Source organism: Oreochromis niloticus, linkage group LG14, assembly GCF_001858045.2.
Source record: "Oreochromis niloticus isolate F11D_XX linkage group LG14, O_niloticus_UMD_NMBU, whole genome shotgun sequence".
In the NCBI taxonomy this organism is placed as follows: Eukaryota; Metazoa; Chordata; class Actinopteri; order Cichliformes; family Cichlidae; genus Oreochromis; species Oreochromis niloticus.
In genome coordinates this window covers 27,469,971-27,572,080 of record NC_031979.2, presented here as the reverse complement: position 1 = coordinate 27,572,080, position 102,110 = coordinate 27,469,971, and the positions used below count along the sequence as shown (strand labels likewise).

Below are 102,110 nucleotides of genomic sequence, written 5' to 3'. Positions count from 1 at the left end.
ATCGAGTTCCTGCATGTGCCGACAGCTTTGTTTTTATGGTTGGTTGTATTTTGAAGCACTTCTCAAAGCCCAAAAGATTTGCTTCTCTGCCTGAGTGACTGCCCAAGCTGACTGACCAATCTGGCTGCTTTGTGATGGATGGTTTAAAGGGGTGCTGGCTCTCACCCCTCCATCCTGTTTCACTGCGCCCCCATGCTCTTTTTCTTTCTTTATCAAAATTTCTATTTTAATTTATTTATTTTTGCTTACAGCCAAACTCTATACAGCAAAACCAAATTGTATGACACTGCAGAAAGACTTTAATCTACTTTATATTTCATATTATGTGTATTTTTTCTACTCTTTCATTAAAGCTATAGGATTTTTCTTCCCCCCCCCTAACTGTGCTCTTCCTATCTATGCCTTGTTCTTTTTTAAATAGGACTTTTGGGACCCCTGCACACAAATGCAGCAACCTTTCTTACAGATTATGTGTAATTTCTGCAAAGGCTTCTGGCATGATAGATTAAATAAAACTGATTTAAACTTCCTTGGCTAATTAAATGTGTCGTCCCAGTGACAATATAGCTGGTAAACTGCTTTTTCATTACGGCTCCAGGCATGAGAAAAGCAATGGACCAGCTGCTTTTTAGGTCTCCATTTAGGATCCTCCTTGAGTGTTTTGCACAGTCAGAAAACGGTGACAGGAAGAGGAAGACGGACGCCCTTCAGCAGCCGCGGACGTGCGCGCACCGCTGGAGGCAGTCAAGCTGCAGACCGGAGCTTTGGCACAACTCTGGCTGCTGTTAGCGGCGGAGAGGAGAGAGGAACGGGAGCTGGGTGGGCATGACATGTGAGCCAGGTCTGCACAGATACACCACATAGCCAAAGTATGTCTGCGGAGGGGCGGGTCGATGCTCCGAGGGACTTGACTCAGGTGAATGAGAACACAGCTGCAGATTTCTCCTGCTTTTGGCTTTTTTGTTTAATTTTCCCATCTCATCGCTAAGAGGAGACAGATGAGGCAGCTGTAGACCTCCCCTTGCCCCGCTTACCCTGATTCAGCCTGGCAAGCGTCAAGGTGCAGCAGCCAGGAGAGAGGGGACAGAGGAAGAGCCGATGTTCAATTAACTATCCGACGAAACGGTGTCGCGGAGAATAACGTGACAGCATTGCTGAGTGGCCGCAGATTGACAGAAACACAAGGGAGAGGACACTATGTCAAAGGAGACGAGAGTAAAAGGTAAGGGGACACTACATGCCTGGTCTGTGCTAACAGGTTGAAACCTGCGTCTCGTGCTGCTGCTGGATGTTGGCGCGCACAGCCGTGTGCTGCGTGGATGAAGGCGATCCGTAGGAATGCGCTACGGTCAATACAGACCTCTGTGTGTGAAGCGGTCTGGTGGACTGTCCAGTCAGGTCCGTCTTTATATCAGTCAGACGGTCTGTCTGACCTGCCTGTCTCCGTGTGTCCGTAAAGGTGTCACAGCAGGTCTGCGTCAGATTCTGTGACGCTGCTGCAGGGTCAAATCTGGACAGGTGAGGTGCGACTGACCTACAGACAGACCCGTGTTACTAAAGGTGAATGGTCACACTATGTATCACATTTTGCATTCGTTACGCTGTCTATAAAGAAACATCAAGGACGAAGTGCAAAAGAAAGGGAATAATGCAAAGGAGTTCATCGGATTGCTAAAAATAGCTGGAGTTTTTTTTTTTCCATGCAGCTCATTTGATTGTTAAATTGGATATGTGGAATGTGAAAGAGTGTTGACAGGACAATATCAGCAAAAGCCTTTGAAGTCCTGACATTTCTGTGGCATAAAAGGTTTATTGTTCACTGGAAAGATGGGTTTGCTGCTCACACTTGCCACCTGTTTGCGTTTGTGCTCTTTCTGCTAATCTGTTAGAAATGAAGTGCTTAAAAGGGCTGCTATTATTCTCTTTCTGTGCACCTGCTGCAGTTTTATAGCTGTAGTGAAAGACCAGGATTTATTTTTTTTATTTGTTTTTGTTGTGCAAATAAGCCAGATTTCAGTGATATAGTGTCAAACATTAATAAGTGGGTTCGCAACCTGGATGCATGATACCATCAGTCCGGGTCGTGATGTTGTGAGTAGTGATACTTTTCTTCTTTCGTGCATCTGCTCTGCTGAAAAGCCTGTGAGCGTGTCACCAAATCTCCGGCAGCTTCAGGCTCACAGTGGCCTCTGTGCTCTGACCTTTTACATCAACTGAGAGTGGACGGAAAATTTCCCCGCAGGGATCAATGAAATATCAAATCATTATTACTACAGGTGGTGGCAGAAAGTGTCACAACACAGAGGGGATAATATTCGGCGTGGCTTGGTCTTTTAAAGTAGGTATTCCCCTGATTCAAAGTAAAGCACCATAAAAGACACAGGGTGCAGTGACATCCAATGGCGAACATCTCTAAAATAACACGATGTAGATCCCTATTGTCAGCAAGCTGATTCAGACGAAATTCTCTTAACCATTTTAAAATTGTGCACAAAATTCCCACTTTAGTACTTTCCTTACTTTATTGTACTTATTCTGTCCTGCTTTCAGGAAGTGTACAAAGACACTTTTTATGTGTTTACCATTAGAAAACAGTAGAAGTATTTTGGATTTCTCCAGAATGCTCCACATACAATCAACTGCCACTTTATTACTAATAGGTTGAAAGCGTGCTGAGACACCCCCCCCCGGATCCATACTGTCGTGTGGTTTGCCAAAACTGACACGACCCTGACTCTGACCCTATAATCTGAATATCGCAGCAGATGTTGAGACTTTCTAAACCAGGCAAAGTTTTTCCAGCCTTCTATTGTCCGATTTTGGTGAGACTGTCTGAATTGTAGCCTCAGTCTCCTATTCTTAGCTGACAGGAGTGGCACTCGGTGTGGTATTCTGCTGCTGTGTCTGCTGCCCATCTGGTTCAGAGAGATGCTCTTCTGCATACCGTTGTTCTAACGAGTGGCTGTTTGAGTTACTATCAGATGAAAGCAGACTGGCCTTTGTCCTCTGACCTCTGCCATCACTGAGGTATTTTAACCCAAAGAACTGCAGCTTCACTGGATAGTTTCAGACCGCACTCTATATACTCTAGCAACGGTAGTGTGGAAAAATCCCGGCACATTATCAGTTTCTGATATACTCAGACCAGTCTGTCTGGCAATAACAACCATGCCACGTTCAAAGTCATTTAAATCATCTTTCATCCTCGTTCTGATGTTTGGTTTGAACTTCAGCAAGTCATCCTGGACAAGTCTACATGCCTAAATGTTGTGGCTTGCGGCTGTGTGATTGGCAGATTGGATATTTGCCTTAACAAGCTGGTGAACAGGCACGCCAAATGAGGTGACATACAAGTGTGTATGAAGTGAAGTCTTGTAACTTCTATGACGATTTACAAGACACCAACTTCTGCTTATAGGTAAAGAAATGTTTGTGACTCAAGAGTCATTGGTCTTTTAAAAATCTGATAATTAACCCTAAATGATGTCACTTGCAATAAAAATATAGCTTTTATATTTGTGACCCTTTAAAACCTGAGTCACACAATTCTGATGTGAGTTCAATGTTACAGAATAACCTGAACCTAGAGAGTAATGATGATCTGAACAAAGACTGACAGCACAGTATATTTAGCATGAAGCATGAGCCAGTAATATCCTGACAGAAATCTGAAACTGAACCAACAAAATAAAAATCCAGTTTATTCTTAAACCCAGGCAAAGGTACGTGGATTACAATTTGTGTGTTTCTTATTCACTCACCAGTAATAGAAGAGCTGCCATGCAAGGTGTTCACCTGCCACTGGAAACAAATTTGGGTTCACTATCTCGCCCAAGGAGAAGGGCTGGGGATCAAACCATCAAGGCTGCAGCACAGCCTGCCCCTGAGAGTGAGGTGCAGCCTCTATAGCAAGGAGTTTGTTTTTCACAGAAATCAAGAGTAGTCTTATTTTTAGTAAACAGTCTCAGAAGACAAATTAGCTTCTCTGGATGCACGGAAAGCCATTTTTTTTTCTCACCAGCTGTAGCTGGATGTCTTCTCCAGTTAATCTTAATTATATTTCTTTGAGTCTCTCCGTAAAATTCACTAGCTAATGGAAACTACACTGTGCGGCGTTATATTACTTCAGCCTTCTTTATAAAATCATGCGAACCCTGCGATGCTCTGGCAGGCTGGTGGCAGATTGATGGCGATGCGCAGTTTGTGTGGGGTTATTGTTAGTACAGCCGTATATCAAGCATGCTGTGTATCTGTTTTTATTAAATATCACTTGACCTCAGTTCCCAGTATAAATTGTGAAGTAGAACAGGTCCTATCAAAACATTACTCTTCACAGCCCCAGCAACATGGACAATGCAGATGTTTTAATTTCATATCTTTCACTTATGTATGCTGATCTTAACTTTGTCATTTTCAATTATAGGAGCCCTGCAGGGGATGAACTTCTCATTTAAAATCATCTCTTGACTCACTTGGGAGAAAAATCTTCATTATAATCAAGTGTAGGGTCTATGGAATGTAAGGCAAAGATAATATGGATATGTTCTGTATTTCATCATTAAAGTGTAACAGCAAGTGTTTGTGATCTAAGCTTTTCTGTTTGTACTCCCCTTTTCGGCTTTTGCAGAAACATGGCCTCGTGCCCAGATTCACTGACTGTCTAGCAAAACAGATGAGAGCCTCAGTTTTAATCATCCAAACACTGAAAGATAATTAGAGCAGAGTAATAAGGATTTAGGAATTATAAGAGCTGTGCTGAGTAAAGCTTTGGTCCTTAAAATAAAGCAGGTGTGACTCAGAGTGTAAGAAATATTAATGGATTTTTCGTTTTGTAGCCATGCTAGCGAAGGACAGCTAGTGCGACTGTTGGTTAACATAACAAAGTGTGTGCCATGCAAGTTAACATATAGAACTGTTTAATACTTAAATGTTGTTCAAACAGGAGTTTTACTGATCTAACAAAATTCTTCATAAAGACTAGGGTGGTGGTCTTTAAAATTGCTTTGTTGAGTTTGTTTTGCTGGAGTGCATGTGTTTAGCTGCTAGCTGCTTCATGTGTTCAGCTGCTAGCTGAGGGGAGGGGCTGTATCACTGCCTGCCTGCAGGGTTGGTGTGACGCTGTGTGTCAACTGGAGGAAGCAAAGACTGCACTGTTAGTATCAATACTGTTGCAAATGAGTATCTAATCCAATTTTACTGGTAGCATCTTACCATTCTTCTTATGTTTTTGTTGTTTGTAGCTTGTAGTTGCATTACTGCTACCTTCTGGGAAAAACCCCCAAACAAACAAGAAATATCATAAACTTTTGATGTCTTTGTAACTTAATGACTATTTAAATGTTAAAAAAATCAAAGCCATCATTTTAGCACAAGCTTTTGTATGACCCTTTGTGGTTTTTGTATGATCATAATAGTGCTACCCTGAAATACAAATGTGTAATGTTTATTTCTGCAAGCATCTACCGAGCAGCTCAACATCACATTTGATAGTTTATTATCTTTTAATGAGACTTGTAATTCAAGCAGCTGGCACGGGAATTCACACTTCAGTTTTACACTTGATTGTGCATCCCTGTTTCTGCTTCCACTATAAGCTGAACCTTGGAGTCAGACAGGTATTGTGGTGCCATACCTCTTTTAAGAAATTTTTTCGAATCGCTGTCCGTCATCTTCGTCACCTCCTCCCTCCCCACAGTCTTACAGATTCCACTGTTTGTCCTCTGTTTGACTTCACTCACTATTCCAAGGCTTAGTGTAAGATTGCACCTTTGAGTTTTTGTATTTCTCAGAGCTGATGAATCTAGATCAGCCAGAAAGCCTTTTTTTTTTCCCAGTTGCTGTCCAAATAAAATAAATGGGTAGGCTACCTGCTGTTTTGCTGAGATTTACCGTCAAGCTAAAAATAGAACTGGATGATGCTGGTGAACAGTCTCTCCCCCTTTCTTTCTTTCTTTCTGCTCCTTCTTTTCGCTCTCTGCAAAAGTGAATAGGGGGAATGGCAGTATTTTTATGTTAAAATAATTTGTTTTGTGATGTTTCTTCACGGGGAATAGACTGGTGGCACATTTTCTGAAAGAAATTGATTTAGTTCGGCACTGTCAGTGATTCTCCAAACCCAATTCTTATCACTCACTTTAAGACATGATGAATACTTTATATATTGCATTATACTGCCAGCACTAGCTGTGTATAGTGTCGTCAAACTGGTAAAACGGTCCCCAGACAGCTTGTTTATCAAACAGCACCACAATGTTCTCTGAATTCTACAGAGGCGTGCGCTAATGCATTCAGCCTGTGACCTCTGTTATTTTATTTGATCATACAAAACAGTGTTAATTTGAATTTAATAGCTGTTTGTCATGGGGAGGCACAGTGGGCTTGTGTCCGGGAGCAGCGATTCACAACGCACAGAGCAGCTAGGCTGCTGCTGCTGTTTGAGGTCATAGACGAGGCATTGGCAGGGGACCAGCTCACCTGGAGCATGGCAATAGTTCACTTGTCATCTGTCACAGCCAAAAGTTTTGATGTGGTGTGGAAGGTACAGTCTGTGTTTTCTATTTTTTGCTTTGCTGAATCATATTCACAAACTCCAAAAAAGGTTTTTTTAAAGGCACAATTACTCAGCATTATAATGCTGAGCTATTAGCAGAAGCACTTAGTTTAACATCTACCCCGTGTCCTGCCAGTAGGGAACAAAATGTTGTGAGCAAGATGACACCATTCTGGGGTTCTGGTAATTTCCATTGCTCAGGGCTTCAAACACTTGGGCCTGAGTTAAATTGCCATTCATGTTGATGAATTGCCAGGCAGCTTTTAAAAGCGGCACTTAATAGTAGAGATGCAGCAATTGCAGTTTTCTTGACTGATTCTGATTTCAGATATTTTTTCTAAATGTGAGTTGGCAAAGTCAGAACATTCATTGGTTCCTGCATCTCAAAAAGATTTGTCCATTTTTTTTGTTTTGTTTTTTTGACACAAACAGAATATTTTTGTGATTTCAAGGTGCAATTGTGACACAGTTTTAGTTTAGCCTTAAGTAAATAAACATACTGATAAAGCTGCTGCACAGCATCTATCCAATACCAAAAAATGTTGGATTATAAAAACCTTAGCTGCTAAAAGATTTAGCAGCTAATGAGCTAAATAATATCCGGTGGGAGGTAGAGCAGTGTATTTACTAATTGGAAGGTTGGTGGTTCGATCCCTCTCTGCTCCAGTCTGCATGCCAAAAGACCCTCCTTGTGCATTCATTGGAGTGTGTCTGCACGTGTGCGAGAATGTAGATAGAAAGCACTTAGATGAAGAAAAAAGTGTTTGGGCGAATGAGAAATGTTTAAAACATGTTGAGTGAGCAGGTAGAGTAGAAAAGTGCTGTATAAGAAGCTGTCTGTTTACCATCATTGTCTCAGGAGATGGTGGTGATCAAAAACTCAGTAAATATGGGTTTAAATAAAAATAATGTAACCATATACAAGCATTTCTTTGCTAACAGGTTTGTCACAGCAACTTAAAAGGCTGAAATACTATATTACTTTTGTTTTTACATCTTGTTTCTGCTTCTGCACGTCAGCCAAATTATAAAATATTTTAAACACAACCTAGACAGAACATAATTTATCTTTCGGTCATTTCATTTAATGGTTTGTGTTCTTTGAATTCTGTCTAGAATTTTATTATTGCTTAGTGGTAGTGCAGTGACTGCTTTGCTGTCAGGTACTAAAATTCTGATTTATGCCACATCTCTATTTATAACCAATCCGGTTTCAGATTATATTACCATAAACTGTAGACTTTACAGTGTCAACCAGCAAGAAGTCTTCTTCAAGCAAGACAAACAGTACAGCTATATGTGGCCATTACTGCACAGACAGACAGGGACGCAGAACACGGTCCGCAATGATAATCATTACCTAATCGTAGTGTAGCAGTCCATTAACAGTCAATTGGAAGTGTTGATCTGTGCAGCTAAAGGATAGGTAATGGCATCCACGAAGGTGATCGAGAAACCTCAATCTGGTCTGTGTCTCTCATTGACTGTACTGATTGATTTAAGCTTTGCATGGAGACTTAATTGCATTACAAAAACTACGACTAATAGTTATTTGCATTGCTGGGCTGGGTACATTGTTGTTTACTGTTTACCATGGGACGATTGCTGAGGCATGACATAAAGAGACTGAGCAGACAAAGAATCTGCTCAGTGCTACATCTAGTCAGCTCCATCTTTACTGGGACATGTTTCGTGTTGTAATATCAGCAGTTTCCTCCTTCTTGTTCATTCACAAAAGAAAAGCTAAATTGGTTTTCCCTTTGACAATGCAGATATCACACTCTGATGCTATGGCTTGTCCAATAATCACTCAGAAGTGGTTTGCACCACCAGAGAGCTCTTCTGCCCTTCCTGCCAGCCACTGCAGCCCATTGCTCTTTTAGGGGCTGTTAGTTGTTTAGACTTCCTTGAGTATTAAATGCTGGTAATTATAAAATGAGCAGATTGGCACAAGTGTAGCTTACAGGCCATCTGGGCTTGAGTGCAGAGAGGGCAGTGAGAGATAAAGCTCTGACTGGAAGAAATTTCTTTAGGTAGCAGCTGATCAAAAGCAGATGAGGTCTCTGATGGAGAGTGATCCTCGGTATGGGGCCATCTTCAATGCTGAGGGCTTGATCCTTATTTTCAAAACCCACGGCACTTTTAACCTTCTGCAGTCTCACACTGAAGCAATTTTCACATTCAAAATTGCAATACTTTCGTCTTGCCTACACAAATGATCGTTATTAAATGTCTAGTTCGATAAGACGTGGCAGTAAGAATGATTTCGTAACGGTGGACTGCTTTACTGGCAGATTTTTTTTTTTTCTGTTGAAAGATGAATATAAAGGTTGTGGAAGGTTGTGGTTAGATAAAAAAAATCATCCATCCATCCATCCATCCATCCATCCAACCAACCAACCAACCAACCCACCCACCCACCCACCCTGAATTCAGGGTTGCATGGGGAGCTGCAGCCTATCCCATCTGGCAAAAACTATAACCATGAAAATTTTAGTCAGTTTTCAGATCACAATTATTTAATATGATTAAGTATTGATTCAGTTTTCCTGAGCTTAAAACATGAGTCAATTGAAAAACAAATGCTTTCTTTCTGTCATTTCACCTAGAGGACTAGAAGAGATGCAACAATATCCCTCCAAATTACACACAAAGTTTCCTTTCTTGTCTGAGGTGTAGGTGACAGTAAGGCAGGTCTGTCATACTCAACTCAGCATATATAGACACTGGTAAAGTGTCTATATGTGTTACTGGGTAAGCTTAATTTTTCATTATCCAAGGTTAATGCTATGAAACCACAATCTTATTCTAAACTTAATCAGTAAAAGCAAGACTAAAAAGCATCTTCCAAACAGGACAAACTATGGTCTCCTTGCTTGCAAACTTCTGACTTCCTCCGGTTCCACAGCATAACCTCCTCTTTAAAAATGAACTCTTATCTCTAGGCTTCCAATAAGTCTTGGACGACAGTCAAGGCACAGAAACCGAAGGACACCTTGTGCGTAATTTGGAGACGTCAGCAGCTCTTCTTTCAGAAGAGCAGTGTTTGATTCTCCGGGACGAGAACTCGCCGGGCAGGAAATGAGTTTGGTGTTTTTAGAGATACAGGAAAGTGGTGCACTGGATTTTATAACGCAAGACAAAATGAGAATGTCATGTTTTATGTTAAGCTTTTCTTTTTGTAAATACTGGAAGCCAAACAATTTAGCTCATGGTTAAGTTTAACGCATGAGTTTACACAAGAGTCATTCTCTGCATAGCTGGAGTCAGCTGTGCAGTCGGAGGTGAGATGTTATCTTCTTAGTAAAGTATTTGACAGAGATGTTGAGGCATATTATGTAATAGGGAAGTCAGGAAGATGAATGAGTTCAATTATAAATCTTTCAGGAGCTGCACCAAAACTATTTCTTATTTCTCTCCCGGAGTTACTATCCTGAATCTCTAATTTCAAAACTTCAAAAGCTGCTGCTATCCAGTAGAAAAGATTGGTCCTGTGTTAATGCTCTGCAGATTAATGTATGTCTATTAAGTTTCACTTAATGTAGCCTGTGAGCCATGTGGGCCAAAAAGCCAAAATGTGACGCCAATAAATCCAGGCATATCAGCCACAAGAGTTATTGCTGTGCAGTCAGGTTGTAAATCTTACAGGATCCATTTGCATATATTTTTTAAGTTATTATAATAATGCAATATTATCTCATTTTATGCCAAATGCATGTACAATTTTGACAAAAAATGAAGAATGGGACAACATTTATACATCTGAATTAAAATAAAATAAAGTAACTTTGTCATATTTATTGACAATAGCACACCTTTATACCACCAAACTCGAGAAACAAATAACAGCTCAGTGTCACGACAAACCCTGAAATTGTTAATTGTTAATAAAATATAAATTAATTCTGTTCTGTCACTTACTGACCACTTCATTAGGTACACTTTTTTAGTTACGCTTTGCTAGTAATGGCAGCAATACTAAGCAAAGTGTACCACATGATTACACCACCAGAAACAGCATGAACTTTGATATGAGGGACGATGGATCCATGCTTTTGTTCATACTGAATTCTGACCCAAGCAGTCAAATGTTGCAGCAAAAATCAAGACTGGCAATGTTTTTTTTCTTCTTTTTTTTCTTTCTGTTGTCCAATTTTGGAGAGTCCGAACAAATCACAGCCTCAATTTCCTGTCCTTGGCTTACAGGAGGGCCACTTGGTGTGGTCTTCTGCTGCTGTAGTATATCTGGGTCAAGGTTTGATGTGCTTTGTGCTCACAGGTGCTCTTCTGCATATTTTGGTTGTAATAATTGGCTATCTGAGTTACTGCTGCCTTCCCATCAACTGAAATCACTCTGGCCATTGTCCTCTGAGCTATGACATCAATAAAGTACTTTTGCCCAGTGAATCGCCACTCACTTTTCTCTTTTGTGGACAACTCTAGTTGCGCAGAAAATCACTGTAGATCTGCAGTTTTTGAAATAGTCAAACAAGCCAGTCAGTCACCACCAACAATTCTACATTCAAAGTCACTTAAATCAGCTTTCTTCTTCACTCAGATGCTTGTTTTCAAGTTGTCTTCAGCAGGTCGTCTTGACCTGGCAAAGAGTTGTCGTCTAAATTTGCTACGATCAAAACCACTCAAGGGGCTGAAACTGAAATGCCTTGTTGGCTTGGTTTCTCTTGAAAAAGAGATTTTTAATCCTGATGAGACTTTTACCTGGATAAATAGCTGCATTGGGTTGCTGGTGCGTGATTGGCTGATTCGATTTTGCATTAATGAGCAGCTGAACTGGTATATTTAAGGAAATGGCTGGCGAGTGTATATTATTTGTGTTCTATCAGTGCATGTGTACAAAAGGTAATAATAACTTCATTCTCATAAAATTTAAGGTTTATTCTCTTAATTCCTGAAGCAGTCCTTCTCAAGTGGATGTAAACAACTGTTTGTGGCAAATTTAGTAAATGACCAATGTGATGGTCCTGTCCATCATATAGCACTACACGAGCCACACTTTCCTTCTTCTATTTCTTGCTGGCTGTTGCTATTAAGAAGGAGATCAGGTGCAGTCTTGACTAATGCACATATGTAACTTCTCTGTGAGGGTAAGCCCTTCATAACCACCAGAGAAGATGGATAAAGCTTTCAGTGTAATTAAGTGCCTACTCAGTCACCAGAATAAGAACAGCGCTTTGAATCTTACATGTGGGACAATGTAGGATATTGCAGAATAAGAGGTACTTGTTAGTTCATATAACCTCTTTATTCATTATACTTACAACTTTTAAATGTTAGAAGTGTGAATCCTATAATACATAAGACCTAAACAACACTTGCAAGTGTGAACACACTCTTGTTAACATGTGAAAACCTGTAGAGCATGACTATCTGAGAAGAACAGTGCATTATAAAGAGGTGTTTTCTCTGCAGTAGTTACTGCATTACATTGAAAATAACACAGCCTGCCTTAGCAGCCTCTCTTAGCAACCTTTTTGCACCACTGTGTATCAGTAAGTTTTTAAGGCGGTTTAATGTCTGCACTCTACTGAATTTATAATTCACTTTGTTCCTTTTGTTAGCACACTTTCCACTCCTTTTGTTCCACTTTGTAAAAAAAAAAAAAACCCTCCAAAAAACACAAAACACATATGAATAGATGCTGTGCGATTTTGAGAAATGATGACTTCCTGCAAAGCCACCTGCTTGGCTATTTCACTGCAATTAAAGCCAGGTGCACGATCAACTTGCAGATGATATAGATGAATTACCACAACCTCTGGATACGTTACCAGCTAATGAACCACAGATTTAGTACTCTTTGTGGGCTTGATACCACCAAATGTTGTCCTGTTTATAACCTTGTAACATGTGCTGAAGCTTTTATGTACTTTGTGTTTATTATGTGTATTCATTACTTGATTTTTTTACAAATAGTTTAACAAAAATACTGAGGTTATATAAGCGTCAGCCTGAGGTGAGATATTATCTTAGTAGAGTTTTTGGCAGACTTGTATTTTATGTATTAGGGAAGCCAGAAAGATAAATGAGTTCAATTATAAATCTTTCAGGAGATGCATCAGAACTGTTTCCTGTTTCTCTCCCTTCCTGAATCTCTAGTTTCACAGTATCTTCAACAGCTGCAGCTATTGAGTACTGAAGATTTGCCCTTATTACAGTGCTACAGATAACGGTTGGGAGGGAAAAATTTGCATTGCGATATTTGTATTGTGATATTGTGTTGATACAAGAAACACCAGGTATAGATAGTTTATTAAATAAATTATAATACTCTGGGAATAACAAGAGGGCTCATCTCATGCACCACCATCCTGAAGTAATATTAGCTGAGCAAACGTAAGTTAAATCAGCTCAACCGAAAAACCATCCAACACTGGACACACTTAGCTGGACAAAGCTACCTACTAATTTAGAGCAAAGCAATGGCTCAGTCACAATAGTCTACTAAAAAAATGTTTCACCTTGTGAAATCGAGCCTGGTAATTCCCACCTCAAATTAACGTATTTCTACTGAATTTCACTTAAATATAGCAAACAGGCTGAAAATCAATGGGAAATAGCATATAGATTAATAAATTATAGGGTTTGTTTAAAAAGAATAGCCTGAGTCAGAGAGAGAGGTTTTTCTCCCACTGTGAATGTCCTGTAACATATGAGTCATGCAGGATGAGAGATGTTCTTTGCTCACTTATTATACTGTTAGACTTGATGTTGCTTTTGATTTATAAGTACAGACTAGGCACACATACAGCAACTTATCACCTTAAGTACAGCTGGATATTGATTTAATTTTTTAATTTCCATTCCAGTCCTGTTTATTGATTGAACTCTTTACACATTTTTGTCCTTTTTTTTTTTTTTTTTGTAACAGCATTAAAGCCCATTTGCTTTTAACACCTTCACAAAAGAAAATACTCTATTAGAACTCTGACTTCAGATTTTAATATATTCACTATTGCCTGTAATGTTGTAAAAATCTGAATTCATAATATTTTTTGGTTGCTGTAAAGCAAAAATTCCTCTAAAAGATTTTTCAAACAACCATGCAGCGTATGCTTCTCTTTCTCCCTTTGGCTCAACTAACTAAAAGCAGCTAAACACCATTTGCACTGACAGATAAACATCCTTAAAGGAAAACCAAGTAGCTTCTGTTGGCGGAGAGTCAGCTGGAGCTTGAAAGATGCAGTCCAGTAGCTGCTCAGTGCCTAATCCAGGGAAGTTTCTTCTCAAGTAGATAAATCCTACTTAATGTGTTTATACTGCCTGAAGATGAAGGAGTTTGCTTTTTTTTTTTTTGTTACAGTCTCTTTGTCTTCACTCGTTTCGCTGTCTTTGGAAACCTGCAGCAAGGTTTTTGGCCCATCATAACTGCACAACAATGACACAACCATGTTATACACTAAGCTCACCAGATGCTGAATTATCTCTCCATCTAAAATGTCTTATTGATGCTAGAGGTCACAGGCTGCTTTGAGCTGATAGAAAGGCAACAGTAACTCTAATAGCCACTTGTTACAATCAAGGTAGGCAGAAGAGCACAATACATCGATCCTTGGAGCTGATGGACCAGAGTGGCAGAAGACCACACCAAGTGTCACTCTTATCAGCTAAAAACAGGGAACAGAGGCTACAGTTCACATGGCTCACCAAAAGTGAACAATAGCAGATTGGAAAAGCACTGCTAGGTCTGATCTTCATTTCTGCTGTGACATTTGGGCGGTGGGGTCAGAATCTGGCCAGTTGAACCAAGGGTTCAGGCTGGTGTTGGTGTAATATGTGTGGGATATTTTTTTAACACATTTTACCCTACTACAAATTCAGCTTACTTGAGTATCTTTGGGGTATGGTGACGGAAGATTCATTAATGTGTAGCTGACAAGTCTGCAGCAACTGTGTGATGCTGTCATCTCAACATGGACCAAAATCTCCTAATACCTAATAAATTGGCTTGTGAGTGTATAATTGCATATTTGAATACATTATTTATTTATAAACATGAAAATAATAACATATTGAACACTGGACGGTTAATAATATCATAACATTAATATATGGAACATTTGTTAGCTGTATTACTTAGTGTCACTTTTGTCCCATTCAGGTGTCTCAGATCATTTAAACCCCTCCACACCAACATTTCATATATTCTGGTTTGAATTCATGCTGAAGCTGAAATCGTGACAAAATTTGGAGGTGTTTGCTCACCGTGAACAGCTAACATTGTACTAAGCATTCAGCAGAAATTGCTGGAGCCGTATTTATTTACCCCCACGTGATGAATGTCCAACATTCACTCTTCTTTTTGCGTTATTGTTGGTTTCTAAATATGTGGCTCCTGAACTGCTGAATACAGTGCTATTTTTTGCCTATTTTGTGGTGAGAAAATTACATACAGCGCCCTTGATAGTTTTCTTTTCTGTTCTTTTTTTTACATCTGCCTTCTGTTGCTGAAAAATAGGGTAGGAGCAGTTTTGAACTGGTGAGAAGGGTATGATGTATGTCAAAATGCTTGAAATTCACCTGTTATTTCGAGCTAATCATCCTTCGCTTACTTTGAAATTCAAAACATTTGATGCATAAAAATTCCTGCGGCAAATTGTTCACACATGCAACACCGCCACAACATGTGTGCAGCAAAGCTCTTGAGTCATTGCTGTATGCAAGTGGCAGATAGAGGGTGATTGCAGTGGAGGTGCTTTGGTAATGGATACTGTCAGCTCACCATTTCAGCTGGCGGCAGGCTTCTGTTTAAACGCTGTTGCAAGTAAATAAAGGAAAGAAAGAGATGAAAGAAGGATGAATCACGAGCAGCCTCGTGTTGCTGTGTTGCTGCTCTGAAGGAAAGCTTTTTAGATATTTAGACATGGGCTTTCTTTGAACACTGTCCAGTGAAGTGCTGAGCTTCTCTCCCTCGGTCTTTGTTAGTTTCCATAAGTTGCACATTCAATTTCAAAGAGCAGCTGTTTTGATTTTGCCTTTGATTTTTGTAGACAAAGGCAGTATGATCAGAGTAACTGATGAATTATCAATTTTGTTTGAACAGTTTTAGCATATCTGAGTCCTCCCTCAGAAAACAAACCCTTAGGTTGTTTGTTAAAGCTGTTATTATTATTATTATTGCACAAGAAAAGTGCAAAATAAAATAAATGTGCACTGTGCATCCACAGCCGCTGCTGAATTTTTAAACCAGACCACAGTCTTTCTCTAATCTTAACTAAGTACTGTAAGCGCTTCAAACATACATACTGCAAATGAATATTGTAAGATCAAGATCAGATATTGATAAACATGTTAGGAGTTCCCTGAGAGTAGCCTTCGTTTAAAAGCACTGGCAAATGGGAGAAGTTTGCCTTCAGGGCTTACTGCAAAAATACTGCTATAATAGAAAATGTGCATAAATATATATGTGTGTACATATGTATTAAATGTATATATGCATGTATTAATAAATGTAAATAAACTGTGATTAAAAAATAAGTCAATCATATTAAAAAATAGGACTTCTGGTTTCATATAAGACATGGACTTTTACTCCTGGATGACAGTCCTGTGTCTGACCTGTTTATTTGTTATGATTCACTCAGTTCACTCTCACTAAGCTGACTTTCTGAATCTTTATCTTCCCAAAGTGTTTCTCCTGTAGAGCATCACTGTCGCAAAGAACAGTAAGAGGCTAGGGGTAGTTAATGACACAGTATGCTGTCATGACTTCCAATACTTCTTTCCTCCAATTTGTTTTTAAAAACACAGCACTTATGTATTTTAGAGCTTTCAGTGTTAAGTGGTGTTAATAATTAAACACAACTGGGACTTGGAACTACAACCCGATTACATCAACAGTCGTGTTCCTGTGCAAATGCATCACAAAAATGTGTGTGCACTGGGAGTGGCAAGGGTACAGAAAACAACACTCTTCACAGCATACTTAGTAGAGCTAAGTGGTGACAAGATGTTGTGAAGTAAACTGCACTAAATGGATGGATTAAAAAGTGTCCGTTAATCTAAGGCACTTTTACAAGGCAAAGAAAATTATGAACCCAGGCCACTAAACCTGTAGATCAGGTACCTACTCACCCCATAGAGTATATATAATAATTTCTGAAGTCTACATTGTGAAGCCTGATAGGGTTTTATCTGCTGCCGTGTTGATTTTGTTTTGTTTTGGATCCAGGAGTTGCCATATTTGAATGAGAAGCTAGAGCTTTAGCAACCAAACTGTATTCGTTAACTCTATGGGTGCAAATCATAGACACAGATACCTGCTAATTAGTGCTAAGTAAGAGACTAGAGAGATATTATAATGTCACTCTTCAAAACTGGAGCTCAAACTTCTAGGACAGTCTTACCCTGCAGCGAACCGTTCTACTTTTAGATAACAAGTTTGAGAGGTCAGGTTCAGTCACTCGAGTTAGTAAAACGATGGTTACCAGACATCTACTGGCTACAGGTTTTTGTGACTTTAAGCCTAAGCAAAATCCAAATGGGTGTGTTTTTAAATAAATAAACACAGGGGTGTATGAAAAGAGGAAATTAGCTATAGAAACCAAAACAGTTTTTTGTAGTGCTGCAACCATGTTGCTGTTGGACATTTTAACATGGGACTCACTCTCTTTTAGAGCTAAGTGAATACTGGGGTTACTGCAGTTCACATATGCATTGAAAGTAGATGGAAGAGGACTATTAGTCTCAGCAGTCTGACTCAAAATATCAACTTTCAGTTACTAATAGGGCTTACTAAAGCCTGTTGGTTTCCATAAACCAGCAAGATGCTGAAATTTATACTGTTTGCAGTTTGCTTGATCATAGTCTGTAGTTCTTTCGGGCCGTCACCAGTATCTGTTGGGGTATAGTGTATGATGAATGCCCTGTGGGGACCTACAGCGATCATTTCCATCACCCAGTGGGGAAGGCACTGCGTGGTGATAGGCACTCTGGTGTGAGGTTTCAGCCACCCAAGCAATTGGTTAGATATCTTAAACCTAATAATGCATTCAGAGCGCATATGCAGCTCCAAAAGTAAACTGAATGTAGTAACATTCACAGAATATTCATTAGATTGATATCAGTGCCAGCTGTAGGTCCACTGAATAAAAAAGTAGCACTTTAAAAACACTTGGAGGATCTCATAAGGTGACTAACGGTGTATGCAGGGCACTCAACAAATCAAATCCCACAATGGAGCGCCCTGCTTGGCTGTTTTTTAAGGCAGCAGCTGACTTGGTATATGTGGAAAGTAAGAGTTTTTATTCTTAAAGTAGTTCCCTTCCTTTGTTAGGATGCTGTGAACCCCATCGGCTTCTCTTCACACTCAGCATGCGCTTTCCTTGCCCACCATCCTTTTCAACTCTGTGGCATGCAGGAACGCCTCCTCCCGTCAGTACGCTTTCACATCACGGCTCTTTCAAACAGCTGACAGTAAAATAGATAGCACAGTGGAGAGTGACGGCTTAGATATTGCATACAGGTAGAAACTTGTAACCATACAAGCCTGAAAGTTTGTGTTTTGCCCTTTGAGAGTGTTTGCCTGCTTTCATGTAGGCTGCAAACATGACCAAGTCTTCCAAGCTCACTATGTACAGTAGAATCACAGCTTTATTCCCAACATTAACTGCTATACTCTACTTGTTACCATTCATACATACTATATTATTTTATAGGGTTACCGCTTTTGTAATCAGTTGTTTATTAGAAGAGAGACTGAGAGAGAACAGAAAAGATGATATTTCCTCTCGAAGCAACCCACTGGACCATTACCATCAACAATACAGTAACATACAATGAGAATACACAGTAAATAAATCCAGAACATCCATCCCATACTTGCCCTGACACCATATGAACGTCAGAGACAAATATCAAACACTGCAGGAAAAGGATAAATATACCAATCTTCCCCATCATCTTTTATAACTGCAGATGGCAGGGAATGCAGGGGTTGCAGGGACTGTTGAAAGAAAAAGCACCTTTCAAAGGTACTGCTTGTGTGATTTTTGTATCAGAACCACGGGCTACAATGTGAATGCCAGGATTAGTAGTTCTGCTCTCATAATCATTTAGGCATAAATCTATAATCTCTTGTCCAGGATGTAAGCCAAACAGCTAAATTAGGTGGATAAAATCGCTCTAATGCATCCTTTTTGTACACAAATAAAAATAATGTCTTTATTATTATTTCTTCCATTGAGTGTGACCCTGTTGATATAGTTAGAACTAATGCAGCTCAAATGAACAACCAAATGCATTCCAAATCTTATACCAGGCAAAGATGAATACACCAGAGATTGTTCTCCATCTCATCTTGTATTTCATGCTGTGTTTTGATGTCTGTGCCACTGCCAGAAAGTCAGTCTGACACAATACATAAAACATAAATGAGAGGGTGGGCAAGTGGGCTACCACAAGCAGGCATGCCAGCTGTCTGTTGTTTCATAGCACTCTACTGCTGACTCACTTACAGAATAATAGAATAATGTGCGCTTTGTCTGCTGTACTTACCTGTCTTCTGGTCAAGGCTTTGCTGAGCATTTTAAATGTATTTATAGCTCCTGTTTCCATTTTGTTAAAGTGGGTGGAGGCATATTTCCAATTTCAAAGAGAGAAGTGTTTTCCTGGAAATAGCAATCATCTTGGTGTTTGGTGCAGTAATTGCTTATTTGTCTGTGAGCAGAGAATTATATTTTGGCTAGATTGCCTTGCTCTGTGTATGTTGGGCTCCCTGACCGGTTGTTGACACAAATTAGTACTCGGGGATGGTATATAAGGGATTCCTGTGTAATGTGCTGGAAAAATGCTGTTTTGGCTGGGGGTGCTGCAGCTGGTCTGAATGTTGATGCACAATAAATGCTCACTCAAGGACTGGACTAATCCACACTTGAGCCTGCTCAATCATTCTCCATTGCAGAGAAAAGGGAAAAGGCTGTGTTGTGGTTCAGGGATCCCAGAGTCCCTTGAGGACAATTTGCTGATAGAGAAAGTTGCTGCTAAGTCAAAGGTTGAAGAGCAAACTTCACCCTAATCCTTATTTATTAGGCTTGTTGATTATTTATGTCATCATCCTTTATGGGAGAGAAGCAAGGTTACTGAGTCATCTATCCATATTATTCCTCTGTAATGCTGAAAGTAGCTCTGTGATTACACCATAATCATGGAGCTACCACACAGCAGTCCAGTGTGAGTAAAGATCCAGCCTAGATGTGTCGTAATATGAAGCTATACGGTCCGAGCCTGTGTGGCTTCATATTACAACAAGAAATCATAAGTTCTTCCTAGCCAGGCTTATACTATAGTCACACTATGCAAAACAGTGGTTTGAGACCAATGCATAATCAAAATGATTGCAATGGTTCAATAAATTGCAGTCTTGTTGCCTTTGAAATCATTGCTTGAATGCTCACATTCAGGAGCCGTCTTCATTTTTGCTACGTCAAAACAACAATAAAATGGCATCAAGATGAAGCCAGTCTACTATCAGTCTGCTGTTACTTTGCAATTGGGGTCAAGCTGGCAAATAAATCTGTGATAATGGAGCAATTAACTGTGATAAATTAGTGAAAATTGCAAATCTGTTGCTGTCTGTTATAAATCTTTTGTTGAACAATACATAGAACCTGAACCTCATAGATTTGAAACAGAAATTCAGAAATTACTCAGCAAATAGTGATGTAGTAGCTGGAGGATGATCATTTAAAAGCTGAATGACATAGGTGTTTGCTGGAATATAACTAGATTACAACCAGCTGGCAACCAGCTTGGTTGCTTGTTTGCATTTATAATAGATGGTGACTGTTTGCAAACCTTCACCAATCACTCTGATAGTGATTGCAGTCAATCTGGTACAGACTGCAATGTTTTGGAGACAGATTCCATCAAAGGGCCTGTTCAGCTGCCTTGCAATCTTGCACAACTACTTGAAATTGGTTGCTGAATGCCAAAAACGTCCATGCAATCATTGGGCAACTGATGCCTTCCTGTTTTTTACTCTAGTGTAACTGAGACATTATACACCTGTGAGGTTTTTAATATATACAAAATCTACAGCTATTAAGTTAGCTAATGCTGTGTTAGCATTGCATTGCATTCTGCAGTTTTACACATATGGAAAAAGCTGGAACAGCCAAATGTTATAACTTAATACAATTTGAGCTTTTCAGCAGGTATCTGTAAACTTATGTTTAATCATTACATCTATGAATTACAGTAGATTAGATCATTTTTATTGTACCATTTGGTTCTTCCTCCCTGGTATCGGCTATAAATTGTAAATAAACTCTCTCGTCACCTATTGTGTGAGCAGACATGCACCTGTGCCAGCACGCCTCTGCTGTTTGCCTGTTCCAGGCAAGTAGCATTAGAGTAGATTGAAATCACTAAATATCCTCAGTGCACAATTGAATTGGCAGAACTTGTTGTCAGTCAAGGTCACTATGACTTAACAAAGCACCTAACTGTACAGTGTAACAAAGCACAGTATTGGCCTTGACTTCAGAATTCATACAACATTTGTGACAAAATTCCACACAAATGTGTAACAGGATATAACAACATGTATGACGCTTTACAGTAACCTTTGGTGCCCACCTGGTGCCCTCCTTCACATGCTTTGGTCTGTATCATATAAGACCCTGGACCAATATGGATGTAGTAAGCAACTTGTTTCACGGAGGCACACAATGCAAAGCGGTACTTGTATCTGCAGTGTGTTTTTACATGTTTTTTTCCCCCAGTTTTGAAAGAGACTAATGATAAAACAGTGTTGTGTAGGAAATATACAGATGTGAGTAATTGTGGAAGTAAATTGTGGTTGGGAACTGTTCAAAATTTCAGTAAATAATTAAACAGACTGTTTATAAATTTAAAGCAAGCAGGAAATGTAGTCAGATTCAGTCTTACTGTCTTTGCTAAATATTTAGGATTTGCATGATTTCTATGATTGGTGGTATAATTTAGCAATTTTCATCACATGCTGCTGTGCAACAAGTCTTTTTGCTTTCAAGGTGCAAGACATTCTTGTTATTTCTTCAAGTGTTCTTAAGCAATAGCTCTCTAGGCTTTCTAATGTCTGGCTGGTTGGCTGTTTTTTATTTTTTTTAATTAATTAATTTTTTTTCACTCGTTTTCAGTCAAGTGTAGATACCTGACCATTTTCAGATAGAATATTTTTTGTTTGTTAAGTCACTTAACCTTGATTTGTGAATCATTCAAACATAAATGTTCTGTCTACACATAACAGACAGCTTGACAAAGAATCAGTTTTAGTTACCTTTAAGCACTGTTACTAGGTCCCATCTTAAAACATATCATTTGTTCTGATTTCGTTAGTTGAATCTATGAAAACTGCCAAAGATAGCATCACTTAACAGACATAAATAGTATTTTTGCACTAGCTAACACCTGAAAACCTGGCATATCTCAGCATGCTGTGCAGTGTGTCCTTAAAGAATTTGAAGAAATTGGACAAGTGGAGGACAGAAGAAGTGGTAGGCTTTTAAAAAAACAGCTGAGTAACAGTATCTGAAAGTCATGCACAAAGTCATGCAAAAAAAAAAGAAAAGAAAGAAAAACCTGAAAAAAATCCAGCAACGACCTGACACACAATCTGAGACATGCAATCTTGCAATCTCAGTCTTTAGTTGACTCTTCACTGAAGCCTCAATAGAAATGGTCTCAGTGAAAGAGTCACTGTGAAGAAGCTGTTCTTAAGTAAGAGAAACAGCGAGAAAAAACTAAGGTATGCCAAATTACACAAAAACTGGAGTAAAAATCAATGGCAATATAGTGATGAGTCCAATTCTGGAATATCTGATTCAAACCATCATCAATATTTATGAAGGAAATCAAGAGCGAGGTACAACAGTGAGTGTTTACAGCCATCTGTAAAACACAGTGGAGGCTCTGTCATGGTTTGGGGCTGCATTTCAACCAGTGGTGTTGGGGATGATGCGAAGATTGATGAAATTATGAAAAGTCAAATTTTGATCCACGATGCAGTACCATTTGGAAAGCATTTGATTGTCAGTGGCTTTATTTTTCCGCGGGACAATGATGGTAAACGCAGTGCTAATGAAGTAAAAGCCTCTATGGGGAAAAAAACTGAGTGGAGCACTAACAGTCATGGACTGGCCTTCCTAGAGCACTAACCACAATAATATTGAAGCAGTGTGAGACTATCTTGAGAGAGAATGGAGCAAAGGGCAGGCAAGAAGAGCGCTGAATATCCTCGAGAACTGCTCCTAAGGACTACTTAAAGAAATTACAGGAAAGCTTGCTAGAGAGAGTTCAGAGTGTGTTGAAGAGTAAAGGCGGTCATACAAAATATTGACTTTCAATCTCATTAATATTGTAGAAACTCTTCCTGTTGCCTTATATGCTGCATTTTGACACACCACATTAAACAATTAAACATTTTTTAGTGTAAACTTACACAATAATTCATAAATAATTCATAATTTCTCTGAAGGGATTAATAAAGTTCTATTCTATTCTATTCTATTCTATTCTAAAATGTAAGTTATACTGCCCAGTGAATTCTTGTACATTGAAGGAGATGCTTTAAGATTAAACCAGGAGGAGTCAGGAAGGAAATGTGGTTCATTACCAGTACATCATCACAATGCAGCAGAGGTCAGAGGAATCTTTCTTTGAGCTTTATCAAATTGCTGTCCCAAGGAGAAAAATGGTAAATAAACATCATCTGAACTTTGGCACAGGCCTTGTGAACTTCACTTGAGATTCAGCGCATTCAGTGGAGTTGACATTGTGTTTTCTCAGTTTTGACCCACTGTGTTTCAGAGTACTGCTGCTTCAGTGAATTTTAAGAAATCATTTTGCTGTTCTTGGCTGTTTCCAGTGGTTTTATGTGTGGATACTTGAGAGTAAATATTGTGAACAAATGGAAAAAGGCTTAAATTTTTTTTTTTTTTTTTTTTTTTGTCCCTGTTCTTGTATCAGAAGGTCATGAAAAACACTGCCTGGCTGTCTTGCTGAGACACTTGTGGGCCACAACAGTGCTCAAAGGAAAGTCCAATTGGGTCTTTTCACCTGCTGTGACACTTGAAAGGCCAGGCACTCCCACCTGGGGCTTTCACACTTGCTTTTCTCTCCTAATCTTTAGAGGTGTCAACCAACATAAAGAAAAGGAAAAAATACAAACATGTTTGAGTTGTCCGTCCTTGTCTTTCTTTATTTACTGCATTATGTTGACCGACTCTAAAAGCAGAATTTTCACCCTTTTTTTTATTTTATTCACAGGTTCGTCAAGAAAACACAGCGCCACTCATTGGTGCCTGCAGAATATTGCACAAGAATCAGTCGACAGCTCCGATGAGGAGTTCTTTGACGCCAGAGGTTAGTAAGAAATTGCATGTCCTCATCTCCTCGTGCCTTCATCTTGCAGTTTTTGGACTCACCAACATCGTTAGTGAACGAAATAACCTGAACTTATTATCAGCATTTCAAAAAACCTCTCTACTTGTTGTTCTTGCTGCCCTTTCACTGAAGGAGCTGAAGGAAATGTATCCTGTAGGCATTATGATAGATAAATTATTCATTACTGAAAACGTTCCAGGTATGTTTAGGCTTCAAGGAAGCATTAAAAATAGCAATAACACTATTTTAAAACAGCATCTGTGCTGGCAAGGACAAGTAGCAAAAAACCGCAACTCTTGCTGGACAAAATGACACATCCTCATTAGTATTTAGGGAAAAGAGGCCAAAAGGAGCTGGGTGCAGCTGCTAGCAACAAATACAAGATGATTTGTCAGCATAATGTGGGTGCAAGGCAGACAAACAAAGTAAGGAACAAATCTGAAAAACAAACGGAATTATACAAAGAACCATGAATAACAATGAATAACAAATTTCAAATGATTGCAGAGTTGTCTGTTTCCTTTACTCATCAAACAAACACTGCATAGACAGCTTCGATTGGTGGTGCAGGTATTTATCAGTGTCTTGTCTCAATGATGAAAACTTGCTTAAAAAGGCCAATAATCACTAATCTCAACAATTAAGAATCTGGGATATCTTGCCAGATTGAATTCCAAGTACAGAATAATAAATCAAATAATAAAACTAGACAAATGTAACAGGTTGTGACCAGGGTTAATTAGCTCCTTTTATTTCAAAGCAGGAGGTCCGTATTGTGTATTTATGATTGCTGTAGTGACCGGACTCGATATAGATGACAAATGAAGTCTGTCACTCTTAATTGTTGTCCACTTTCCTGCTGAAGATCCTTTTAAATTCATTTAGATGTCAGCTTGACCATAAATAGACACACTTGAGAACATGCCGGACTGCTAGCCTTTTCACGGTCCCAGTGGGAGTTAATCAGGGAATAAGCACAACACTTATCGCTCCAATTATCCACTCCAAGTGCTTATCCCCAAAGAGTCTGATGGTAGAGACACTTATCAATTATGGTTTTAGTAGTGTAACATGTTCTTATTTTACATTAGGTCAGTGAATATCCAGCAGTGTGTTTAGAGTTTCTGGTGTTTAGTGTTCCTTTGTATGAGATGAAAACATGATAAAAATGTGCCTCTGGGGTATCAGATAAAAAGTGCTGCACTCATTTCTATTTTTGCATTTAAGGGAAAATGTAAGTCACATGTACGGTGTGGAGGAACTTTATATAACATTGTCTATTCAGTCTTGTCCTTAACTTTTGCTTTTATCGATGCCATTTTCCATTTCCTTTTCATTCAGTTTTGTTTGATTTTCCTTCCCTCCCCTCTCCCGTGTAGTCTCTTTGCCAAAAAAGGCACGTTCACAACTCATAGTCTCAGAAAACATTAAATATTTATCCTTATCACAGCTGTTGCAGAGCAGAGCTGTGCATTGCACTGCATTTTATGAGACCAGTGGCGAGGAATCACTGGGGGATAAGATAGCACACATGCCTTATATGTGAGCCGATGTACCTCATCACCCTCACACTATCTGCAGCATGGAATTCCACTCTCAGCCAAGAAATATCCCACGTGGCTGTGAAGCGGAGAGAAACGGAGATGTCCCTTATGTCCTTTGATTAAACATTGGTGGTTAATGGGGAAAGACGCTGCAATTATCTTGACAATATTTTCTTTGTGTTCATGTATTTCTTGTTAATTAGTTCAAATGAACATTTTGGCACTGTTGGAAAATGTGCTTATTTGCCTTCTAGCTGTGAAGCTTCATATTTAGAGTATGGACTTGATATTGGAATCAGTATTTACACCTAAAGCCATATTCAAATGGGACTGGGGGACCTCTAGTAATGATTGTGGAGGTCATCTATCATCCTAACCCCGTGAGAACCTGCCATGGCTCTAATTTGTAAAGTAAAAATTCTACAATAGGTTTCCAACCAGACAAGTCCTATGCTGTTGGGAGCGTTTAGGATGGCCAGGAGTATGAGAGGAATAGTGGCCATAATAGACAAAGGATGTTGAAGATGGTGCTGCCAGACAGGAGGCAAAGAGAAAGACTGCAGAGAATATTCAAAAATGATGATCCGCTGAGGCAACGCCTGAAGGGAGCAGCTGAAAAAGAAGACTTCCTGTGTTACCGTTAGTCCCCTGTGATTTCAGCTTTTTTTCAAAGCACACTTTTTCCTGCCTCTTTGCTGCACAATGAATAAGTTGTATGCTGTCAATTAAAAATTAAATGTTATACAGTATATTTTGAGTGCAGTTTCAAGAGGATATATATTGCTACATAACCTGGAGACCAATTTACAGAGAGAGCTCAGTGCATGGTAGCATGCGCTTCAACAGGCTCCACAGTCATTATGTGCAGCCTATTGATGGTTATGCAAATAGCAACCAGAGATGTCAGTTATTACATGTTTGGTAATAACTGACATGTCTCACAGTTAGAGGATAATTTCTAAATGTCATGAGGTCCCCCCCCCCCGGTAATAATCCCATGTCAATATGATTTAGGTTGTTAATTAACCTTTTTCCTAATTTCCTGCCTGTATACCCACCAAAGCTAACTGGCTATAATCTGTAGCTTCAGACATAAACTGCTGTGGAACATCTGTCTCCTCAAAGCAGGCAAGATAGCTGAAACACTGATCAAGGAGGATGTTATTGTTTTCCAGTCATGAATTTTGCATTTTATAGACAATCTGTAATATCAAAGTTTCCATATCCATCTGTTGTGAGGCGAAAAGCGTGTTGCTTCTTTGTAGAGTGGCCCGAATTTGTATTCAAGACGCTTTTCACAAAGCACCATTCAGTTTTGGTCCTGTCTTTTATTTCAGGCCATTTCTTCCATCTCTAGTTGGCTTATTGCTTGTTTGTTTGGTTTGTGGAGAGCAAACATATCACATCTCATTTTGCCATCTCTCACCGAGCACACCATCGGAAGGACTTTGTGGCAGGCCAGTGTTTTTGAAGTATTAGGTTGTGAAAACCCTGGATTATCCTTTCAAGTTGGATGAAAGCATGACTGTTTCATTCTGCAAAGAAGGCTCTTAAGAATGAGCACAAGTGAAAGAGGATATACAGTGAAGCACAGAGAGGGGAGCATATTCTAATTGAGTTTATTTTTTCCTTGTGGTCTCTCTGTGACTTTATAGCCTGAGCTCGGGGGAGAAGTGGAGCTGTGTCCTGCAGCAAAGACAACAGAGCAAGTTATTCTAAACATAAACATGCGCTTAGAATGAAAGATGCCTTCCTTAAAAGGGAAACCAGACCAAGGTCATAAAAGGTTGTTGAAATTATGACCCACTACAGCTGCTTGCTGACTGCAGGCCTCTGAGTGTTGGTTGCGTATAACTCGTCTCTTTTTTTCCTGCAGGCAGAGTGGATATATGGTTTTTTCATGAAAAGTAATTTAAAAGTTAGAAAAGTTGAGAGAGAAACTGAAAGAATTGGATTCCGAATGAAAGCATGATTGAGTGGTTAGTTTGTCATATTATAGGCCCACCACTCAAACCATCACAATAAGCTTGGGGGAGTTTTATTTATGCTGTTATGATGAATGCCTTCATCTACACTGCGTTACCCAGTGGACAGAGGAAAAAAACATGAAAATGTATGAAGACTGTCAGAGCATTTCCCCAGTTTTCTGCTAAAAAGACGAGCCCAGGCTGCCTCTATTATCACGTTGGGTTTGTGTATGTGGGGGGGTATTGTTTTGAACAGTTGTTTAAACCATTTCCTTGATTATGAGCTGTATCTATACAGATGGTTTTGTAAATACAATATATTCTCAGGATCTTCCTGGAAAGGAAATGATGCATCTCTAGGGCTCTTGCCCACACTGCACATGGCATTTTAAGCTGAGTATTCAGAAGTGGGTACACTGTATTCCAGAGCTTTCACTTCATCTGAGCTTTTGAGACCCATCAATATAATTGGTTGGTCACAGCATGCATCTATTACAAGTTGATCAAAGACTGCTTGTAAAGAGTTTATGAAAAAGAAAAGATGAAAATGCATACATAAGTGGAGGACACAAGGGTTTGACATTTGTGAGGTTTTTCCTCTGTCATCCAGCAGATTGGTTTTGCAGCATTAGTTTAGGGCATCACTTTTGTCCTTTTGGGGGTTCACAATAATATGGTGACAGTATACTGTATAGAAAGTATGACTTTATGTATTGGCCACTCAGTTCTAGCAGAATGTAGCAGGTTAAGATTCCTGTAGTGCCCCATTAAATGAGACTTGAGAGGCTGGTTGCAGCATTCCCATTAAATAATGTGCTTGTATTTTCTGTCCTGCCTGATGAATGAAAACAGGATGGTATTCTATCAGTAGTACAAACATTCAGTCAGTGAAGGGGCTAGGCTAACCGTAGCTTAGTTGAACAAATTGACAACTTCCATGTTTCATCTCAAGTGTGAGTGTTTTATAGTTAGTTATCAGAACAAAGCAAATAAGTAAAACTACTCTGATGTTCAAATTCATTCTAAAAGATCTTTAAATATTACAGCTTTCACTAGACTAGAATTCTCTAACCAGATATTAACCAATTATAAATACCAGCCAAATAATTACCATATAATTATCATACAATTTCTAATTAGCATATAATTTCTAATTAACGCAGAATTTCATACATATTACTGAAGCTGGGTCTCATCTGTTACTGCTAGTCACATATGTGCTTTGTACAGCAAAAAAAGACGTGTTTTTAGCCACATTCGTGAATCTGTCCTCACATTCTTTGCCTCGAATCTCATCCTGCTGATGTGCCTCTTTTCACACAATCCTCCTCTTTGTCATTTCTGGGATTTTCATTAATGCATTTGACTGCTGCTCTTTCACAGTTTGGTTTTTTCAGAAACAGATTCTTCCCTAAAAAAACATCGAAGTTTAATATTTGCAAAAAAAAAAAAAAAAAAAAAATTCAAATAAACCCTAAGGCCTATTTGTGATTCATTGTTTAGTTTAATGAAAATTACTATAACTGCGGCATTAGAATACAAATCTGAGCAAGCACTAGACTCCAGATTATTATTCTTGATAGTTTTTTGCAAGAAAAACAAAAAAACAACTAATGAAATCATTGAATAAGACAAATGACAGTGTAAATCGTATTGTTAAATGGGGAAGCAGACATGAAATTCATCAACGTCTGTGATGAGAACTGAGGCTGTGAGCTTCATTTTTTTGTTAGTGATGTTGTTGCGTGTCAGCCAGTGTTTGTGTGACATGGTGTAGAGGCAACACAGCTGTTTGCTGGATGTTTGATGTTGTCATCTCCATTGATTAACTCCCCTGACTCCTTTGTGCACAGCTGCCCCTTAGCAAAGCCCCCACGCACCCCAACACGCAAACACAAAATCAGTTTGTCACATCGTCAGAGGCTTCTGGAGCTGGCCTACAGTGATGATAAAAACAGAAGCGAAACGCACACTGGGGGTCACAGAGTTTCCCAGGCTGACGTGCAGACACCCACAAAGATCCAGTGAAGATGCTGAGCAGATTCATGAACGTCCACCTCATGCTCTGGAGTCTGCTTCACCGATGGGCATAAAATATTAATTTTCCACCAGAGGCAGGTAAACCTCAAGTTTACCTCCAATTCAAATCCAGAAAGCTCTCCAGTGAAAGGAGATTACAAGACATTCGAAGCTTATCCTCAGAGAAGACAAGCAAAATCCAAACCACTCTGCTTAGGAGGAGTTTTAACGATTCATTTCAAGAGGATACTTTCAAATTGTTAAATTATTTGAAGCTCTGCCTGCAGTGAAGAAACCACATGCAGAAACATGATGGGACATCATTAGTTTGAGCAAGCCAATAGAATAAAGGCTTTTTCTTTGAGTTATTACTCTTAGAAAAAGATTGCGTTGCTGAATAAGTTGTGCTAACCTAAACATTGCACTTCTAATTAAAATTGCTTAGTAAGACTAAACATAGTCCAGTTTTATTCGATAACTGGCCTGTTTTGGGTTGAGGGTAACAGTTTAAGAGACAATACTGCGATTCTTCTTGGCTCTTTTGTTTCCAAATGAAAATGCAGTGCAGAGAAGCTGCAGTTAATGGCATTTCTCATCACCAATCCCCAACAATAAAATACATTTGGGGTGTTAAATGGAATGAAACATGATCATGGTTTCCTGCATCACAGAGTGGTTTGTGCTGTGTCATGTCGTAGACGTAAATGTAGAAATGCAGTCTGTTTCTCTGCAACGTGAAGTGTTGCTTTTGTATTATCAACAACAGCAGTGTGTGTAAATGTATGAGAATTGCTTTCATTTCCTCTTTTTACACCATCTGTAGTAGCAAAATTGAAAAATTTTGTCTCTCTCAATCCTACACCTCCACTTCAGCCTCTCACCCCTTCAGCACCATTTCATTAGAGTTTTTAAAACGAATGCAAGCAGACAAAAACAATGAAAACAGTTAATAAGTAAAAGCAAAATTTCTATTGCGGTTAATGACCTGAAGTGTCAGCTATGGTACCATTAAATTCCTGATGAGCTGTAACAGAGCCAGTTCTTTAGGTCAAAACTGTTTGATTTCCTCCTCCTAGTCCTCTTCGCTGTGAGACATGCCGAACTGTTTTGATTTTAGATGATATCATATTTACATGGTAGCCTTTTGCTTGTTAGAACGCACAATACAGACCTTGGAATATAAAAACCTCTCGACTTTTTTTAAGGCTCTTGGATTCAAAAGCAATTGAGTTGTATACACAATGAGGAGAAGTCAATTTTTTTAGTTTTTTTAGTTTTCCTTTTTTACATCAGGACTGTTTTTGCCTTCTGGCTGCTTAGGCGAATGCCAACTCGATTGTTTATTGATGTGAGCTGTTAACAAATTTGCTGTGTGTTAATCCTGATTTGTTATTTGACGACATGAATTTAAATAGCAATAGGACTGAGCGTGACAGGATATTAAAACATATGACTGTTTTGGTTGTTAATTGGGTTTTAATGCAAGTCAGACTTGCATTACTATGTTGTTGTGTACTCCCTGAACTATATACAATCTAATTTGATTGTGAGTGGATATGCTTCAAACCAGGGCCAAACCATTTGTAGTGACATTTAATGACATCCTGTCAAAGTCTGGCTGAAGCAGACTGTTTGGAGTGAGGAGGACCCAAATGCAGACATGCAAAAACAAAACTTGATTCTAACAGAAAATGCATAGTTTATTATGGCTGATTGAGCAGTCCAAAAATAAAAGGGCGAAAATAATTCGAAGCAAAAACAATAACCTAAACTGGGGAAAACTAGAAAGAAAACATGAAACATCTTAACCATGAAAAAACCTGGCGAGGAGAAAATAAACATGAAAAAACCTTAAATGTGACAACTTGGCATGAATACATGAAGACCTGGAAACATGGCATGACATGGCAGGATAGCAGACGATTGGACGAGGAATGAATGAAAACACACAGACTAAATGCACACAGGAAGTTATCAGGGCAAGTGGAAACACATGGGGAAACAGCTGATTAGAATGGACATAATGCCGCCACAGGGGAAGTGAAACTACACACGATAAACATGGGACACCAGACCTTTTCAAAATAAAACAGAAAACATAATAGAAGACAGACACGACACGAGCTTGACAACATAGGACACGAAGACATGAAACATGACAGGTTAAAACAAGCAGACTCAACATGATGAACCGACAAGGGAGACTTAAACACAGGGGGTGATGACACAAAGGGAGTCTAATAAACAAAGAACTATAACTGAGCAACCAAGGAGTTTAAGATGACCAAATGAATTGAAACATAAACCATAAACATCAGAATGCATTAAAACTCAAAGTGCTGGGTCAAACAACCCAGGATCGTGACACATCCTCTATTAATAAAGATAATAGTGTAGTAATCGAGTAGTCATCTTTAGTTTGGTTTAGGGCCCTCCGGGGCTTTTGTGATGATTACTTCTCCAAAGAAAAAGACAAAGTTATGTTAAAAAAGTGTAAGTTTTGGACATTTGCTACTTATATGCAGAAACCAACACAGTATGCCAATCCTCTTATACTGCCTCCAGCTGAAACACACACACACACACACACACACACACACACACACACACACACACACACACACACACACACACACACACACACCTGCAAAAAACACCAAAAAGCCACCAAAAAAAACAAAAAACCCCAGATAATGTTGTGTGTTTTTAATCTGCATGGATCAATAATCATGCAGTTTGTGGTGTGAAGAAGAAGAACAGATTCATCATCAAAGTAATGGTGAGTGCTTATATTGATCAGGCAGCTTCAGGGTCACTGCAGTCAGCATTTTGGGGCAGCAGTGACAAGGCTGCTAAATTCTGAAAAGGTTATATCACATAATTAATCAAAATTGATTTCTAATGTCAGATTAAATGTCCACTGCTGACGACCCCAGTTGCTATGGTGAAGGGCTGAATGGTGATATCGCTGTATGGGAGACATGTTTTCATGTATTGTCAAGCTCTACACTTCGCTAGTTGTGAACAAGCTGAGTAGCTCATTAGTGTAGCTTATTGTACAACTGCAGTCAGGTCCATTGATATTGGACAATGAAATTTGGACATTTCCTTGTGTAATTTTGCCTCTGTACATCACCACAAGGGATTTTAAACCCAGCAATCAAGATGTGATTGAAGTGCAGACCTTAAGCTGTAATTCAAGGGTTTTAACAAAAGTATTGGAGGAATTACAGCTATTTTTGTAGAATAGCTCCACACGTTCAGAGGGACTTGAAGAACAATTCAAGAACATCCAGTTTCTTTGCTTTCAGAAACTCTGAAGCTGCTTTTGCCGCATGCTTGGGTCATTATGCATTTGCAGGGCTGCACATAAGTGGTCTGCAGGTGCGCGTTCGCTATCAAAATAAAAGACGCGCACCAGATAAGAAGTTGCAACGCGCATTTGCGTACATAAGATTTTCTGGAGGAGGACAGACATTTGTTTAGAACTCTTAAAGATGTCAAAGAAGCAAGCTCCTTTAAGCAATTACTTTGGTGTTCCTCCGCCTCCAAAGAAATGTCAGGAGTCCGGACCGCAAAAGAAGTGCGTATTCTTGGAAAAGTGGTTGCAGGAGGTGAGCTGGCTTCAAACAAATGATGAACGCATGGAGATTTGGTGCAGAGTATGCCGTGAAAATCCCACTCTAGCGGACAAAAACAGTGCCTTTTATATGTACGCAAACGCGCGTTGCAACATCTTATCTGGTGCGCGTCTTTTATTTTGACAGCGAATGGGCACCTGCGGACCACTTATGTGGTGCTTTTTATTTAGTTGTATTTCCTCCTTGTCTCATTACCTAAATTCTGTTCACCTGTGCATCACATCCATCAGCTGTCCTCACTTTTCCTTATTGTCCTCTTGTGTCATGTCTGTTTTGGCTCCATGTGTCTTCCCTGTCATGTTACTGTACATTCCTGTATGGGCTTTGTTATTTGGAATTTGGACTTTTCTACCTGTTTGAATAAAAGTGCATTTGTTGTTTATTGTGTTGTCTGTCTGCATTTGGGTCCCTTTCCTACAAACTGATGACAAAATGTCCATCTGCTCTGTATTTTTACAGACTCTGGTTGTCACACTGACAGAGCAGATAATTCACACATTAAAAGACTTGATTTAAATATTTCTAATATGTCTTCAACAACAAAAAGTCAGATGGCTGATATAACTTTGGCTACGTTCACACTGCAGGTGAAAGCGCATCAAATCCGATTTTTTTTGACCCTATGTGACCCATATCCGATAATGGTATGGCAGTGTGAACGGCACAAATCCGATATTTTCAAATCCGATCTGGGTCACTTTCGTATGTGGTACTGAATCCGATACATATCCGATGTTTTAGAAAGCGACTGCTGTTTGAACAGTCATGTCGCATTAAATCCGTCTTTTACGTCACTGACACAAGACAGACGCCAATTATCAGCGCCGGAGAAGCGTCCGAGAAGACATCGCGAACGCTTCCTGGCCATCCAGTGTAGATGTCAGTGAAACTGTTGGGAAGACAACGTGAACATTTTATTTTACTGTATAATCTGCAGATTCTGACAGAAATCTGCAACTATCCTTTGAAGCACCGCTCCTCTAAAACAGCAATAAGGATAATTATTAGGTTATTTACATTATTATGTAAATAACAAAATAACTTAAAGCAAAAATTGGGAAACGTAAAGTCCGAAGTCTTTATATTAAGGGCCATTAGTCAAACAATATTGTTTGCTCTGGGTCTAAACAGAGCGCGTTGTGTGTGACATCTTCTTTTGCGCATGCGGGCCACTTTGAGCTTTCACACTAGAGCGCGTTTGCTGTCGCATTTTATTTGTAGTGTGAACAAGCAGACAAAAAAATCAAATTTGATCAAAAAATCGGAATTGAGCATTAAGACCTGCAGTGTGAACGTAGCCTTTGAAGTACACGATGAAAATCTAAAACCTGCCTCTTCAAGCATAAACTTGTGTCTATACATCCTTTATACATTTTTTGGCTTTTGTATAACTGATCACATATTTATTGTCTGTATGTGAGCTGCACGTGATACTTCAATGCCATCCATCTTCAGCAGCCTACTTACCCGACTCATCCTTTTTATGCCATTTTGTTGGATAATCCCCGAAGCAATCTCATTTTCGTAGTGCGTCATCGGAAGTTGAATGGACCTAAAATAAAGCCCGAAGTAGTATTTTGGTATTCCCTTCCTGCAACCAACTCATTCTGATGAGATGAAGAAATTGAGAATTGTTAAAACACCGGAGTGGTCAGGGTCAATCGAGGCAGCTTTCACTCTGACAACAACTGACTGCGAGCTGACAGGTTGAGAGATGTTTTTAAATCTCTTTTTTTCCCTCCCTCAGGGCTGTCAGCTGCAGTCAAATCTCACACTTCCATTCCTCTTTATGCCTGTTCTTCAAATCCGATTTAGCTGTTCCTTCGTATACTCCAGAAGCCGGAGATGCGGTGGACATAAATGGCTTTACTACCCTCTTGCTTATCTGCACATTTCATTGTGCTCCACCTGATTTCCTGAGCCGGTGTTACTATTTTACTCATTTGCAGATGAAATTGTGTGCAGCTTATTTCTGTGCCACGCTGATTTTAGCGTAAGTGGAGGTTTTTTTGTTCATTGTGAATACATTTTGCTTCTCAGAGGAGCCTCTTGGATGAGTATTGCTGCTCTGCTCCCCTTTCCACAGATATTCGGTAACCTGTGTTTTCAGGGTTTTGTGTAAAACCCACTTTACATTCTCCCCCTGTCCAAAACTGGCCTCTTACATCCTGAAATGCTTTGCTTGGATCAAATATGCGTCTCCTCCTTAGTGCTTTCCCTTTTCTTAGTGCTTGTCTGTGTGTTTGAAACTGTGAGTGTGTTTATGTGTCTGTGTGTGTGTGTGTATCTGCATCATTATATTCATCCCAGTACTATGTAACTGAAGTGGAAAGAGAGTGCACAGAGGGTGAAAGAGTCAGAGCAGATAGCGAAAGACAAACTGTGACCAGCACTCTGGCTGCTGTGTGATCCAGATAGACGGGGCTTGTAGCTCTACGTCAGAGTCTCTCAGAGCTGCCAGCCAAGAAGATGTTAGGGAGAAAAGTCTGTCAGGTAGAGGTGTTTCTTCATGCATGACATCTCAAACGGTCCTGGATGACAAGCTGTGATGAGTAGAGCCTGTCATTTACTATGACAGTGTGGTGAGTTATGTTTTAAAGAAAGCATACCTAATATAAAACCGATATAATATAACCTTTAAGACATTGCTAACTAGGCAAGAAGCATGTTTCTCCTAGAATGCCATTAATAGGCTCTGTTACGCAGGTTACAAGCATCGTAGGTGAAACAGGAAGCTGGATCTGGTAGAATTGTTTTACCATCGCATGCAGTTTCTTTTTAAATAAATATTTGAGCTCAGGTTAGTGGGCCCAAGAGCCCAACGCAAGAATCGGGTCTTAAAGGCAAAAATTGAGATTTACTTTCAATTGGCAGGTTTAAGGTTACAAATGACTCCACAGTGTGCTGGCAGAGGTAGCCTCCAGCATATACAAGCCAGGTCCACAAAAACAGGAAAGTTGGCTCCCCGCACACCAAAAATAAAACAATCTTGTGACTCATTTTGACTTAACAAATGTTATTGGATCTCATGGATCAAATTTATTTTGCATGAAAAAACAGCATTTGAAAAATATATTGGATTTTACAGATGCTTATTTTCCAGTTATTGTGTTGATAGTACACATTCCAGTAACAATTTTGTGCTTGGTCCTCCATTCAATAAACAATATCTTATTTTTAAACATGTAATTGCCAAGTTCTCAATAATAAGACAACCTTTTCAAAGCTTAACACCAGAAAATATTGTCTTGGGTTTGGTCCAGTGGTGTATTTATTATTTATCTAAAGCAGTTTCCCTGCCATAGAAACTGTTATGTCCCTAAGTAAAGAATTAGATTCTAAATTTAGATTTAAAAATGTTCACACTTTCAGCTGCTCTACAGTTTTTTACTGACTTTTCCAGGTGTTTAGATCATCTAACAGCTACCTGAAAGCTACTCAATTTGCCCAAACATCATTCAAACCCAATTTAAGACAACACAATAGCAAGTCAATGTGAAAGATATGTGCTTATCAGACATGTGCGCAGTGCCAAATGTCTTTAGACATTAATAAACAATGTCTGTGATTCACTTATGTGGCGATGAAGGGCATGAATAGCTATTTATGCTTTCCTTTTTGTTATTTGCCAAGTTGTTGGCTGACACACACACTAACGTGTGTTTGCAGTTGGCATGAACATACACTGTTTGGCAAACCAAAATAAAAATGTAAGAGTGTCGACCATTTGCTACAGGTGTAAGGTGGTAGAAGAAGTGCTAAAAGTTTAACATGAGAACATGTGAGATGCCAGGAAGCAACAGAGAAGAAGTCTAATCTGGCAAAATGAGTTGAGCCTTTAATGTTGTTTCACTTTGATCAGTTTAAGCTTCAATAACTTGGCATATTATTGATATGCAGAAAGAAGAACAGGCCTTTGTTTTTGCTGCACTGTCCTTACTTCATTTTGTGCGTGTGTGTGTGTGTGTGTGTGTGTGTGTGTGTGTGTGTGTGTGTGTGTGTGTGTGTGTGTGTGTGTGTGTGTGTGTGTGTGTGTGTGTGTGTGACCCAGCAGATGTTATGGAAGGGAAGAGCGCCATTCTGCTGGGGATGAGTCAGTGGAACTCAAATGACCTGGTGGAACAGATCGAAACGCTGGGACACATGGAGGACCAGTCGCACGGTATTTTCTGCACACACACACACACACACACACACACACGTACACACACACACACACACACACACACACACACACACACACACATCAGCACAGTGATAAGTGTGTTTTACACTGCTCACACATCCACAGTGAAGGTCCAAATTGCCTGGAATGATAGTGAAAATTTCCCACTGAATGATGATAATAGTGGCCAGATCGTAAATGGACTGTAGCTTGTATTTAAAGCTACATTAAGTCATTTTTGACCACTAAGGGCCAAAAGAAGTGAAAGAACTGCCCTGATTTCATCTTATTAAGTCATGATGAGTACAGGGTAATATTTTCTAACTTTGAACTGCAGACCCAAAATAGCCCTCAGTGTGTGTTTGCTACCAGGGGGCACGAAGGCCTTTTACAGAGTAAGATATCTTCTTTGAGGCAGTTTTATAACTCTTACAGGTCATCAGATTTCTTGCAATTTATAGTTTTTTGCAGAATAAAATGGGAAATAATTATAATGATGCCAGGTGTCGACCCTTCCATGTATTTGATTGGCCAGCATTAGTGTCCACTTGACACTAATAGATACTATGATAGAATAAATGGTCAACACGTATTGGCCTTTGAAGGTTTTGTTCCAAACAATAAATCCTTAGGAAAATATCCATATTTTAAGCAGCTTGACCTTCGTCACCGGGACTCGTGTGCTCTTGGAGTGTCAGACAGGTAGTGCAAACTTTGTTTAACCAGGCTCTTTTGCAGGAAACATCATAAGCATCATTTTAGAGACGTAGAAATCCAATTTCCCTGTGCTGATTCTAGTCACTTTAGTCAAAGCTCAAAGGCTGGCAGTCACTGTATCCAGTCACATAACCAAATATCAAATCAGTTAAATCACTGAATCAGATTTATTCAGTTCATTTGTGTCTTTACTTTTGTTCAGGGCAACGTCTCACATTTGGTCCACTAAAAACTTGCATAGAAATGCATTGCAAATAAAGTTATGAGATTAACACCATTATATTTACAGAGTTTCACGATGATGCTTGTTTCTGTAGTTTTCATGATTTCTTAATGTGGTTTTAACGAGAAAGTAGAATATTATGAATTACAGATCAGTCGAAAACAGTGGAAGTGGTACTCACAGTTTTTAGTAACAAACAAGAGCTGCTGGTGTTTTGGACAATGGCTATTCGGATTCAATACAGCCAGTTGACATCAAAGATCTGGTGACAAAAGGCAATTTTACACATGAACTTTGGACAATTTCAGGAGAATCAGGCTGGGATGTTTTCCGGAGTTTCCACAACAGAAAATTGACCATTTTAGATGCATTTGCTCTCTGAGAAAGGAGGTGAGAGAGAGAGACCTGAATGTGCACCAGGCAGCAAATATAAGACTTACTCACTAGCAGTGAATGCATCAGGTTAATCTGACATCACACGGACCTGGCAGGTAAAACATTGGCTAATGTCCGATCTGGGCACATCTGTCAGGTAAGTCATAGAGAAGTTCAGGGATGCAGAGAATGTGTGAAAATAACTTAAGCTTTGTTTGTCCTCCACTGTAACTCAAAATTATAACAACAATAAAGAAACACAGGTTTAAAGCTGGACAGACCTCCAGAGTTCACATCACTGTATTATTCAATCAATCTGGGAAAACATCAGCTATTGTCTGGTATCTTAAGCTGCTAAGGACAGCAAACAACGTTTAGAGGGCTTTGATGAAGCCAGCGGATGTTTAGACAATGGATAATGTTGATGTCCAGGTCAACACTTGTGCTCCACATGCCGGTCAGTATTTCCCGTTTGAGTATACATGTGGTTTTAATTAAAACAGCTAATAAAAAGCAAACTGTCTGACAAGACAATAGACAGTAGTAGAGATTGTATTTTGACCAGTGCGTTCTTCTTCTGCTCTCTACATGGACTGCATTAGAATGCACAGACAGAATTGCTCAGTACTGTAGCTACAAAATGTCTACAAACAGAAACCAGAGAGCTGTGGGAGCAAATGTAGTATGTGTTGTCCATTGCCTACACAGTCTACATGGTTTTATGCAGAAATATGTTTACAGAGATTATGTTATTACCAGTGACCGCTTCACATTACACTGAGTTCTTTGATACCAGCCTAATATCGGAAAGGGTGATTAACTTAGGTTAAAGCTTCTACATCAAAACCACTTGAGAAAACAACCTCCTACACAGTCCAAGGCATAATTTAAAGTGGAAGAGACCGGGTGAGGCTACCTTACATGTGGTGAATATTTTGTAATTGATCAGTTAGATAACAAGAATATTTTGAAAGCAGCTAATAAACATGAGGCTGGCAGAGATATGTACTTTGATGCCTGTGGGAAAAAAAATCACTGAGCATGAAACGTGCATATCTGCGTTCATTCTTTGTGCTCCGCAGTTTGTTTGTATGCATGCAAAGCATCTGATAAAACACAATTCTTTACAAGCAGCAACGTTCTAATATTTTTTTCAGTTCTATTCAAGACTGTCGCTAAATTTTAAACAAGACCATGGATGGCTTGAGCTCATATATGTCGGATTCTTTGTACTTTCTTCTTATCCGGCGCATCCTCACAGGAAATAAGAGTTAATGAGGCAGAAAAAAGTACATACAGGAACATTTTTATTACATTTCAATGAACAGAACTTCCTTTGATTTGAAAGATTTACCATTTTCTTTCTTTTCTGCTTAGTTTTACGTCTACCCTTCCCTTGTGCTTTCACTTCAAGGTCCTCAGGATTAACACAGGAACTGCTGTACTTTATTTTTGGATCAAAAGACTTTTTCTTGAATTTTTCTTAGCGAATGAGCTTTTTTTTTTTTTTTTTCATAATCGAGAAAATCAATGAATGTCTACATCTACATTCTTTGTGTTTTCAGAAAATAAAAAGATGCTCTCCCAGTACGCAGCAGCATAAATATTTATGAAACAAAGAGTACTGACAGGAGGAAGATGATTTTTCAACTGTTTTCATATTCAGACCTCAGTGCAGACTTCAGATCGAGTGGTTCGTCTAAAAAAATTCTCCCTGTGAGAAATGTATTTGATTACGTTCTTTTGTGAAACTCTACTGCGTGATTATCTAACCACTGTAATGAATTACATATTGCCCAGAGATTTAACGCTACAGTATTTTTCAGACAAAAAGACAAGTTCAGTGTGTGCCTTCAAAGATCATAAATCAGTTCAGGGATTTATCCACATCAGTGGTTTTTAATAGAACGGAAGGGAATGAATTGAGATGAAATTCAGAGGCCTTCAGGTGTAAATTGATGTCAATGTTTTTTAACCTTTTAAAAAACAAAAAACAAAACTATAATATGGTTATATATTTGAAGGTTAAGTGCAGGAATTTACTTATTAACATGTAATAAAAATAAATTAAGATCCATAGAAAATGTTCATCTGGTTAGCTGTGGGCAAAACACAGTGTAGATATTTACAATACACAATACGATTAAATTTTCTATGCAGATAGCACACGCTTATAGCATGGCACTCTTTTTTCTTGGTCTTGTTTACTCAGAAATGGACTGGCCCTCTTTGCAAAGGTCATTTCTGAGGTTTGACAAACTGGAGTGGATGCTTTTAATCAGTGCAGTTCAGTGGGGGTGCAGCCTGGTCCTGCAGAGATGAAAGAAGCTGCTCCTGCAGGAAAGCTGTACCCAAGTCATGTGGTGGTAACTGGAGAATTATATATAAAATGATGTCTTCTTTACACCCCCTCACAGATCAACAGACCTCTTACTAAACTAGTCATGACACGTGAAGAGCTCATTGTTGCAGTACTATTTGGAGTGTCACGGTAATGTTAGCAGTCTGTTTTCGTCAAAGTAAATGATTTAAGATCTGTCTTATTTGTTAAAGGTTTATATCATTTATTTTCCTGTGCCACTGCCATCCATCATTCTCTTTGACTCCTGGCTAAATACGGATCACTGAACCGAGCTGTTGTTCTTTGTGAGAGATTCCTGTAGAATCTATGAAGATGGGAACTTTAGTGTACTTTAATTAAATTTCCACACATGACTATATACACTCACTGGCCACTTTATGTACCCCTTTCGGTAGCTTGTTGGATAACCGTTTGCCTATTGGGTCGAGATCTGTTGACTGTGGAAGCCATTTGAGTACAATGAACTCATTGTCATGTTCAAGAAACCAGTTTGAGGTGATTAGAGCTTTGTGACATGTCTTATCATGCTGGAAGCAGCCATCAGAAGATGGACGTGTCAACAACACCACTCATGTTGGCTGTTGCATTTAAACAATGCTGAATTTGTATTACGGAGCCAAAATTATGTGAAGGAAATGTCCGTCACTCCATTACACCCCCACCGCGAGCAGCCTAAACCACTGATACAAAGCAGGATGGATCCACGTGGATCCAAGTTGTGTTCTTCAAGGCTCATCATCCCAGGTACCTGGTGTGGTCTTCTGTTGCTCTAGACCACCTTCTTCACAGTTTGAATGTTGTGCTTTCAGAGACGCTCGTCTGCATACATTTAAATCATGTTGCCTTCTTATCAGCTGAAAACAGTCTGGTGATTCTGCTCTGATCTCATGCATCAACAAAGCATTTTCACTCAGAAAATTGCTGCTCACTGGATGGTTTTTTTTGTTTTCCTTTTTTTGGACCATTCTTCCTAAACCCTAGAGATGGCTGTGCATGAAAATCCCAGTAGATCAGCAGATCGGATCCTCAAATACTGAGATCAGCAGGTCTGGCACCAGCAGCCACGTTCAAGTCACATGAATCGCCTTTCTTCCCCATTCTGATGCTGAGTTTGAACTTCAGCAGGTCATCTATTCCGAGTCTACATTCCTAAATGCATTGAGTTTCTGCTGTGTGATTTTGCTGATTAGATATTTGATTTAATGAGCAGCTGAACATGTGATTCTAATAAAGTGGCCAGTGAATAGAGGAAAATATCTTAAACTATAATAAAAGAGAAAGTCAGCTTGTCAGTTTCCTTTTTTAGGCATTAAGCACCTAGGGATAGTTGCAAGTCAAAAGTCAAAACTCCCTTTTAACATGAAGAGCTTGGAGTGCGGTCACCACGGTTCTGGTGACGAGAAAGAAAGGGGAGACAACACTTGAGCCAGAGATACCTGCAGAAAGATCTAAAGAGAGCACGGACAAAGAGGAGGAAGTATAAAATATGGAAATGACATGCAGTTGTGGCATATAAATGCATGGGGAGTGAAAGAGGAAATTAGAAGAGAGGAGCTCAGTGCATCCTGGGCAATTCTCCAACAGCCTGAGTCTAATTAAAGGATTGTTCAGGGTCACATGAGCTAAAGTTAAAAGCAAAAAGGAAAGTTTAGAGCCCAGTAATAAAAGGAGAGAGGGTGTCTGTTTCCTGAGCCCAAACTCACGAGGAGCGCGTCCTGATCGCTGAAGGCTCTGCCTCCCATTTTACTTTTGGAAACTCACAAATCAGCCAGACTCTGAGGACAAAGTGCTGTATTGTGATAATATGGTACCATGAGGTCTTTAAGATATGATGGGACTGATCATTTAAAACTTTATGTTAGAGGAGGGATTTTAAATTAAATTCTGGATATAACAGAGATCCAATGAAGAGACGGTAATATGAGAGAACTATGACCTCTGCGGCATTTTGCACAAGCTGAAAGCTTTTCAGGGAGCAATCAGAACATGCTGTAAGGATTTTCTTAACTGTGACAATATTGCATTGTTGAAAGAAGGCAAGCCTGGAGATATAGTTGTGGTCAGAAGATTACATACACTAATTGTGGGCATGAATGTCATGGTAATTTTGGACTTTTAAGGATTTTATTTAACTGCTGTGTTTCAATTGTAGAATGATTATACAGCATACATCTAATGACTTTAAAAAACAAGCATTATTTTGGAAATAATTAAAAGTTTAATTTCTGGTACATATATCACAATATCATAAGTGTGATTATATCTGAGTGAATTTATTTGCATTTGTAGAGAAGTCTATAATTTTAAACATCTGCACATGATCACTGACACAGATTACTTTATGAGTAATCGGATAAAATGTCTCAGAGAGGAACTTGAAGTAAAGGGAAGGGGGATGACATACAACATCAAATAGAAGTATAACTTTGTGTTTTCCAATATTGCTGTTAGTCATGGAGGGAATTGGTTTTAACCAAGTTTAATCCTGGGTTGGTTAATGATGTTCTGAGCTTGAGAATCTTGATTTTAACCCTTTTATCGGATTTGAACAGCTTGACACTGAGACATGATGACGTTTGTATGACTGTTTGTGAACAGCTAAAATTGCATATTTGCACACCCCACAGGAACATATCTGGTTATCTAGCTGTAGAACTGGAAGGAGACTAGAGAGAGTTGTTGATTGGGCACGACAGGAGGATTATGTAGTGATCGCTTCCAGCTGCCATTGCTGTCAGCTGATGTAAGTCTTTCAGATCTTAGCTCATAGAAGTCAGATAAAAAAGCACTTTCTTTATGCACCATTACTTCAGTAATGTCAGTTTCTGATCCTGAAGCTGGTAGACACATCTGCAATTTATAAAAATTTAAGTATACTTAGTGTCTGATAAAGAAAATAGCCCAGCTATACTGTAGGCGACGAGGGATATGTTGCCTTCAGTGCATTATTAGAAGTACAGTACATTAAATCCTTGAAGGTCTTAAGCTGCAGTCTTTGCATTCTTTGAGAGGCTGAACTGAGAAAACACTGAGTCATGTCTGAAGCACTGCAAGTGTCCCTGCCAAATAGAAAAGTGGCACAATTTACACGGCCCTGCTTTAATGAAATCAGAAGCTTTGTCACATGTTCTTTCAATTTTGGTTGCATGAATGACTGAGGGCATGTGTGTAAGCAATAATAATATTGCGCACATATGCTTTCCATGAAACATACTTTCAGACTATATCTATGACATCTTGTTCCACAGAGCCTATAAGAGGGGAAGTAAATAGAGAACATTTTTTCGTTGAGAGACTGCAGTTGAGAATGTTATTTTAATTTTCTGGGGACATTTGTAATTACATTCTCTCTCTCTTCCACTCACTCTTTACGTCAAACATACTCAACACGAAAACACTCTCCATTACTCGTGCTGCATAAAAGTGTGCACATGCCTGGTAAGATTCTGCATGGTTTAATAGTTTGCAATCTGCTTGTGGGGGGCACAGGAGCATTAAAGATGTCAATTTAATTTTTGCAAAAGTGATCGAAGCAGAAAAAGAACTATCGAAACAACAAGGTTAGATACAAATATATCTGTAAAATGAATTATGATTGCCAGCAGGTAATATTGCGGTGCATAAAAATACGTTTTTCATTTGATGCCTTTATTAGGTTTGAATGGATATGATAGTAAACAGAAAGCATGGAGTGAGAGCTACAATATAAGGTTAATGTAATAAGGTTATTGAGTAAATCCAAATAGACTCTGAAGTAAATGGTTGACATTTTAACATCTCAAGTTATGGAGTGTCCCCATGGCAGACATAGGGGGGTAAAAAAAGAAAGAAAAAAACTAATAAAACAGCAGAAATGACTTGAAAGGTAGTTCCTTGAGCTTGACTCGCTACCTCAGTGTCCCCTGGATGTCCTTTGCTTTTTTAGCAAGGGAAATTTGTATTTGTATTATCCTTTTATCAAGAAGAACAAAATGAAAGAGGAAGACCTCCGACTCTAGAGACCATTTCTTATCCTACTGAAGTAAGTGATCAACATGGTGATTGAGCTGTAGATATGTGCAAATGGTTGGCTGATATCACACAGGACTGTCATCTCAAAATGCTTGAACCCAGGTAATAAATGGGATAAATGTTGTCAATCTAAGTTCCTACCCTCACCTGTGGTCACAAACTCCGTTTAGGGACTGAAAGAATGAGGTTGTGGATACAGGCATCAGAAATGAGTGGCTGGGTTCTCTCTTAGAGATAAGGTCAGGAGCTCAGCCATTCAGGAGGGACTCAGGAGTAGAGGTGCTACTCCTCCACACTGAAAAGAGTCATTTGAGGTGGCAAGATGTCATACCAAGAGGAGGCCCCGGGGGAGACCCAGGACATGCTGGAGAGATTATATCTTTCAGCTGGCTTAGGAATGCCTTGCTGTCCCTATGGATAAGCTGGAGGAAGTGGATAGTAAGGGAAGGTCTTGGGATCTCTGCTTAGAGTGGCGTCCCAGAAACCCTGAATAAGGGAGTGATGGAGGGATGGATAAAGGGATGGCAGGCAACTAGTAATGCTAGTCTGTGGAGCCTGTGTGCACTGTGTGGAAGTCGTTTCTTGACAATGTTTTCATCAAATAAATTGCAATAATCCAAACAGCGTTTGTGTTTCTTGTTTTGTAATAGAGAGCTGAAATTTCTACTTTTATGTAAAACCATCATTTTTGCCATCATGATGCACAGCGTCAGTTTCGACTCAGGAGATAATGTTGATATTTGAATCATTTTTGCTGGAAAGTAATTTGTAAGTGGTGTCTACAAAACAGTTTATTTACAGAAGAGGCCTGAAAAATGTTTTTAATCAACTTGTTAAGAATCAGTAGGTGACATTTGGTGTAATATCTCTATAAGACAAAGCCTTTGTCAGTATCTTTATTACAGCACACTTCACAAGGGCAGCAAAATGAAACATGCAAGTCATTGAAATCAACATGACTCGGCCACATAACTTGCATGACTACTTGGGAAAAGAATTTGAAAGGATTTTGTTTTTGCATCCTCTCCTAAATAATATTCTTTGATTTTTAAGTGGTCATAGTTTCTGTGTTTGTTTTCTGTGCAACTTGTTCACTGTGATTTTAATTGTGGCCATAAATGATGCCGAGGAGAGCGGAGAGAGTGAACCAAAACAATAAAGTTGTGAAGCACAGTTGGATGAACCAAAGCAATTAGTGAGGAGAGTATAAAAATCCATGCTATTGGGGGGAAAGTCAGTGTTGGGTGCAAGCTACATTACAAGTGTTGTTGTGGATTAAGTGTATAACATCCGACACATTTGGGCATTAGCACATCCAAATCAATCCTTCAAAAACATGTAAACATGTCCAAATTGTCTTCTGTGGAAGATTTACTGTGCTGTAATTATCAACTCTCATACCAGGTAAATGAGTCACTAATAACTGTAGCTGCTACAGCTACCCATTTGTTTAATCACCTCATTGCTGGTGATTTACTGTCAGTGGTTTTTAATAAAACCTAAGAAGAAGGCTGAATCACATTGTTGTGTTGTGGTTTGTTTCCTGTGGGATTTTATTATCAATTAAAATCTGTGATAATCAGGAAAACATAAAGTGGCAGCTGGACTATTGTCAGTCAGTCTTTTTAGCAGTTGAGCTGACATCCACTGCCCTTTAATCTCCATCGGTTTCTGTTTTCTCAAAAACATAGCTGGCTCTTTCCGTCTTATATTTCTCCACAGTTTCCTTGCCCATTCATTCCATAAGCCTCATCATGTTCTTTTATTCCCTCTCTTTTCTTCCTACTTTCATTACTCCACAAGCCACTGGCTCCTATAAACACTTTCTCTTGCAGTAGAGGTGACTTACAGTGATGAAAACCTCAGCAACAGAGAGGAATGCCTGGAGCACAACTGCCCCTTATTCTCCTCTGCACTCTTTCTTCATCTCTGCTCGGTAAGATGCTGTGATCGCACATCGGCCACCGCTCCAGCATCTTTCATACTTCCCATCTGTTTACTATGCAAAGATTATTATCTGTATATTTATGCTGTGTTCCTTTCATTCCTGTGTTTTTCCACTTCTTTCACTGACTAATAAGGTATAATACAGTCAGACCTGAAATAGCCACATTACATAAGTGATCTTTTTTTGAAAAAATATGGGCTGCTTGATAAACAAAAGTGACTGACTCCGACTTGGCTGCTTTCTTGGCGTGTGGTGCCAAGCTGGGATAACATTAGCTGAAATTGCTACATCAAACACTTTGGTAGAGATGACTAAGTGATAAGCCCTACCAAATAACCAGCCACAGATGATGTTTTTCTGGCTACATAATATACGGTGGAAATATAATTCCACACCAAGTGACCTGGAGAGAAATATATTGAATGGGAGAATGATTTTCCGTTTTCTGTGGAGCACCACGGCTCTCTTTTGTGAATGCACCCTGGAGCTCTTTTCAGAAAACACACAGAGTGAGACAGAAAACATAAATTTAAGGTCTGAGGCTCATCTGTATTCTACCCATGCCTCCCCGCAGTCATTTTTAACACACGATGCTTGGATAGGCACAATGTCACTCTTGCTTTAATTCCCATTAAATTAATGTTTTTGTCTTTCTCTGAAAACAAAATTGCAAAGAGAAGCATAGACACTGGGAAGACAAAAGCAATTACTGTAGAATAATGAAACAAATTTTAAAAAAAAGATGCAGGAGTGAGATATTTATAATACAATCTCTGACCTTAAAGAAAAAAAAAACTTTGGTATTTTCAGTCATTGGACCAACATAATTAATTAGGACAAAAATAATGAAATTATCCCACAAAGCAGTTGCCCATGTCAAAGTAAAAATGGTTTGTTTGCTACTGACCAGCTCAGAAATTGCACAAATTAGCCACCTGACACAGATCTCCATTGGGGAAGCTTCCTGGCTGACCTAATAATAGACACATGTTGGTTTCTTTACATATGTGAACAGTCTGTGTGGTTGTCCTGGACGAATATGGTCCGCTAGTTTACGCATGTCAGGAATGAGATGACAAGAAAAGCCGTTTTATTTATCAGGTGAATGGCTGAGTGCTTGGTCTTGTCTGTCCTTGCTATTTCCTCTAGCTTGGGAAAAAAAACAAATCTCAAAGCTGCGTATTTGTTAGTTACAAAGCTGGGTTTACGTCTATTCATGTCAGAAAAAAAGAGACTTTTAGTTTAATGGAGACAGTTGTGCTGCAGGATAAAATTGTGGCTCTTTAGCAGTTGAAGGTTTTAGCAATTTAATATTCTCAACCTTGAAATTATTTATAAAGCACATTTAAAAACAACACACATTGAAAAAAGTGCTGTTCAACAGACAGAATGGATAAAAACAAGAGAACAGATGAGAATTAAGTAAAAATAATAAAGTGCCAGTAGGTGCTAAACATATACAGTTGTGGCAAACAAATGTACAGGACCAAATTAGAAAGACTAAAAATACATTTTAAGTCTAGTTTTAAAAACTCAGTGGAAAATGGGCAGGTTTGAATGTGAGGGGAATGCTGAGAACCCACAGTCTCCTCTGAGTTTAAATCTAGATTGGATGCTTCTGACTGTGGTCCAATCAGCTGACCAGAGGGACCTGGAAGTAGAGTACAAGATGTTGGGCATGTAAAATGGAGCTGGACCATGGAGAGGACTTCATAGACAAACAGGAGGTGATCTAGGTGGCTAATGAGCCAGAGTCTCATCTCTACAAAGTTTAAAGGCATTCAGTTGTTATCATGCTTTTGTTAACAAAGGCACCTTTGTGTCTCTATTTCTGTGTCTATTTGTACTTTCACGCCTGTGAAAATTGTTTATCTGTATGTGTGTGTGTATCTATGTGCATGCAGCCTGCAGATGTGTGCATATGAGCATGCTTGTCTGACAGGATATGAAGCAAGGAAGGCTGTGTGATCGCACATGGAGAACAGATAATCACACTCAGACAACACTGTCGCAGCCTGGAGCCCCACGGGGGGGAAGGAGAGGGGGTAAAAGGAAGAGCGAGCAGGAGCGAGAACGAAGATATGAAATAGGAAGGAAGAAACCCAAGCAGTACACCACACCTGTCACTCAGCTCCACATAGATTTCAACTGCTTAGAAATGTTAATCGGGTGTTGCCATAAATGTTTATGTGGCACGTAGCCTTTATTTCCTGCCGCTTAACATTCCAAGAAACTAAGAGCTTAACAGTGTATGACAAAAATAGAGTACAGTATATTAATTTTTGTGAAGATTTTTTCTCCACAATAAAGTTAGTTTTTGTTGCTGTTACCCTGAGCATCATTGTAAGACTGTATGCATGTTTTAACAGTTAACAAGGAAATGGAAACATTCGTCTGGATAGCGTCACATGGCTGCTGTCCGCTCCAAATCTGCACAGCTCTCAGGGTCAGAATTTGCATAAATAACATGAAAGCATGTATCGTTTCTGCTTTGTATCAATGGCTCAGGCTGCTGATGGTTTAATAGTGTGGGGATATTTTCTTGGCACACTTTGGGCCCTTTAGTACCAACTGAGCATTGTTTCAACAGCACAGCCTACCTGGGTATTGTTGCTGACCACATTCATCTCTTTATGACCACCGTGCCATCTTTTGATGGCTGCTTCAAGCAGGATAATGCACCAAGTCACATGATGGTGAGTTCACTGTACTAAAATGGCCTCCACAGTCACCAGATCGGAATCCAGTGGGGAATTTTTGGGATATGGTAGAACAGAAGGGTCACATCATGGATATGCAGCTGACAAATCTGCAGTAACTGTATGATGCTGTCATGTCAGTTTCAACTAAAATCTCTGAGGAATGTTTCCAGCACTTTATTGAATCCATACCATGAAAACTTAAGGCAGTTCTGAATGTAAAGGGAGTCCAACCCTGTACTAGAAAGTCCACTGTGGTGATGTACAGAGGCAGAAAGTGTCATTGATCAAATACTTATGGATCCAGTGTATATGCACATGCCTAAAGTACACATAGTACTTAGATTTACCCCACTAGTCGTGGACTTGTTTACTGGTCTTCAACGCTGCTCATTATCAGTATATTTCGATATATTTCTGGGTATATTTGTAAACGTTTTTTCCTTTGGATTTGGCAGAATAATACAAATGCAAATTCTAAACAGAATAATAAATAGATTATATTCAAAGTCTCCTACGCTTGGGTTTTGTTGTGAGTACTAAGTAGCTTCTACTTCCTCACTTCTGTGTGCTGTAGATTTCTGCATTAGCGTGTGTTGCTGTACAGCAGAAATGTCATGTAGATTGGGAGCAGCTGGGGTTGTTAGGGACAGATTGTGAGTGCATTTGATGGTTGCAGTCAGTGTATATAAACTGCACAGTCGTATGGGATGTGCGCGTGTGTATGCTGATGTGTTTGGTCAGCAGGTTTGTCGTGCAGCAGGACTGGTGGGGTCCCCTCGAGTATTTTCTCAGTAGGGCAACAAAGCAGACCCTGATGCCAGCGGCGCTGAACAGATGGCTGAGTTTGTTAGCATGCCTATACTGTGCCAGAGGTCAGAAGGGGTTGTTCACCCAGTTACGAGACAGCATTCATCCAAATAAACACATAGTGAGGACTTACAAAGTTACGCATGATTTATTTGCCTCATGTATATAAATGTCTCTCTCAGCAGCTTAAATTTCGCCACAGAAAAAATGTTGAAATGCTCTGGATCTGTTAAGGACAGAAACATCGTGTGACCTTAGGGGTCTATTAACAATGTAGGCTGAGAGAAGGAAAGATATTAAAAGCTTTATCTACCAGGAGGAAAATCCTAAAATGTTTTCTGAAAGCAGTTCATAGCCAGCAGAGGTTATGGAGTAACTGGAGTGATATGATCCTCTTTTTTCAAATCTTGGGTAGAATTTGAGCAGCTGCATCATGAATAAGTCGAAATCTGTATCTTGTGAGGCACACAACCAAGTCCAGTGATAACAAATAAATGCCACCAAGCAGCAGCACAGCTTCTCTGGATGGTATTCTTTATTTAAGAGCTTTTTTTTTTTTCAGAAAAAATACCCTTCCATCAAGCTTTTCAATTTACATTTTCATATTTTATATTCACTTGAACGAGAGCTTGAAATCTGTTGTGAAGTGAGCTGCTGTGCTGGTGGTTTGTCAATCATTTTTCCTGATACAACTGATGCTGTCAAACAGATTTTCATATTAGTGGGTTGAACAACTATGCGAAGGGTCACACACTGAATCAACAGAGAATTATCCCTTTCCCTTCAAATGTCTGACATTTTTATTTGAAACAGAAAGAAAAAAAACTAAAAGGAGCATGTATCATTTTTATTCATTTTCAAATAATTACACTCCTGAAAAGTCAAGGGAAGATTCGACCATCGCAGTAGAACATAAAGTCATTTAAACTTAAGAAGATTGACCCAGATCACCGAAGGATGAATCTGTTTCTGCTGCTCTGGTGCAAATGAAAGTGATAACAGGGAGAAGCAGATAGGTGGCCACGAAGGGAAGGATTTTATAGGTTTTGGGCTACAGGTGTTTTTTCCTGCTAGTGTTCTTGTAGCTACTGGTAGTATGAGATGGTACATGCAGTTCATTCAGGTCGCACAGGTACTCTAGCTTTTCCAGGATGGCACATTCATACGTGCCATTGCAAGAGGTTCAGCTGTGTCTCCCAGCACAGTTTCAAGAGTGTCGAAGAGATATTACATGAGATGAGCTGGACAAGGCCGTAGAAGGGCACCAGCAAGCACCTGCTTTGTGTGAGGGGAAACAGGAGGAGCACTGACGGAGGCCTACAACATGATAAATGGTTAAAGGACTGGTTCTCATATAGCCCTTTCTACTCGGAGTACTCAAAGCGCTTTAGACAACTTGCCTCATTCACCCATCTAACATTCACACACATTCATACTACAATGGATGCATCACATGGGGTCACCCAATGATATTTGGCATGCAGACTGGAGCAGACAGGGATTAAACCACCAACCTTCCAGTTAGTAGGTGACCTGCTCTACCACCTGAGCTACAGCCCCCCCAACATGACCTCCAGTCGGCTATTCATGTCCATCTTTCTGACTAAGCAGCTAGAATGAGTTTAGTCAGACTGCTCTCACAGCCATGTGTCATGCAGCTCGATTGGCATTCGCTAGAGAACACCAGACCTGGCAGGTGTGCAACATGTAACCCATTCTCTTCACAGGTTAGAGGAGGTTCACACTGAGAATATGTGACAGAGATGTGAAAGAGTCTGGAGATGCTGTGGCGAACGTTATACTGCTTGCAACATTCACCCTAAAAATTCTATGCAGTCATAATATGTCAGTGTAGGTTTTATGTTGAAAATGCACTTGCAAGTTTAAGTTAAATGTTTGTTTTTTAATGCACTCTTTGTGGATTATTCTCCCACACCTGTTTAGTACAACCTGCTCATAATAAATTACAAGTTTAACCAGCTTTGCTCTGTATCACACATTTTGTCTTGCTGCTTGAGTCTATAGTGTATCTTGTTAAATCAAAGATGTAAAGGCAAAAATCTTTTGTGGGAAGGAAAAATGCTTCTGTTTTCTGTTCGCGTCTTTGCAGGAACACAGATAATTCACCATGATACTGGAACTCTAATGAATTGAATCACACTCCAACAGACAGGAAACTTTGAGTGCGTTTTGCCATTTTCATAGACCCTGGGGAAGCTATAACTCTGTTGTCTGGAAGTTAGTCTCATCCTGCTGCTTTTGTTTTCCTTCCATCTGCTAAATCCAAGGTGATAAATGAGACAAAAAGAAGCCACCATTTTATAGACAATGACATTTTAAATCATAGTTACACTGACAGAATGACACACAAGGGGCATCCTGACAGAGATCAATATGTCAGTATTTCAACCTTTCACTTTCAGCTCTTGGAGATTTTTTTCTGTAGAGCTGTTCTCATCTTCGCAACCCTGTTCCTTAGGTCAATTTTCCTTTCCGTCTCTCATAGATAACTTATGAAATATCTCAGTATGACAACAGATGCATTGACGCTCTCTGTTCGCCTGCTGTTAGTGTGTGCCTGCCTGGGCTTAGAGCCACTGGAAATGGCCACGATGCCACTGAACTAGGGCACTGTCAACTTCCCACTGGGTGCTTTCTAGGTTAGATCAATATGTGCTTCATAAAGCACATATTGACCGGGAGGACTCAGACCTCTGAGAGAAGAAACACAAGAAAATGAAAAAGAAACGCAGATTGTAAGAATCCCCCAACCCCCCGCAGCAAAATATTCTGCTGTAGATGGAAGAAAATGGTTTAGCTTTAGCCACAGGAAGGCAAGTTTATACCACTGAGCTGCACCAATAGAAACATGATTTTGCCAGTTTGCACCCATATCAGACAAATGCCTCACTTAATGTTGAAGCCAGGAGGAGCGCAGCATGTGTGCTGTTTTCACAAATGATGAGGTGAGGAGTGAAGCTCTGCTTTTTCCTTTGTCTTTCTCTTTACATCCTGCTGAATGCAGCTGTTTGCTGCCCATTGGCAGCCAGTTCATTTTTCATGTTTCAGATGTAGATTTTATTTACACTGGCATGTTTTTTTGGATGCAACGTCATTGTCCTATCTAGTTTAATCAGTAAATGATATGAGAGAATCAAGATCCACTGGCTTTATTCTTTTTAAGACATCAAAAATCTAAACTGCTTTGGATGTCACTGCAACATTTCCTTTTCCCCAAGCCAAATTAATCTTTTGTCACTCATTCAGCCACAGTGATATTATTCTGCGAACATGTAATGAAACCTATTTCAGCTTTCCGCTTTTTGGTACTGCTCCAATTTCTCTAGGTTTCACTCAAGATTTTCATTTCTCGCACACTGTTCCAAGAGATTCTGTTAGTGTGTCTATGGTCAGATTTTTCGAGTGGTTTCACCTTAAAATGTCTTCAGGTTTTATTTGCTGAAAGTGAGTGTAGAACATTTTGTGAGTCATTACTCTTAAAGTTTTTCCATCATTTCTGTCAAGGGAACCAAAAAAAGTTTAAACCAGAAGATTTCTGGTCGCGTCTATCAGGCATAATTGTTATGGTTTGTGGGGTTTTTGGGTTATTTTGAGTTTTCTGGCTGTTTCTGAGAAATTTTAGTTTGCTTTTCATTTTTACCTTAGAGCCTTAGCTTTGATTTGATTTGTCTCTTGTATCTTCTCTTTACTTTTACTTTTCTTGTCTCATTGTCCCTGATTAGTTGTTGCTGGTTCTTGTATCCCAGGTATTTCCACTCCCCCGACTAGTCCTTTTTGTGTTTATAGCATCAGTTTTCCTGGTGTCTGGCTCTCTGGTAATATCCCCTCCTGCGTCTTTGTGGTTGTATTTGTTGAGAATTTAAAATCTATGTTCTGGACTTTTTTGTACTATTTGTGATTACTTATGATAAAATAAAAGGTTTGTTTTGGTTTATTCATGTCGGTTTGTGAGTCACTCCCTTGCCATAGGGGTACCTCCAAATGTTTGACCTGGCAGAGTTTTATGCTGGATCCCCTTCTTGACACAGCCTCAATTTGTGTCTCCGTCCGGACCTGAACCAGCTTTCACACTAATATGTTAAATGCAAATAGTTCCATTAATTAAATGGTGTTCATAGTTTTATTAAGACACATGCATGTCTTAAAAACAAAATGGCCGGTTTTTCAAAGCTTAAAATGATGGATTTAAATAAAGACAAAAGCTGTTGAGAATTGTAGCTTTATGTGCTTGTTTGACATGTTGGTGCATATATTGATGGACAGAAACAGAAAAGTCAACAGTTAATTTCTTATTTTGGTCATTCTGTGGGGACAATAAAGTAAGAAAGTTCTCGGTTTGAATCCAGACTGTTCTTCACCCTTCACCTGTTGTTATATCAGTGGCCTCATGTTTGACACATTAATGAATAATCAACAAGTAGATACAGCCATCTTCTTGTCAAGCAGTTGAGGTTTCGTATTTGCTGTCAGTTTCCACAACATGTTGCTCTTCAGCAGTGTTTGCACGCGAAAATACTTCAAGGTTTTTGGAAGAACTTTTCTACCCTACTTTCCTATTTCAGTAAAGAAAAAAAAAACTTACTCCATTGATTTCCTGTTACTTTGTGACTAAAATAGTGCAGTATGCTGAGTCCCCTGTGTGTGCTGATCTGTTCTAGACAAGCAGGCAGTTGGAGGCAGGCTGTGGGCTGGGAACTGGGTAGAAGGAAGCCGACGGTGCATGAGTCTGTGAGAGCCTCCCATGACAGTCAGTCCCAGACGAGGGGCCCAAATAAACAACGAGCGAGTGAGCGAGCAAAGCACAGAGCTGTGCCTTAAGCCGAGAGAGAGAACATAGAGAGACAGGAGAGAGCTCAGGAATAGGATGACACAGCATGCAGAGGCTTCCGGAGAGGGTAATGAGTTTGGCCAGGTTCCAAAGAAATGCTGCACCTTCAAAAGGGAGGGAGAGATACTGGTGGATATTAAAAAAACAAAACAAGAGCAGTCCCCTCATCTTTTTTTCTGCATCTTAGAAGCCAACATCCTATAACACGTGATGCTTTGCTGTAGATGCTGCCACAGAAAAACTACTGCTGTTTGCTGTTTGGTACTGATCTCTGAATCTCATGCTTGTTTTATTTGAGCCTCAGGGCATATTGAACCACTGCACAGTTTGAAGTCGAAATAGAGAGAGATGAAGAGGCTTTAGTAATGTTGACCATATTCACTAATCAATATCCATTTATGCTTTTGTTATTAGTGTGTCTGGCTGAAGTATCTCCTGCCGTGACCCATTCTTTCCTTTTCTCTGTCTCTGTTTGTTCCTTCGTTCTCCCTTGCTGCTACTTCCTGCCCCTATACTTTACTCATCCAATACAGAGGGTCTGTACCAGCTGGGAGGTCCACGCTGTGCCCCTCAGAGCAGCATTGAAGGAGTGGACGATACAGAGGTAGGACCATTACAAAACAGCCTCTGTTCACTAGGAGTACTCATCCCTTTCACAAAATGTTGCCCTTATTTTTTCTCTCCCTTTCACTCCCTTGTTTAACGTGTCCCTTTTTCAACCCCCCTTGCAGAGAAAATGTAAGACCCATGTGCTAATACTTGTGGTGCATGGGGGAAACATCTTGGACACAGCGGGCGGAGATCCCAGCACAAAAGCTGGAGACGTGGCCACGTTGGCCTCGGTGCTCGACAAGGTTACGCGGGCGCATTTCCAAGCTGCTGCCGAACACGTGATGATCAAGCTGGTGCCATGTCCAGCTGTATGTGCTGAAGCCTTCTCTCTGGTGTCCAAGTAAGTGCTGATGCTAAACCACACGCCCTCATTTACTCTTGACATTTTAAAGTGTTGCATATCTGGATAAAATCCAGGTGATTTAGCCACACAGGTGACAGATTAATGGAAAAACATAACTGGAGAAGGGCACAGAGGCATGGTGAATAGTTTGATGAATGTGAAAATGGTGTGAATCATGTGCTGTGGCCTTCACACCATCCAGATCTGCCGAAAATTGAAGACCTGGGGAAAAAAATTGTGCCAAAATGTTAGCTGAAGTCAAGTATCAAATGAGGAGATATTTTTGGAAAGAGTGATGTTCGCCCGTGCAACCGAATTTCACATCTGAATGAGAATAAAAGCTGTAGTTCACGCTCCGTGTGACCCAGACCTTGCTAAGGCACTTTTAAGAACTCCTAGGGTTATTCCTTTCAGTGAACCAGAATTTTTCAGTTACCAGTACAATTGCTTGGGGGAAATAAATTATGTGGAAACACAGCCTTTAACACCTTAAATAGAATAATGTGCCTTCTGCTGCTTGGATGGGAGGACAACATGAACTAGTGGCCTCAGGCAGCTCTGATAAACAGCTTAGTGTTTATCTAAAATGATATGAAGTTAAGTAGAATGGATGAACACTGTGGGAAAAGTGACACCAGATTTTATAATCAGCTATTTTGTTGATTCTGTTGCTGTAGACTGTAAATCAATGACCACTCTGTAAAAGTTCCTGTGCTTATCAGTGCATTAGGCATTCGAATGAGTTGGAACACCTTTAAAATTTCCATTTCAAAAGTAAAATTAGTATAAATGGTAGCAGATAAGTCAGTTTATTTAGTTTTGTCTTCTTGGTTCACTCACAAGTCTAGGACAAGAGTTTCCTGAACTCTCCTGAACAGCTGATATTGGGTCACATGTTTAATATCGCTACACACCATTTTAATAGCAACTATATGACATAAAACAAGAAAAAGCAAAATAGTTCCACTTCAATAATTGATTTTCCCCATACTCTAGTGAATAAATGAAAGATGTCAGTGACACACTAAGAAACCAAAGTTCCTCATATCAATGATATGTAACTTGAAGAAAGTTAATGCTAATGCTGTTGCATTAACTTTCTTTCTTTCACATGCATAAACATTTGGATGGACTATGAGTGAGACATGAACACTCATGGTCCACTTTCCATATTTAAAAAATGAATGACGGCTAACATGGCTTACTCTCACAACCTGCCCAACACGGGAGTTAGGTGTGTTGGGAGAGTTAGGAGTCTGTGATTTCACTTGTCAGCTGATGAATAAGTCAATGATTATGAGGCATGACGGTGAGCAGTTTCATGCTGTCACATTGTAATTTGTTACCCGTAGTAAGCTGCATTCCAGCTCGGCTCTTTTGACAAGGAAAACAAAGGGAAAAAGCCAAGTGCTGCATAAGGTAATTGTCCTGTTTCTGTAGCTTTTTATCTGAATTTCTTCCTATTTTGATTGAAAGCTTAAATTACAACAAAGGAGCAATGAATTCTTTATTTTTGAAGAAGGTGCTTGAAGAATGTGCATGTCTGCAGGAATTAATGCCCAGTGGTGCTCAGGTGGTGAAGGTCAGCCACACTGCTGTCTTAATTAGCATGCTCAGGGCATTTCTCAGGCCCCATAAGCATGTGATCACGTGGAAAATGTAACCCCTAACCTTTTTAAATGCTGCTTTTAATTGTTAAAGCTCCCCTTTAATAGTAGAGGCGGCTTCTTAGTGGATAAAATTAATGCTTAAATGACTTTATACAGTTTCCTCTAAGGCCTGTCCAAGCAATGTGTGCAATGATCTGTTTGGTTAATTAGCTACTGTTACTTTGCATTCAGGTTTCAGTTTCAAGGGGACGGGGTTAATTGCAGACATTGTTATATTAACATGGTAATGAACAGACGTTAGCAGGTGACTCTTTCTTTATGATATATTAAACATCCCCATAAACACTCACAGCTCTTATTCCTTGCAATAGAAATTGATGGAAAGCTGCTGGATGGTGTTTATGAGATATAAGCAGCAAAAGCATGTCTTTCTCTTTCCTTAGTCTGAACTGCTGTCTTTTCAGACGGCTGCTTAAGCGTAACTAATAATTTCATTTTACATTTAATGTCACATGTCCCAGTGGTCAACAGTTTTGCCTCTGACAGCGTCACTTGGTTTTCACGGCTCCCCAATTATATGCCGAGGATATTTTTTGTTTGAATTGTCACTAATCACCGTGGCTGAAAGAATGTGTTTAGCAGTCAAGTCGAGGCTTCTGTTTGGCGTTGTGATTGATGCTAGCTGGAGAGAGGTACAGACTGGAAGCAAGACAAGTGTAAAGAGATTTGAGTTGTGTAGCTGCTCAGCATCTTGACGTCTGCTTTGCTTTCACCACATCCAGAGATAAAATATTCATGACAACAGTTTCCCATTGCAGTTGAGCGGAACTGAGTTATATGGCTGCGTGTCTCGATTGTCTTTAATTGAAAGCGTGTGGACACACAGGCACGCATGAAATCTTGCTTGAAAAACTATTCTTATTGCAACAGTATGTCAAAGAGAACCAAAGCTGTTTTGCTGGGAGATAAATAAATGATTAAATAAAATTAAGAGATGGAAAAAATGTATAACTAAAGAAACAGTTTATGCACACATACCAATGTATTTAAGATTATTGATGTGTTATACGGGGGGGGGGCTGCTTACTAAAAGCGCAACACTCTTTGCCCTTCTCTGTGAATCTTTTTACACCCAGCTACCTGCTCTTTCACCTCGGATCGTTTCTGTACTTGAGTCTAATTTGAGATCCTTTTTGACAACTCAGCATTTAATGGTTACACAAGAATTCTTTCCTGCAGGAGGTCTTAGTGATCTTAAACAGCCACTGATGTCATGCTCTGGCTCATGAGACATGACAATAATGTGAGACACAGCTTTAACAAAAACGTTCTAATCTATTGACTAAAGGAAACATAACTTTATATGGTGTGTGAACAGATGGATGAGTGTTTCAATATTATATGTGTAAAACCTAAAATATCCATGCTCAAGCCAGCCAAAATAATAAAAAGGTGTTAAGTGATTGGAGAAAGCAAACAGTGAGACTGTCCAGGTGCTCTCAGTTGCACTAATTAACACCACGTACCAGGAACCTGCAAGACAACACAGAGGGACAAACAGAAGAAAAGCACAGAGGGCAATGACACTGACAGCAGTCTTGCTTTTATTAACATAGATTTTCTTCTCAAATGTAACTTAGGGTATATTCTCATCAGTTTTGATAATTATATTCTCTGTTAAAGGCTTAGTAAAGTTAAGCATGGTAAGGACTTCCTTCAAAATGCATCTGCAAGTATGAGCTTGTTCTCTTTTAGCCTTTCCATGGTTTAAAGTCAAACAAGTGTACAGAAGTTGTAGGCAAATATTCTTCTGATCCATCACACGGTACCATCAGGGAGGATACTTACTGCCCCCAAAGTTTTCTGCAGCACATGAAAACGACCACCAAGAACTTTCTTCAGTGACAAAAAGCACAAGAAGTACTTCAACAAATAACATGATCTCCAGATTGCTGAGAGGGGTATACTGTGAAACAGTTCCACAAAGGTAACTGGGCAGTTCCACATGGGTAGCTGGACTTTCGTTGCATCAACTTGCTAGAGACGATGAGTACCACGTTGGCGATTATCATCATTCTTTGTTAACTCAGGCTTTTTTGATTCAGAGACTGTGCTCACTCACATAATTGTGAGCGTGAGACATATCGTTCGACTTTTCTGCATAAAACGTAAGGATTAAGCGCTTGCTCCATTCAGATGCATCACCTGAAGAACTGGTGATAGGGCTCTCTAAAGATCTAGAAATATAACAGTAAAATCCAATGCTGCTGCTGCAAAATAATACAAGATAGTAATACTACTAAAAAAATCATTAACCTTTTGATTAGATCATTACAAGTGCAGGTGAAATAAATAGTTATTATACTTACTTTCTGCTCGGTGTGCTGCTGTGTTTTTTTCTAACATGAGAGATTTAGACTGCAGACACACAAACATTAAAGGTTACTCAGTGTGTTCATTTCCAACGTTGTCTCATTGCCTAATGCAGGAGATGTGAAAATCTTTAGTTTGCTGTCAGATCAAAGTAAAATTTATCCTGTTGATCCAACAGCTTGCAAATTACGAAGGAGTATTAGTGCCACATTAAGAAAAATAAATGTTTTGAGAATAAAGTTGAAATTTCAAGATTAAAGTTGTAATTCAGTTTTGAGAAAAAAGTCAAAATGTGGAGATTACAGTTGTTGCTGCACCCTCTGAGTTAGTGAAATCGTACTTCAGAATCGGTTTTAGTAAAAAGGAAGGAAAATATTTCTTTTTTACTACATAAATGCATTGTGGTGATCAGTGCATGGATGTTGAAAAGATGCATGTGTTCAGACAGAAAAATACAAATGCAGAAGGGTGGATTATCACAAAAGGTTGATGAAAGGTTATCAATGGTGACATCCTGGTGCAATACAGAGGATGTATGTCGTATCACAAGGTGGCTGATCAGTTTGTTTCACCAACTCATCTAAACAAGGTTTTGTAAAGGGTATAGGCAGTTTGTTGTGAAACAACAACGGTAATCTTCACATCTCAAAATACATTTTCGACTCAAAATGATCAACAATATTTTTTTTCCCTAATGTGACCCTAATGTTCTGTCGCAGCAAATATTTTTTTAGTTTCTAGTTTGTGTTCTAGCTGCTTTCTAGCAGTATGAAAAAACAGACTCAGCAGCAGATTTAAAAAAACAAAAATAAAAATGTATCCACTTACTGGGTCACCAGCTGAATACATGGAAATTCCAGAGACAATGTAAAACACACAGTATGTGCTGCTGAAACCGAAGCAGAGAATCTATGTCACACTTTATTTACTGCAAATCCTACTCTTAATAAACTAAAAACAGGTTCCAGCCCATTTCAAACTGAAACTCTGAACATCACCTGTTTTGGACTAGGTTATGTATTGAGTTACCATGGTGATCTAGCCAGGTGAAACTCTGGCTTTTAAGCTCTACATAGCTCACTAAGCCAGTAATCTTGTTTTGTAGTACACCCTGCTGCTCGCGCTGTCATGGGGAGAGAAGACACTGAGAAACTACACTTTTTGCGTCAAAGTTCATGTATTTGTATAGTGAGAAAAGATTAGCTTTACAGGTATGGTCTTTATTTGTCAGTAGTAGTACCTTACAGGACTGGATTGGACAAATATTTGAAGTTTGAAGTTGATATGTATTTCTGACCTGCAGTGAAAATATATAAAACTTTATTTTGGGCAGATGGCTCTAGGTCTTTAATATACTCTCACAATATGTGTGGTCAGTAGGGATTAATACATGCCTACAAACATGAAGGCACAGCACTCAGTCAACTGTACTTTTGTCACTTAACAGTGTTTTCTCTAATGATAGTGCTGAACTTGTGGGTGTTTGGAGTCTCATTTATTTGGATGCCAATATAAACATCTTAGGAATAAGCCACACAGAAAGGAATTACTGCAGTGTGGGTAATTTGTTCTCATTCTGGGTAACAGCTTGGCTGAAAATCACACCACGGAGTGGAGGTGGCAAAACCTCTTAGCGCCTCAAAGAGAAACTTTCACATAAACAAACAAACCTTGGACTCCGTTTGATAGTTCCTTGTGTACCATATAAGGTCCCCATAGAGAATAAACATGTTTTTCAGTTTTCTTGTTGCTGTGTGTACAAGAGCTACTGTGTCCCACTAGGCTCAGAGCAGTTATTATTAGCTCCACTGTACTAATGAACATACCTGGGAGTGCTGATGAGGAACAGAGCGTCACAGAAGCACATGCATAATCCATAAACACAGTTGGAAAAAAACCCAAAACATCCCACACAGAACGAGTTGGGAAAGCTCTCTGAATGTATATTACAGCACCATAGCACATCCAATTAACAGCAACAACACAAATGCTCCCAAATTGATTTCCTCTGCAGCCTCAATTTAAATAGAAGCATCTCAGCTTTTAAAATCTTCATCTGAGCAGCAGGAGAGTAAAATATAATGTATTCAGTGCCACTGTACACCCATCAGTGTTCAGGCCAAACGAGGGCAGCTGGAAGGATTTTGACTTGTGCGTCTCCACAGAGAATGACCTCTGTTCGGGGGGTAGAAGCTCATTATTCTGGCCATTGGTGACTGAGGACATGCCAATACTCTTTCCATGCCCCCTCTCTCTAATTAATAAGGCTCAGCAGAGTGCTGCTGCTGTTCATGTTAATTGCGTAAATGCTATGCAGTGTTAAGCCAGGCATTAAGAAATTGGGAGGGCAATTAGGCAAGAAATCTGAGTGACTTCAGAGTTTTTCAGTTTGCCGTTATATGGCGAGAAGCGACAGGTTTGAAGGGCAGCATAACAAAGTTTGTCTCAAGGTTATGCTGTGTGCGATGAGGCTGGTTCGAGATTTAATTGGCTTACTTGGCTTTATCGCCTCCGTGCTTTGTTCGTGGAGCTCTTCATCATCGCATCATCACATTACTATGAACTGTCGAGGAAGACTTCAGTACATATAGCAGGGTATTGTAATTACCCTGCTTTTAAGCGGCACTAAGTAACTTAACATGGCAATCACAGGCAAAGGAAAAACTCTCTCACTTCGAATGTAAAGGATAACCTTACAGCTGATATGAAGATGATGTTACCCATTTAAAAAAATGCTTGCTGTTATGGGAGTCTTCAGAGTCATGCGCTTTCATTACATGCAGATATTACGTATATATTCGTATATTCTTCGCTGACATTTTTTGAATGTGAGCTCGGAGGTTTGAACGAGGTAAATGCCGCCGCTCGTGAGTGCATGACTCATGAATTTAAATAATGATGGCAGAAACGTCACAGCGACATGAGGCACGCTCGTCTGTCAGTCAGGGAGATGCTGGTGCGTCTCTTTTGAGGAGCAAAAAGCCTCCCAAGTGGTACATTTGAATTATCTGCCATCTCATTGCTGTTTGATTGATGCCAAGTTTGTCATTCCTGTGGTTTGCTATATGACATTAGGCTCTTAATTAGGAGTCTAAATCCACCACTATACTGAACTGTAAAATCCAGATTACAAAGAACCATAAGTGTCAGTTTTGCTCTCAAAATTATTCGCCTAATATCACAGCTCTGTTTTTATTGATCACCAGCATCGAAAAGGAAATCAAATCACTTTTATGATTAATTAGAGCCAATAAATACAGATCGGATTTGGATGGTCTGATAGCGAAACCCTGTTTCAAAGCACATGTTTGTCTTCAAAAAGATGGTAGTAATTGCTTCACATTAATTAGAAGCATGGATGCTGTGCAGAGAATAACCTGCAGCCTTCAAGGATGTTTATATAAAAAAATGCGCATACAAACAAATCCTATTTGTGCACTCTTTCTAATGTAAAACAGTGGCTGCTGGTATTAATACTAACAAGCACTTGCATAATCAAGTAATTATACAACACAAATAATGAGTGTCTCACCTGACATTTGTGGAGCAGTGCAGCAGGTGTTAAACCTCTGTTCCTGTCGTGTGACTTGTGAAACCTCTTCAGAGGTGGAGTTGTGTTTGGAATATTAATCGCAGGTTTTTTTTCAATTTCTCCAAAAGCAAGTGTGTTTTGTGAGTGTATGAGAGCAACATCTGTTAACAAGACTTTAATAAGATCAGGGCCCTACAAGGCTTGGACCAAACCCACAGTGGTACTTAGCTGGGATGTGGGGAATTCTTTTCTCTCAGCTCCAAAGCTCAATAAACAAGCAGTGGATAAACAATTTATGTTGATTCAATTTATCAGGTGACCTAATGTGTTTTTTTTTTAGTTCTTCTTCTACTACTTCTTCTTTTTTTTTGCACAACAAGCCTTGCTCTTGAGTAATATCCTGACATCTCTGTGCTGCAGTTGCCTGAACTGAATATTTCACAGCGGCCTCTGTAGAGGGAGTGACACTGTTGTTATGCAGATAGCTGCACCATTCCAGCAACACCGAATACATTACAAAGGATTTCTTTCTTTTTTCCCCTCTATCGTTCTCTCTCTTTTTTCTCTTTTTTTTTTTACAATCTGCATGAAAGCAGCTTGAGGTGTTGAATCACTCTCAGAAAGCTGCCCTGAGAGCAGAGTTCACACACTGCAGGGTGAATAGTCTTAGAAGATCTGCTGTCAGTTACACATCAGAGTGGAAAAGTGCTATTCGCAAAACTTCTACAAACATAACAGGTAAAACACACAAGCACTGATTTAACTCTATAACTTAGAATTGTAAGAAAGAAAACCCCGACAACTCCAATCACTTTCCCTCACACAGCACTGTCACATATTTCTGTACATCTACTCAGCAATATTGTTGTTGGGCATTAATTTGGAAGATGTATAGTGTTTTGTGGAACTCTTTAAAATCTGACAAACTACTCTTCTTTGAGTTATAATATTTATAAGTTCAAACATGGCAATTATATTGTGAGCAAAGCTGTTACAAAGGCAAATGTAAGGGACGCCTCACTTGTGGGCAGTTGGTTTTCACTGCATCTGACTTTACTCGTAGATCATGTGAACTGTTAGCAGTCATAATTTGCAGACATTTCAATGGGTGTGGCAACTCTGGTCAGTTGCTGAATATCAGGCAGGAAGATGCACTTCTTTTCTGCTTTCATCTTCTACTCACTTTGCCGATTAGATGTTTTCAACTTTTCATGAAAAACAACAACTTCCATTTTTATCAAAATGCATTGAATTTTTAATTTGTTTACCTTGTGCATCTAAATAAGAGCACGCCAGAGTTCTCAATAACAATAAAAGCTGTATGCATATTTTATCATGTAGCTTGCCGGAGTTAAGCTAAGAGACGTTCACGGTTCGAATCTGGTTTACACTACATATACAAATACACTGGTTTTATTTGATTTAAATATTCTTAGTTTGCAACACATAATTCCCCCTGTCTGTCACAGAGGTGATTCTGAAGTCATTGTTTTTGTGACACCTTGTGGCAAACGGCTTTAAGATTGTATTTTTGTTCCTCTCATATTCCTCTTTTTTTCTCAGCTGTGCCTACTTGATATTTTGCTGACTTAATGTGAACTTGACTTGCCAAATAAGGAGAAAGGGCTCAACAGGGGGTATTTCAGCACCAATCAGGGGCACATCTGCGGTTTTTCTTGTGAAACTCTTGTGTTGTGTGCATTTTTTATGCGGCTTTATGAGCAGAGAATGAAGAGATTTTTGCAACAAGCAAACCACTTTACCAACAAAGTTTCTCTTTTAAAATCAAGCTGAATAAGTGTGCTTGATGTGACAATGAGAATTGTGGAGGTGGCTTTATCCACTGTATGTATGACTGGCTGACAGCTGAATGCTGTGTTGCTGGAAGCACAAGACTCACATGGATTGCTCCTGCTGCAGATACACACACCCAACACTTTATTAGGAACAGCTTCCTAGTACTGGATTATACTTCCTTTTGTCTTCAGATCTGCTGTAAGTCTTTGTGACAGATTCAATGAGGTACTGGAAACAGTCCCCAAGGATTTTGGTCCATATTGACATGATGCTGCAGATTTGTCAGCTGCACATCCCACAGGTAGATGGGTGGATTGAGATCGGTTTACTATGAAGGTCATTTAAGAACAATTAACAGATCATATATGTATATCATATTCAAGGAAGCAGTTTGATATTATTAGAGTTTTTTTTTTTTATCATGGTGCATTATCTTGCTAGAAGAAGCCACCAGAACATGGACATACCTTTGTTGTAGCGGTTATGTGAGTTGCTGTTTTCGTCCCATTAGCTCAAAGCAGTGTGGCTATTCTCCTCTGACCTCTGGCATCAAAAAGCTATTTTTTCCTGCCAATTACTGAGTATTTTCTCTTTTTGGATCTCTTTAAACCCTGGAGATGGTTGTACAGGAAAATCCCAGTCCATCTTCAGTTTCTGAAATACTCTGTCCAGCCTGTCTGGCACCAGAAACCAAGCCATGTTTAAAGTCACTTAAATAATATTTCAACATCCTGATGTACAGTTTGAACTGCACATCAGTACACTGTAATTGTCCAAAAACTGCACAATAACGCAAACCAATGTTATATTAAGCATTTAGCTTATAAATTCAGTATATGAGTTTATAACATGCTTTGCAAGCTGGGTTACAAAGAGCTAAATTTCTCTATATAAATCTTAAATAAAATAGTTAAGTAAACTAGTGTAACTGTTAACACGTGAAATGTCCCTGGTTTGAAACTGGGCATGGTTGTAGAAGGACATCATGGGAGGGTAAAGCTAAATATATCACAAATGTAAAATTTGCTTGGGCACAAAAGTGTGTCAAAGCTTGTAAACAACTATTAGGAATCAGTGAGGTGTGTGGAGATTTAAATTATAATTGATACCCGTATCTCAATAGAGCAATTGCAGTCACCCAAAACTGTTGTCAAAAATTTAATGAAAACTTAAAAAGAAAAAGAAAAAAGACAACTTAAACTTCTGTAAAGTATCAGTGGTTGCTGATAGAATTTCAGCCTTGGTGTGGCATTGGTGGTTCTTTCTGTAATCAGAGCAGCTGATGGATGGTGGCAGAAGTGCAGCTCAAGGATACAGTGCAGGGCAATGGCATCTTTTACTGTTTCCCCACGCTGTCACAAAAAGTGTTCCATCTGATCTGTGTGTGCACGCACGCACACACACACGCACGCTCAGTAAAAATGCGCACTCTGCTCTCATTGCTGTAGCTGCTTGTTTACATAATTTTTATTTCTAGAGATCACATTCTTCTACCTCTCACCTTGCCTGCCTACACAAACACATAACCACACACAAATGCATTTATGCCTACACAAGCTTTGTGGAAAAACCTGGGCTAAATTCAGATATCGTGTGCCATGAATGGATGTGGAATAGTCACATAACGCTGGAGGAACTTTTCTTGATGATGCTTTGATTTTAGGCATCATCAACTTCTTTCTTTTTTAATCTTTTTTGTTCATTTATTCTGACATGACAAGGAGATAAACACGGCTTTTATAAGAAGCATCTTCATCCAGTCCCTACAATGTATATAAATTATTCGTATACCCTCTCCTATATCTATAGTCCAGATCAGACAAAACTAAATTGTGTCTAAGCTATCAAGAATCAGCTAGGCTGTCCTTGAGGTCCGTCATGAAGCAGAAACAAACAGTGACAAATAGAAGACAGGTCACTGAGCTCCAAAAGACGTCATAAGTCTTGATTTTTTTTCAGGCCTCCCCCCAAAGCATCAAAACCTCAGCAAAAAAAGGATTCTCTACATTAAAAAAATCCATTACGCTGGTGTTTTACGAAGTGGTAAAAAACCCTTTTAAGATATGAAATAATGATGAAATCTTCTTTCTTGCTCTTCATCCATCTATTCCTCTTTAAACTCTTCTTTCCTCTCCTCCTACCATCACCCCCTCCAGTCTCAACCCGTACAGCTATGATGAGAGCTGTGTGTCCAGCAGCGTAGACCACCTGCCTCTTGCTGCCCTTCCCCTCCTCGCCATTGTCTCTCCACGCTACCAGGATGCTGTGGCGACCGTCATTGACCGGGCCAACCAAGTCTATCGCAGTTTCCTGCAGTCAGAAGACGGTCAAGGGTTCAGCGGTCAGGTCTGTAGTGCCTTCTTCTATTTAGAAAAGCGTTGAGAGGCGAGGGGAACTGCTACTCTCTTGTCTCTCATCATTTAGTAATGGGCTTTAGGCCCTTTACTGAAAGTCAATGGAGCAAAGATTGCTTTTGAGTGGGCTTTCTAATGTGTGGAAACTGTGGGTGCTCAGACCCTCAGAGAGCACCAGATCTCGAATGTTTATTGGACCACATTTTCCTCTTTTAGTTATACATAACAACTACAAGGCTCTTAGTCATGGGCTGAATCTCATAATGAGGAAATAATCTGTGAAAACGCTGTTCACAGTGGACCTGAATTTACACACTGGATTTGGGCCCTTAAATGCCAAATATGTGAACTATTTTAAACGCAGTTACGATTCAGTTCATCAAGCACTATATGGTAAAAAATTGAAAATGCTCAGGACTTCATGGTGCATGACAAATATTAAATACATGTAGCTAATGGTCATTGCCATCTACATTAACAGTCAGTGTCATCAAAACAGTGCAAGGACCATTATGATAAAGATAGTGATGTCAATGTCTGTTAATCTTTGATTTGTGTGTGTGTGTCAATACTGTATGCTGCAGGGTGTTGTTGATGTTGTGTTTAAGCTCATAATTCATTCTCATCCTGCTTTATGTCTATAACTTGCCCGGCATCCTTTCTCAGTATTTTCTCTCCTAGTAATTACTATTGTTGTAATTACCAAGTTCCAACAGTGCATATTTTTAACATCATTAGACTGATGCGAATATAAACATGACTTGATGTGTTCAGTTTAATTCTGCAGACTAATTGCAATGTCTTCAACTCCAAAAGACACTGAAAACAAGCATTGGTAAAACTGATGTATTCAGTTGTAGCAGAAGGAAAGTGCAAGGATATTTGTGTAACAAGTAATACTGCTTGGTGCTGAGCCAGATGCTACCTCTGTAGTCAAAGAATTGCCTAAATACTGGTTAATTGACAAGAAAAAAAGACGTATTACCTAAACTCCCACAACAAATGAAACAAAATGAAAAACAAATTCAAAGTGTGTCCAGATTTTTGACTGGGAGTTCATAAACTAGCCAATTTGCTGAATTGATGGCAGCCTGATTACCAAAAACCTATTTATTGGCCGACAGATCCTAAAATACAAGACCAAAGGCAGACTAACAGAAACTGAATTAAAAAAATAATACAGAGAGATGCAAACAAACCCTAAGATAATAATGGAGGAGGATAAGCCTACATGTGCATATAAGGTAATCAGGGAACAGGAACAGGAGGCCGATGAGAGTCAGCCAAGCTTAATCTAGACAGTGAGACAAGTGAGGTTGTGAACTCAAAACAAGACACAACAGTAGGGAAAACACATGAGGTTAAATGGAGGAAAATATGGATGAGACTAATAAACTCAGTATAAATGTCTACTGTAGCTAAAACTAAAACATAAGATGAACTAAATTCACAGAACATTTAGCTTCATTTTTTTATGCATTCACTAAACAAAAAACAACACCATGAAGGAATGTGAAGAATATTGACTAATAATACATCAACAGTTAATCATACATAATCTAACTCTGCTTCTCATCTTTAAAGTACCAGAATGATCTGAATTTGGCTAAAAGAGTGGTTAAGCTTATGGTTTTACAAGTTAATATTCAGCCCCACGATAAAGAAAACAGAGGTCTTCTGAGAAATGTCTCATAGATTTCACCCACTACTAATGTAACTGCAGATATTCTAGTTGTCCAAAATTCTCAATATACCTGAGTGAGAATTATAACTTGGAGGCTGATCAGAGTCAGATTTCTTTCTCACTGAGGGGCTCCTAATTATTGCATAAACTGTATCTTTGAGAATGCTTTTCTTGGAAATGTTTTCTCCATAAAACAATTTTCGGGCAATGCAATACCCAAGGGTATTGCATTGCCAAGAGTTGCTCACAGTAGTGAAACAGCTGCAGAATAATGCTGTACAGCAACTTTTATTATTTTTATTTTATTAGCTTTTACCTGCTATTATTATCATAACAACATTTATTATTGCTGTCCACTGATAAATGCACTACATAATTACAAAACACTAAAATTCCTTGCATACTAACTTTTACTAATGGCATACTGTGGCAGTTATTCTGTGGTACCTACAATATTCTGTTTGCATACAATATGAAACTAAGACAAAGTGAGCGTCATGCCCTCTAGTTCCAGTAACATATGTTGTTTTCTAAATTCATCTCTCCAGTTCTACTATCACTGAGTGAATCTCATGTAGTGGGTCTCTATATCATATATTTTCTGTGCAGGTTTGCCTGATGGGCGACTGTGTGGGCGGTGTGCTGTGCTTTGACGCTTTGTGCTTCAGCAACCACCAGAGGCCTGGCAGCCCCAACAACAGCAGCAGGAACAATAGCACTGAGAGCCTGAAGGTAGGGGCACAGACACTGATGATGCACAGGGAAGACTATTACCGTCTAATGAAACAAAACACTTTCTGGACATGTATGATAATAAACATCAAAATGACATACCTGTGTTTTCCTGGGCCTTCGTCATACATTTGGTCACCATTTATACTCCATGCTGGATTTCATGGGGATCTGAATATTCCTGAAGACTAGAGTTCCTGCAGTGTGCATGTAACATATTCATCATGACATTTGTGCCGAACTGCCATCCTGAAGCAGCTTGTTATTTCCCTGTTCTACGTCTTGCATGATCCCAGCCTTGTACCCCCTCCCTCCTCTCAGCCCTATTTTTCCATTAAGATCCCCTCACATCTAATAGACTCACTCTTGCAGACAGTTTTCTCCTCCCCCATTTAACTGTTCACCTGGGAAAACAGATCAAGTCCCATCATGTTATGTGTAATTTCTGGGGTGTAACCACTGTCGTGACTTGAGGTCTTATATTAGGTTGCATGTTTTTCTCAGGATAACTCAGGCCTGCTGGGGGAATCCGGCTCGGGTTTGAGCTCTAGCAAGAGGCTGAGCAAAAGCAACATTGACATCTCCGCTCCCAATGAAGGCCAGGGCGGCCCACCACTCAGCCGTAAACAGAGCGACTCTTATGATGGAGACACCTCGTCCACTGGCCAGCACAGCTTTTTCTCCAGGTGAAACAGGATAAAAGAACTTAACCCGCAACTAAAGAAATTAAGTGTCTCTAATAAAGTGAAACCGAGTGGTTTTTTTAAGATAGTATCTATTAATATTAAATTGTGGGTCATGTTAAAAATGGACAGGCCCTTTTTGACTTGCTGTTTTCTTTTGCATCATTTTTTAATCCATTAGCAATTTAATTCCTAGTTTTCTTTATATGTTTTCATAACATTCATCAATATTGTGATATAAAAAAATAATACACCATAAAAGATGATTTTATTCATTGTTCAACATCCGTATCTGCTGAGCAGCCATTGTTGATCATCAATGTTACATTACAGCTTTATATGGTGAACCAGATGTTGTGCGCTGGCCCTCTTCCAGGTTTGTCTGGAATACTTTGCCCTGTGTCACCCCTGCTCTGTATCAATATTTGCAGCTTGACTGCACATCCTGTCTACCTGTCTATAGTCTGCTGGACTATAAATAGCCTGTTTGTACCTCTGCCAGCCAGTTTGTGATGGAGACTGAGAACTGCGGGTGATTATGGCTGGGGCCTGAAGGGGGACGACTGCCATGTTGACTCAGTTCAAGCAACCAGTGTTCCCATTGTATATCACATGCTCTACAAGGCTTACACCATTAAGCACACACACTGAAAATAGGATCTCATCATTTCACAGTTATGCCACATAGTTCACATCAATGCCCCTTCTCACTTTTCGCTTCTACACTCCTGATTAAGCTCTTCTCCTGGGTCTGCCTTTTTTTTTCCTACAGTCACCATGAGGGCTTATTAAATCTCCTCTTGCGTGGACATTATTCCTCAATTGAGAATAGCCCTTTAGGTGGCTCTCACCCTGTAGTTTGCAATATTCCAGACTAAAAATTGCCCTTGAGATAATGCACAAATGATCACGACATTTCTCATGTGGAAACCCAGGAGGGTATGCTATGCTTACCATTTATTTTACCTAAGATGTCTCTTTTTGTTTGGATCAGTTTCAATGATATGTAGACAGACACAATTTCCAACAAAAAAGCACCAAAACACATTGTTAGCATATGTAAATCTTATTTATTCAAACTGCTCAGAAAAAGATGAGATCATGTGAAGATTGCTTGGAGAATGGCTGGCTAGCCCATCACAGAATCAGAGGTGCTTTAGCTTGATATGGAGGCATCAGTGTCAGATCTGTTTAGTACAGTAATGACACAGCATGCGTTCATTACTCATTAGGTCTCATAAAAATGTCAACCATTCACACAAAAACACCACCACAAATGTGATATGTGTCAGATTTATCTTGTATACTGACAATAATGTTGAGTTCAATGAGAAATAAAAAAAGGATGGGAAAGCCACTAAACAACAAAAACAATGCTTCACTTCCTACAACAACAGGGCCAAGTAACACTCATTGAGCTATAGCACACTCCAGCATCTTATGAGCAGCAGAAGAAACGGCTCTTACTCAGAGCAGAGATTTTTGTTCAAATAAATTCAACATGAAAATGTACTTAAACAATATATATTCAGTGTTTTAGTCATCCAAATCCCAAGGGTACCTCTACTGTGTAAACAATTCTCAATGAATCACACACAAACAAGAGGGCTTTCTTTTAATTTTCAGGAATGTTTTCTGTAGCAATGAATTTTCTTTCAAACAAAGACAAAGTGAAGATGCGGGTGTGGTCTCGTTCACTAATGTGTGCAGAAATGTTAGAAATTTGCACAAAATGTTTCAATGAATTTGCATGTTTCATCTTTAGGCCCACTGATCATTGAAATCTCTTTGCAAACTGCCACACTCCATCTCTTAAGTTTGCCTAGAGTTGTAAGTTTTTCCATACCATTAATTATTTTACAGTTTTTTAGGATATGCGGTAATATAGAGTTCATTTAGCTGAGTGATGCATTACATTTACATTTAAGACGGGCATGCTTTTTGTCCAGATGTTTGCAAGTGAGGCAGTTCTAATTTGCAGAGTATTTGCAAATTCAGTTAAAAAACTATTAATGAATCCATGACTCATATGTGAGATGTTATTCTGCACATTTTAAATACAGATTTGTGTGTATTGTTTGTGAATGAAGTCCTGTGTATGTGTGTGTGTGTGTGTGTGTGTGTGCGCGTGTGTGTGTGTGTGCGTGTGAAGACAAAAGCTAAAAATGGAATCAGAAAGCAATCAAAGCACTATTGATTTGGCTTTTAAGGATGGCTGGAGACTGTTGGCTAATCCGTCCTCTTTGTGTAGGACTTGATGGGAAATGTTGGCTTGCTAGTAAGCAAATGGATCTCGTCATTCAGCAGCAGTGGGTTCTGTCTGAGACCAACTCGGCTGTTCAAACAACTGTCAGTGTGATGCAGACTGTGAAGACCGGGTGAAAAGCTGCTCTGGCTGAGTCATTTAGGCCCAGGGCTGACAACAACCCCAGAATGTTAAAACATGCAAGCTTACATTTGAATAAGGACAAAGAAAAAGGATCACACGTCAAGTGTTCAAACATTCAGCTGTTCACCATAAGAAATTTTGGTTTACCTCTACTTTCATTTAAAATGTTGTTTTATTGCACATATAAACCTGCTACACTGCCAGCTTTTGTCATCAAGTTAGCTAAATAGTGCACACATGCCAGAAATCTGTATTAAAATGATCTTTTTGTATTAATTTCCTACTTGCTCATATTTTTCATGGAAAGCAGAGCTGTTAAAAGTGATGAATGCACCTTAATCTGTGTGAGGAGGGTGAAGCGTCCGTTTGAATGTTATGTACACACCAGTGATGGACTGTGTATTTTTGTCCATTTAATGACATAAGCGGTAATCACTTCCATAAAATTTTCACATTTTCCATTTAGCTACTGTGAATCATGAGCACTATCTTAATTCAGTAACATTTTTTGCCAAAGAAGAGCTTGTGAATTAGTGCATGTGAGCGTGAAGATAGCCTGGTGATTCAATTTAGTTCAATTTATTTTGGAACCAAATAACAGGAAAAGTCATCTCAGGGCACTTTATGTATTGAGGCGGAGACCTTATATTAATTTAGATACGACAATTCCCTTTGAGCGGGACATTTGCTGACAGTAGGCAGGAAAAACTCTCTTTTAATAGGAAGAAGCCTCAGGCTTAGGAAAGGGGGACCATCTACCCTGCATCTGAGGAAGGGTGAGAAACCCCCCCCCACACACAACCCAAAAGAAGTAGAAACATGTCACAGTAAATATGTTTTTTTGCATTTTTTTTAAAGGGATTAAAGGAAATATAAAATACATGAGTCTTATAAGTCCTCTATATAAAATACAAGTGTGTACTTTAAAGGGAAGGGAAACTTTGAATAACCTTTTTCTTATTTATTTTCTGTATGAGAATAAGCACTGAGCATGTTTGGTTATTTAGGCAAGTAGCCACAGATCAGAAACAAACACCTGTAAATGGAAGTACGTGCAGAAAGGCAGAGGAAAGAGAAGGAAAGGGAAAAACTACAGGTGTGAGAAGGGCATACACTGTACACCTCTGGACTCTTAGACCATGGAACCAGTTAGTAGGGGAAAAAACTTGGTGGTGTTGATGGAGCTAAGTCAGGCAGACAAATTGGGCTGCACTACATCATTCACATGTAACATGTCTTTCTGTTTTCAAGTGGTATAACAAACGCTCCCTCCCAATTTGACGGCCCACTCAAGCTATAAATTTCCCAACTCCCCCTCTGAGATGTCAGTGCTGCTCCATCACTGTTTGCTGTTTCAACCCCTTCCACCAACCGAGCATTTAGCTTTAAGCGCCGGGGGGATGTTTACTCATCACTCACCAGTTTCTGTGTATTCAGATCCTAGATGTCAGAACTCTAATTATATTTTTGTCTTGTACTGAATTATGTTAAATGTGAGTTGCCTGTATGAATGATGTATATTATGTCTGTTGTTTTTAAATTTCCAGTATGATGAAGGAGGGCACAGAGGTGCGTGGCGGCAGTAGTACTAGTCTGGTGTTGAACCCAGGCAGATTTGACTTTGAGGTATCGGACTGCTTCCTGCTGGGCTGCCCGCTGGGCCTAGTGTTGGCCATGAGACGCACTGTGCTGCCCGCTGTTCAGGGTAAGAAGGAGAAATGATGCAAAACATGTATTTAAGTACTGTAGTTTAAAATTTAATACAATCAATATGTTGTTTTTCTATAAAAACGTTGTAAAAAAGTTTACACTGGGTTAGGGTAAACGGATTTTCACTTTGCTTTTATCACTCCACTTATCCAAAGGGCTCACTTGACTCAGGTTGAAATCGTTTCTTATGGTCATGCTTGTCATTTGTGTTTTCTGACCCTCAGTGAGCCAGCTTCGTCCAGCCTGCTCTCAGATTTTCAACCTGTTCTACCCCTCGGATCCTTCAGCTTCTAGACTGGAGCCGCTACTGCAGCCTCTCTTCCACAAGTTGCCGCCATTTGCTGTGCCACGCTACCAACGCTACCCTCTTGGAGACGGACGTTCGGTGCTCATAGGTAGGCCGAGCGATTTAAGCCTGGAAATCAATTTGCTGATATGGGAGGAATGCTGCTCCTGAATATTTCATTGCTTAATCTATTTTCTCATTTCTAATTTTATGAAAGCTGGTTTGAATTCTGCTAGTCTGACTGGATCGTCAGTGGTACACTGACTACAGAGAGATTCAGTGACTTAGCAGTGTGAGTTTTCTCATTTACATTTATACAGGACACAGAAAGCCTTGATCCCATCTGTGTGTTTTTGCCCTATAGAGGCAGAACCGAAATTACCCCCTAAAGCCTGCGGTTCAAGTAATTATACTTTATCTTCTTGTGGTGGAGTACCATTGGCTTGACACTTCTCTCTGAGGATCAGTCACAGTATGTGAGGTAGTCAGCTGTTAGATCTGGCACAGCACTGCTGTAATCTCTCTGGGATTCTTGGTTGTAGGGACTCCATAATGAGTCCCTGATTTATTTGGTGCATGTTTTAGCCCACTCTTGGGACATAAAGCTTCTCTCTTAACAGCAGTTATGATGCATCGTCTGGTTCCCCTTTCTCTCCATCCACCTACATTACTGAGAGAAAGTAGGACAAGGACTGATCGCTTGTTTTAACAGCCTACGGGAAGAGATATGAAGATAAGGCTTTGTGGGTTGGTGTGAGGCTTTAGAAAATTTTATACCCTGCTATTGAAGTGCAAGCTTTAGAAATATGCTGAACTAAGAGCAGATTTGTCAGACGTGTCTACTCAGTTATGGGGAAAATTAATTTCCATTTTGCTTTCAACTATCCTTTTTTATTAGAAACCCTAAAGTGGTATACTACTAAGAAGGAAAAGAGCAGAAACAGTTTATTTAGACATGCATGTAATTTTATCAGTTTCTGTGTCACCCTTGTTTCCTCCTTTAGAAAAGCTGGGACACGAGTGAACAAAAACATTTTGTGCACAAACACAGATGATGTACATGCTTGTTCATGATTTTTGACAAATATTTGATGAAATGCTCGGCATTACACTTAAATAGAAATCAACAAGTGTGACTCACTCGGGTCTTGTTGCACATATGAGATGGCAGTCAAAAATTGGCTGCCCTGCCTGTCATAGTTTTGGGTTTCCGTTTCTGTTATTTCCTGTTTTAATTTTGAGATTCCTTTTTAAAAAATTGCTTTACGTTTTTGAAGATTGTTCTGCTGCACCGCTGTACAGTTAGCTCATTACTCACCCAGCATACATGCTCTCCAATTCCCTTTGTTTCTTTTGGCTACAGCCTGTTGATTGCAGGCTTTTGACTTTGCAGCCTGTTGACTTTGGACTTGAATGCAGTTGTCCTCTCTGTGGGTCCTTTCCTGTGAGAAGTTGCATGTCAGGCAACAAAAAAGTAAATACTTAAACAAAGGCTTCACCATTGTTATATTTCATTTCATTGCAAACAGGAATAAGCTATTAGAAATTGTCATGGCTGTGTGCACGCAGCAGGGATGGAGGACCCGATGCAGACTCGAAAAGGGCAGATGTGAGCTTTAACAGCTTTATTGCTGGACACAAACTGAACTAAACCGAGAGATACAAACATAAGCTAAACCGGCAAGGGAGACAGAACACACAGCTTGGTGAGGGTACCACCCGACGACGAGTAGGAGCAGACACGGACACTAAATACACACACTCGGTAACAAGGAAGTGGCGCACAGGATGGAGACACACCTGAATCTAATTGGCCAAGACGAGACAAGGGAAGCAAGACAGAATATACTAACCTGAGACTCGGACCTTCAAAGAAAAACAGGAAACACACAGACAGAACTTACAGACACAGACACACAATACTGAAACATCTGGAACATAAGGACAGGGATGACTAGACAGGAAAGGCGGGACCAGAGCAGGTACAGAGACACCGACCAGACACTAAACAGAAGGAGCACTGAGTACAGGGACCAGAGACATGAGGAGCACAGGAACCAAAACCTAAAAGGTAGAAATACAAAACAGAAATCAAACCCTAATATACATGAAGCAAGATGAAACCAAAGACTAATAAAAAATAACAATACAAAATCCAAAACACTGGGTCACTGAACCAGGACCATGACAGAAACACCACAAATAAGCACATTTTTAGCACTTTAGTTACTATATGTTACATATAAGAATAATTTTTCCCATATCACCCTACTGTGTGCTAAGGCATTTTTTTGAATAGTGAGCAGAATTCTCTGAGCAATTATTTCTATCCAAGTAATTAGTGAGAAATTTGGTTATTTTTTCATTTCCTGTAAGGAGGGTTCAGTTATGTAACAGAAACCTCTGAGTGTCAACGGGGAATACTTAACACAGAACCATGTAGGGTTATTCTTTGTTTGAAATGAATCTAATTAGCTAAACTACTGTATCTAATCCTGGAGCAATCATTGAACAAATCATTAGATCATTGAATCATTTGTTGTTTAAACATGGACTCATGGCTGATTCTTCAAATGAGACGTATACATAGGAAATATCTCACACACATGCTTGAACCCCTGAGGTCTTTTTTTCTTTTTTAAAAAAATGTAATCGTGTCCAGCTGGTCACAAATGGAGATGCTTGACGCCTCTTAGAGCCAGAAGTGCTGACCAGAAGTGTTGATAAAGGTGATGAAGTGTAAAAAGCACACAGACAGCACTGGCTTGCAGCTGCAGTGGGTTTTAATTATGGGTCTGCATCACTGTTCTGTTGATCAGACTTGGAAGCTCTCAAATTGCGATGCGTGTTAAATCAAAAACCATAGACAGGTGCAGGCGCACAGAAGTTACAGCGGCGCACACATAACCCATTTCCTGCTCTGTAATATGGTAATTAGTTGTTATGAAGGCATGGAGAGCCAATCAAATCAGGCTCCTGTGGGTATGACTTTGACATCTACACCCGCCAACAGTAGAGCTTTTATTATGATGAATGCTGCTAATATACAGAGAATGGGCCCTCTTGTTATTGATTTCCAGCAACAGCCCAATGGGAAATATGATCATCCAAACAGCAAATTCAAAAGGAATTATAATAATCCTTATCAGTATTAATGGCACAGCTAATGGCGTTTTAATGTAAAAGGTTGACGACAGTATATTTTAGCTCACCATAAATGTATTTGTTAATCAGATGTTCAGTATGGAGGCTGAGAGCGTTGCAATGGCTGAGTGGGTTGAAAGTCCCTTTTCATGTCTTTTTGTGACAACGACTTTCTAAGGATCATCCTCCCTCACTTGCAAAGTCATCTGTTCATCCTTTCTTTTACCGCTCATTCTTCACACTTCTATGTAAATACTGGTAATTTCATCAAACCCCTGTTTGCTCTTATTGCTTTAACTTAGGCACACACAGACATGCATATAAGCAGGTGGGGAAGAAAAGCTGGAAAATGTATGTCCCCTTCCATCTCCATTTTACCTGCCAACTCTAGCAGATTTTTATGACCCTCTTCATCCTCAGCACATATCTTTGGTGGTTTAGTGAATGCGCATGTTTCAGAAAATGACGCCAGAGTCAGTGCCGCCCCTCCTTTTCTGCCTCTCTTTGCTCATTGTGCTGTGAAAGAAAGATAGGGCTGTGCAATTGTTCGATAGACTGAAAGAGAGGAAGGTTCCTCTGAGAGGTTTAGGGCAGGTCTCATTAATGAAAGCAGGATGTTGAGTGTGTCTGCATTTGTGTGTGTTTACTTTGAACACTTTTTTATGGTGACAGTGGGGGTAAAGCTAGATTTTCTTTCCAGGCTCTTTAGACTTCACAAGACCCCCCATAACATTTTACAGTGACGTTTAAGCTTAGAAAATGATTAGGCTTCATTGGGTTTACAGCAGGTGTAGTACAATAAAACTTGAATCAGTGTAATGTCCTCAGTTTAAATACAACTGTGTCTGTATGAGTGATAAAGTAGTGACAGATAGTACCTTTTTTTTCTTCCATATTATTGAAGTGAAAATGGAGCACTACCACTATAAAACACAAGGTGTATGGATTTTTGTGTGATATTGATGTGCAGCTTTGGAAAATTTCATTTAAACAAAATTTATGCCCCTCAAGTAATACATTTAAACCAACTGTCTGACACTGTTTAGATCTTGACCTCTTGTGATTAGCACCAGGTCACTGACAGAAAATCCTTTGGCTCCTGAAGGTTTAGGAGTGTGGCCTCAAAGAATCCGGCTTGTTGTGCTGAGGAGAATTTATATGAAGTCCTATTCCTGAACAGTATGAGTGGATACTTCCCAGGCCTAATGCTCAGTCATGAAGTAAAAAAAACAACATTTTATTGGGTTGGAAACAGAAGTGGTAATGGTGCAAAAGTCTGTGGAGTAGCTCTAGCTGTAGCTCAGGAGGTAGAGCAGGTTATATACTAATGTGTTATCTACTACAGGGTTAGTGGTTCATACCTGACTGCTCCAGTCGGCATGCCAATGTGTCCTTGGGCAAGGAGATATAAAGTGCTGGGCATAGGAAAAGAGCTGTGTTACTGGGTGAATGTTGTATATTTAACACAAAGTTTAAAAAAGTCTACAACTCCAGGGAAACAAACAAGCACCACACTGGGAAGGCACACAGATGCTCAAGACTGAGGGGAGACATGACAGCGCTAATCAGGGGGATGGACATAGCTGGATGATGGGAGACAGGTGAGGATAATCACACAATCATGGGGAGGACGTCAACTCAAAATCAGACACAGATTCTAATAACAGTGAGTTGTGTTCGGGAAACAAACAACTCTCACTGAAATGCGGAAACACAAAAATACGGTGCATGAACGAGCTAACGTGAAGATAGCACAGTAAATGTACTCTGACAAAATAAGGGACAAAAAATGACAAAAAAACTGAAACTGCAAATGACACAGGTGCTCAGATTTTGCAACTTATTTAACTTCATGGGCTCTACCCTAAAATAACAACAAAATGAATGAAAAATGAAACTCCAGTTAGAACCACTATGAAGTGAAGACGGGAATAAAACCTATATAAATGATAAACAAAGGCTGGGACTCGAAAACAAAGAGCGATACTGAAAAAGAACTCGAAACAGCAATCAAAATAAAAAAAACTGGAATAACAATGAAACTCAAACACGAGTTCACAAAAAAAATTACAAGAAAAAGAACAAAAGAACAGAACCCTAGAACCGTGACATTTAGGCGTTTTTGTTTTGCAGTTTTTACTGAGTTGGGGACTGATAATGAAAGATTGCTCTCCGCAGCAAACTAAAGATTAAATCCCACTCGTTGTGGTACTAGATAGAATCGGGTGTTAGATAACAATCCTGTGTTTGAATCGTTGTGTCATCCCCAGTACATATCCTTCAAAAAAAGATTGTCATAAGTAAAAACAATGTCCAGTAATGCGAATTGCAAAGATTTGAGTAGTTATCTGTTAAAAGACTGCATGCTCACACAAATGCAGGACCCCACACGCTCATCACCACACAAATGTGTTAATGTAACACAACATTTAAGTTATATTTTAATCTGGTAGACTTCATTTAAAACACCCCCCAAAATACTGAACAGTTAAATTTTTTCCCTTCTCGTCTAAAAATGTCTTTTCTTCCCACATATATTCACATAACACAGACCTGTGACACAGAAAATTTGGCAATGAGATGCCCGGCACTGATAAGTACAGAGTATGTGTCAGATTTCTTCATCATCTTCATCTTCCTAACAGACTGACTGCGGGGATTTGTTAACCACCGCTGATTCTCCCCCATGTTTCTGAGAGCCGCAGTTAATCTGTATTCTGCTGCAGTTGCTCATCCTTCTCAAACCAAACACGCAACATGGGACTTCATCTGCTGGCATATTTATAGCCATTCCAACAGCACAGAAAGGGTTAACATGAGAATAACAAGCTGTGAAACAAACTGAAAATTCTGGGTAATGACTTTGATACATCACGGCCATTTGCAGATACTGAATAGAGGCAGGCATTCACAATGTCCACAGATGTTTATCTGTAATGTTAATGTTTATGTTTGGCCCAAGTAGAAGTAAACTGACAGAAGAAACTGTGAAGAGTATGCTGTATCGGAAGCGCCGATCAAAGACCAGCCCAGACACGATGTGTTCTGATTAGCATTTGCTCTCAGGAGAGAAAGAGAGATAGAGATGTAATGGTGGGTTTGTAGTTGCCATTCTACTTTCATGAAAAATGGCTTCGCTAATAGGATAATCAGTACTCTCAAGAGTTTGGAAAAAAAGTTTTATAGTATAGGTCAAAGCAGAAAACATCAAGGGAGCATTCTCAAACAAAGAGATGAGCCTTTAGCTGTTTTTCTTTTGCTGCTGTTGTTCAGCTTGTCAGAGAATATTCTCAGGTAGAAGCTCTGTTACATTCAGCGTCAATCTCCTTTTGTCCTGAATCTTTTATAGCTGTTAAGATAAATGTGCTAATGAATAGAGCTGATAGGCCTTTGCCTCTCTACTGTCTGAATTAATAATCGTATGATGCTTTTTCTTTTAGGGTCTGTGAGAGAAAACTGTTATGTTCGTGATGTCTAGTGAAACGAGGTCTCCGGGATCTTCAGTATTAAGACAGAACAAATAGGAAAATGCTGTGTAGAGCCTTGCTGGGGGAAACGAGGAACCCAACCTGATAAATTATTCTACTTGTCTGCAGGAACCAACAGCAAGATGCTTTTCTGGCTCCCAAAGCTAATGCCAAATACAGTCTAATAAATTGATTCAAACCCACAAAGTGTGGAAGAAGCTTTTCGCCTGTTATCACACTTATACATAGTGCTTGTCTTAGGTTTTGCTTTATAAAATGCAAAGCAAGTCAATACACAGCAAGAACCTGCCTTATTAGGCAAATAGCAGCATTGATTTAAAGATTCAGACCAGTCAATTGTTGTAATCAAAGCATTTCCTTTCTTCTTCTCTCTCCATTTGTTTCTGTATTTTCCCTTTTTTCCCCCTCTCTCTATAGCAGACAGTATCCAGAGTCATCCAAATGTGTTTTTGGAAGGTGAGCAAACTCATGGAGGGCCGACTTCACAGCACTCCTCTGAGACCGACACTGAAGGAGGAGGAGGAGGAGGAGGAGAAGAGGGGGGCCGTAGAGCCAGTGTGACCAGTGTGGAAAGCGAAATGTCGATTTGCTCCATGGGCCAACTTGGAAACACCATCGCTAACAGTGAGTGGGAGGAAAACAAAGAGACAGAAAGGCCACACTGTCGTCTTTCATTTATCTCCTGGAGATTAATTCAAGTTGATGAGCTTTCACAGCTTTTAAAGTGACCTCAGATCCCCCATGTAAGTATGAGGATGTGTGTTTATGTTTCAGTTTCCAGTAGTTGGTGGGGCTCCAAGAGGCTGGACTACGCTCTGTACTGCCCCGATGTGCTGACTGCGTTTCCAACAGTGGCTCTGCCTCACCTTTTTCACGCCTCCTACTGGGAGTCCACTGACGTGGCAGCTTTTCTTCTTCGGCAGGTGAGAGAGCCTTACTAATAGCAGTATTGTTTTCTCCACAGCATATTTAATAAAGGAGTGTTCTCTAAAACGGCTGTTTTTGCAGCTCAAATTGAAGACTAACTAAATCCTGCAGCTCACTTATAACCTTAATCACAGCTTTGATCTGGACATGATCACGAGATGAAGTATGCTTTTTGTTTTCATTGGATTCTTTGAGCTTCTGATGATATTTTCAATCTTATTTTCACTCATTCCCTGCAAATGATGAAATATAAATTGCCTATTAGAACAAACAGATCAGATAAATAAAGAACCACCATCATTTTTTAAAAATACAAACACATCCATCTATCATCCTCGTTCTGTCTATGTACATGCTTACTGTTTCCAAAGGAAATTAGATGGTAAATAGCTGCCAGTTGCTTGCAAATCATTGGATTCTGTTTTTATTTGCGACTCTTTTTTGGAATTGTGGTTGTATTATATCATAATATATAAAATGACAGAGGCTGTACTTTCTTTTTACCTAACTGTATTTAAATATCTAAAAGCGTCATCCACTGGACTCTTTCTGAGAGATACACCAAAAACAGGTTTAGCTCTCTAACGCAGTTTAATATAGCCACAAAAACAACAATAAAGGTGTGGGAGGTAGGACATGGAGACAATGAGCAGAGGCGTCAAGTTGGAAACAGTGTATCTTAACATTATAAGAATAAACTGTGGAGTTTTTAGACTCATGCACTGGCATTTCATGCAGTGTGCTTAAATCAATAAACTGCCTTGTTCTCTGCATAACATGGCAAAAGAGAAAGGGTTTATTAATGTAAAACATTTCATACAATGTGTAATTCAAAGAACATACAATGACTTGACCTGTTTGTCACACTAGGAGATAGTCCATCCATCCGTTTTCTTAACCACTCATCCAATTCAGGGTCACATGGATCGCCTGAATACTATCCCAGCTGTCACAGGCCAAGCTGAGGGCTGCACCCTGGAGAGGTCACCTGTCTATCACAAGGCTAATTCAGAACGCAGAGAGTCGTTTACGCTCAGACTAGCAGAGATGAAGAAAAAAGTCCAGCTGTACTGTAAATGGGAGCATGTTGCACTGTAATAAAAAATGTATTGAATGGATGGCATGTGAGGAACTCAGCCATTTGAGTTTGCTCTGATTCCAAAAGTCCACAACAATACCAGTCAAACTTCACCTTTTTGTCCAGACATGAAACTCTGTTCAGCATATGTTGTAGATGCTGCCTAACTTTTCAGCTGTCAGCATAAAATAGGACTCTCTAAAGGATGCTTTTTACATATCTATATATATATATATATAGATATGTATGTATATATACACACTTTTTTTTCTCACTCCTGGAACAGCTGTTGCAATTTAATGATGTCTTCTTCCTTCACCAAACACAGCAAAGAAGAGAGATGCTGCTTAGTTTTTCAAGGGTTCCTTCTGCATATGTGACACATTGAATGTGTTATTAGCAGAATGCTGGCAGGAAGCCAGTGATGCTGTCACTCTTCTTTATGGCTTGTAACTGCAGACAGAACAAGTTAGATTGAAAAATATAAAATGAAACCACAGATTTACCCAGATCTTTTACCCTAAATACTATTTGATGTTGGTTTATGGTATACTGTCTCATAGCATGGATCTGGACAGATTGATATAAAGCACAATACATGATGCAAAGAACATTTTAAATCTCTACAGGGTTCAAATGTGTTATTGTGTTGTGATCTGCAAAACAAGGGAAAGTTACACTTGACATGCTTGATCTTATGTGAAGCTGTTCAGCATTCATCTGACCCATCACAGCTGAGTCTCTGACAAACTGAAGCCCTTTTATCAAGCTTGCTCTTTGATATGACAAAAATATGGACATGTCTGATTTTGTGGTTTAGTCTGCTTTATGAATAAATTCAATAGGCGTATGACTGTAATCTACAAAAGTTTGAAAATGTATGTGTGCTGCCAACTCTTTGGTTAGGATTTCAAAAGTCTGCAAATATGTTCTCAGCTTAGGCTCAGCTGTAGTCATTTCCATATTACCATCCTCAACTTTATTTAGTCATACGGACCCATCCTTTGATCAGGAGAGTCTTAACATGCTGGCAGTATATATTTCTAGCACTAAAGCTGGAGTTAAGCAATGAACCTTGACAAGGTTTACGCCAGATTTTGCCCACTGAAACATGTTATAGCTTAAACCTATGATAACAAGGATAAGGAGAATCTGTAACTCCTCAGATACCAGTGAGTACTATGCAAGTAAATACATTTTAAAAACATCTGTTTAATCACATTATTTCTTATGAAAAACTTCTAGAAACACTGGCACTCTTTTAAAACAGATGATTAGAAAGCAGAGCTTCCGCAGGGAAAGGAAATCTTTCCGTGTTGGCTCGATCTGCTGTGTGTTGTCTTTGTGAGACAGTGGAGAGGATTTAGAGATGCACAAAGTAAACAAAGCTCTATTGAAGTCATTAGGAATTTAATAAACCTTGGCTTACAGCGTCACTTGTGTTGCAGAATATTAAAGATTTGTAACAGAATGTAAAAGTTGTGTGAAAAGTCATTTGTTAGAATCCGACTGAATCATGTACTTTCTGTTGGTGTGTTTATGGAAACTCTGAAAGAAGGAACATCTCGATGTTTAGGCCACCTGGTCAAAAATGATAAGCAGAGCCTCGGTCAAGCAATATGCAGTAATTCTCTACAAGTGTTTTGGCTCTTAAACTGTGAATTAGAAACACAATGAACCTCTTTTAAGGCTTTAGATGGAGAACACTATAAGATGCACTGTTCGTCAATATATCAGCTAACAGTAATGCCGTTATCACAGTAGTGGCATTATCTTATGGAAATGTCTGCTCTTATTTTAAATATTTTTTGTATTCATTAACAGCTCATGCGATGTGACTGCATAAAGGCACAGGAAGCAGACAACTTGGACTCGGCTCCTTTCTCACCCTCTGGTCCCCGCGAGAAGTGGCTTAGAAGGAGGACACATGTCAAACTAAGGGTAAAAAATTAAAATTCCCCTTTTTTTGGATGTATATACTTTAATACCAGCTTAACATGATGTTCAGTATTTTAGGAATCAAGAATTGGCAGACTAAAAAGATGTTGATCCTAGAGTCTAGTTAAAAGGCTTTTTCAGCTGTGGCTGACACTGGCAAAGACTGTGTAGACGTGTAGAGTGGTAGGCAGGGTTGGCAAGCTGTCGAATCAATCAGCAGACAGAGTTGACACAGGTTTGGCTGGCTCACACAGGAAACCTAGGGCACAAAGATAGCAGGTTAGCAAACTAGCGATCAGAGCAAGAGTTTGGGAAACGAGAAAGGCGCCCCTCTACCACAACAATTGAATGAACAATCTGCGAGCTAGCGTATATATACTGCAGGGTGTTGATTAGGTGATGAGCCTCAGGTTTGCCAGCCAGAAATCTGGTGGTTAAGAGAGATTGGCTGTGCCTCCCGGAATCCACACATAGACCTAGACACACACTCACATATAGAGAGAAAGAAAAAGAAAGACAGGCCAGCACTCAAGGCATGGACCAACGATGGCATGTTGATCCAAATAAAAAAAAAATGAAATGCCTTTGTTTGCAATAACTGAGTTCCATTGCAAGATGCAAATGAAACAGGGGCGTAATTTCCAGGGGGGTTAGGGGGGTTATGACCCCCCCGCAATAATCAGACCCAACCAATATAATCCCCCCAATAAAATTATTAATTATCTTGCATAAATAAGCTGTTGATTTTCTTTACTCATTTCAGGTATTACCAGCAAAATAGTTGCATGTTTAATCATCTGGGAATTTACCCAGATTTATTTATTTATTTAGACAGAGTTCTTGACTCCCCGATGAAATGAAGTGACACAATAAAGGGTGTTAAACTTCCGAGTAGACAAAATCTGATTTCACTCATCTTTCCCTAATTTGTAACATGCACTTAATCAGGCTTAAAATACAGGTATTACAGTGGGCTGAAGCTGTAGTATTTAAGTCTTTGGCCTTCATGAATGGTCTGAAGCTGGAAAAATCTTAAAATACTCCCACACATTCACCTTGAATCACTGATGCAGGCAGACGCACACAATTGCTCGATGTTCCTGAACCCTGCAGAGTAGAATAATCAAGGTCACATTGCTATCCCTTTTCTAAAGACACAAAATTAGTGACTGCTTGCTTTTCATGTGGCTATAAATAGAACTGAATAGCCAGAGTGCCATGGAAACATAACTATATTTGAGTTTGAAGGTTTTCTGTTTTTTCGGTGTCGTCTTGTTCATGCCTCACCTCAGCTAAGTGATGTGATTCTTGTGTTAGTGCGGAAAGCAGTTGCCCCCGTCCTGGATACGAGTCAGTACGTGTAGATTTAAAGCAGCCCCATGCCGATTTAGTCTGGGCGCAGCCAGATGATCTGTTGCAGGGCGATGCTATTCGGAGAGATTTGGCAACTATTTCAAAGGTTTCTTGCTGTGGTAAGAGGCCTTTGTCACAGCTGGAGAGGGACCACTACTGTGGCAGTTGTTTCTTGTGTTGCTTCTCGTGTGCTGCTCTTTAACAGGCAGGTGTCTGACTCACTAACTCGTGTCCTCCATAGTTTTGTCTGTGAGTTGATGGTGTCATTGGGCCACAAGTTGCTTGTTTGTATTGTTTTCACATACAGTATATCACACAGAGTTCATGACACACAAAAAAATCTATGCTGAGCCATGTGATGCACTCAAGTCACATAGCTGCAGGCTGGGATCTTGTTAAACTGTATGCTGATGCATGTACACACACAGGTATGCACATATATATTTACATGCTCTTTCTCTGCATTGCCGTCACAGGATGAGTAAGTGACGCCTCTTGCTGGCAGACAATTAACTGTTGACAAAGCTAATGCGGGATAGCAGCTGGAAACATTGAACTTCCTTGTTAGATGTCACATCCTTTAAATCAATTATCATTAGCCGATGTGGTGAGACGGTAAAGCACAACAACAACATGGTTGATCACATTAGCATTTAGCTGTATTTGTCATGTGCAGATGCTCCATTATCTTTCACTGAGTGTTGTCAATATACAGCAGAACATTTTCAAGTAAACGAAATGTCATCTGAGCCTCTTAGTCCTGATGAAACAACCGCAGTAAACAATGGTTGAGTTAATAAATTTAATTTATCGTCGCTGCTGCTTTTGTTTGCGCGTGTGGCTGTACACCTGATATTTTATTTATAGAAGTTGACCCCTTTGATAATTTATTTTGATCACTTATTGTTACAATGTACAAACATAAATCCAAAAATGAAATACTAGCTTTGTGAGGCTGATAAAGCCAGCACTGTATGCTGTTAAAATTCTTCAGTATAACGTTGAGGTTGCAGAAATGACAGAGAAGTTACGGAGGGAAAATTACAGTTTCTGTCATGGTGACCCACAACAGAGTCTGTGAATTATACATTAGCGCGCTCATAATATGCTATTAAAATGCAACCATCTCAGCAAGAAGAGATTTAGGGATTAGTGTTCCACTGCTGGCACACTTGGAGGTACTCACTGAATAGTGCAATATGGAGAATAGAACATGACAAGGAAGCTTAATAGGGAGTTAGCATGCTTTTCTGTAAGGTCCCACAGTGCATTCTTCAGCAATTTTTGGCTGGACTTGGAAATCTGGAAAAACAGGGCATGAAAGCAGGAAATTTACAGCCATTTTTCATCTCATTCCCTCTCATTGTGTTTGTCTCAAAGGCTTGTAAAGACAGGCCATGTAGAGACGACAGTCAGAACTGATTTTGGTGGATGTTCACAATAGCTCAGTTGCTTTAGATCACATGTGTCGAACTCCAGGCCTCGAGGGCCGGTGCCCTGCAGGTTTTAGATGTGTCCTTGATCCAACACAGCTGATTTAAATGGCTAAATGACCTCCTCAACATGTCTTGAAGGGCGTTTATCAATATGCGTACTTGTGCGTACTTGCGTTCTCGTGTCCTTGTGATACGTCATCAGTCGGAGACCAAGTACTGTTCCAATTCGAAGTACGCATCAAGCCGAGAACGCGAAAAAGTCCCGGATGTGTTCTCGATCCGCCCGTTTTATCGAGCATGCATCGGTGTGGACTTGGGACAGCTATATATCCCAGAATGCATTTCGTCCAAAACTCAACAGCGGACTCCCGGCACATCGTTTTCAACCCCCCCCCCGCTCGCGGTCTTCTCACTACTCAGGTTAAACAAACCCCAGCAGCTGTCTATAGTATTGAGTGTCCACTAGAATAGAAATAAAAGCGTTCTAACATCTCACCTGCTTGTTTTTATTAAGGTATGTACACGTATGTACATGTACACTATTTTTATTAATAGAGGTTTCACTACTGAGGTTAAAAATGATATATAAGTCACTTAGATCACTTCTAAATGTTAATGTTTGGTTTATTTCAGTGTTTTATTTGTTCCTGAGTAAACCGGTTTGGCTGTGATTACAGTTAAGCTTCATAACATGTTACTCACAGTTAAATTAGGAGGGGACGGCAGTAAAAACTCCGGACCTGTGACATCATCACGTACGCAGGTGTTCCAATTGTACATATTGCGAGTCCATGCTCGCGTTCTCGGCGGGTACGTACTCCCGTGCGTTCTCGGCGAGTACGTACTCACCGAGAACGCGAGTACGTACTCACGTACTTGGGCATTGATAAACGGCCGAAGTTCTGCAGAGGCCTGGTAATGATCTAATCATTTTATTCAGGTGTGTTGACCCAGGGTGAGATCTAAAACCTGCAGGACACCGGCCCTCGAGGCCTGGAGTCCGACACCCCTGCTTTAGATGTTCCGTTTCTTATACATTACACAGTACCATCAGGAGGCATCTGTTCATAAATTCACTTTGCAGAGCTTAATGATGTCCACAAACAATAAAGTCTGAATCACAAAGAAATCCTCAGCGACAGGTGGAGCAAGGTGTCCTGCAACAAATGATGTGGCAGATTTACTCTTGTAGAGTCATCTCAGATTATATGACAGAGAATCAAGAAAGCTTAAATACACAGAAGACGTTCCCTTAGATGCAGCACAAACCTTGAAAAACTGTAAGTGTCCCAAGAAGAATTGCGCTAAAAGCAACAAGTGGGTTGATTTAAATGTTGATTTAAGTTTGCTCTTTTATTTTTTGAAGCGTCTTCACTCTATGATCTGTGCCTGTTTGCACAGTATTGAAGCTATTAATAAATTAGCATGATATGAATTTGTATTATATCTTATCCCTTCTCATTTGGTAATTAATCTGACAAATTCCCTTTGTGTTAAACTATTTACTTTTAAATGTGCGGAATATGTTCTTGCCTTTTTATTATTAACTTTTTAAATTGAAAGACTAGACAGAAATACAGTGGATGTAAAGTCTTTATACATGCTTTATATACAGTAATGTAAAGTAAAGTAATGCATTTTCTGTTTTGTTTAGAAAAAGAGCACTCATATGTTTTTTTAATGGTGCACTAATAATAATGAACCTTTGCACAAATGTGTTTTCGGATGTAATGATATAATTATGAGTTTTTACATCTAAAAGGTCGGAGGACAGTCTCAAGAGGGCATCATAATGTTTTGTAAAAGCACTTTTTTCCACCATTTTTACAGCAGCTATAGAGCAGAATACTAATTCACTGCAGTAAGTCTAGTTTAATAATTACAAATATTTGAAGAATGATTAACAAAGATTAAAAAGCACCTTTAGACCCTTGAGGCACGCCACACAGTATTGCAGCTGTGTCAAACTTGGCATCAATGAATGAATTATTAAATGTTTAAATGTTGCTCATAGCACATTTAGATAGATTTTTCATGCGATAATATCATTTATATTTTTTAATTTGAACTCTGACACTGATTCTTTTTTGTTGTTGCTTCTAATCACATTTCACCATGACTCATAAAATTTACTCCAGGGTAGCGCACCAGAGACAAACTGTTGTTGCTGTAAAGGCTTACGTGTAACATTTGCGTCCTGAATAATGGAGGTAATTCTTGTCACTAACTGCAGAACGTCACAGCAAACCACAGGGTGAATGATGTCATTGCCACCGAGGATGGACCCCAGACTCTGGTTGGTCGCTTCATGTATGGCCCCTTGGATATGGTCACTCTGACTGGAGAAAAGGTGAAAAACAGCGATATGATTTATGTTGATGTGTGTGTGTTTCTTTGTTAGGCTGACATTAATCGATTAATCGCCTGTGTTATACCCCTGCCCCTCTCAGGTGGATATCCTGCTCATGACACAGCCTCAGTCGGGCCGCTGGGTGCACTTTGACACAGAGGTGACCAACAGCAGTGGCAGAGTCACATACACCATACCTAAGACCAAGAAGCTTGGCCTAGGAGTATATCCCATTAAAATGGTAGTCAAGTAAGCATCCATGTAGCATTCCCTTTACAGACTGCTGTATTATCAAATAAGATGTAGAAAGAAGAGAAAGATTTCATTTATTTATGCTCCGTGTTGGAGTATGAGCTCCTTGCTGGATAATGCTGCATAAATAGTGGCCTTGAAGGGAGTAACAACTAAGTGGAAAAGCTGCTGTTCTCATTTTTTTAATATGTAGTTTCTCCGTTTTTTCAATCCACAGGGGGGATCAGACTAGTGCAGAGGCCTACCTGACTGTGTTACCAAGGGGCATGGAGTGTGTGGTGTTCAGCATTGATGGCTCTTTTGCTGCCAGTGTGTCAATCATGGGCAGTGACCCCAAGGTCCGTCCTGGAGCTGTTGATGTGGTCAGGTAACTGATTACCCTTTTTGAATATACATGCGTGTGGTTGTCTAGATGTAAATCTTGAGAAGGTGGAAGGGTTCACAGGAAAATACAGATTCAGTAGTCAATATGCGTGCTTTGTTGGAGCTCTCGGTGTTTTAAGGATTTATGCGCATCCTCTCTGTGATAATGCCACCGTGATACAATTATTCACTTTGATGTGTGCTTGATTTTATGCATTCACATCCAGGCATTGGCAGGACTTGGGATATTTGATCATCTACATCACAGGCCGTCCTGATATGCAGAAGCAGCGTGTGGTGTCCTGGCTCTCGCAGCACAATTTCCCCCACGGGATGATCTTTTTTTCTGAGGGCTTAGTTCATGACCCCCTGCGGCAAAAGACCATCTTCCTCAGGAACCTCATCCAGGAGGTAAATCCTGACGTTAACATAGGCAGTTAATATTTCTTATACAGCAAATAAGACCTTTTGGTCCCCGCCGTACAGTGAGATCTTTCTCACTCTCTCACTCACAGTTTTGTAGCTTTGGGATGTGCTGAATCGAAATGTCACACATGTGTGTGACTGGTTATTTTCTCTTTCACCAGTGTCACATTAAGATCAACTCTGCCTACGGCTCCATGAAGGACATCTCTGTTTACAACATGCTAGGCCTCAGCCCCTCACAAATTTATATTGTTGGCCGACCTTCGAAGAAGTACCAAAATCAGTGCCAGGTAGTTCAATTTACATTTGTGTACTTTGATCTTCTCGCTTCTCCCTGTCAGATTTCCTAACTCTTTGCCTGTGTGGTATGTGTAGTTCCTGAGCGAAGGTTATGCAGCGCACCTCTCCACTCTTCAGTTTGGGCACAGAGCCAGACCTAAGAAATCTCCTTCAGTTCGCATGGTCTTAAGGAAAGGTTCATTTGGTCTCTCAGCGAAGCCTGACTTTCTGTGTAAACGAACCCACCTGCGCAGGACCATGTCAGTCCAACAACCTGACCCCCCGTGCACACCCAACCCTAAGCCTGAGCGAGCCCAGAGCCAGCCAGAATCAGATAAGGATCATGGTGGCGGGGGAGGCGGAGGAGGAGGAGGGCAAGGGCAAGGACAAGGTGCTTGGGGACGAGCCTCCATGCATCGTGGAGATACAACTCCCTGACAAGAGAAAAGAGATGAAAGGATTGCTGGAGGACAGAAGAGGAGAACAAAGGGGTCTTAGTGTCCAGGGCCAAGGTGACATCTTATTCCATATTCCAGGTTATAACATTGCAATTTGTTGTTTGCTTTTTTCTTATAGTTTTTTCAATTTTGCTAGTATAGTACAGTATACAAGATTCTGAAACCTATTATAAGGAGTTATATCCTGAACAAGCTACAGGTTGAAGAAAGTAAATTATTGCCCCATATAGTATAGTATATTACGGCCCTTTGCAGATTTTAGACTGTGTCCTTTACAGACTTGGTTCAATATTCCATGCATATTTGCTGAAGTGGAAACACAGTTTTCTTACGAAATTGAGGGATTATTATGCATAATCTTGCTAACGTGCAGTGGTTAGGTGCAGCAGAGTGTGTCTGAGAAATAACACAGACAAATGAGGCACAGGTCTCTTCGACTGATCGGTCCAGAGCTAGAAAAACAGAATGGATTGATTTACAAATCTCATAAAGCCATATGAGACTCTCATACACCTTATAACGTAAACAGAAGGAAAAAACAGAAGGAAAACTGTTAGCCTATCCATCTTGAATAGGGAACATTTGGAATAATAAGTGACAGAGAGAAAACCTCTCACCTCTGGGTTGGTCGACTCTGTTGTCTCAGATATACAAACCCAATTCTGAAAAAGTTGCAACGCTGTGTAAAATGTAAATAAAAGAGTGCAATGATTTGGAAATCTCAAAATAGAACATAGAAAACATATTTGACAAAATAAGAAAAATAAAAGCTCATTTTGAATTTGTAATGGCAGGAACATTCAGACAATGTCTTTTTTAGGGAAGGCCTTGCATATTTCAGCAAGACCGTGCAGCCCTTTCACCAAATGAAAACATTTGGAGCATCATGTAATAGGAAATATGAAAAATGAAGCCCAGAACTGTTGAGCAGCTGGAATCTAACATCAGATAAGAATGACAGAATATTCCTCTCTTAAAACATCAGGAGTTGGTCTCTTCAGTTCCCAGGCTGTTGTTAAAAGAAGAGGGAATGCTACACAGTGATAAATATGACCTGGTCCCAAGTTTTATTGCGATGTGTTGCTCCATCGAATTCAAAACAAGCTACTTTGTTTCTTATATAGTAATTTTTTTCAGTTTAAACATTTATTTTGTGAATAAAGTATTGGTTTATGACATTTGCAAATCATTGCATTTTTGTTTTTATTTTTGAGTTTTTCCACAGTGTCCAAGCTTTTCAATAGTTTTTATAGTTTTGTAAAAAATATACAGCGTTTTAGTTGTCCGTGTTATCAAATCACAACAAAGGAGTACTTGGCAGATTAGTGTTGTTTTTTTTAAACTTTCATGAGAAGAACATTAAGAAAAACATTGTTAGATCTGAAAGCAGAAAGAGTGAAATATTTGGACCATTAGTCCAACCTAAAACTGAACATCAGTAGAGTGTTCAGCAGCACAACAGTGGCATGCATTGGTCCCCCAATTTTTATTATTTAATGTAGATTAAAGCCAGTCTCTTTGTATTACTTTGTGAGAGTTAATTGTGGCCCTGTCATTTTGTGCAAAATGGAAAATCAGTGTTGTGTGTTCTGCAAAGCAAACATTTTCACCCACTTTCAGACTGTAGGCAGGCTCTTTCAGACAGCCTATGATCAGACTGCTGTAATACGCCTCCTCATGTTACGTCTGCGAAGTCATGTTTTATTTACTGTCACATTAATCCTCATTGAATAATGTAGGTTTTCACCTTTTACTTCCCTGCATTGTGTGTTAATCTTAACAGCGCGAGGCTCTGCAAAGCCGTGACGCAAACCCGGATTGATTTTGTTCACTTCTGTTGAGCTCCAGCAAAGTCAATAAGCGTCCACCTTGATTAAATTATGTTCTGTGCTGTATCTTGCAGTCTTCATGTTTTTAGTCAGAGAGGCATTTTGAATTTAAATGCGTAAATAAGTCTAAGAGCACAAAATAAGGGAAAAATGAACAACGGGGGAATAATCGTTCTCTTTTTCTCAATACCACATATTCCTGTGGCAACCAGAGTAATGGGTGCTATTATTAGCAGCAGTTCCCTAGCAGGACTGAATGGAGATCTGGCCATGATAATGATTATGCAAGCTCAACTGCAATGTCTGTTAATGCTTGAAATCCACTCTTATATTGATTTAGAAATGTTGTCTGTGCAATTTGAGTTGTGCAAATTGGAAATTAGAACTGTGTTACACTAAAACTCTAATTCTCCTTCCTCTCATTTAACAGCGTCACCTCTGCCTACTCTATGTGTGCTTTGGATCCTCCTGTTCTTTACCTCCTGCTTGGCCCTGTACACTTCGCCACCTGTTTGGTCCCTTTCCTGACCTGCTCAGCGGAAAAGGTCACTCGGTCTTCTTAAATTTGAAACAGCTGCCGAGGACGGCAGCGATTTTTGTCGATGTTTATGTCAAGCTTCAGTTGTGTCTCACTGTCAAACCTAAGAATGTAATTAAAAGTGTTACTATACACACATATTTATGAACACACACATGCTCCAGAGGATGAAAAACGATGGTGGTGGCTACCTTGAAGCTATTAACAGATGCTGCACGTACCACAGTCCTATTCAGACTGCTGTGCTGAGAGGTGGTCACGCTGAATGACTTCTGCACTGACTCTCCACTGATGTAAATACTCAACACACATTATCCCTGTGTGGGCCTCTGGACGCAGAAGCACTGTGACATTTCGGTTCAATCTCTGCAATCCAGAGCACCAAACACCCAACCTCTCTGAACTCCAGCCTCTGCCTCTATTTTATTCCCACTGTTGGATGTTTCCCCTCATGTTGTGGTTGGCTTAGTACTAATTCAACCCCACCCCCACCCCACCGCCCTCCCCTTCAACCAGTCAGGCAGAACATGCCATCTGACAGCTGCCTCAGACCTGGTCCGCAGCCGCTGAAGTACTGTGGTGTGCACGGCTCGGCCCCCGAGGTTGCATTTGCACTACACAGCAGTGGCTCTCGATTTAGCTGCAGTTCTAGCTTCAGAAACAAAGAGATGCATTTTGGTGTATTTGTACTATTTGTCGCTGCTTGTTGGTTACTGTAACTACTGAACGACTGAATAAATAGTTCATAGCAAAGTGTTCATTTTACCAAAAATGTTTACAGATTGATAGACACAGCCGTGAAAAGGTGATCAAAACATTTTTGCCTAAATCATTACAGTGAAAGCATAATTAGCATGGCAAGTATAGATTGGTAGTTGACTGGTAGTTGCAGGGCACTTTTTCAGGGTTTAAATACCTCCACACTCTCCGCAGTCAAATTCAGAATTTTACTAGTTAAAGTTTTGCTGCTTAAATATTTCAGCATTGCTTCTTCATGTCACTAAAAAGTAACACGACAAAGAACTTGGAAAAATAACTTTTATCTCAAACATGTTTTATCATTTGCACTGTGTCATTCTCACTTTGTATAGCATCAAACTATACAGGACATGCAGACTTAGTAATCATGGTAATAAGTGCTAAAAGTGACAAGATTATATAAATTATTATGTATAGAATTTGTTATATCTAAATAAAAAAAACTTTAAATATGTCTCTCATTTTCAAACATTCTTACAAGTTGTGGAACAAAAAACATCAGTGCGTTGGTTTAACTAACTGACTTATAAAGTCTGTAACTGCTTTGCAAGTAGAGGTCACTGCAGAACACAAATGGGCCACAACCGCTGGGCATTCCCCAGCTGTTAGGCAATGTCGGATTAGAGTTAGTTAGAGACAACGTGTGTGGCTCCAGCCAACCACAACAAATGCTCATGGTACAGCCACTTCAGTTGATAAGTGCACACATTGTGCTGTGCTGAGTCTCATTCTTTTATCTGAAAGTGTAAAAATTAAACCGAGTCCTCTCTGAAATATTTAATCCCAATATTTCAATACAGTGTTTGCTGTGTAGCTCGCAGGATTGTATAATAGACACAATCCTTGTCGATTCTACCAGGATGCCCTTGTGTCCATTTATTACAGCTGCCCTGGAACCAGTAGATTTGTGATAAAATCAGATGCCGTCTTGTGCACTTGAGGTTGAATTGAGTCTTATTGTGGTCATGTTTAAAAATCTGTGCAAGTTGAACATATTTTTCTATGAGCAAATATTGTAAATAGAAATATTTTCAATGTATGTTTTGGAATTTTTGGTTGTTTTACTTGTAGAATTGTTGATTTTTGCCTTAAACTGTATTTGATGTTGTGTAGGAATACAAAATAATTTGTTTTGTCAAAGTATTGAGTTTTATTGTTACTTCATGACAAAGTGCATTCTATCTAGTTGATCAGATACAGTATATATATGTGTGTGTGGATGTGTGTATGAGTGTGTGAGTTTAGAGGCATTTGTTGTATAGTTGTACTTACTGAGAACATGAAGACAGCTATGATAAGTAAACGCCTCTGCAGAGAAAAATCAGACCAGTGTTAATATATCTGCACGATCCAACTGCAGCTCAATACTGCCGATTTTTCAGAAGGGAGCATGTATTTTTATAATGCTGAGATTAAGCAGGGCATCGGGGGGATACTTGGTTGAGGTTTTTAATGCCTACCTTGAAAGAAAAAGGGCATATGCGCTCTTTGGGTGTCTTGTTTTAACTTAAAACCTGCATAGAGCGGAACACGAAAGCCAGGTTGGATCTATCCCTGACTCTTCTGCCTTTAACAGTCCATTAATTGATTAAGTGATCACTAATAAGTATGTATGATTCCCTGTAGTTCAGCCCTGTAATTACAGTGCACCAATTAGCATTACCTGGTAACTGTATATTATCCCAGATACAATGCTGAATTACTCAGTTTTGTTTTGTATTTAAACAGTTCATGTTAGCATACCAATCATTCCAGTCAATGTGCACACAGTAATCAAAGTGAATCAAAGTGTACAAAACATACATTTTATTTTGATGTACAGAGGATGTACTGAAGGATATACTGAAAATCTAGTTAGAATTTCACCACAACAGTGTTAGTAAATGGCAAATAATAATCTAATGGTTAAATGGTGGCTGTTCTTTGTATGAGAATGATTGGATGCTGTAAGCAATAACTATCAGTTGCCACGTTTGAGGTAACATAAACATGACAATGTCATGTAACAGCAAAGTATTTAATGTTAAAAGGTGGGAAATGATGATTCGTGGACATACTGTAATGATACTACACAGTGAGCAAGATCCAAATCAGTAAATTTATGATCAAGATCTAAAGAGTGAAAATACTCTTACTTGTATGGTCCATACACTCATGGACAGAGAATTGTTAATAAAGAGTGAAGTTAGTTTCCATTTTTCCAATAAAATGTTAAACAATCTTTAGTTAATCAAAAAAATGTTCCCATATGTGAGAAAAAACACAAAAGAGGGAGCATCATATTACTAACCTCACACTAAGTGCTAGTTAATGCTGTCAAATTAGTATTCTCTAAATTATAACTTATGTCTTGGGTACTGACCTAATTTGCCATTTATTAACAATTTGTATGACTATAGTCAGTTATTCAACTTGGTGTTACAGCTTCTTTTAAAGAAAATAGCTCTTATTTATTCTGAAGTCTTAGTTTTTTACACTGCCCTCTTGACCAAAGAGGGGAAAAAACTCCTGGTTTCAGTGCTGCAGCGTTTGTTGTTTTGTACATATCCCCTGTGATGATGATGAACATGTTATTGTGTTTACTGGACTAAGTCCATCTTTCATTAGTGCATAAATAAAGATATTTCACAGTGGAAGAATTCAGCTTTGCTGCAGGAGTGTCTTATTATATATTCCACATCCCCCTTATCTCTGGAGACGGAGGGTGAATCACCTCCGATAAGCTTCTTCAAGGTCAGGTGCTTTACTGAAGGGCATCAGAGCTGAGTGCAGATCTTATTATCGCTTATTTTATATTTGTAAGGCTTGCTGCAAGTTGAACTTTTTAAATCTCATTCAAACTTTTTTTGTTAACTTTCTAAACAACATGAATCAGTGTAATTCAGCCTACATCATGCTTAATAATTATACAGTACTCGCATTGATAGTAATAAGTAATATTACTTTGTTGTTCACACAGAGCATATTATTTTTTTTCCCATTCAAAAATGTTAAAACAGGATTCCAGGATTTCTCAAATTTATTACGTCTGTTATTGTTGAGAAGTCTTACGCTCTCCAGATGCAATACATTTGCTATTTCTCCCTTCCAAAGCTCAAATGCAGTCCTTTTTTCTGCTTCTGTAGTATTAATTTTTTTGCTATGATATTTGGAACAGAATTACAATCCATTCATACTTGTTTACGGGCTTCAAATAGCTGGTCACCCCAAAGATAGCTGCAAATGCATCTGAATCCCAGCTCTTCCCAAATACTTCACAGTAACAGCAAAACAATGCTTTTCCAATAAATGGTTTTTCACATATTCAGAAACAGTCAGTCAAGTTACCCGTGAAAGATATGCATCTGTCTTCACTTGTTCCATATTTTGTCATGTATATATCTTATTCCTAAAATAAAAGTATTCACTTTTTTGACACTTAAAATCTCTTGCACATCCTATTTCCAATAATCATCTGTTAGATGTTTCTACAACTTTAGCACACCTGTGTTAAATTCAGTTGGACATCATTTGGAAAAACACGCCTGTCTCTATAAGGTCCTGTTGTTGACAGTGCACATCAGAGCACAAACCAATCCATGAAATCAAAGGGATTATCTGTGACCTCTGAGGCCTCCATCATTCGTAAATGGAAGCAGTTTGGAACCACCATGACTCTTTGCAAAGCTGTTCACCCAACCAATCTGGGCTATTGGGATAGAAGGGCATTAGTCAGGGAGGTGACCAAGAAACTGTTTACCTTGACAGGACACAAAATCCAAAGGTAAGACACTAGTGGGGAATATCCCTAATGTTGCAGGTTTCTACTGAAGCAAGGCACTATGTGAAGTTATTTAAATAATTAGAACACACCATTAGAATGTAGCTACAAAATTTCATTAATGTATCAAGTTCAGTGTATCCAATAGTTATTTCACTAAAGACAACAGATGTCAAATTGATGGACAACCAAAATCTAACGAATAATAGTTTTAAAGTTTTAGCAAACCAAATGATGGTAGACAACTGATCAATAATATAGGATTAATACTGAAATGTAAATATCTACAGATCCTATCTGCCATGAGATATTATGGAAAGGACTTGTTTTAATATTTGTCTTACAGGTCATATACAGTTACACAAATACAATAACCATGACTAATTGTTAGCTACACATACAAATTACTGCACTTTATCTGCCCAATCTAGTGTAAGCTACCATTTCTGGATAGATGAATTGAGGTAACCTATCATGAAGTAATTTCAATTATATTAACGTCAGAGACATTTTCATAACTCAACCATTGTTCAGCTTATTGAATGTCGTTGTTTAAACAAATATTTCAGAAATACCGCATGAACTTAGTTTTCCAGTTCAACAAACCCTGAAAACATGAATAATTTGATCAAATTTACGAACTGCTTTGCTCAAACTGAAGGCAATGAGGACAATTACGTGGATATGTAAGCTCATTATTAAATGTTTATTTCACCTCAGACATTTGGCATAATGAGCTGGAGCTGTGATTCTCAAAGCCACATTTAAGCCTCATTAGTAACATGTGGTCTGGGAAAACAGGCAAGAAATTCACCCATTGAAAAGAAGAACTACTGCTCCCTTATCCCAAGATCTACGATCCACATAAAAGAAAATTAAAGTGAGCTACAGAAAATATGACTGAACCTTGGCAAATGTTTCTGGCTCACAGGCCTCTTAATTTGTGTCTTCATGCTCTCAGTTCAGCAAAAAAGAAAAAACTGACATTCTGATATGAATGTATTGCTAAAAATACCTTGTATATGTTGTCATATACATTTTTGGGGGGTCCTCTATGACTAAATGGAAGTAACACAGATGAAACATTTAATTATATATATTTTTAATATATATATATAATATATTTAATATATATTTCTATTTATATATATTTTTAATAAACAAATTGAAACATCCAATAACAAACCAAATAAGGCCAAAGCTATAAAAGATTACCACATTTATTAAAAGACCATCACATTTAAAAGTGAAATAGAATCCATGTGCATCGACAGTCATTAATAACAGACAGTTTTCACAGGACTCTATGGAGTCCTATGAAAAGCTAAAAATTCCTTACTGCTTCCATTTAAAGGGTAAAGTTAGGCTTGTATGGAAGGGTTGCCAGGAGTAATCCTTTTCCCTCTATAAAAGAATCTGGTAGCGCAGCTCAGGTTTGCAAAGGTGTATCTGAACAAAGACGTCTTGAACAATGTCCTTTGGACAAGGAAGACCAAATTGGAGATGTTCAGCCATAATGATCGACACCACATTCAGAGAACATCAAACAAATTAAATGGAGCATATCAGCACTAACACATTATACCAAGTGGCAAACACAATGGTGGAGGTGGGATGATTTGGGTTTGTTTTACAGCTACAGAAACTGCGGTCCTTGTAATCATTCAGTTGACCAAGTATTCTAGAGTCAAATGTTGTTCGACAGCTACAGCTTGGCTGAAATTGGGTCATGCAACAGGACAATGATCCCAAGCACAGCAGCAAATTTAGAGCAGAATTACTAAAAAAGAAAATAATCAAGGCCTTGTCAAAATCCAGACCTCGGCCCAATTGAAATGCTGTGGCATGACCTTAGGAGAGATGTGCTCAACCCTCAATGAACTAAAGCAATGTCGTAAAGAAGAGTGGGATAAATTTCCTCCACAGTGATAAAACAAATACAGACAATGATTTCTTAAAGTTATGGCTACTAAAGGTGAATCTACAAGCTATTGAATTATGGAGAGTACTCAGTTATTTTCTTTCTTTTTCCCATAAACGTATTTACCAAAAATCTTTTACTGCATACAAGATAATCGACAATATGTCAACATGAATATATATAAGAGCCTAACCAGGGATGGGGGATACAAAATAGCTTCAGCTAGGGGCACTTTACATGAAATGGTTTGCCTTGCATCTCCCTGTACTCACTCCATTGATTAAATTAATAATTATTGCAAATCAACGAATACATAAAATAAATGTCAACATAAGTATTGATTACATAAAGTGGATTTCTGCAACCCTAATTGACTCTCTATGTTGTTATATTTTTCTTGTCAGACCACAAAGTCTGGATCTTGTTAAAGATTGATGGGTATGA

At 39.3% G+C, this 102,110-nt stretch overlaps 1 protein-coding gene across 5 annotated transcripts; it reads left to right on the top strand.

Moving 5' to 3' along the window:
* Positions 1-638: 638 nt before the first annotated feature.
* On the top strand, positions 639-98,628 carry pitpnm3 (PITPNM family member 3). Of its 5 annotated transcripts, XM_005474744.4 has the most exons (21): positions 641-916; positions 990-1,222; positions 23,816-23,911; positions 37,155-37,265; positions 55,796-55,866; positions 55,994-56,214; positions 67,686-67,875; positions 70,177-70,299; positions 70,804-70,985; positions 74,919-75,076; positions 75,306-75,476; positions 82,417-82,623; positions 82,774-82,922; positions 85,829-85,945; positions 90,965-91,081; positions 91,182-91,330; positions 91,551-91,700; positions 91,924-92,107; positions 92,284-92,412; positions 92,498-92,913; positions 95,119-98,628. In XM_005474744.4, the coding sequence occupies exons 2-20, from the start codon at positions 1,198-1,200 to the stop codon at positions 92,837-92,839; spliced, it is 2,892 nt and encodes a 963-aa protein (XP_005474801.1). In that variant the 5' UTR covers positions 641-916; positions 990-1,197; the 3' UTR covers positions 92,840-92,913; positions 95,119-98,628. The 5 variants fall into 5 exon arrangements, with proteins under 5 accessions (XP_025753965.1, XP_025753963.1, XP_005474801.1 ...); XM_025898180.1 differs by having other exon boundaries at positions 639-1,222; positions 82,420-82,623; XM_025898178.1 differs by having other exon boundaries at positions 639-1,222; positions 92,498-92,937.
* Positions 98,629-102,110: the final 3,482 nt, after the last annotated feature.

What these genes read in the sequence shown, in the direction of transcription:
- pitpnm3 (XM_025898178.1), top strand. Translation starts at nt 1,198, where the DNA reads ATGTCAAAGGAGACGAGAGTAAAAG. An exon ending in CATGGAGGACCAGTCGCACG is followed by an intron (nt 37,266 to 55,795) that starts GTATTTTCTGCA and finishes CATCCAATACAG; the next exon opens with AGGGTCTGTACCAGCTGGGA. An exon ending in TCACTCTGACTGGAGAAAAG is followed by an intron (nt 91,082 to 91,181) that starts GTGAAAAACAGC and finishes TGCCCCTCTCAG; the next exon opens with GTGGATATCCTGCTCATGAC.